General features: G+C 44.2%; 6 protein-coding genes and 1 non-coding gene across 8 annotated transcripts; 2 read left to right on the top strand and 5 right to left on the bottom strand.

Moving 5' to 3' along the window:
- Positions 1-533: 533 nt before the first annotated feature.
- TRNAP-AGG (transfer RNA proline (anticodon AGG)) lies at positions 534-605 on the bottom strand. The gene has a single exon. It is a non-coding gene; the product is annotated as a tRNA-Pro (tRNA).
- A 9701-nt stretch (positions 606-10306) lies between these two features.
- Positions 10307-14365, top strand: OPN1SW (opsin 1, short wave sensitive). Its single transcript, XM_059711730.1, has 5 exons — positions 10307-10655; positions 10947-11115; positions 11455-11620; positions 12280-12519; positions 13459-14365. The coding sequence occupies exons 1-5, from the start codon at positions 10310-10312 to the stop codon at positions 13576-13578; spliced, it is 1041 nt and encodes a 346-aa protein (XP_059567713.1). The 5' UTR covers positions 10307-10309; the 3' UTR covers positions 13579-14365.
- Positions 14366-14648: 283 nt separating this feature from the next.
- On the bottom strand, positions 14649-47879 carry CALU (calumenin). Of its 2 annotated transcripts, XM_059711729.1 has the most exons (7): positions 47724-47879; positions 34235-34466; positions 27561-27754; positions 23954-24120; positions 23187-23247; positions 18249-18448; positions 14649-16996 (listed from the first exon to the last, which is right to left on the bottom strand). In XM_059711729.1, the coding sequence occupies exons 2-7, from the start codon at positions 34453-34455 to the stop codon at positions 16892-16894; spliced, it is 948 nt and encodes a 315-aa protein (XP_059567712.1). In that variant the 5' UTR covers positions 34456-34466; positions 47724-47879; the 3' UTR covers positions 14649-16891. The 2 variants fall into 2 exon arrangements, with proteins under 2 accessions (XP_059567712.1, XP_059567711.1); XM_059711728.1 differs by lacking the exons at positions 27561-27754; positions 47724-47879 and adding an exon at positions 27295-27488.
- A 3461-nt stretch (positions 47880-51340) lies between these two features.
- Positions 51341-67944, bottom strand: GARIN1B (golgi associated RAB2 interactor 1B). Its single transcript, XM_059711727.1, has 8 exons — positions 67624-67944; positions 66335-66519; positions 64232-64484; positions 62679-62774; positions 59300-59421; positions 56499-56536; positions 52993-53160; positions 51341-51698 (listed from the first exon to the last, which is right to left on the bottom strand). Exons 1-8 carry the CDS (start codon positions 67867-67869, stop codon positions 51685-51687), a joined length of 1122 nt encoding a protein of 373 aa, XP_059567710.1. The 5' UTR covers positions 67870-67944; the 3' UTR covers positions 51341-51684.
- Positions 67945-81394: 13450 nt separating this feature from the next.
- GARIN1A (golgi associated RAB2 interactor 1A) lies at positions 81395-95302 on the bottom strand. Its single transcript, XM_059711726.1, has 5 exons — positions 94436-95302; positions 93316-93503; positions 91521-91770; positions 87425-87543; positions 81395-81768 (listed from the first exon to the last, which is right to left on the bottom strand). Exons 1-5 carry the CDS (start codon positions 94586-94588, stop codon positions 81576-81578), a joined length of 903 nt encoding a protein of 300 aa, XP_059567709.1. The 5' UTR covers positions 94589-95302; the 3' UTR covers positions 81395-81575.
- Positions 95303-101409: 6107 nt separating this feature from the next.
- On the bottom strand, positions 101410-104258 carry HILPDA (hypoxia inducible lipid droplet associated). The gene is given in 3 exon segments (XM_059711725.1): positions 101410-102057; positions 102060-102275; positions 104012-104258. Coding segments are annotated over 2 exon segments (189 nt in total). The 5' UTR covers positions 102208-102275; positions 104012-104258; the 3' UTR covers positions 101410-102016.
- A 3326-nt stretch (positions 104259-107584) lies between these two features.
- On the top strand, positions 107585-108574 carry LOC132211422 (small ribosomal subunit protein eS8-like). The gene is made up of 2 exons (XM_059656106.1): positions 107585-108146; positions 108374-108574. Exons 1-2 carry the CDS (start codon positions 107745-107747, stop codon positions 108557-108559), a joined length of 588 nt encoding a protein of 195 aa, XP_059512089.1. The 5' UTR covers positions 107585-107744; the 3' UTR covers positions 108560-108574.
- The last annotated feature ends 13322 nt before the right edge of the window (positions 108575-121896 follow it).

Below are 121896 nucleotides of genomic sequence, written 5' to 3'. Positions count from 1 at the left end.
CCACCATGGCCACTGGGGCAGCCTCCTCTTCTCTTTTATTTGGTTTTGTCTTCCTTCCTAAGTCTAATATTTGGGTTTCTTTCTTTTTTTAAAAACTAAATTTTTGCAATTGCCCATATTTTAATTTTAAAATTCTATTTTATGCAGATTTGTGTGTGTGTTTGAGGGGGTGCTGGGTGAGGAGATAGCCACATTAATTCAGTCTGCCATGTTGCCAGAAGTTCCACTCTGGATTTTCTGTGTTATTATTATTCCTAACAATCTGTATGTCTGTAAAGTGCACTATAATTTGCAAAAAGATTTCACATATTTTCTCTGAGAAATAAGTATTACTGCTCCCATATTGCTGAGAGGAAAACCGAGACTCCGTTTTGAATCTTAGCTTTTGGACTTTGAATCCTGTGCATTTCACAGCTTGGGTTTTACACGGGGACCTAGGCCATATGTGTGTTTCTACTCCAGGAAGGGCAGGCAGTATATATGTGTGTGGTAGGCGTGGGGAGGGCAGAAGAAAAATAAATCCAGGAAAAGCAGGGCTCGTCCGGGATTTGAACCCGGGACCTCTCGCACCCTAAGCGAGAATCATACCCCTAGACCAACGAGCCTGTTATAGCTGCCTCCTGCCAGATGTGCCTTCCCTGCCACATCAGCTTCAGCCATAGTGTGTGGTTTCCAGAGGTGGCTTCTCTTTTCCAGGCTGGCTCCCAGCCCAGGCTGGCTGCACGCCCCAGGCCTCGCTCTCTCCTGCTCCTCCCCGTCGCACTTCAGGGCTACACAGAAACCCGGTACTCTAGGCAGGGCCCCTCCTTACCCGTGATCAGTCTCCCCAGGGCTCCCACGTGGAGTTCCTAGGGTGCTGCTGGGGAAGGGCAGAGAAGCCAGCCTCTAGCAGCCTCCACTGTCCGGGGAAACCCAGGGCTCGGGAGCCTGTCTGGCATCTCCTGCACCGATGACGAACCAGGCTTCTGTCTGACCTGAGGATCAGGCCACCAAAAAACCCTCCAAACCGAAGAGCCTCCTGGGTGTGGGTGTGGGTGTGGGTGTGGGTGTGGGAGGCGGCCCAGGTCACCTTCACTGTGTGAAATTTGCTGAGTTATTCAGTTTCTTCACCCGTCAGTTGGGGGAGTAACACCTGCCCTGTCTGCCTCGCAGAAGGTTTTGAGGATCCAGGGAGACAATGTCTGTGAAAACACTCTGCGCACGGTAAAGCTCTGTAAAGGAACCGGGTTATGATGGCGGCATCGTGAGGGCCAGGAGAATACACAAGAGGAAAGCTGCCACTTATGCTTACGATGGGCTGGGCCGTGCGCTCCTGGCTTTACAGATCCCATTTCACCCTCTGACAACCTGGTGAGGCTGGTGCCATCCCCACTGTAAGAAACAAACTTGCCTAAATTTAGCTTAGAAGAGGCACACTTATTTCAATGGAAGCCTGTTTTAAATTCAGTTCACACTGCTACCCAGACTTTCTAGAAAACCAAAGATGGGGATACGTACATCCGGTATATACCCTCCCTCGCTCCGCTGCCCATCCTGCCCACAGAGGCTGCAGGGAAACCCTGCTGACAGGCCAAGGGAGGCCTGGGTGGTGGCCCTTTGGGCTGAGAGTTTCCCAAGTGAGAGTGGCTGGGAGGTCAGACTCAGAGAGCGGGGCCTTGTGGGAGACTGCACCCATCACACCCAGGGACGCTGCTCGCTCCCAGGGGAAATGGGAGTTCCGGGGGGACCTGTCTTACTGGCCTTTGGTTCCTGCCCTGTGTTTAGCTCTTGGCAGCCATGCTGACAATACAAACGATTTCCACGCATTTCGGTGTAAGCACTTTACCAGGTGAATCTCATTTCATCCTCACAGCACCACTTAGCTAATGTCTGTGGAATGCACGGATGAGTAAAAGTCAGGAGTTTGCACAAAAAGTCGCTAGTGCAACAGATATTCAGGTGAATCCTCATCCCTTGGCTTGAAGTAGAAACCGTAAGCCTGAAGACACCCTCCCACCCGCCGTCCATGTAAGCAGGCTTCCTACTGAGCCAATCCCTCTCTTGGATAAGCAGGAAGAATGGCCCCACCTTAGAGAATGGATTGGCCAGCATTCCTTACTACCCAGGGGGTAAAATTTCATTATCTCCACCCAGGAGTGTCTGGACCAGACAGTTGGCTCTGCTAACTGATCATGGCCGGAGAAAAGGGCGACAGCTCATCCAGTCTAAAGCCAGAGTCTTTTTTGGGTAGCTGTTCCCCGGCTTTAAAGTGGCTTATAAATAAAAGCACACTGAAGGCGTTGTTCCATTACCTCAGCAGACATTCCCTGCATTGTTCGTCCTGGTGGGTGTGCCAGGGAGTGAGGTTGCTCCCAGCGAGGGCTCCGAGGGGGATTTTACTGAGAATATTTCAGGGCTGACACCAGCGTTGGGCCCCAGCCAGTGCTTCCCTCCAGGGGTGCTGCTGGAATTTGGGGCAGGATCCTTCTTCTTTGTGTGGCCTGTCTGGAGCAAGTTTCTGCCCACTGAATACCAGTAATCATTCCTCCGTCACGGTGTCAGCCATAACCCCCACCCCCACCCCCAACACACACACACACACACACACACACACACACACACACACACACGCTTCCTGGTGTGGGCTTCCTGGTGTGGGCTTCCGGGGCGAGGAGTGCTGCCCTGGTGGAAACCCCTTAGCGCCGACCATGCATTCTCTTTCCAGGTTAAAATGACTGTGGTCTTGCTCTAGGGGCAGTGGGACTTCAGGCCCAAATGACTTCTCTCTGCACTTAAAAAGCCACCAATGGAATCCACTGGGAGAATCTACTTCTGAGACTTTCCCCCCATCCTGAGGGTAGCTTTCAGTCAGGCAAACCCTTGGATGGTTCCTCATTTTCACAAGAGCATGTCGAACTTTTTCTTATCTCATCTCTTATGTGGAGAGCCCTACCGGTCAGAGGTTAACAGGCAACATTGTCACAGCACATCATCTCAAGCCACTGTGAGCACCTTAACAAAGACAATGAAGAGACTGAAGCTGTTAAAGATTTTGCTTATCTTCATTCAGTCATCAATTCAAATGGAGAATGCAGCCAAGAAACAAAGGCCAGAGACCCAGAAGGGCAGCAATGGAAGAATTAGGAAAGGTCATCAGAGCAAAGATGTGTCATTGGAGACGGAGGCCAAGATCATCTGCACCCTCTTATTCCAGTTACTATGTGTGGATGCAAAAGTCGGTCAGTAAAGATAGCTGATAGGAAAAAAATTGATTCATTTGAAATATGGGGCTGGAGGAAGGCCTGGTTGGGGGTGGGGGGGGACGGGAGTGGGGTGGAAGGGGTCAATGGGAGGGGGGTGAAAGGGGACATCTGTGACACTTTCAACAATAAAGATATATTAAAAGAAAAAGAAATGTGGGATTGGAGGAGAGCTCCGTAGAGACCCTAGACCAGGGGTGGGGAACATCTGGCCCATGGGACCTTTAAAGGCCGAGAAATCATGTGGTCTGGCCTTGCCAAGGCATTAGGGATGAGTTAATTAAATGTTTGACCAAATATCACAGGCTAATTTTTTAAGTTGATAATTCTGTATGGCCCGTGAATGATGTTATAAATATCCAAATGGCCGTTGGCAGAAAAAATGCTCCCCGCCCTGCAAATTAAGCCTGAAGCATCACTGGAAGCAAAAATGACAAAACTAAAGCTGTCCTACTTAGGGTACATCATGAGAAGGCAGGGTTCTTTGGAAAAAACGGTAATGCTAGGACCCAGCAGGAAAAGAGGGGGATCAAACACAAGATGGACCAACTTCATAAAAGAAGCCAGAGGCATGAGTCTGCAGGAGCTGAGCAGGGCTGTTAAGGACAGGACATCATGGACATGGCTCATTCATAGGGTCACCAGAAGTTGGGGCCACCTCAACAGCATGTAGCACACACATCAAAAACACAGCAAAGCCTGGCCAGTGTGGCTAAATGGTTGAGCGTCAACCTATGATCCAGGAGGTCATGGTTTGATTCTTTTTTTTTTTTTTTTTTTTTCATTTTTTTTTTTCATATTTTATTATTAATGCTCCTTTTTTAATTCTATGCAACTTTATTTATTTATTTTAATTTACCTTTATTGTTGAAAGTGTTACAGATGTCCCCCCCCCTTTTTTTTTTTTTTAATTAAATCTTTATTGTTCAGATTATTACATTTGTGCCTCTTTTTTTTTCCCCCCCCCCATAACTCCCCTCCTCCCAGTTCCCGCCCCACCCTCCGCCCTCACTCCCCACCCACTGTCCTCATCCATAGGTGCACGATTTTTGTCCAGTCTCTTCCCACATCTCCCACACCCCTTTCCCCCCCAAGAATAGTCAGTCCATTCCCTTTCTATGTCCCTGATTCTATTATAATCAACAGTTCATTCTGTTCATCAGATTATTAATTCACTTGATTCTTAGATTCACTTGTTGATAGATGCATATTTGTTGTTCATAATGTGTATCTTTACCTTTTTCTTCCTCTTCCTCTTCTTAAAGGATACCTTTCAGCATTTCATATAATCCTGGTTTGGTGGTGATGAACTCCTTTAGCTTTTCCTTATCTGTGAAGCTCTTTATCTGACCTTCAATTCTGAATGATAGCTTTGCTGGATAAAGTAATCTTGGTTGTAGGTTCTTGGTATTCATCACTTTGAATATTTCTTGCCACTCCCTTCTGGCCTGCAAAGTTTCTGTTGAGAAATCAGCTGACAGTCGTATGGGTATTCCCTTGTAGGTAACTTGGTTTCTTTCTCTTGCTGCTTTTAAGATTCTCTCTTTATCTTTTGCTCTTGGCATTTTAATGATGATGTGTCTTGGTGTGGTCCTCTTTGGATTCCTTTTGTTTGGGGTTCTCCGCGCTTCTTGGACCTGTAAGTCCATTTCTTTCACCAGGTGGGGGAAGTTTTCTGTCATTATTTCTTCAAATAGGTTTTCAATATCTTGGTCTCTCTCATCTTCTGGCACCCCTATAATTCTGATGTTGGTACGCTTGAAGCTGTCCCAGAGGCTCCTTACACTATCCTCGCATTTTTGGATTCTTTTTTCATTTTGCTTTTCCGGTTGGATGTTTTTTGCTTCCTCGCATTTCAAATCATTGACTTGATTCTTGCGCTCCACTGGTCTGCTGTCGGGCGTCTGTATAATATTCATTATTTCAGTCCGTGTATGCTTAATTTCTCGTTGGTTCCCCAATATAAGATCGAGGGTCTTATTAGTTTTCGTGTAGATCTCATTAAGTTTATCGACAGCTTCTAAACAGTTCTTGAGGGACCTTAAAAGTGTGGTTCTGAACTCTATTTCTTCCATTGACAATTTTGTCCTGTTTCTTTGTCTCCGCATTTTGTTATGCTTCCTTGGTGTACCCCCTAGTGGTCTTTGTTCGAAGTCTTATAGTTAAATCTTGATTGTTGTAGCTAATTCCAGGGAGGGTTTGACCTCCAGGCCAAGTGGCTATGAGAATCAGCTGTGTCAGCAGTGAGAGAACTTCTGTCCTCTAGGGAGGTGCTAATCTAGCCTTTGCCTGAGGCTATCCGGCAAATGCCTCCGTGCAGGGCTTGGGCGGGGCGGGTCGCACAGGATCAACAGGGTGGGCCGGAGAGAGCAGTTATGGCGGCTCTCAGTCCTGTCCCCAGGGGCTCTGCCTCTCTGAGTCCCAGCACCCGCTGCAAAGCTCGGAGAGAAAGCTGCACTCGCTCTGACCGAAGCCAGACAGTCCCGCTTCTCCCGTTTGAGTCTGGGTCCCTAAAGACTCGCCCGGATCTGGTGCTCAGAGTCTGCGACTCCCTCCCGATTGAAAACAACAACCGCGCCCTCCGCCGCCAGCCCGCTCCTCGCACTCCGCACCTCAGAATTTGACTTCACCACTGCGCCTCCTCTGAGTGTCCGTGTGCGTTTCTCTTTCCTCCTAGTTGTAGGACTTCCACTCAGCCAGCGTTTCTGTGGTTCTGGGTGATGTCCGTTCCGTGTTTTAGTTTCACTTTTGAAGTAGTTGTTCAAAGCAGCAAACTCCGGCGTTAACCTATGCCGCCATCTTGGTTCTTCCATGGTTTGATTCTTGATCAGGGCACATACTCAATTCACAGTAGGGGGCCTGTAGGAGGCAGCTGATCGACAATTCTCTCTCATCACTGATGTTTCTCTCTCTCTCTCCCTTTCCCTTCCTCTCTCTGAAATAAATAAAAATATATATGTAGCCAAAAGTGCTCTGGAAGGGTAGCTCAGTTGGTTAAAGTGTCATCCTAATACGCCAAGGTTGTGGGTTCGATCTCTGGTCAGGACACAGACAAGAAGAAACCAATGAATGCATATATAAGTGAAACAACAAATCAATGTTTCTCTCTCTCTCTTTCCCTCCCTCCCTTCCTCTCTCTCTCTAAAATCAATAATAAAAAAAAAGAAAACACAGCAAAAAGTGGACACCGGTTGCCTCTGGAGAGGGGAACTGGGTGGCTGGGAAATAAACTTACTGTTCACCGTATGTTCCTTTGTACTACTTGAATTTTTGAGCTCTGGATGTATATAGAATTCACTCAAAACAGAAATTACATTATTACAACACTAAGCAGAGAGAAACAACAGAGAGAATAGGGAGAAATGCATTTCAGAGAGCCGAATGTCCCCTGGATCAGGGCAGCCCAGCAGAGCTGCATCGGCCCCATCCTGATGGTTCTGGTGCATGTCCACTTCCAAACTGTGCTTCGGGTCGAGTCCACATGGAGGGGTAGCAGTCAGTAGCTGGCCCAGTCCCGTGAAACTGGGATGTCCACTCAGAGCAGTTGCTGGGGACATGGTTTATTTGATCACACCAGCGTCTCCTTCGTGAGGTCCCCGAGGGGGCGTTACGGTCTGTCCTACTCCCAAGAACAGTTGGTTTGCGTTTGCTTTTTGGACGCTGCAGTATGGAAATGAGCAGCTGCTGGAAAGCACACATGTGGTCCATCCGTAGGGACCTCACAGGGTGGTCACTGTCAGTTCATTCCTGTCTCTTGAACTCTCCACTGTTGTCCCTCTTCTTTTGCTCTGATGTCTGATGCATGATTTCCTGTTGTGTCCCCTATATGCCTGCAACCTCTCTTAAACTATTCCTGGAATAAGCTCCTAGAAAATAGGGGGGGGGGACCCTGAAACTCTTCAGAAACTATGCTCTTTTTCTAGAACTTTTCTTTTTTTAGAATGAAAAACGACTTTTCTCTTGACTGTTCTCCGTTCAGTTCTGGGCATTTGTAAACCAATGGTCCTCAGCCAGCGGGGACGGAGGGGAGCAGGGTGATTTTGCCTCTCAGAGGACTTCTGTGTCTGGAGACTTCTTTGGTCAGCATGGCTGGGATGGCGGGGCTGCTGTCAGCATCTAGCGGGGAGAGGCCGGGGAGGCTGTGAAACATCCTGCAGTGAGCAGACAGCCCGCGACAAACAATTGTCTGAGCCAACAGGGCAGTAGTGCTGTGGTCGGGAACCTGGTCTAACCATACTTAATATGGCCTTCAGTGAAGCCTTGGTGTGTTATAATGTTCCTAAATTAAAAAGTGACTTTAAATCGGAAAAGGACACTAAATATGTTAAATAGACTTTAAATGTCTCCTGTGTTTATATCTTTGCCCTCCTTCTTTACCCCATGCGTCCCTCCTCCTACTCCATGGCTTTGCTGACTCTGGAGATTTTCTGTCCCTTGCTTAGGTGCCAGTGAGACTCTATGCCAGTGATGGCGAAACTATGACACGCGTGTCAGAGGTGACATGTGAACTCATTTTTTTGGTTGATTTTTCTTTGTTAAATGGCATTTAAATATATAAAATAAATATCAAAAATATAAGTCTTTGTTTTACTATGGTTGCAAATATCAAAAAATTTCTATATGTGACACGGCACCAGAGTTAAGTTAGGGTTTTTCAAAATGCTGACACGCCGAGCTCGAAAGGTTCGCCATCACTGCTCTATGCTTATCTGCCCCTCTAAGCTGGGGCTGGGTTGCCCCTAACTTGGACCCATTTCCTCTATTTATCTGAGAGAGAGAGAGAGAGAGAGAGAGAGATCAATTTGTAGCCCCACTTATTTATGCATTCATTGGTTGCTTCATGTACGTGCCCTGGCCAGGGATCAAACCTACAACCTTGGTGTATTGGGTTGACACTTTAACCAACTGGGCTACCCTGCCAGGCCTGTCCTTACTTCTGAAGTGGGTGGAATAGGGTGAGAAGGGACTGTCTGGAAGGGGATGGAGAGGCCAGTGTGCAGCCACCTGTCCTGGACAGTGGAATAAGAAGGCCTGGTGTCTTCTCACCACATCATTTTGGGCGGAGCCTAAGCCCAGGGGCTGCCCTTGCAGGCTCCTGTCAGATCCATGTGCAGAGGCGGGCAGCTCAGCAGAGCCCAGCAGACAGACAGCTGAGGCTGACTCCTTGCACTCAGCCAGGGCCATGTGCCCTGTCCAGGGTTAGGCACTGCAAACTCTGCCTTCAGGAGTGCCCTCTGTCTGGTCCAGGTCCCGAGGGCCGGCCAGGGGAAGGGTTGTGCTGACTCAGACAATCTAGTGGAGGCCAAGGGGCCTTGCAATTCCCAGGCCCTTACCTTAGCTGGGTCTCTGCCAAGAACCCCACCTGTGGGTGAGTGTCTGTGGGGAGTGTGTGTGTAGAAATGTCAGTCTTTCAGAGCGGCTGACAAGTCTCCATCTAGCCTTTCCAGCTCGGCATTCAAGGGACATAGATTTTAGTCGTAAGGTGTAGCCTTGTGGGAATTTCAGATGGAAAGGCTGGTGTTTGTCCAGCATCATTCGCTTGGTGGGATTCGAGCTCAAGCTCAAATCTCTGCTCAGTTTTCACCCCAGCTCTCCCTTTTCCTGGCGTCCTTGGAGATACTCAGCCGTCGGCTTGGATTTGAGGGCCTCCTTCACTGCAGGAAGCCTACCTTCCAGACTCTGTTCTTGGACTCTTCAAGCCAACACAGGCTGTCCCTTGTCATGTAGACTGAGGGGTACCCAGGGGGAAAACCCCATTTAAATGTAGTTGGCTCCTTTCATCAGGTGTCTGAGTGCTTTACAGCGCTTTCAAGTAGTTGTTTTTCCTGTTTTGTCCGGAGTTTATAATTCTTGCCTCTGGTGGGGAACCATCAGCTATGTACTGCTCTGCCATGACAGGCCATCCTTTCACTCTAACTTACCTATATGGAATGTGTGTCACTTTCATCTCCGCATTTATTGCGTGCTGGGTGGGGAAGAAGCCGCAGCCCTAAGGGCTGAAGTGCAAGTGTAGGTGGAGCTTACAGCAGAGCTGGCATCACTGGGGTGGGCTTCACAGAAGGGGTCTTGGCCAGTCAGGCTGTGAAGGCGGGGCAGGACGTGGGTGAGCGGACGGAGAAAAGACTGTGGCAGCTTGGGCACTGCTGGGCCAAGGGCAGAGACAGGCATGCACATGGTGTGAGAGGGACAGTGCTCCAACCAACCTCAGCCTGGCTGCGGGGGTCTGAGCAGGAAAGGTATACTCTCCGGGTAGACTCGGCGTGGAGAAACAGGCAGCCGCTGCTTTCGACGGACCCTTCCATGAAGGCTGTGCACTGAGGTGCTCCCGGGACATTCCCCGTTCCCCGTCCTTTCCTGCAGCCCGAGGCTGGTTCCAGGCGGGTTGAGAGCCCCGGATCTCTGGAGAGAGAGACTTAGGGGTAATCACCACAAAGGGGCAGGTGGGATGCAGACACCTAAAAGGAGGGAGTGGTGCCAGAAGCTAAACCCAGTGGGTGCCTTGAGAGCTCCATTCAAAGGGAAAATGAGAGTGGTGGAAGCCCTGGCCGGCGGGCTCAGTTGCTTGGGCATTGTCCTGGGCACCGAAGGGTTGCCAGTTGCCAGGGTTTCAGGCTCAATTGCACGTGGGGAGCGTGCAGGAGGCAGCTGATGGATGTTTCGCTCTCACATAAATAATTCTCTTTCCCTTCCCCCCTCTCTAAAAATCAATAAAAAAATCTTTTTTAAAAAGTGACGTAAGCACCTTTACTAAGTATGGGCCAGCATCTCCCAGGCTCCGTGAGCTGACTCTTGTTCATCCCAGTCCCCAGTAGTGCATGTCCGGATTCTTTGAGCCCAATCTTTTATCCTCTGAAGGACACACAATCGGCTTTGGGGCTGCAAAAGGAGGTTTAGGTGGGGGCTGGGGGGGGGGTGTCTCTAATCCCAAACTTTGTCCTTAGGAGGCTTAGGATCAGCGCTGACCATTCAGGGAACCCCAAAGTGGCTTTGGAGGCTGGGTTCTCTGGTGAGGTGGGGGGAGGGTAACCTATAAAAGGCATGAGAGGGGGTGGGGGACCTCCGTGAGCAAAATGTCAGGGGAGGAGGAGTTTTATCTGTTCAGGAACATCTCCCCCGTGGGACCGTGGGACGGGCCTCAGTACCACATTGCCCCGGTCTGGGCCTTCCACCTCCAGGCAGCCTTCATGGGCTTTGTCTTCTTCGCAGGGACACCACTCAATGCCACGGTGCTGGTGGCCACTCTGCGCTACAAGAAGCTGAGACAGCCCCTCAACTATATTTTGGTCAATGTGTCCCTGGGGGGCTTCCTCTTCTGCATCTTCTCTGTCTTCACGGTCTTCATTGCCAGTTGCCAGGGATACTTCGTGTTCGGCCGCCATGTCTGTGCCTTGGAGGCCTTCCTGGGCTCTACGGCAGGTACTGCCGGGGAAGGGGGCCGGGGGAGGCAAAGGACACCGAGCTGGGATTGGAACCAGGGCCCGGCCTGCCGACGCGGAGTGCATCCCAAAAGAGGAGGCTAGGGGAGTTTGGTGCTCTTTTGCATATTGGAATACAAAGCCTAGACTAGAAAGTTGACCCACTGCATCCCAAATTCTACCCCACCCATTAGTCCAACCCTGTCTCCCCGTGCTTGCCCCACTCCGTAATTCACTCCGTCTGCCAGGCGGGGCGGGCTGTCTACCCCATTACCTTCATGTCTCACCACAGGTCTGGTAACAGGCTGGTCACTGGCCTTCCTGGCCTTTGAGCGCTACATTGTCGTCTGTAAGCCCTTCGGCAGCTTTCGCTTCAGCTCCAAGCACGCACTGATAGTGGTTCTGGCCACCTGGGCCATTGGTATTGGCGTCTCCATCCCACCCTTCTTTGGCTGGAGCCGGTGAGAGCCCGGGCAGTGATGCTGACATTGCTTGGAGCTGAGGGTGGTGTGGGTGGAAAGAGTTGGGGTAAAGCTTTTTTATTTCTAATTTTTAATGAACGGGTGAAGTAGGTGAGAGAAAGGGCTGTGGGAGACAAATCCTAAAGTCTACTCCTCAGTTCAAATTGCTATACCCTTCGCTGGTGAGCACAGAAAGCCCTTCCCGCCCAGTCACTGGGCATCCCCTGGGTTCTACATGGAGACCCCAATGCAGGAATCTCGGCTCCCACTCCGCATCCTTGTGGTGGCCCCCGCAGTGAGCAAGTGCCGTCCAGCGGGTGAGTGTTTGGTCCCTTACAGGTTCATCCCCGAGGGCCTGCAATGCTCCTGTGGCCCCGACTGGTACACCGTGGGCACCAAATATCGCAGCGAGTACTATACCTGGTTCCTCTTCATCTTCTGCTTCATTGTGCCTCTCTCCCTCATCTGCTTCTCCTACTCTCAGTTGCTGGGGGCCCTTAGAGCTGTGAGTGGCTTTTGTGAGGGTCAGGGAGAGAGGGAAGAGTGGGGGAATGTTCTAGAACATATCTGGAAAAGCCATAGCCAGGTTAGAGCATTGGCCTGCAGACTGAAGGGTTCTGGGCTCAATTCTGGTCAAGGGCACGTACCTCAGTTGCAAACTCCTTCCCAGATGGGGCCCTGGTCGGGGCTCATGCAGGAGACAACCAATCGATGTGTTTCTCTCACACAGATATTTCTGTCTTTCCCTTTCTCTTCCACTCTCTCTAAAAATCAATGGAAAAATCCTCAGGTGAGGATTAAAAATAATAATAATAATAATAATAATAATAATAATAATAAAATAAAAGCAAAGAAGGAAGTGGGGATAGGCAGAATGATGACATGGCATGAAGTCTAAGGTGGAGTCACCCCTGCTCAAATATAGATGTCAAGACATGCATGTGATCCCTTCCAGTGACCCAGACCAGAGCCGCCTCCATCCTGGCTTCCTCACGGAGGGAGAGCCACGGGGACTGGGCCAGAAACTGGGGCAGAAGAGAAGCAATTGGAGCAGATCCCGCCTCGCCCCGCCCCCCCCCTCCCCCCATAAAAAACAAAAATCCTCCAGAGACCTGGGAGTTGAGGGCTGGGGAGAAGAGGATGTGTGCTCTGTGCTTTCCCCAGGTTGCTGCCCAGCAGCAGGAGTCGGCCTCGACCCAGAAGGCTGAGCGGGAGGTGAGCCGCATGGTGGTGGTGATGGTGGGGTCCTTTTGTCTCTGTTATGTGCCCTATGCTGCCCTGGCCATGTATATGGTCAACAACCGTAACCACGGGCTAGACTTACGGCTTGTCACCATTCCTGCCTTCTTCTCCAAGAGCGCATGCGTCTACAATCCCATCATCTACTGCTTCATGAATAAGCAGGTAAAGTTCCCCATTCACATTCCTGTGAGACCCTAGTCTGTAAGACCTGGTTCTTGTCACCAATGCCTTTTAACTCCGAGTGCCTTAGACTGTACTCCAAGGGTTCGGGGTGAACAAGGGAAGCCACAGAAACACTTAGCCTAGGAGCAGCCCATAGACGCACAGGGTGGGAGGTGTGGTCATCGAGACAGTATCATAGAACCCGGGGAAGACAGAACTTGAGCCATAAAAATGGAGTTGCTCCAAAGGACAGGATAAGTGAAAAGGTTTTCTGTTTTATTGAAAAACTGATAGCTCCCTTACATTCTAGTCCCTCCAATTCAGTTCTTAATCCTTTCTTGTCCAACTTCTAGCCTGCAGGAGCATGTGTGGAGCACAGAAGTCACATGCTTAAAATCAAGCAGCTTATCATCTGAAGGTCCCAGGTGGCCTATCCCTCGATTCCTAAATCTAAGCTAAAAAAACAAACAAAAAAACCTTAGACAAATCTAGGAGAGTTCCTGTCTGAGAATGATATTATTTCTTCAGTCCCTGAGATGGATTCAAAACGAATGTGAATCTGGATGGAAACAGAATTGGCAGTCCTTTCCCCAGCGGAAGGACCTTCTAGGAAGGGGGAGGGTGGGTGGGTGGACCTTCTCTAGGGCTGCTTCTCACAGCGCTCCTAGGAGGCAGGCTAGTTTGAGTTTCCCCAACAGTGAGTTGGCCAGAATGTGTAGGGTTATGTAGACAAGCAGTGAGAAGTCCTGGACTGGAATCTGACCAGTCTCAGGACTGGGAAGATATATTCAAAACCACCTGAGGAGATCCTGGGCATTAGGCATTATCCAGGGCATTATTTGGGGATACAAAAGAAATTTCTTCCCATAGTTCCTGATGTTATCTCCTCTGTTCTGGTCTGCCGAGGGGGCTACCTCCAATTCTGCCCTTTCTCTCCAGTTCCAGGCTTGCATGATGGAGATGGTGTGTGGGAAGTCCATGACAGATGAGTCTGACATGTCCAGCTCCCAGAAAACGGAAGTTTCTACTCTCTCTTCTAGCCAAGTGGGCCCCAGCTAAGGCGCCATATTGGACTATTTGCAGCAATTAGGATTTTATATTTAAGGAAATTTCTACTTTCTCTGCTAAAAACCAAACTACTAACCATACAGAAAACAGATGGGAAGGGGCGTGATGACCATTTTGGGGGATCGATTTTCCCTTTTCCTATTATTCCCTTCTTCCCTACAAAGCTACCGTTCCAGCTGGGTTCATCTCGGAACACATCAAGCCCTTTGCAGCAACCATGTTTTTACTAAGTGGCAAGATTCACAGCACTTGCAGACTCATCTTTACAGACAAGGCATCTATAAAGGAGTGTGGTTGGGTTCTCAGTGTATGGGTAACAATTACCTCCCTTTTTAGTAACATTTTCTCCCTTCTGCGATGATATATTCTGAGAAAACACCTTAGAAATGGGACTTAAAGAAAAAACAAATAAAACCTTCAGTAGGCCTCACATGTGAGTTTGAACGAATTTCTTTACGCTGTATCGTATATGCCCATCGTCAGTACAGCTCTGGCAGCAACAGCCAGGTCCGTGGGCTCAAGCCAGCATGGCTCACTCCAGCTGTTTCCCTTCCCTCTCTCCGCCTATTTGGCTAAACCTATGTATCTATCTTAAGAGGTGTATTTTACCAAAGTTAACAGTTTAATTCACTTTATGTTCTCAAAATAAAATTGCACATCTTGGGATCATTTATAAACCACACCAAAATGTTCAAAAAACTGTTCTACCTTCTATTTTATACTTCCTTTTTGAAAAAGATTCTTTTTGAAATAAAAACTAGGATAAATGTTGTGTGTAGATTCGGGAGTGGCTTGTGTTTGGTGTCAGATACCTATATAATGAGCAGTTATACGGCCTAAGGGAAGAGAGAGGGATTACAACTGCAGTGAGGACGCGATGCGGGATTTCAGGAACAGGAAGAGAAGAGTAGCCAATTTGGAAGAAGGCAGCGACTTCTCTGGTTGAGGAAGGGGTACATAACCTTTCCAGGAGAGCTCCTTTTCTGACATTTTAGAGCACTCATAATTCAGAGCAAGCATTCTATTTCTTAAGTGAAGAAAGGCCACACATACTCCACAACGAATGTAAACAGTTTTATTTAGAAACAGATAGGTACCTGTTTGCATTATAGAATATAAAACTTGGTTTACACTCTATAAAAAATAACCAACATCCAAATTCAAGAGAGCTAGCATTCACAGGACACACAATATGGGTGTGTAGCGACTGTCCACCAGCCCCAGGCTTGATTTAAACCAAAAACATAATCCAGGGGGGTCATTCGAGATTCGAGTACAATGCTTGCTGCTGAGCACCCAGCAGTCGCTGTCTCAGCAGATGAAGGTTTGCTTTCTAAGTGTGACTGTAACACAAGGCCTGGGTTCTCTGCCCTGTGAGCTGCGAGGCTCCCCTGCCAGTCCTGATATGCTCTAACGAAGCCAGGGTTGGTGGGATTTTAGTTATCTCTGGTCTTCTTAACAATAAAAATGGGGTATCTGGAAGGCAGAGAATTTCCATGCCCCTTATATGGGGATTAGACTTAAAAGAGTATATCCACTCTCAAGAGCTCAATGCAAAGGCTGGGGTGAAGTTACATGATATCTGGCTTTTCACCAGGCCAAGTAGCCCACCTCAACATGATCATGGAAGACCGAAGGATACACCTAAGTTCAGGTTATAATAATCACCCAGCACCACCCAAATATTATCCAGAAAGATATATGAAATAATAAAGGTTAGTTATATATATTTTCTTAGTAACCTGAGGGCTAAAAACTTGGAATACAATAAATTCTCTCAAAAGAGGTCCATCTGTACGAAGGGACCAAAAAGACAGCTTGTGTTATGTAAAACAGGGGTGGAGTGAGTTGGGAACAGGGGCCGGTTTCTTCAGCTCTTTCTACAAGGTCTCTCTCTTTGATAAAGACTGGCAATCTGTTGATCCAAGATAAGCTTTTCGTTTGGCAGGGGTGGTGGGGGGATAGGGAGTGATGGGTCAGAGGCAGGAAGGGTAAGCAACGGTCCTCAAACCAAAGAGCCCTCTCTGCAGGCCTCTCAGCTTCGAGTCTGACTCAAGCTCTCTAGTTGACACAGACACGGCCTGGGAATATAAGTGGTTAGCATTCTGAGGTATGAGGATCCCTGGTAAATTCAGCAGCATGTGGTTTTTAGAAACCGGCCCACAAAATAAAAACACTGCAACACTAATACTGCTATTTAATCACTGTCTGAAAGAGAAGAAAAAAAAAAAAAATCCCCACTACATTGGGAGGCTCTAAGCTTTCATAAAAGGTGGTCCAAAACAACTTCTCTTTATCTTAGGGTTTCTTAAGAAAGTCCTCATTCAGTCATCATTTCTCTTGTTAAAGGCACTTTCAATGACATGATTGGAAAGAAGCACAATTTAACCGCAGTGAAAGCAAAATTAGTTCCTGGGAACATCTGGGGAATAGGAGCCAAATGGGGCACTTACAGTGATTCAACAGGCAAGGCAGTCCTGAGCACTTCAGCAGACACACACCCAGAAAAAATGGTGTGCCCTGAAAACACTTGTATTTTTCCTTTAGTTTTCCAGTTGTTTCTATGTATAGCTCTGTAAAAAGATCACATTCAATACTTGATTTTCAGGACACTGGCCCTAACGCTTCCGACCACAGCTGTGCTTGACAAAATTAGCAAACAGCTAGTCCTACAGGGAATTAAAAAAAGGATGAATAAAATCAAGTTGAGCCAAGCTTTCTTAAAGCACAGGGCTCTGTCCTTGCCTAGATAATGCCACGATCAGTTGCTGAACTGAATAAAATATATGGCCCCTGCTACTGATGAAATACTCATTTCAATAGGCAAGATTATCATTTTTCTAAATATAAAGAGTGGGGTATATATTTTTTTCTCTTTTCCTCTCTTCCAAACATTTCTTAATGATTTCAGGCTTAAAAAAGTAATTAAGTCAGAATTACAAAAATTACATGGTAAGGGTTGAGAAAGAGTGAAGGGCTAATTTTTGCCTATGAGTTGAGGATCTTAATCCTGCATATCATACTCCCAATCAAAGAACAAATACAAAAATAAAACACCATGTTATACATAATACAAAGTGTAAATCTACAAACACAAGTGTACTAATTAGTTGTTCCTCAGAAGCAGTTTTCCTCCTGTCCCTCAGCGAGGAGAAGGAATGGGGACGGGATGGTTTTCATTATGTTTTTTCACGTCTTAAAAAGTTTGTAATAACAGTCTCAGTAGCGCAAACAATTTCATGTGAAACCAGAAGCTGTAAAAATAAATTATTTTTGAAGAAACGTGGGTTCCTCTGTCTGCAGCTCAGAATTCATCATGTCGTACTAAGGCCTCACCAAAATCTGTGGCCTGGCTGCCCACAAATAAATCATACTTGTCAACAATCTCCTCCTTGGTAAGCTTGCCATCCTGAAATTAGAGAACAGTGAATTGAGGCAGATATATTTCCCATTCCAAATTTAGAAACACTACTATAGATCAACAGTGGTTTGGCAAGATTTAAGATTCTAATTCCCAGTAAATGATATGTGAACTATACCCTCCATTCCTGGCCTGTACACACACACACTCACATACTCACACACTCACTCACACACTTACACACTCACACACACACACACAAGCAATTAATACCTTTTTCTTATCAAGAAAGTTAAAAGTGGAAGGCTAGAAATAATATAGCTCAACAACTCAACGCTAGAGATACAGGCTTCCTTAGGAGAGAATGCCCCCCTTTGGAGCAAAGGTGGACATCTCCTACGTAAGGGCAGACAGTAAAGACCTGGGTGAAATACTTCAGAATGAATCAAGTCACTGCCTAACAGGAACAACAAAGTCTGCAAATATCAAGCAGAGTCCTCACCTCCATTAAGTTCCAGCTACCAATCAGATTCCAGGCACAACCCCAAATGAAGGCTCAGATGCTCATCTAAAAGATTATCTAGGCCACATTCCCAAGGGATGATTGCATGAGTTTCTTTTTCTTACAAACCTCACAGGACACAGCACCTGGCTACTGAAGTCACTGAGTAAGACCTCAAAACAGACTGACCCTTAAAAAGGCTTCATGACAAGAAACTGCTTTTGAAACTGAAGATTAGCCTAGATAAAAGAATGCTCAGATACTAAAAATCCCTAAATTTGGATGGGTAACACCACTCTTTTAATGAACCAAATACCTCAGATAATTGATTAAAGACAATATTAACAGGCTCCAGAAAAAGCTTATTTATAACCTACTACAAAGGACTTAATTCTAAAAAGCATATTTGACTTAAGAAGGAAATAACCAGCTTTGAGTAGGCAAAATGAACCTGTAATTGGTAAAAGAACAAAGTAAAAAAAAAAAAAAGAGAGAGAAAAATTTCCTGGGGACCCATAGAGAACAGATGATACATGCTGGGCATAGGTTATATACAGAGGTTCTTTTCTGAAGCCTAAATTCCTCCAATGCTATGTATACTGGGTAAAGGGATTTCAAAAATGAGATCAGATAGCTAGTGCTGCCCCGTAAGCTTTTAATTACCAACTTTAGGTCGGTAGCAGACTTAGATTAATTAAGACCACAAATGCTTTATGTACCTTAATCGGGATTTTTTAGGCAATCCCCTAGAAATAGACTTCCATCACTGCTAGATTGTTGGGGCCTGGCCAGACTTACCTTATTTTGGTCTGACTCATAGACTAGGTGCCTGGCTTCTGCTTCTGCATGATCATAGTCTGATGGGAGAATCCAATCTTTGGTCTCTTCCTTGTCCATCTTCCCGTCTCGGTTCTTATCTCGAAACTCAACAAATTGTTCTCTCTCTGTCTTTACCCATTCTGGTTCATCAGCCTTTCCATCATGGCTGTACATGTCACCTATGTGCACAGACATACACAGAAAAGACAGATTTGCCCTTTTCCCACGACTGCTCCATGTTAATCTGTTCTACCCGTCCTTCCTCATCCAACTGGAACCTGACTGCAGTATTTTAGAGAACTTAGAAAATAAGGTATTTTCCTGAATCTTAATTGATCTTGCAACAAGAATATTTCCAGCTATTGCTTTTGAGTGATATGAAAGCAAAGAGAGCCCTTATCTTAAAAACACACAAAAAAACATTGTCCAGCCGGTATGGCTCAGTGGTTGAGCTTCGACCCATGAACCAAGAGGTCACGGTTCCATTCCCGGTCAGGGCACACGCCTGGGTGGCGGGCTCAATTCCCCAGTGGGGAAATGGGCTCAGTAAATGCACACAGGCATTTATTACCACTGTGCTGATGTTTCTATCTCTCTCCCTCTTCTTCCTTCATCTCTGAAAGCAATAAAAACATATTATAAAAAGAACAAAAACACACACACAAATAGCCCTAGCTGGTGTGGCTCAGTGGATAGAGTGTCGGCATGTGGACTGAAGGGTCCTGGGTTCAATTCTGGTCAAGGGCATGTACTTCGGTTGCAGGAGCCTCCCAGTCTGGGCCGTGGTCTGGGAGCAGGCAGGAGGCAACCAATCAATGTGTTTCTCTCACATCGATATTTCTGTCTTCCACTCTCTCCAAAAAAAAATCAATGGAAAAATATCCTTGGGTGAGGATTAAAAATAATAAGTAAGTAAGTAAGTAAGTAAATAAAGAGAGATGATTAGCATCAAGAAATATAAAGACTTTTACAAGACAGTTGTTTCCTACATTCCACTTTACTCAAGGTAACTAATTAAACCTGGCCATTGGCTTTAGAAAAGTGCTGTTCTAAATTCTCAGAAGTGTGTATTATGAGCCAAACCTGTCTCCAACCAATTATTAAGTATATTGTAGAATGTTTCTCTAAAATAATGGGCATTTTCCTATAGAGCCCAAATGCCTTCATCACATTTTACAAAAACAACTTTTTGCTATTATCTAATACCCAATTCAAAGTTGAATCTCCAAATTACTTTTTAAAGTTGGTTTGTTTAAATTATTTATGAATATGGTTGGTACAAAGTGGCTACAGTATTTAAAATGTCAATATATACACAGAGATTTTTCTATACAACTGTTTAAACTTCTATTTAAATATTTTAGATGCCAATTTAAAAATGTATAAGGGGATATTGTCTGTGAAAACTCTTTTAGGAATTACAAGAGTGAAGAAGTCTGAAGACTCCTGAGTTATGTGACATCTAAATAAGGGTAGGTACACTTCAATTAGGTATGGGAACACACCACGTAGAAGTTTAAATAGTTTATAGTACTTCTAAGCAAAGGTATTTATTTAAGTGTGATAAAGGTAATTTGTATGTTGGGACCCACAAAACGAAGGCTGTCCCAGTGGCCCAGCCCACGACACAAATCTAAGCTAAGTCAGCCTGTACTTATAGGAAATGCCTCACTGCCATGGAAACCTAACCTACATCAATCACAATCTCCGATTCAGCTTACCTGACTGACTCACAAACAGGACCTCTATATAAGGAAATCCCTGACCTAGTCAATCCTGTCCTTTTGGCGTTGCCTCTTCCAATGCTCTATAAACCTCGCTCTTGTGCTAAATCCCTCAGGAAGACTGCTCCACTGCTTGTGAGGCACTGTGCTAGCCCAGAACATGGATTGTTTTCCCTTGAATAGAGGACATTAAACTCGTTACTAAATTACTTTATGTTTGTCATTTGACACTTGGTGCAGTCATTTTTTCTGAATTTGAGCAAGGTTAAGAGTAGAACTACTCTGTTCTGCCTTAACACAAGGAGAAGTTCCTCAGAGCAGGACTTGCCAATCACCCTCTTCCCCCCATGATACAGCGTATTCAGAAAATGTAGGATCTGTATGACCCACTGGGCTAGCGCCCTGCCCTAGGCTCCCCTGAGGGTCAGAGACTTTTCATAGTCTACAGATTGGGAAGTTGTGAATTAGAGAGTGAATAAATGTGGCTTAAAAGACATATTAATAGAAGCTAGAACATACAACATAATGTAAGTGCATTTTAAATCTAAATGAGTACAGATATGAATAATACTATTCAATTTTCTATTAAAAAAGGGTTCAATCTAAAGGATATTAAGGAAGTACTAACTTTTTGAGATTATGCTTTAAAAGTTTTTAGGAACACACATGTATCCTAAAGAGATACATAACCAAATATTTACCAATGAAATGATGATTGGGATTTACTTCAAAATAATAAAGGAGGTAGGTAAAGAAGTGAATATGGATTTGAAAGGATTAGCCATGGGATGATGGCTGTTGGGCTTAGGTTCACGGGGATTCATTATATTATTCTATCTAATTTTGTGTATGTTTGCAATACTCTGTAATAAATTTAAAGAATAAAAAAATGTAACTGAAGACTTTTATTAATGATAATAAGAATCAAAGACCATTTGTTTCTTTAGAATCTCTCTCAACAGGACAGCACATCCCTAGAAACTGGAAGATACTGGGAGACTTCACAAAGGTCATTATCTGGGTGTAATAGTGTTAGCATTAGTTGATGATTTGCAAAAGAAAGGAACATATACATAGTCAATAAGGCAGTAGTTTCAAGACACAATTCCTTTGTCCTTGAATCTATGTGATAGGAAAGGAGACAAAATATTTCATTTGGCTAATTGCTTAATAAAAGATGGTATTAACAGTTATAAAACCTAATTCATCTCATCAGGAGGTTCAAATGAGTCCCTCAGTTTTAGCAATGTTGATAAGATGACAAAAGCCAAGAATAAAAAGATAAAATATTTAACAGAAGAAAACATCAGCTTTGAAATGTGCTCAGTAAATGCACACAGGCATTTATTTCCATTGTGCTGATGAACTCCACTAAGAACAAAAAATCACTTCAAAAAAATGTCCCAGGTTCCATCGCTTATCCTTCTTTCTCTAAAAAACTCAAAGTACATCACTGAATCTTAGGAAAAAAATAAAAAGTGGTACATTTTTAAGGAGTAATTCAACTGATAACTCTAGAAAATATAGTAGCAGGTATAATTAGACAAAATCTGAGTAAAGGAATGATTGTTCAATGCTGTTTCAGTGACAGGTGATAGAGGTAGGATTTAAGTCTCCCTTTCACGCTTAAAATAAAAAATTAGAGAACTAAAGAAATACTGGCTTATGAAACAAACACTGCGGTGCACTAAATTAAGTTACTATGAGTAAATATAAGAATGTGAAATATAAAATTACCTAGTATCTTTCAAAATGGAATGACATTTGTAACAAAGATATTTGTAATTATCTTTCATCTCTTCTCCTTTACTAATCTTAATTTCCATCTAGTAATTGGGAAACAATTTGCTCAAGAGAGGCGGCTTCTTTTTTTAAGGCAATGGAGAAATCGTGAAATTATTCCGAGGATAATAAAAATAGTTGTACTTTGGAGAAATTAGCCTTGAAGTATACGTGTAGCATCAAAAACCCCAAAAACAAACAAAAAACAACCAACCAAAAAAAAACAACCCTTTTTAAAACAGACAACTACAAGAAAAAATGGCAGAAAGGAGAAACTTTAAAAAACAAACAGAAGAGAACCTAAGTGGAAAATCTGAAATGAACACAGTAAAAACAAAAGGCTCTAAGAGGAACCAGCAATCCTGGCCCCTTATTCATCCACCTGTTTCTTTTATTCTATTCCCTATCTTCTCCTGGGTTTCCTTATGCCAGTCTAGGCTCCCTCAACTCTTCACTGTCACTGCCACAAGGCATCTGGGACGTACTATATCAGTGCTGGCCTATATGGTAGCCATTGGCCACACGGGACTATCGAGGACTTGAAATGTGGCTGGTCCTAATCGAGATGTGCTGTAAGTGTGAAATACACTTTTAAAGACGCAGTATGAAAAACAAAAACCCTCAATAGTTTATGATAATGTTGAGATTGTAATATTTGGTTACATAAAATATTATTGAAATTAATTTCATCTGTTTATTTTTTTTAAAAAATATGCTTTTATTTTTTAAAACATACTTTTATTGATTTCAGAGAGAAAGGGAGAGGGAGAGAGAAATAGAAACATCAATGATATGTGAGAGAATCACTGATTGGCCGGCTGCCTCCTGCACATACCCCACTGGGGACCGAGGCTGCAACCCAGGCATATGCCCTTGACCAGAATTGAACCTGGGACTCTTTAGTCCACAGGCCGATGCTCTATCCACTGAGCCAAACCAGCCATGGCTGTTTTTATTGATGAGAGAGAGAGAGAGAGAGAGAGAGAGAGAGAGAGAGAGAGAGAGAGAGAGAGGAGAGGAAGGGAGAAGGAAAGAGAAACATTGATAAGAGAGAAACATTTATTGCCTGCCTCCTGCACGCCTGACCGGGGATTGAGTCCGCAACACGGGCATGTGCCTGACTGGGAACTGAACCAGCAGCCTCTCAGTGCACGGGACAATGCTCAACCAACTGAGCTAAAGGGGCCAGGGCTCTTTTCATTTTCTTTTGATACAGCTATGAAAAAGTTAAAACTACATATGTGGCTCACATTTACATTTTGGTTGGACAGTGCTGTTACAAATACTTTACCACACCCACTATTCCTCACACTGGTCTGGCTTAATGTGCTAAAAGTTGACCAATGGGGTAAACTGTCTTTATGGGTGAACATATCTTCCAAAGCTTCTCAGTCCCTTAAGAGAAACTTACCAATATACTCTTCTAGATCAATGAACCCATCAGCATTCTTATCTATATCCTCCATTGTTTCCTAGAGAGGAGAGATTAGGAAAAGACTATTAAAGTTAGTATAGGGGTGAATTCGTTTAGGCAGCTACTCATCATTCATAAACACACACATACACATGTATGTTTATGCTTATATGTATATGTGTGGATATGGTTAAACCACAGGAAATTGTTGTTCTTCTCGCAGGAAAATGATAAAATATTATCATTGTTTTATGTTTCAACCTAAAAGAACTATGAGTCTTCTTGAAGGAACACGGGCGCTGCTCAATAATGAACTACCCACCAAGCCCACGATGATCTGTTGGTCCTCGTTATACAGAAGTCATACTAACAGTAGATGTGATCGAGTATGTCTACAGCTACAGCCGATGTTTTACTGGTAACTGCCCTCAGTGAGAAATATTCAGTATCATTGTTATTACTCAGTACCTGATTACTGGTCATGGGATATTTTAAAAAATAGGATTTTCTCTTGTGCTTACAATAGGAAACCAGCAATGAAATGGCAAAATACATTATCTGATGATAAGTATTGTCATACTAAAGAGAAAGCCTATGGCACCTAAGATAAATGACTTGATCAGAGAAAAACAGTGACAGAGCTTGGACTCAAGCTGGCCAGCACTTGTACAGCAAGTCATTCTTCCAAACACAGGGGAAAGGGGAAGATGCGTAAGCAGCAAACAGAAACCACATTTCTGTTGAGAATCCTTGCTTTCACCCACCTGTACTACTATATCTTTCATGTAATCATACTCCTCAGGGTGCAGGAAAGCTGTGAATTCCTCCTTTGTGGCAATGAGGTCTCCATCTTTGTCTGCCATTTTAAATCTCCGTTCATCTCTAACCATCATCTGTTTATAGTTAAATCCATCATCAGGGTCTGGGTCATCTAGAAAACAAAAATTTAGGTTAAATCTTAAAAGACATCCAGAAAACATGAAAATGTGTGGGCCGGGGAATCAACTTCCAAGAAAGACAGACCAAACAATGAAGAAATACCTCTTGATTACACAGGTACAATTGCAGCAGAGGAGACATTCAGTTTTGGTAATCAAAGGCCTTAAAGTCAGGTCCAAATCAAATGTAAATATTTGCCCTTCACCATGGAGCCCTGGCTCCTGGGCTACGTAACCCATTACATAATTCTTCGGTTATTGGGGGTTGAGGCTGTTTGAGGGCTTGAGCTTTCTAGTTATATCTGAGGTGCAGTGATAATTCTAAAGTCACACAGTCTGGATTTGAATCCTAACTTGAATCCACACTTCCTAGCTGTGTGACCTTGGGCAAGTAACCTAACTGTGCTTCAATCTACTCATCTGTAAAATGAAGATGATAATCGTTCCTGCCCCATAGGCCTGTTGAGGTTTAAATGAGCAAATAAATATAAGTGCCTGGCATATAGTTGGCTTCAATAAATATTAGCTATTGCTATTTTTATTAAATAGTAGGCTCCCAGTAAGAAGCTAGATATCAAAGTTCTTCTTTCCCATTATAGGCCACTTGGATTCAAGCAATAGAACACCACCACTTTGAAAGTAAGATACCATATTAAAAGGTAAGGAATGATTATTCCTGTAACATACTGACCAAATAAAAAGATATGGTACTAGTTTTATAAAAAGACACATGGGGCCCCTTCAACAATATCACACTGCTAACTTTTAACACTGTAGTTTAATCTATCCAAGCTTTAAGCACAGTTTAAAAAAAAAAAAAAAGACTATTGCTTTGACAGGTGAGCAGCTTGAAGCTTTATTATTTGTTGAATGTCAAAACTCAGTAAGACAGTTTATTGAATCTGAGGTTTTGGGGACCTTATATATGTATATTCAAAGCTATGAATAGGCTTAAAGAAATATATTACTTTTCTCATATACTAAGTTAATTCTTCTAAATAAGTAATGTTTTAGTACCAACTACGTAACATAAACAAGACAACAGAAGACAACTTATACATTAAGACTAGATTCTCGGCTAAGAGTCCTCTTCTCCTCCATAGGGTAAAACATGGTGATTGGAATTAAGAAGGCTGAAAACATGCATATACACAAGGATGAAAAAGACATAAACTTTTTCTTTTCTGACATACTTTTTTTTTCAATGACTAAACTCATGTGCCTACCATCACACTCGGAGTGCTTTATCTGTCCTAAGCACCAGCCTGCACACAGCTTTGGGTAGGCTCTTGATCTAGTTTTGTTATAGGCATGGTGGATCTTTGTTTTTCATATTTTACTTGTGGCAGAGATAGTCTTACTGGTCTTTTGGTGGAAAGCAGATTCATTACGACCGATTTTAATTAAAAGCTAAGATGATTTGTACCTGAACTCTAAACTGAATCAAGAACACCCTCACGAAAAACTCCTCAGCACTTCTGTAAGACAACTCATTATCCCCTGGGTACTGCCCACCCACTTGCCTCCCGGGAAAGATGCCTTATAAAGACATTGCTTCTCCAGCCAGTGCTTCAGCTTATGCAGCCTCAGTCAGTAGAAATACCCATTACATCAAATCATTTGCCCTGTGAGCTAACAGAGCTCCCAACAGATTTTTATGCACATAATCATACAAAGAGTTTAAGGTTAATTCTGGGCAGCCAGTGAGTGCCTAGGTCTGAGCTGAGATTTATTAACCCACCATTCTGTTTAGATCACCGACAGTCTGCCCGTTGTTTTGTATTTATAATTAATTCCAAATAGATCAGGAGCATGTTGGGTGCCAGCCAGAGAGAAGGAAGCACGGATGCCTCGCCATCTGCCCTGACTTTTTAATACGCGTGCTCTTAATTGGGTGAAATCTATGTTTGGTTCTTGGCTAAGTATCAAGCTTGGAAAGAGACTGCCACTTTAGTCTTAGGAATGAGAACCAGCCAACACAGAAATAAAAATCTCTTCACTAGAAATGCATGCGGTCCTGTAATTAACATGGACAGCTGGCTATCTAGTGGGGGAAACAGACCATTATACACTCAATGTCAGAGGTGGAAAACACAGAAAACTGCCTAGTTTCTGGGATAAAAATGCAAGAAGGAACATTTATACATTCTTGTCTCAACTGTAACCATGTACAATAGCGGAATCTCACTAACAGAAACACCCTAAATCATTAACTCAGTAAGATCGCCACCTAGCATTCAGTAGCAGGAAAGAGTATTAAGTAAAAGAAAATTACTAACAGGTGGCCAAGCACACAAGCTACCAAATCATCAGAAAGCAATCAAAATCACATTTATTTGCCTTGAAGCATTTGCAAAGCAGGATGATAAACTCATGTGCCAGAGAAAACAAATGGGGAATTTTTTATTTCTAAACTTCAGTAAGCAGGCACACTGAAATAGTTAAATTTTATCAAGGAAAGCTGTAGTTGATCTTATTTTATTAAGGAAAGACTAATCTTCCTCCTATTTTCACCAGCTATAAAGAAATCTAATTTGGTTTGAGTTTCGGGTCCAACACCTTAATGTGACCATGTAAAGAGAAATATCAAAGCCTTTCCCTTTGTATTGTAGGAACAATGCAGCCTTTTAAACAAGATCTGAAAAATGGTTCCTCTGAGGGATGACAGAAAGAAAACATGGTACATGTATATCTAAAATGCTAAAGATGTAGCCCTAGCCAGTTTGGCTCAGTGGATAGAGCGTCGGCCTGCAGACTCAAGGGTCCCAGGTTCGATTCCGGTCAAGGGCATGTACCTTGGTTGTGGGCACATCCCCAATAGGGAGTGTGCAGGAGGCAGCTGAATCAATGTTTCTCTCTCATCGATGTTTCTAATTTCTAACTCTCTATCCCTCTCCCTTCCTCTCTGTAAAAAAATCAATAAAATATATTAAAAAAATAAAATAAAATGCTAAAGATGTAGAAGATTCCAGACTGTCAAAAATCAAATTTAAGCAAATTTTTAAAAATACACAGTATACAAATTTAAAATTAATAAAATAAAGGGCAATCAGCTCAGCACTGAGCTATTGAAGGTAAGCAGTTTCTTTCTTTCCTTCACTGCGTGACCCATTTGTTTCTTTGACTCAAGACCATGGTCTCCGCCAGGCTGACATCTTGCCCCTTACCCAGGTAAGTGCCATAAGTCACGTTCCTGTACTCATCCCAGGAGATTAAGCCGTCTTGATTCATATCAAACTCCTGCCATTGGTTTTCAACATTGTCATATATGTATTTCTTCTGGGCGTGCTTAATCCAGGATTTCAGCTCCCCCTCCGTCACAAACCCATCTTTATCCGCGTCTATTTTATCTACAATCATTCTACAAGACAAAACAGTTACGTTTCAAGGTGCCAGCTCCACAAGGCTTTTCCCCCAGGTGGTAGGGACCTACCTAAGACGTAGCCGTAGGTGGCATTTTTATATTCCTCCCAGGAAACGAGGCCGTCCTCATTGAGGTCATGCCCCTTCCACTGTCGCTCTACATCCTCGTAAATCCAGCGCTTTTGTGCAAATTTAATCCAGTCTTTGAGTTCATCCACAGTGACAAACCCGTCCTTGTCGCCATCTATTTTACTTACAATCTTTCTGTAGAAAATGCAGAGAAATCCAGCAAGAGGTTAAAAGGACACAAGGCTCTGGGTTTATTTAGCCAGGTGTGTGCTGTGACAACAGATGTTGTTGCCCAAGATTAAAGCACGGAAATAAAAATTATCCTCAAAACAAAACTGCCAAATAGGCAACTGAAAATTTTTCTCTTAAGTGACCTGTTACTGGTTTGTAATGAGTCATCTGGATAAAGCCAAGCACAGTCCATGGCTGGTTCACTTGGATCCAAAAGCAAACCCCGTCTCTCTCTCTAGAGATAGGCTTCAGATGATGGTCAGGATTCAGGAGTGAATATCCGTTCCTATCTTTACTCTTTACTCTTTGTATCAAGCAACATGCAAATATTTTTTACTGCTTTTTGGAGAATCTCAATTTCTTATATAATCACAACTACTGGTATGGCTTTCTAAAAATTCAAAACTTTAAACCAGGCTTTAAAACATTCAGCTCCTTAAAAAAAAAATAATAACACTTTTGTTAAAAATTAACAATATCAGCCCTAGCCCGTTTGGCTCAGTGGATAGAGTGTCAGCCTGCGGACTGAAAGGTCACATGTTCGATTCCGGTCAAGGGCATGTACCTTGGTTGTGGGCACATCCCCACTAGGAGGTGTGCAGGAGGCAGCTGATTGATGTTTCTAACTTTCTATCCCTCTCCCTTCCTCTCTGTAAAAAATCAATGAAATATATTTAAAAAAAATTAACAATATCAAAAATAGTTCTGAGATCACTTATACTTCAATCAAAATTATTTAAGCCCAGCTGGCATGGCTCAGTGGTTGAGTGTCAACCTATGAACCAGGAGGTCATGATTTGATTCCCGGTCAGGGCACATGCCTGGGTTGCATGCTCAATCCCCAATGTGGGGCATGCAGGAGGCAGCTGACCAATGATTTTCTGTCATCACTGATGTTTCTATCTCTCCCTCTTCTGTCTTCTCTGAAATCAATAAAAATATATTTTTAAAAAATTATTAAAAAGAAAAACAAAACAGGTACACAAAGACAGAAGCAAGCTATTCTAAAAAATGGCCAGTAGCTTATTATATACTATGTCAAACTGGATTTCTACATATAACCACAAAAACAGAGAACACTGAGGAAATAATGTGGGAAGAATGCATATGATTATGAGAATGTTAATAAGCTGAGAGGGTTAGCATGCACATGATAAAGCAAAATTACAAAGCTCAAAAATCAACATACTTTGCCCTTCCTGAGCTTCTTTTCACTAGATCTGTTATCTTAATTTAAGGATTTCAAAACATGTGCATATGAAAACTTCAGTTTAAAGATGCAATCAACTATTCATAGAAGCTAAAATAACATGTAAAGTCACACAAGTAAGTGGCCCAGTTTGGAAAAGGAACTTTACACTTTTTGTTTTTAATCCTCACCTGAGGATATGTTCTTACTGATTTCAGAAAGAGGAAAAAAGAGGGAAAAAGTGAGAAACATCAACCAGTTGCCTTCCATACACACCCTGACTAGAGACTGAATCTGCAACCTGGACATATGCCCTGATCTGGAATTGAACCCATAACCTTTTTGTTGTACAGGTCGATGCTCCAACCAACTCAGCCATACTGGCCAGGGCTAGAATAGGAACTTTAAATCAAAACTCTTAACAGATTTGAAACCCTGGCATATTCTTATGCTCTATTAAATGCAGGATTGAAAAAGACTGTCACTTGGTATCAAATAATGTCTTTTCCCATTTCATGAATACATTGGAAAGTGATTAGAATCACAGTATGAGTGTCACTATGAGAAGACTCATATTGATATGATATGGTGTTAGGCATAACTTACATCCTATAATTAACAAGCATTTTCCTTCAGAGAATGTGTAATCTTGTAGCTTTTGATTTAAAATGTTAAATCAGTAAAAGATAAAGCAGTAAGAAGTCATCTCTTAAATACCCTCCTTTATCTACATGGACATAGGACAAAAAAATTATTTGCAACTTTAACCCTGTAGCAAAATAAGCTATACCAGTATTACAATTTCTGAATTATCTATTGTGGGGTCCAGTTTGTATCCAAATGATATTGGCTACCAACAGTGCCACTATACCATTCAGATAAAAAGGGCAAGATATCATAGCCCCTTCCATTCCCAAAACAAATTTTTTTTGTTTTGTTTTATTAATCCTCACCTCAGGATATTTTTCCATTGATTTTTTTAATGTATTTATTTATAAAAATTTTTTTAAATTGATTTCAGAGAGGAAGGGAGCAATAAAAACATCAATGATGAGAGAGAATCACTGATTGGCTGCCTCCTGCACACCCCACACTGGGGATTGAGCCTGCAATCTGAATGTGCCCTGATTGGGAATCGAACCATGACTTCCTGGTTCATAGTTCGAAGCCCAACCACTAAGCCATGCCAGCTGGGCTATACTGACTTTTTTTTAAACATATTTTTATTTATTTCAGAGAGGAAGGGAGAGGGAGAGACAGATAGAAACATCAATGATGAAAGAGAATCATTGATCGGCTGTCTCCTGCACACCCCCTACTGGGGATCGAGCTCGTAACCCGGGCATGTGCCCTTGACCTGAATCGAACCCAGGACTCCCTTCAGTCCACGGGTTGATGCTCTATCCACTGATCCAACCCAGCTAGGGCCCACTGATTTTTAGAGGGGGGGCCGGGGGAGAGAGACATTGATTGGTTGCCTCCAGCACTTGCCCCCACTTGGGTCTGGGATTGAACCTGCAACCCAGATATGTACACTTGACCAGGAATTGAACCTGAGACCCTTCAGTGCATGGGCTGATACTCTAATCACTAAGAAACACTAGCCAGGACTCCCAAAAGAAAATGTTAAGCTATTATAAGTTATAATAAGTAGCCTAAAAAGAAGGATCACTCAGATTAAAAAAAAAAGACGTGACTATTCAAGATGGGCTTTTCTCATTGAAGTTGGCTGAATGTCATTCTATTTATTTCAACAGAACTACCCCAATGTTTAATACAATGGTTGGCAACCTTTTTCTAAAGGGTAGATGATGATGGAATAAATAAATAAATAAAAATATAAGTCAGGCTCCCGAGCCTCCATCCTCTACCCATTTGGCCCAGTTAATTTTATTGGCCTCAGTCTACTTTTCCAAGAGGCCATGGAAGTATAAACAATAGCTGGGCCATCGTTGACCTATGAACCAGGAGGTCACAGTTCAATTCCCAGACAGGGCACATGCTCGGGTTGTAGGCTCAATCCTCAGTGTGCGGTGTGCAGGAGGCAGCCAATCAATGATTCTCTTTCATCACTGATGTTTCTATCTCTCTCTCCCTCTCCCCCTTCCTCTCTGAAATCAATAAAAATATATTAAAAAATAAAAATCTCAAAAATAAAATAAAGTGTTTAAAAAAAAACCCCACAAAAAACAAATAAATTCTCACCTTAAGGACCCATAAATGAATTTAGACTTCTTGAGGTGGAGGAGTGAGGTTGAGAATATAACACATAGAGAAAAAGTGTTCTATTTGTCAGCATTCTTTTTTTTTTTTAAATATATATTTTATTGATTTTTTACAGAGAGGAAGGGAGAGAGATAGAGAGTTAGAAACATCGATGAGAGAGAAACATCGATCAGCTGCCTCCTGCACATCTCCTACTGGGGATATGCCCGCAACCCAGGTACATGCCCTTGACCGGAATCGAACCTGGGACCTTTCAGTCCGCAGGCCGATGCTCTATCCACTGAGCCAAACTGGTTTCGGCAGCATTCTTAATAAACAAAGGAATTTAAAATTTTGTTTTAAAGTTCTTTAGTAGCTATCATTATAAAGATTTAAAAATAGTGGTGAATGCCTGGCCAATTTTTCTTAGTGGTTAGAGCATCAGCCCTCAAACTGAAGGAAGGGTTGTGGGTTTGATTCCTGGTCAAGGGCACAAACCTAGGTTGTGGGTTTGATCCTCGGAGTGCAGGAGGCAGCCAATTGATGTGTCTCCCTCACATCGATGTTTTTCTCTCTTTCCCCCTCCCTCCTAACTCCCTTCCACTCTCTGAAAAAAAAACAAAAAAAAAAACACCAAAAATACTTGGACATAGACAGTAGGGTGGTGAGGTATGTGCTGGGGGGGTAGGAGTGGCTGGAGAGAGGTCAATGGGGGAAATAGGAGACATATGTAATAATTTAAACAATAAAGAATTTTTAAATTAAAAAAAAAAGAAAAAAACCCCTAAATTTTACAAAAAAAAAATTAATGGAAAAAAAAAGATCCTGGGGTGAGGATTAACTACAAATAGTATTTGTGACTTTTGCCCTGGCCAGGTGGCTCAGTTGGTTAGAGCATTGTCCCCAAAACGAAAAGGTTGGGGTTCAATTCACAATCAGGGCACATACCTAGGTTGCGGATATGATCCCCCATTGGGACATGTATAGGAGACAACCTATTGATGTTTCTCTCTCTCTCTTAAAAAAAAAAAAAAAAAAGATTAAAAAAGAAAAAGAAAAACAATAATAAAAGAAAAGATAAAAACAATTTTAAAAAATCAATAAAACCGTATCCTCAGGTGAGGATTAAAAAAAAAAAAAGTGAATTTTTACAACTACAGGTATGAACAATAATCTTGTCTCCTAATAATTACTTGCCTTCTAGAATAGATGGAAGAGGGGAATCTGTTGTTTCCAACGTCTGGTGTATAGTCACCTACCAAAACAATGTTTAGAAATGCCACAGTGAATAAGTTAAAAAAAAAATCCACCAGGAATTATTGCTTCTAACAGTATGTTACCTTATGAACTGGGGATATTTGTCGTTATTTCCAAAATTTGGGAGAAGCAAACAGTACTTGACTCATTCACACATTCCATAAAAAGTATGATCTTATTAAAACAAAAAATGGAGTCTGCTCATGTGTTGCACTTTTGATATTCACTGATGACAAAAAAAGAATCGTTCTCTCTACTAAAAACTGTTACTAGAGCTATTCCACTACCTGCACAGAGCCTGACTGACACTAAGCCAAAGGGCCTTTCATTATTTAAGAGTAATTCTGCAGAGAAATATGTGCAGACAAAATGTGCGTTGGACATGCACATTAATAGGCAAGACATGAAGAATGAGAACTCCCTCATGCAGCTCTATTTTCAGCCGGGAATGTTAGCACATTTATAAGATTAAAATTAAAAGTGATCACGGTCTCTCAAAGTTAGAAAAGCAACCTAATAGAAAACTGACTCTTTAATATTACTTGTTTTCTTTATCTACTTTCAAGTGTTTTAGGACTGTTTCTCATTCTACCTAGAAAAATCTTTTACTTTCTCTTAATGTTTAAGAATAAAATATAAAATATTGTAGAAAAAGAGAGAGAGAGAGAAAAAGAATAAAATATTGTGGCCCAGTCAGTGTGGCTCAACAGTTGAGCATCGACTCAGGAACCAAGAAGTCACGGTTCCCAGTTAGGGCACATGCCTGGGGTTGCAGGCTCCATCCCCAAGGGGGTGTTCAGGAGGCAGCCAATCGATGATGCTTCTCTTTCAATGATGCTTTTCTCTCTCTCTCTCTCTCTCTCTCTCAAAATCAATAATAAAAAGAATAAAATATTGTAGAAATAAAATAAGTGTATCCTGAAATATCACTCAAAACAAACCCTATAATGTCTCCTAATCATGGCACTAGCCATGATGACAAACTATTTTTGGAAGTTTCTATGTGGTACAACTTTCCAACAAATCTCTTGAATATAATTCAGAAAGTAACACCACCATGATCATTGAAGAGAAAATGCTCATTAAATTAACCTGCATTTTCTTAAAAAGTAAGGCTTTGGAACAGCCAAAAGACATTCTCAGATCTTCAGTTAGAAATAATCCACTGGGACTCTACCAAAATCAAGGGTTTAGGTAAAAAGACACTGGCTGAGAGAGCCATGGAACCTAACTATGGCCTGCTGTTACTGAAACAGCAACTCATACTCTGACATTAAGACCATTAACTTTACAATCTTCTAAAAAGTTTTGTTTTCAATTAAGCTAATATCTGAGATTGAAAACAAAGAGGGCGAGGGACACTGTAGGAAATAATAAACTTTAGAGAAATTAGTCCAGAGGTTTAATTTGCATTTTATTAGCCACTCAAACACTTGGCTTGGGCAATAGGTCAGGAAAGGTTTTAAAAATTAAAAGGGGCAAGAATGAGAAACTACACCCTTCTCTCCCTACCAGGTAATGTTCCTTTGGGATCAAGCTGGGCCCTTTAATATTTGATACTTTTATGCAAAAACGACTTTGCTTTATAGATTGAGGTAAAAAGCTATTCAATGGAGAAATGTATAAGAGCAAGTGTTAATTACATTTTAGTAGTAGCAACTCTGTGATTAGCTTTCATAAGATGTAGTTCAACAAAACTTTACTGGGTGACTGAGTCAGAGAGAAAAAAAGAATGAATTGAGTTATAAAGAAATGTCAGTATGCGAACCAGCCCCTGAGGGCTGGCACCTTACCCAAGTCTTTCCTTGCTCTCTTCTGGTGTCAGCTGATCAAAGGTCTTTGCTTCTTCAGCACCCAAGAAGGCATCATGGTCATAATCAAAACTCTGAGCATCATTGTGAACCTTGTCGCTGAGCTGAGGCTCATGATGGACACGGTCCTTCTTTTCTGTGGGCTTGCTCAAGGCAAAGACTGTGCACAGGAACAGGCACATAAGAAACTGTCGCAGGTCCATGGTAATCAGATCTTAAAGAGAAAGAAAGGTGGTTAATTCAAGAGGCAGTACGCTTAATAATTAAAAAGCTCACAGCTAGTTATTATTGATTTGCTATAACCCCAAATATTATCATTTATCCATAAAATAAGTACAGTAGAATATCAGACTCTACAGTTTTAGGATGAGAAATTTTCACTAATTTCCTTCATCTAATTGTAGGCTTACAAGGAATTATACCTTGTAAGTAGTCTCCCTTTAAAAAACACCAAAGTGCCCTGGTCAGTGTGGCTCAGTTGGTTGGAGCGTTGTCCTGTCCACCAAAAGGTGGTGAGTTTGATTTCCAATCAGGGCACATGCCCAGGTTGAGGGCTCAATCCCCAGTGGGTGGCATGCAGGAGGCAGCTGATCGATAATTCTCTCTCATCATTGATGTTTCTGTCTCTCTCTCTCTCTCCCTTCCTCTCTCTCTAAAATCAATAAAACACATTAAAAAATAAAATTTTTAATCAATTAAAAATAATAAACCAAGTAAAAAAAACCCCAAAACAACAACAATCAAAGAATATTAATCATTTTGCCCAAGTTCATAAGATTTAAAAGTGAAAAAACCAAGATTTAAATATAGACATATGACTCAATACATTACTTTTTGTATTATATTAATGGTCTGGTCTCAAACCAGGCTGGTTATTAGAATCACCTAGAAAACTTTGAAAAAGTTTTCCCTTTGAATTAGAATCTCTGAAATTGAATCTAGGTACTTGTAGTTTTAAATGCTTCTCAGATGATTCTGATGATCACCAGATAAGGAGCCAATGAAATATTTGCAGTGTCCTTGGCCTATAGCGCCAAGCCATCTCCCATATCCAGACGCAATCTCAAATCCCCTTCAAAAATCAAACTATTCAGATGGTACAGTGATGAATAACAACTGCTTTATCACCCCATATATTGTGTTTCCCAAAGGTTCCCAGGCATAAGGACTACCTGAAGTACTGTTCAAAGTACCAATTCCAAGGCCCTACTCCATACCTTCAAAATCTCTTCAGTCACAGGTGTGATTCTAAAAGCACAAGGCTGGAACGAACACCTTATTGAAAAATGTGACCAAATAATTGCAGAGAAAATAATTTGCAAAGAAACTTCAGGAAACCTGTTTGGCACTCTACAGGTACCCCACACTACTGTCCAGAGATGTTAAACTGTAAATTAAAAATCAAGGGGGAAGATTTTCCCTGGCTTTCATATTTTAACTAAATCTTCATCAGAACACAAATTCTGAATGCTTTTCTCCTGCAATGAGAATAAGTTTTTGCAATTTCACATTATCTCTTACTCATTTCCCTTTATGACCAATGGCTCCCTTCCTAGATGGATAGGTGGTTATTAGGCATGAGGCTTATTGTGGGTGAAATGCATTTCCCAAAAATATGCTGAAGTCCTAATCCCTGGTACATACAAATGTGACCTTATTTGGAAATAGGATCTTTGCAGATGTAATCAAGTTAAAATGAGGTCATACTGGATTAGGGTGGGCTTTAATCCAATGACTGATCTGGACAAAGATATAAAGAAGAGAATACCATGTTATGAAAAGAGACACAGATTGGAGTGATGCATCTACAAGTCAAGAAAACAGAAGCTAGGAAGAGGAAAGGAAGGATCCTCCCCTAGATGCAACACCTTAGTTCCTAATATCTAGCCTTTAGAACTATGAGAATGAATTTCTGTCCTTTTAAGCCACCCAGTTTGTGGTAATTTGTTACAGCACCCTAGAAAACGAATAAAAGTTACAGTACAGAGGAACGCTACATTACATGTATGTTAAATGCATTACCTTGTCCTAAAATCTGTAGATTAAACCAGCCATAGACTTCACCTTCCCTAGGGTGTGATTAGTGGAACAATCTAGCCTAAGGGCTCACATCTTATATGTAAATATTTTTTAAAATATGAAAATTCTTTCAGCATAGCTTCTATCACAGTGGTGTTCAATCCAGATTGCACCCTAGGATCATCTGGAGTTTTTAGAAAAATACAACCACTATGAGGTTGTATTTATACAACCTCTGGCTATTAATATTAAAGACAGTCACAAAGAAAAAAAAGGGGGGGGGGGAGGAGAGAAAGAAAAAAAAGACAGTCAGATTAAGAACCACTATTCTAACCAAACTCTCAAACAGCCAGAGTAATATGTTAAGAAATTTAACCTGAAAGTATACTTAATATGAAGAAACTGCATATGTCTGATCCTACCTCAAAGTTTGGGAACTAGAGTGAAGAATGAGGAAACTAAATATGCCAAGAGGTTAAACTAACTATTTTCAACCGTATGCCAAGGCATACTGGTGTACCCCCCTAAATTTTAGAACATGCAATGCCTGACTATTTAGTCAGAGGCACTGACCTCTTTTCCCTTAGATTGTCAAATTAAAAAATGAAAACAGGAAACTTGTGTGAATATATGCATAAACCATGGACAATGACAACAGGATGGTGAAGGCCTGGGAGGGGGGGCAGGGGCGGGCTACAAGAAGTCAATGGGAGAAAAAAGGGGAAATGTGTAATACTTCCAACAATAAAAATTAAAACAAACAAACAAATGACAACAGGCTTGACTGGTGTGGCTCAGTGGTCATATAGTTCGATTCTCTGTCAGGGCATATGCCCGGGTTGTAGGCTTGATCTCTAGTACGGGGCACGCAGGAGGCAGCCAACTGATTGATGATACTCTTTCCTCATTGATGTTTCTATTTCTCTCTCCCTCTCCCTTCCTCTCTGAAATCAGTAAAAAAATATTTTTAAAAAATGACAGCCAAAGCAACAATAGCCTCCGCTGTGAATGAATAGAAATTATAGCTATTTTCTGTTAGATCAGCAAAAAATGCATTTTTTGGCGTGCCACAGAATTTTAATAAGAGTTTATATGTGCCATGATATGAAAAAGGTTGAAAATAGCTGGGTTAAACATATTTTAATGTATGAATTTTTATTTTTTTATATTTTCATTTTCTGACTTAAATAAAACTTTGTTGTTGAGAGTATTAGATGCTCCCCCCACCCCCCACTGCTCCCCTCCATCCTGTTCCCTTCACCACCCTATTGTCTGTGTCCATAGGTAAGGCATATATGCAATAGAAGTTCTTTGGTTAATCTCTACCTGCCCCTTCTCCCCTCTTCCCTCTTCAATTCATCAGTCTGTTCCACGTTTCTATGCCTCTGGTTCTATTTTGTTCATTAGTTTATTTTGTTCATTAGATTCCAAGTTCATTTATTTTGATTTTTAGATTCAGTTGTTGGTAAATATGTAGTTGCTGCCATTTTATTGTTCATATTTTCCTCAGCCTTTTCCTTCTTCTTAAAGAATATCCTTCAACATTTCATGAAATACTGCTTTGGTGGTGATGAACTCCTTTAGCTTCTTTTTGTCTGTGAGCTCTTTATCTGACCTTCAATTCTAAATGATAGCTTTGCTGGGTACTCTTGGTTGTAGGTCCTTGCTTTTCATCACTTACGAGTATTTTTTGCCACTCCCTGGTGGCCTACAAAGTTTCTGTTGAGAAATCAGCTGAAAATTGTATGGGCGCTCCCTTGTAAGTAACTGCTTTTCTCTTGCTGCTTTAAATTCTGTTTTTAACGTTTGGCATTTTAATATGATTTGTTTTGGTGTGGTCCTCTTTGGATTCCTTTTGTTTGGGGTTCTCTGCGCTTCCTGAACCTGTAAGTCTATTTCTTTCACCAGGAAGGGGAAGTTTTCTGTCATTATGCCTTCAAATAGGTTTTTAATATCTTGCTCTCTCTCTTCTCCTTCTGGTACCACTATAATGTGAATGTTGGTATGCTTAAAGTTATCTCAGAGGCTCCTTACACTATCTTCATATTCTTTTTCCTTTTTGCTGTTTTGATTGGGTGTTTTTTGCTTCCTTATATTCCAAATTGATGATTTGATTCTCAGAATCTTCTACTCTACTGTTGAATCCCTCTAAATCATTCTTTATTTCAGTTAGCGTAGGCTTAATTTCTGATTGTTCCTTTTTCATGTCTTTGAAATTCTAAGATCCTTGAAATTCTCACTAAATCCCGTGAAGCTCTCATTAAGATCCTTGAGTATCCTTATAATGATTGTTTTGAACTCTGTATCCAGTTTGTTTGCTTCCATTTTAAATGGAAGTTTCTTGTTCTTTCATTTGTGACATGTTTCCTTGTCTCTGCATTTTTGCTGCTTCCCTGTGTTTGTTTCTATGTATTAGGTAGAGCTGCTATATCTCCTGAAATTGGTAGAATGGTCTTGTATAGTAGGTGTCCTGTAGGGCCCTGTGGCTCAGCCTCCCTGGTCACCTAAGCTGGGTACTCTAGGTGTACCCCTGTGTGCAGTCTTGTAATTGAGCTTTGACTGCTGTTGGTCTTACTGGAAAGAAATGACCTCCAGACCAATTGACTGTGAGGACCAGCTGCAACTACAGTGGAAGAGTTACTGTGCAGAAGATACCCCTATGGAGCAGGACTTGCTTCAGAGGGAATTTGGTACTCACTGAGTCTGCCCCTTGAGTGTGTCGCTTGTGGATGTATAGAGTTGTAATCTTGTATAGTCTGAAGCTGTTCACTGGGTGTACTGGCTCTCAGGCCACCTGGCAGGAGCTACAGAGCGATCTGCACATGGCTGCTACTTGTATTGGGCTTGGGATTGTCCAGGCAAGGCCAAGCTGTGAAGCAAGTCAGGCTGCTGCTAGTGCCAGACCCCTAGTGGCCTCTTATTGAGAGGAATGGGGCACACTGATGCCAACTGCTGCTTGTTTGAGAGATTTTAATAAAGTCTGAAGCCTGAACCAGGGCAGGTTATTCATATGGAAAAACAGCTGCAAACAGTTTGGGTGTGGCTGCAAGTTGGACGGGGCAGGGTCTCAGGGAATCACCAAGGCTGAACGAACAGTATGAGCCAGGCTAATGGAAACTCAGATATGGCTGCCAGTCAGCTCTGTGATGGGGAGGTCTCAGCATAGGAACAATGACCCCTGCGAGTACCCATCTGGGAAAAAGCCGCCCCCAAGTTCTTGTTCCAATACTAGACAATCCAGTTCCTCCCTAAGCTGCTGCCCCAGTGCTGGAGCTCAGAGGGATTGAGACTGTGTAAGTTCTTGCATGGGCCCTTTAAGAGGGACTGCCTGGGTCTCCGGCAGCCTCCATTCACTCAGTCACAATCCCTGCTGGTTTTTATAGCCCAAAGTTAGAAGGACTTCTCTTCCCAGCCCTGGAACCCTGGGCTGGGGGTCTGGTGGGCGGTTGGGATACCTTGCTCCTCATGGGAGACCCTGCAGCCAAAATATCCCTCCTGATTAAAAAAAAAAGAAAGAAAGAAAAAGGCACACATGGGTGTCAGAACAGTTTAGTCCACGTCTCTGCCCCTCCTACCAGTCTCAATGTGCTTTCTTCTTTTTGAAAACATATATTTTTATTGATTTCAGAGAGGAAGGGAGAGAAACATCAATGAGGAGAGAGAATCATCAGCTGCCTCTTGCACACCCACTACTGGGGAACAAGCCCAAAACCTGGGCATGTGCTCTGACCAGGAACAGAACTGTGACCTCCTGGTTCATAGGTCGACGTTCAACCACAGAGCCATGCTGGCTGGGAAATGTGCTTTTTTTCTTTACTTCTCAAGTTGTAGGACTTCTATTCAGCTAGATTTCAGGTGGTTCTTTATTTTAGTTGTAATTTTGATGTAATTGAGAAGTGGCAAGTACTGGCGTTTACCTACACTGCCATCTTGGTTCTCCTCCATTTTTCTTATGACCCCCAAATAGTAGCTAAAGGAAGTTACACTGTATTAACTTGGATTTATAGAGTCCTTTGGATTCAATAAACCAAAAAAGTGCTAAGCACAGTTAATGATGAGTACGTTATATAAAGATTCCTTAAAAGTAGAAGGAAAGCAATTAGGACATTGCCAAGAAATGTAGTGAAGGAGATAGATAATGAGAGGAAGTCATTTCCCAAGTACCATTCTCAAAATGGATAGCTGTTAAGACTGATGAAACCCATGAGAGAAAGTAATGTGAAAGCAAGACCTGGCAATCCCTGAGATAGAGGAAGAAGGTGGTACTTTTCCTAAGCTGTTCCCACTAATGTTAGGACTGAGATAGCTTCTAAAAATTTATCAGCATTTTGTTTCAGGCTATCTGATTAAAACATCCAAATTTGTATATAAACATACTGGTACACAGGTGTTCAATGATGATGATAATTCATAATGATAAAAAAATGGAAAACAAAAGGGACAAAGAAGTGCAAACTGGCAGTTACAAAATAGTCATAGGATGTAAACTATACCATAGAGAATATAGTCAATAATACTGTCATAACTATGTATAGTGTCAGGTGTGTACTAGAATAATGGGGGGATTACTTCATAAGTTATAATAATGTCAAATCATTACGCTGTACACCTGAAACTAATATCTATATTATGGGACACTACAGAGTGGTTAAAAACAATGAGGTAGATCTATCAGCACTGAATTTGAGAACTCACCAAGACCTGTTAAATGAACAGCAGCAACAACAAACACAAGTTACAAAACAATGTTAAGGTCTCATTTATGTAAAAAACAAAACCAAACAACCTCACCAGAAAGACCGGGAGTGGGGGGGGAGTGGGGGCGGGGAGAGGGAGGGAGAGGGGCCGCAGGCAGCTGGGACTGCAAGTGCCTACTCTTGCACAAATTTTGTGCATTGGGTCTCTAGTATTTGTATAAAATATAACATATATGCACAAAAATGGTGTGGAAGAATAAACATCTATCTGTAAACAGTGATAACCCCTACACTCAAGGAAGAAGAGATGGGGTGGGGTGGTGAGGCTGGTGTGGAGTGAACCTTTTTTTAAAATTTTTTTAATTGATTGATTTTGAGAGAGAGAGAGAGAGAGAGAGAGAGAGAGAGAGAGAGAGAGATACCAATTTGTTGTTCCATTTATTTATGCATTCATTGGTTGATTCTTGTTTGTGCCCTGACTGAGAATCAAACCCCCAACCTTGACATTTAGGATGGATGCTCTAACCAACTGAGCTACTCGGCCAGGGCTGGAGTGAACTTTAATACTGTACTCCGTTGTGTTGTTTATTTTTTGTAAATGAGCACATACTCATATATATTACCTTTCATGTGTATTACTTTTTAAACACTATAATAAAAAACTCTTTTCAATATTAGGTAGCAAAGCAAACATTTTCAAGCCATTTTTCCAGATTGAAAAAGCAGACTGAAGGAAAAACCTATCTATTCTTAGGACAGAAACCCTATTTTTAAAGTAAAACACACTCATCCATAATAACACTCCAGCCTACCTTCAATAATTCAATTGATCAAGCAAATCAGTGGAACAACGAAGAGAAAATTAGAGGTTTAGTGGCTCTTTTAAACATTAAAGTAATATGTCTTTATTTAAGGGCAAAATGAAACTTCCATCTTAAACTACTAATAATTCCTTAGAAAAATAAAACTTTTTAGAGACAATAAATTATACATATGTTGTTATTTTTGTAATATAACTAAACAATATCTATAATGTTATAGGTTTACAGAATCAAGTAAAATCAAGTAATTGCAACAGACGGTTTTCCTTATGCCTATTAATAAGGGGACTTCACTTTTAGGAACATTTTATAAATGATTAATTATATCCCCAAAATAAAATACTGTAACAATTCTTGCAAACCCCAAATGTTGCAATATGAATAAATGCTTAAGCCCACTAATATTATCTAGGCTTGGAAAAAGATATTGCACAAAGTTTTGATATATGTGACACAGAAATGTAACAGATTGATGCACTGTGATTTAGAGGGGAAGCTACATTTAAATTTGAGGTTTAACATCTTGATATAGGATAAGAGAAGAATTCCAGAGTAAAAGCCAAGTGATCTAGTTTTATCATTTATCCATTTCTTTCCTTGCCCTCTCTCTCAAACTTTCAATCCCACCCTTCTACAGGCTCCTCCAATCAATCAATACTTCTCAGGTCTCCACAATCCAAAACCATTCCTTTCCAGACCCTGCTTGCTCTTCCCTTTCCTTTACCCCATCTCTAAGAGTTGTCTATGTTACTGTCTGCTTCCTCACCACCTCTTGTCACCCTGAAATCTGTCACCTACCATTGATAAAATTGCCTAAAAGGGTCATCAAGGACCATTTGATCGACAAAACCAATGATCCTATCTCCATCTTTCCTGCAGGCAATGAAAAACCTGTTTAATATTTATACATTTCAGATAATATAATAATTATATACATTACATATAATTTACATACATACACACATATAATTCCCTTTATGCCCACATATAAATATACTAACTCCTACTTATTAGAAACTTTAAAAGGCCCCTTGTTTTATGATTATAGACACTAAAAAAAAACCTGTACTAAATATATCTAAATACATATACATATAAAAATGTTCAAGCAGAAACAAAGTGTATCTCCCAAGACATGATATTTTATGTGGGAAGATGTGAGAAGAGTACAAAACCACTTTTCACACAATGTATCTTAAGAACTACATTAGTGCAGTTATTTCTGAAGCATCTTTCTCTTTTCAACCAAACTGAAACCAAATGATAGAAAGCTCCTCCCATCATCACAGCTACACATCAATGATAACAGCATATTAGGAACACATGATGTTCATAAGTGAAGGACTTGCTTTATAAGCTTTTACCACATGATCTAGTAGATAATTCAATGATTGTGAAAAATGCATCTTCCCATCTCCCATTTCTCAAATGACCTAAGTTGTTCTCTCTAATATTCTGTTTCTCCCTCACCAAGGGTAACGGTTAATATTTTTTCTTAAAAAAAAAAAAAAATCTAGGCTTGCACTGCCCAGAACAGTAGCTTCTAGCCATATGTGGCTACTAAGCATTTAAAATGTAGCTAGTGTAGCCCAGCTAGTGTGACTCAGTGGTTGAGAGTCCAACTATGAACCAGGAAGTCATGGTTTGATTCTGGTCAGGGCACATGTCGGGGTTTCAGACTCAGTCCTGGGTGGGGGGTGTGTAGGAGGCAACTGATCAATGATTCTCTTTCATCATTTATGTTTCTATCTCTCTCTCTCCCTTCCTTTCTGAAATCAATAAAAATATATTAAAAACGTGGCTAGTGTGAATAAGATGTGATATAAGTGTTATACTGTACTTTATTTATTTAATATATTTTATTGACTTTTTTACAGAGAGAAAGGGAGAGGAATAGAGAATTAGAAACATCGATGAGAGAGAAACATTGATCAGCTACCTCCTGCACACCCCCTACTGGGGATGTGCCTGCAACCAAGGCACATGCCCTTGACCGGAATCGAACCTGGCACCCTTCAGTCCGCAGGCCGATGCTCTATCCACTGACCCAAACCGGTTAGGGCTATACTTTATTTTTTTAACAAATGGTATTTTGTATTTATTGGATTAAATTAAAATTAATTTCACGTTTTAAATTTTCACATAAAAATGTAAAACTAAATATGCGGCTTATATTATATTTCTATTGGATAATGCCATGATAAGGACACAAACAAAAGGGCTAGAAAAGATATAACTGTCATCCTTTTGCAGTATGTTACCAATAATTTTCTTCTGAAAGTCATTTTCATGAATTGTTCCAGTAAATTTATAAGAAAAGATTAACAGCATACACTTGATTTTCTTTCAATAACAATGAGCCTTAAGAATCAGTTTATTTTATCCATTCAAAAATTTCCTTAAAAATTCTAAAATCTTGCCATTCCTCCCTCTTCCAAGTCATTTTGTAAAAATCTGTTGGTCACAGAACGCTGAAACTAAATTGTTTCAGAGAAATTTAGATCCCTGGATTAAAGTCAGTTTCTCAAGAATATTAGCACTGAGTAATCTCACAGTTATTCTGGTTGACCAAAGACCCATTGCTCAATGTTAACAAGTGGGAGAATGGGTGTGGTGATAAAATTCCAGTACCCTGAGCTGGATATTCAGGGAAAAAAAGGCATTCCTCTATAATGCAGCAAAAGCAGAATCTCACTGCTTACATGTCTACTTCAATTATGGATTTGGGGGTGGAAGAGGGGAGGGAGAACAGAACCTGACAGCAATTTACTGACCATACTAAGGCTCAGGTTATGAAATCCAGAAATTAAAGCTACTTGGTTATCTTCTTCTTTTTTTAATTTTAGAGAGAGAAAAGGGCGAGGGAGAGAGAGAGAAACATCTAACAGTTGCCTCCCACATGGGTCCACAACTGAAAATCGAACCCACAACCTGGGTATGTGCCCTGACTGGGAATCAACCCTGAGACTTTTCAGTGTAGAGGATGATGCTCCAACCAACAGAGCCACACCAACCTGACATTCTTTATTTGCAAACCTTGGGACAAGTACCACCAATGAATTATCACATTAAAGTAATGTTATCCTTCATGATTTGATAACGATAATGATAAACCATTTATTCAATGTTTCTTCCTTGATAGAACAAATTTACATTAGTTCATTAATATATTCTAATTAATTATGTGTGTGAGCGAGGGCATACATTTATAAGACAGTTAAGTACATAAAAGTGCAAACTTGGCTGTAGAAGAAAAGTTTTAGAGAATGACGAAGTATTATTATCAGGCTTCAAAAGTTCTGTAACTAAAGCAACTAAGTATAAACTAAATTTTTCTGGCTACAGAATTGAAAATTTTCTTTAATAAAAAAAGCTCTAGGCCGAAACCGGTTTGGCTCAGTGGATAGAGCGTCGGCCTGCGGACTGAAAGGTCCCAGGTTCGATTCCGGTCAAGGGCATGTACATGGGTTGCGGGCACATCCCCAGTGGGAGGTGTGCAGGAGGCAGCTGGTCGATGTTTCTCTCTCATCGATGTTTCTGACTCTCTATCCCTCTCCCTTCCTCTCTGTAAAAAACCAATAAAATATATTTAAAAAAAAAAAAAAAAAAAAGCTCTAGAAATCCTGGGGGAAAATAGTTTCCTTTTGGATGATAAAACTTTAATACATAATTAATTCCCATAGGAATGCTATGCAAAATGTAGGGCCAAGAGCCTTGGTTTCTACTTGTAATTTTGCCGTGTGTGTGTAGCAGGCATAAAGTCCTTAAGATTTTGGTAGTTATTATAGTTCAACCTCCCTTCAGTGCCAAACGTCTATAAATAATTTTTAATCATAGATTAAAAGACCTATCTCATATTATCACTCCAGCTGGAAGTGATATGTACCAATTCCTATAAACTCTGACAAAACTTGCTTGTACCACTCCACAGCGACCAGAGGCTAATAAAAATTAATACCCCTCTACAGTCTCTACTATAATGTCTGTACCTTTTATATACCAATACACTTTACTGGATTAGTTGGACGGTACTGGGCAGCAATGCCGTTCCTGCTTGTTGATGCTCCCCAACCCCCAATTCCACTTACCGGATGTGGCCATCAGCCAGCAACAGGCAAAGCTCGGGCCTAAACTCTAATTCATAAAACACACCATCAGCAACAGCTACATTTAAGAGTTCATAGAGGACCTAGGACATTATGGCCTCGCAAGCTTTTCCAATGGCTATCCCTTGGCTACACCTGTAATTCCAACATCCCTGGCATACCCATGTTATGGAAAAATCCGCGTTAATGTCAATGCACTGATTATCTACACTGGTGCGATGTATATAAAATACCACCAATAAGAATCCTTTGACACATCACTGGATGAATGGAAGCAAACATCCTATCGAGAGTGACGATGAACTGATTTCCAAGTTGTCTACGAGTACCATCCAGTCAGACACACTCAGTTCATCTTCCTCACTGCACGGTTCTCTCCGTTGTGACTTTCAAAGGGATCCTACTGAAGACCCCCGAATCACTGCAAAGCTCAGGTGATGCCGAAGCAAACTCATCCTCCCTACACACAAATGCAATATACAGGTTATCTATTTGGACCAGGGGTGGGAAATCATTCGGTCTGGTCCTGCCTCCGCACTAGAGGTGAGCTAATTAAATGTTTGACCAAATACAGCAGGCTCATTGCTAAGCTGATAGTTCTGTATGGCCCGCCAGCGATGTTATAAATATCCAAATGGTCCCTGGCAGGAGAAAGGTTCCCCACCCCTCATCTGGACCCTCACTTGCACACTATCCAGCACCACGCGCACTCCTCAGTGATGGCCACGGCTCAGTGTTTAGTTCGCCAAACCTGCCGAATGAGGTCAAACAGGTATCTGTCTTACGTCAAGTCTCATCCTACGGCAAAGACTACTTTATCAGCGGTGACAGTTTTCTACCTCCCAGCAACCTTATTAACGATTTATTAACGTTGATTGTATGGTCCATGCCAGGGAGCCCACGAAAATTCAATTCTCAAAGACACTATCCTGCGAGCTTCGACACGTCGGAATGGAGACAGAAGGCCCTCGAGTTTTACCAGGAGACCCACGGGGCTTTTGCCTCGATGCACAGGCAGCTTTCGAAACTGCAAACTGCTTTACTGGCCTCTTCACCCGGGCAGGTGTAGGGAACTGAGTTTTTACTTGGGGCACGCTAAATAAAAATCAGGATTGAGCACTGGGGCCAGCAGCAACCCGACAAGGTAAGAACAATTCCCCGGTAAAGCCTTTAAAACCCCCTTCTCCGTTGCCGACTGAAGGATGCAGCTAAACATGGGAGCTCGAAACATTCGGCTTTTCTTTAAAACGACACAGCTCTTTTTTGTTTCTTTTTCTTTTTTTTTTTTTAAATCACATACTATTTTCGTGCTTTCTTTCCCCACTTGTTTCTACACCTTCAAAGTCAGCGAACACGACTTTCCTGGCAGATGCGCCGCCCGCTCGGGAGGAGCTGGCAGACACGAGCAGGCTCGCGAGGGGAAGGTGGCAGGGAGCTTGACAATGGCACTACCCGGTGCCCTCTGACCTTCAGATCAACAAGTGGCCCTCTAGCCCGAGGGCCCGGTGAGTGCGGGGCCCAGGGACAGAGGACGAGGACGTGGCCAGCCAGGCACAAAACAGTGCCCCGCAGGACGGGAAGCCGAGACCCGGGGTTCGCCGGCAAAGCCCCTTCCCAGAGTGCGCCGGGGGTGAGCGGCGGCCTCCGCCCCGGCTGCGCGCCCAGGGCCACGGGGTCCGAGCCGGCTCAGGCCCACCTCCCCGAACTGGCAGAAACACAGGCCGGGGGCGAGGGAGATCCCAGCGGCGCCGGGAGCGAAGCCCGAGGACAAAAAGAAAGCGAAAACGGACGAGGCTGATGAGAAAGGGGGGCGCCCCCTCGCACTTACCTTGCCTGCTAGCACCGGAGCCCAAGGTGCCGCAGCCGCCGCTCACCCACCGGCTCCGCTCGCGCGCGCCAGCACCGCCTAACCGGAAGCGGCCCCTCGCCCCGCCCCCTCCGCCTCGCCAGCGGCCTCCCGACCAATCAGCAACAACCGCGCAGCGGACGCAGAGCTTCCTTGGGTCGCCATTGGCCCCACAGTCGAGTAGCCGGGATTGGCTGGAAAGCGCCACGTCCCCGCCAGCGCGCCCAGCTGCGTGGACCGAATCCCCGTCCAGCACTGGCCCTGAGTCCGGCGGGGACGGCGGCCCCAGCCCCCTTGCCCCGGGCAGGGCGGCTTGTGGGCGCGGCCGCCTGCCTCCGCTCCTGGGTCGCAGCGCGTGACTGGGCCTCGGCAGGGCTTCTTGGATGACCCTGCTAGTTGCCTCCTGCCCCGGCGCCTGAGGTTGGATCCGTCCCACGGTGCTGTGAATGAGAAAGGGGCCACTTGCTAAACCCGAGCCGCGCTGGGGAGGCCTCCCCGCGGCGCCTTACAAACTCAAAGGCCCAACGCAACCACACCGGATAGTCTGAACACAAAAGAAGTCTGTCTAAAAGCGGGTCAGGGTGGGTGATAGCTTCCTTGACAAAGGTCAATCTTTTTATTTATTTTTTAAAATATGTTTTATTGATTTTTTACAGAGAGGAAGGGAAAGGGATAGTTAGAAACATCGATGAGAGAGAAACATGGATCAGCTGCCTCCTGCACACCCCCTCCTGGGGATGTGCCCGCAGCCAAGGTACATACATGCTCCTGACCAGAATCGAACCTGAGACCCTTCAGTCCACAGGCTGACGCTCTATCCACTGAGCCAAACCGGTTAGGGCAATCTTTTAATTTTTAATATGTTTTTATTGATTTCAGACAGGAAGGCAGAGGGAGCTACAGCAATGATGTGCCTTGATGGGTTCCATGTGCCTTGACGGGTTATAGAACCCTGACCTCCTGGTTCATAGGTCGATGCTCAACCACTGAGCCACACTGCCTGGCGACAATGGTCCATCTACCTTAACTGAGGCTATTGACTTAAACAATTTTTTTTGTTTGATTTTTTTTTTTTTTTTACAGAGAGAGGGAGGGAGGAGGGGAGAAAGAGGGAGAAACGTCGGTATGTTTTTCCACTTATTTATGCATTTATTGGGTGATTCTTGTATGTACCCTGACTGGGGATCAAACCGGAAACCTTGGTGTGTCCGATGATGCTCTAACCAACTGTGCTACCAGGCTAGGGTCTCTATTGTCGTATTGCATCTAAAATAACATACCGTTGAAATGTCCAAGTAATCTTTTCCAGACCCCCTCAGTGCACAATCGTGGGCACCAGAGCCCGAGACCACAGAACCCCTCATTGTTTTCTTGTCCTTCACATACCATCTCTATATGCTGTAAATTTTAATTATTCACTATCCTGTACCCACCAATGTAAAAGATGTTTTTCTCCATCTTGCTTTTTAGCCAATCTCAGAGATTCCCCAGTTTTGCTCTCTCCTACTTCCCTAATCTACCACCAAGGGATTTCATGTAACCCTCCTTACATCTCCTCCTTTTATTCTCATGTATAAAATAAGCTACAGCCCTAGCTGATTTGGCTCAGTGGAAAGAGTATTGGCTGGCAGACTGAAGAGTCCTGGGTTTGATTCCAGTCAAGGGCACATGCCCGGGTTGAGCTCAATCCCCAGTGGGGGGCATGTAGGAGGCAGCTGATCAATGATTCTCTCCCATCATTGATGTTTCTCTCTCTCTCTCTCTCTCTCTCTCTCTCTCTCTCTCTCTCTCTCTCTTTATTCCTCTCTGAGATCAATAAAACCATATTTAATAAAATAAAATAAGCTACAAAACTGCCATTCTCCAGAGCATTTTCTCGATCCATTTAGATTTTGCTTCCTGGCAATTGTCATCAGTGGCTCAAATAAATTCATAAAAATTGTCTACAGGTTTGAACATTTCTTATGCCAACATTATCAACCGCTAACTGTATTGAACAATGCCAACTTCTTTCCCTTTAGCACTACCTCCATGATGGGGTCACCTAGAGCATGAGGAAAGTGAGGGACAGTGAAAACACAGAAGGAGTAATAGATTGCAGGGTTGGCAGGGTGGAAGGATATTGGACTCAGGGGAAAAGATAGGAGGTGGTATAGCTGAAGAATGGCAATAATGGATTATTGACAAACTCTAGGGTAAAATCAGGGGAGTCAGTGGCTGAGGAGGGTGGAGGACGAGACCATTGGGCAGCAGTTCAAAGAACAGGGACCGTGGGAAGAATCATCTATGTGGCTATCGAAATCACTAAGAATTAGAACCTAACGCTTCCTTGGAGCTTACATCCAGGAGCTTACTTTTTAGCCCTCCAACAATTTCAGTCTGAAAACCACTTCAGTGAAGAAAAAGACCCTCCTAGGAAATCTTGAATCAAAGCAAGATCTCCAAAAACACTTTCCAATTGGAAGGGTGGGCAGCCTTTCTGAAATACTCATAGCCTGGTTTTTATTGAAGGTGAAATACTGCCCATTTTAAAAAGAGGCTGGTCCATGGGCCATCTGACAGGCACTCATTAATAACTCTCTCGGTCTATAGTCTATGAACCTCTGATTTCACCTGTGCTGGGGGCCTGTATGTCCTCTCTTTGGAATTGATCATTTAATGAGCACTAACAAGATGTGTTGACATTTCAAGGGGGTGTCATATATGAAATAAATTGAGCCAGAGTTTGTAGGGCTGAGACATGAGCCAACTTAGCAAGTTTAAATACAAAAGAGAAATCCCCTCTATCTCACACATCTTGCCTGACTACCTCCTGCAGGAATCTTGTGTAGATTCACACCCAAGCCTCCATTTGGGACAACAGGGCTTGGCTAGCAAGTCCAAGTTAGGGATGGGCTAAGAAAGAAGGTCCCAAACTTAACTCAGAAAAGTGGGACTAACAAGAAAACCTGAGGGGTGGGTGGAGGTGGTAGAGGGTACAGAGGGGATAAATGGTGATGGGAAAAAACAACCCCCACTTCTTTGAAATGAAGAAACATGAAAAATAAAAGAAAAACTGGCCAGCCGAAACCGGTTTGGCTCAGTGGATAGAGCTTCGGCCTGCGGACTGAAGGGTCCCGGGTTCGATTCCGGTCAAGGGCATGTACCTGGGTTGCGGGCACATCCCCAGTGGGAGTGTGCAGGAGGCAGCTGATCGATGTTTCTCTCTCATCGATGTTTCTAACTCTCTCTCTCTCTCCCTTCCTCTCTGTAAAAACTCAATAAAATATATATTTAAAAAAAATTTAAAGAAAAAAAAAAGAAGAAAAACTGGCCAAAGGGGAAAGAGAGAGGCCCTTGGCTAGAATTCATACCTGGCCCCTTATACTAGTCTAAGCAGAGAAGAAAACACATTTTTTTTTTTTTTTTTGTACATGGCCTTACTTTCAAGTTTTAAATTAGGTAAATAGAAGCTTGGTGAGGCATTTCTCAGAGGTACATTTCTTCTCTTGTTCTCCAGCTTCTCTCCCAAGTCTCTCCTGTTTCCTTTTCTTACCACCTCTCCTTATCTCTGTCTTTTCTGACTTCCTCCCCCCACCTTCCTCTTCACCGCCATCTTGTTCTCTTCCACTTCTCCTCTGATCCTGCTCCCCTTTCCTCCCTTTTCTCTCTCTCTCGGTGGTCCTGGCCCTTCCGAGAGCATGTCTTCTTGCGCCTGCCTGGTGGTGGAAAGGAGGCGAGGCGGTCACAAAGTTACGTGCTGGATAATGCTTTTCATCTGGAAGCCAAGCTCCCAAATGGGTCTCCAAGGAAAGGCTATGCTATCCGCGTGAGGTGAGGCTAGTTTTTCCTTGGCTGCAGCTTTCTCCTTCTCTCCATCCAGACAGAGTCCCTCAGGAAGTTGAATGCTGCAGAGCGGTGTTGGCGAGGGCCGCTTTGATTCTCCCCAGTGTGAAAGGGTGGCTCAAATAGAATTTCCTGTTAATTTAAGAGAGAACAAATTCAATAAGATATAGCTTGCCTAAGTAGCTCTTCTGTGGGCACACAGATATTTGTGTTAATTTTTTAAATTGTCAACTATTAATAACAGGTATCTTATAAGAGTTAGTGGTTTATTAATAATATTTGACTTTAGAAAACAGAAACCACTCTACCTATCTCCGGTTACACCAGTGGTTCCCAACATGGGGCACGTGACCCACTGTGGGCAATTTGATTTTTAAGGGGGGCGATTTGAGAATGAGTTATTAATAGTGAATTTTTTGCATTTCTTATGGTTCTAGGGGCCTCATATACAGTATATAAATATATATATTGTGACATATTTATGCATTTTAGTTCTCTATTATATGTTTTGAAACTTTATTTGCTATTTTTTCATATCACTTTATATTTTTACTATTTTTAAAACAATTTCTTAGTGATTTCTTCCTCAGTACTTCAACTGTCCTTTCATTCTTTTATTTTTCTCTTTCATGGATGCTATGTTCTTTGGAAGCTTGTTTAGACCAAGTTAATGGCCTTTTAGGGAAAAAATGGCCCTGTGGGTTGCTTAGTGTAAAAAAAAAACCAAGTTAATGGCCTTTTAGGCTTCCTCCACATGAATAGGAGTTCACTTTTTGAATAATAAGAATTATATGTCACGGGCGGGGGTGAGGGGGCATCAGGATGTTAGAGATGCTTAGATGGGGCCTAGCCCAAAACAGGTTGGGAACCACTGGGTTAGACAGAGGCACATGGGGAGTAGTTAATGAATGTGTGTTAAATGAACACATGGGTGGATGGATGAGCCTTGGAGCATGGAGAGATAAGGGCTGGGCCCAGGGAAGTTGCCCCTACTCCCCACCCCTCCTCACTTTCTGCAGCAGACGGTTGGGGCTCCCCAAGAGCTCAGAAAAGGAAAAGGGTCCTCACCTCCTCAAAGGCAGAGCCCACGGAACTGCGGAGGCAGCCCTCATGTCTCCACCCACAGAGAGAAAGCAGCTCTAGCGACAACAGTGCCATCCCAGTCTCTATCCCCTCAGAGCCACTTTGTAGGAACTCACAAAGGCCTCTGGGGGCTCCGGAGGTGCCGCACTCAGCGTTTCACTCAGCCCAGTTGGAGGTAGAGAAGACCAGGGCAGGGGAAAACGGCTGAAGTGCTGCGGCTGGCACCCCCATCTCCCACCCCACAGCCTCCAGGCAGTACCCTGGGGACCCAGGATCTGAACCCCTGCCTGAGGTCAAACTCCAGGTCCGTCCCGAGGCAGCCAGATGAATCCCATGACCGTACCTATGAATAGAGTCAGCTGTGGCCTCGTGGAGGCTGCCAACGTGCTGAGGAGTGAGAGGGGCTGCGGCCCAGAGGGGTTCTCCCTTTCCCACTCTCCATAGGTGAAGGAATCCCTCCAACTGAGGTCGCGGGTGCACGGAATGCTGTCTTCACTGGAATTATCTTTCTCTGGGTCAAAAAGAGGAGGCATTTGTGTGCACTTTAATTCACAGAGCAGGCTCACAGAGGATGGCCACCATCTGCGGGGTGTTTATTACGGGTCAGGTACTATTCCAAACAATTATGTGTGCTCATACTCATTTAATCCTCACAGAGAGCCCGAGAGCTCAGCACTGCCGTATGAGGACTCGGGGGCCCAGCAAGGTTAAGGTACTTACCCAGGGTCACATGATGAGGCAGAGCCAGGATTCAAAGCCAGCCCGCCTGGCTCCGGAGCCCATGATTTTAGCACTATACCGTGGGAACAAGGCAATGCCAGCGAAAGGGAGGAACCAATGTGGCTGGAGAGGTTAACTGCGTGAACTTGCCCAGGAGATTCAGCTAGCTGCACTAGCAATGGGCTTGAACCCAGGTGGCCTTAAGCCAGATCCTGCTCTCGGTCCACTTGGCCTCAGCTCCTCCAAGGATGGCTCACAGCCCAGCAGCTTTGGCATCGCCAGGGATCGTGTTAGAAACGCAGAGTTTCAAGGGAACACTTTGTAACCTCTGTATGAATGTCTCTATCTGCTGTGCTATGCACCTGAAACTAATACAAATTGGTGTTGAATGCAAAATGTAATCGAAAATTTTTTTAAAAAATGAAGAAATGCACAGTTTCAGGTTCACCCAGAGCCACTGGATCAGATTCTGCATTTTAACAAGACCCCAGTCTGCACATTCAGGTCTGGGAAGCACTTCAACAGGTCACACCACCTGCTGATGGAGAGTTGAAAGGCTTAGCCACCCAGGCAAGCTTCGGGATACTGGTTTTTCATAATGTAGCTCTCTCTCTCTCTCTCTCCAAAAGTTCCAAGAGGCTGGAGTGTGACTCTCCTTCTGACTGAGAGGGTACACTGCTTGGTCCAAAGAAAAAACGAGTTTCTTCAGCTCCAAGGAAAGAGAAGGGTCCCGAGGGCTCCCCAGGACGACTATTTGAAATCAGCACAGGGACATCGCGGGAGTGGCGGTTCCTGTGACACCAGATAGCCTATGACTCTGAAATTCCAGCTGTTCTCTGAAGTCCTAGAATGTAAATATTGTCTATTTCTGTTTTCCTCAGCCTTAACCTCAAAGGGTATGGTGTGTGTGTGCACGGGCGCATGTGTGATTGGATGTATGTGCAAAAGCAGAAAGGAATCACCGTTCTATTATCAGTTACATAACGTGAGGAGGCACTCACAGATTTGAAGAAAATGTGGGCCAGCATCAGCTCCGCTCACATTTAGCACGGGGGCTGGGGCCTGGCAGCCTCCAGGCTGGATTTGGCCTGTAGATATGTTTGTGTGCCCACTTAGTGTTGGCTTATACTGTGCTTTAATTTTTTTATGGGCGGGGAATATGTCACATAAAAATCCAGATTTTTGGCTTCTCTTGAAAAAACCAGAGTATCTAGCAGCACCAGGCCTGTGTTCTAGCATGGAAACAATTAATTGAAGCCTTAATTAAAACCTCCACTTTCTCATTGCCACTGTCCCTGACACTCCCTATTGTCTCCTCGATGCTGAAACCAAGTGTCAGCCCAGCTGCTGTTTTACTTATGATAGAGTTGAGAGAAAAGTCAACCATTCCTTAGATCCATGACATGTAGCCTCTTTACCCATGTATACCATCTGCAGACAGTTGTGTGTGTAATCCCTGGCCTGAATGAAAGTTGGCAGAGCGCCCCTGGGATCTACATACTCCTCTAAATTTCTAAATATAACATGAAATTCTGGCTGCTTCCTGAGCCAATTTGGAGGAATAATTTATTAATGGTGTGGTGCATGGATATTTACTGAGCTATTGTGTTCCCAGTCTGGTGCTTGCCACTGTGGATAATTCAGGGGCGTGGAAGAAATTGTAGTGTTAGTTGAAGAAACAAGATTGAAACCTATGAAACAATTAGGGAATCATGTAACAAAGGTTATGACCAAGGAAAGTTTTGTCTGGGCAGAAAGGTGTTGTGAGATGTACCTGGAAGGAAAGGTAGGATTTAGAATGCAGCATCAGGGGGAGGGGGCAGAGGGAGGATGTCTAAGGCATGGACAAGGACAGCCCACGTGTGGCTAGAGTAGAAGATTTGGGCTGGAGAAGGAGATGAGGCAGAGGGCACCTAATTGAGAAGGAGAAAGTGACCAGTGAGATGGGTAAGAGAGGGGAAGTTAATGTAGAGTCATGCATGCCAAAATGAGTGGATTTGCCCAGCTGGCATGGCTCTGGTTGAGCATCAACCTATGAACCAGGAAGTCACAGTTCGATTCCCAGTCAGGGCACATGTCCAGGTTGTGGGCTCAAGAGTGTGCAGGAGGCAGCTGATCAATGATTCTCTCTCATCATTGATGTTTCTTTTTAAAAAAAATATATTTTTATTGATTCAAAGAGGAAGGGAGAGAGAGAGAGAGAAACATCAATGGTGAGAGAATCACTGATCGGCTGCCTCCTGCATGCCCCCTATTGGAATCGAGCCCACAACCAGGCATATGCCCCTGACTGGAATCGAACCCGGGACTCTTGAGTCTGCAGGCTGATGCTTTATCCACTGAGCCAAACCAGCTAGGGCTCATCACTGATGTTTCTATATCTTTCTCCCTCTCCCTTCCTCTCTGAAATCAATATATATATATATATGTGTGTGTGTGTTTTTTTAAATGAGTGGATTTGGGGTAAACCAGAACCTGGAGATAAACAGGGAATCAGCTGCTGTTCCAGTCACACGGACTCTGTCTCTTCCCAGAATGCCCTGGCTCTAATGCTTTGGCCAGCCTACTTGTCCTCATCCTCTGTGACTTGGCTCAGACCCCAGGCCTCTGGGACAGCTTCCTGGGAGGAGCGAGGCACCCTGCCTTTGTGCCGCTGTGGCACCCCGGGCGTGAGCGCTGAGTGCTGCCTGGAAGAAGAGGTTTTGTAATCTGGGGATTTACCCATCTGACCCCACCAAATGATAAACCGCTAGGAGCGGCTACTGTGTCTTTCTTCACTGGGACTCCAAAGCCTACAACAGTGTTTGGCACTTACCAAGTACTCAGTAGCATGTTTCTGAATGAGCGAATGAATGAATGAACTAGAGGATTGCTGTAGTAGTTCAGGCAAGAGGTCATAGGTGGACGAGGGGAGGATCTGTCGGTATAGGAAACATTTCAAAGAAAGAAACTGGGAGGATTTGGTGCCAAGTTGACTAGGGTGGCCAAAGAGTCAGGAACTCAAGGTAAGGTATGAAAGGACATCCTGACAGCTAGAAACTCTGGGACGGGGAGCGAGAGACAATTCCATTCCTGCATCTGCAGAGCAAAAGGTTCTCTGAGACACGGTGCCCTGTACCCCCTGTTTACCTGAGTTGTCCTTTTTGGTCTTGGTCTTTTTGCTTCTCCTGGAACTCCAGCCATTTCAGGATCAAGGAAATGAAGGGCAAAGGGGGAAAAAATAGAGATGAAATTCTCATTTTAAATCTTGTTTCTCGTTATATTTTTTCCTGATTCTAAAACTTTAGAGGCAGATATAAGCTGTGGCTCTATTGGGTGAGCGAGACACATATTAAAATACCAGAAGGAAACTAGGGAAGGGGAGGTGGGGAGGGGTGGGGTGGGGTGGCAGGGAGCAGACCCCGGCTGCTGACTTGGCAGAGGAGGAGTGGGTGTAGCTCCATCTGCTGAGTCCTGTGTCTCAGCCATTTATTTCAATTGCTGTAACCTGCATACTGTTGCCAACACACAAAAGCAGATACAATTGCAACCAGACTAGAGAGTCTGCCTGAGTGAGGAGAAAAGTCATCCCTCAGGGCTTCATTCTGGGGAATTAAGGAGAAGAAACGAAATGACCGTACAAAGCCATTATCGAGATAACAGCAGAGCAAGAATGAACTTCTCCCTGCTTCTCACATCCCGTAGATCCGTTTTTACATGACAGCCCAGACTGGGTTGCCATAGCTCCCTGGCTGGTCCCTCTACACCTATTCTCCCTCTCTTCATATCAAATGTCACTGCAACAGCCAGCGTGACCTTTTCAACATGTAAATTGGATCATGTTACCTCCCAGTTAAAAATGGCGCTAAGGCTCTCATTACACTCAGAGTCTCAGTTCATTTGCATGGCTTCCCGGGTCCTGCCTGGTTTGGCCCCTGCCCACTTTTACTAACGTCCTTCGATTGCCACTCCTCTCCCCACACTGGGCTTCCTCCCCTTTCTCTAAACTCATCGCGCTTCTTCCTCAGGATGAAGTGTCAGTCTTACACTCATTTGTGCCTTTAACTTGTACCACCTTTTCCGCCCTTTATCTGGCTAGTGCCCAAATAACGGTTTTAATCTCCTCTGGCCTTCTGGAAATATTCAAAGCTCTCTGTGCTAGAGATTGCCAATGGGCCCCCAGGATTTCTTCTGCCCTTCTCCCTTGGGGGCAAGCATCTACTTCTGTATGGGGCACGTACAGAATAGAGAAGGCATTTCCCAGCTTCCGTTGCAGCTGAGTGTGGTCATGTGACTGAATTGTGGCCTATGAATATAAACAGAAGCCGTCCTTCAAATAGTAATTTTAAAAATTTAAATTTTTAACATTTTGAGACAAAAAGTTACATCAACATATCTTGTTCTATTAGAGTCCAGCACTCCCCAGCTCAGCAGTATGACATTCAGAAATTTTTTAAAAAAATTTTAAATTTATTTAGGTGACACTTGATCCAGAAATTTCTTAAATTATAGGTTTCTATATGATATGCAGAGTGGCGACCCAGTAGAAATTCTTTAACAGTGGGCAACTAACAATTTTTCTTGTGTTAATATTTTTCTACTTCTAGCCCAAGGCAGCCTTAATAATACAAGTTAATATTTATTGAGAGTTTATTTAAATCTGCCTCTAAATCTGCTGAGGAGTGTGTCAAGCACTTCGTGCTTTGGGGCTCACTTAATCCTGACAATATCTGGATGCGGTTGGAACTATCATCATTTCCATCGTGCAGATCTGAAAACTGGCCCCGGAGAATTAAGCAATGTGCCCACGGTCTCACAGGCAGAGCAGAGACTTGGGCCCAGCTCTGTGTGAGCTCTGACCCACTCTGAGAGATTTATCCTCTCAGGCTCTGTTGGTTTTCAGTTTACTAACGGCACTCTCAAAGAAAACTTTCTTTTTGTTGTTCTGTGTCTGAACTGCTGGTCCCTGTTGTGACAAAAATCTCTTCTTTGATAACTTTGTTTTTCTCTTCTGGTGATCATTACAATTTATTTCTGTCCTCCTTTTTTAAACAACAACAACACAACAACCCACAAATCAAGTTCACTAGCGCCCTAGATCCCACTTAATCTTTGCTCTCTGGTTGTAGTGCCCAGTGGAGTAAGTAGTTTCAACTCCTGTCTCTCTCATACCAACCAGTCTTAAGACTCAAACCTTAAGTCATCTACACATACATGGACATTTCCTCAGGCATGGAAAAAAATAGGCCTGCACAATGGAGCTTTCCAGAACAGGCTATACACTGAGAAAACGACCATAGAAGATTCACAAAGTCCAATCAGAGGCCAGGTGAGTAGGTCAAGGAACTCACGGAGCAGACAGTATTTTAAACAATGTTTTGTTTATTTCTCTGTAGGGACTAGGAATTGGATGAGAAATTAGGTTTTACTTGTTTACCGGTGTTACTAACTTATTCTTATTATTGGAGAGTTACTTTTATTTTCTTTTTTAATCCTCACCTGGGGATATGTTTATTGATTTTTAGAGAGAGGGGAAGGAGGGGAGAGAGAGAGAGAGAGAGAGAGAGAGAGAGAGAGAGAGAGAGAAGAAAGAGAAATATCCATCAGTTGCCTCTTGTATACACCCTGACCAGGGACCAAACCTGCAACCTTTTGGTGTGCTATGTGACACTCCAACCAACTGAACTACCTGGCCAGGGCACTTTTCATTTTTTATAAGATTCCTCCTCTGGAGTCAAGACTACTCTGCTTGCCACGTGGAGGAAGAGAATATGGCCAAGAGAACTGGGAAAACGTTGCCCTGAGTCAGGGATAACGCTGGGTCCTGAGTGGCAGTGTTTCATGCCCCTCCCTGTGCTCATTAACCAAGTTACTTTGTTTTTGGATTTCACAGCCCAGGCCATCTGGGCTGCAGGAAGGGATGTCAGACTGGCCTGATTTAAGTCATGTACCTGAACCGGTTGTGCTGGTGCAAGTCAGCAAAAATCAGAGAGAGGGCCTCACTCTCCCCCTTGGCCATCAACTGCAGGAGGCTCTCGCTGGGCTGGGAGGCTTGAGGTTTCTTCTGTACTAACTGGATGGGAGGGGGGGGGGGGAAAACAAAACCAGATGGTTAAGACCCTAGGGCGTGGTCGGCAAACTGCAGCTCGCGAGCCACATGCGGCTTTTTGGCCCCTTGAGTGTGGCTCTTCCTAAGCCTCAGGAGTACCCTAATTAAGTTAACAACAATGTACCTACCTATAAAGTTTAAGTTTAAAAAATTTGGCTCTCAAAAGAAATTTCAATCGTTGTACTGTTGATATTTGGCTCTGTTGACTAATGAGTTTGCCGACCACTGCCCTAGAGTCTCTGTATTTTCCTAATATCATGATCCAAACCCTAAAGTGTTAGAACTCAAACTGTTCCATTGGGTGGCCATGCCAGGGGTTCAGAGAGGCAATTCTGAGGCCATATCTGCTTATACGCCCTGGATTGTTATAACTATCCTTTGGTGCCCAAAGGATAACATTGTCATTGAATACTTTAGACATAATTTAGTACATAACCTATTCTCATTGATATACCTTAATGTTATCAATAGCCTATTCAGATGCTATTGGTTTTATATTTAAATGTAGGGGAATAAAATATTTATTGTAGGAATTTAATGAATGTTTTAAAAATTGACTTCTCTAAGAAAAGTCGGATATTGAGCTGCTTTTTACACCTGACGTAAATTGCCTTCTTTCCTGTTGCCTGCGATACCCCGAAGGTGTTCTAGAAGTACAAGCTGCTCATAGTCATCCATTCATTCTTTACTGAGTGCCAACTATGTGCCAGGCACTGGGGATAGAGTTGTGAAGAAGACAGATAAAAACCCCTGCATTCATGGGGTTCCTGTTGTAGCTCAAGTCAGTCTTACATCACACTCTAAGCCCTGGGGCAGAAAGGCCCTCGTGGCTTCACTGGTGAATTTTATTAAATACTTAAAGGAGTAATAGTACCAAGTCTTCATAAGCTCTGAAAATATAGGAGGAGGAAATACTTCCCAACTCATTCAGTGAGGCTAGTATTATCCTAATACCAAAGCCAGGATATCACAAGAAAACTACAGACCAATATTTCTAACGAACATAGATGCAAACTCCTTAACTAAATGCTAGCAAACCGAATCATGGAACATATAGAAGGGAGTATACATACACACCACGACTAAGTGAAATTTACTGCAGGAACACAAAGTTGATTTAATACTTAAAAATCACTGAATATAATACACTATTCTAATAGAATAAAGGGAAAACCACATGACCATCTCAATAGATGCAGAAAAAGACATTTGAAAAAATTTAATACCCATTTATGATAAAAACTCTCAATAAACAAGGAATAAAAGGGAATTCCCTCAACCTGATAAAGGACATCTACAAAGATCCCACAGCTAGCATCATACTTAATGAAAGACTGAATGTTTCCCCCCTAGGATTGGGCATAAGCATGTCTGCGTTTGCCATTTCTACTAAACAATGTACTGAAAGTTTTAGCTAAGGCAATAAGCAATAAATGAACAAATGTGAATGAATTGGAAATGAAGTAAAATTGTCTTTTATTTGCAGATGGCATATATATATATATATAGAAAATCACAAGGAACCACAAAAATACTATGTTTGATAACAAGATTAATATAAAAAATCAATTTCATATACTATCAATGAATGATGCAAACATAAAATTAATAAAACACAATTCCATTTAAAATAGTAGCCACAAAATAAAAAGATAGGAATAAATTTAACAAAAGAAGTGCAGAACTTGTATACTAAAAGCTAAAAAAACATTGCTAAGAGAAATGAAAGAAGATTGAAATAAATGGAAAGACATTCCATCCTATATAATAAAAGCCTAATATGCAAATCGACCGAACAGCAGAATGACCAGTGGAACAACTGGTCGCTATGATGCACGCTGATCACCAGGGGGCAGATGCTCAATGTAGGAGCTGCCCCCAGCCCACAGGCCCCAGGCCAGCCAAGGCGGGTGCCAGTGGGGGCCCCCCAATCGCCCTGCTGGTCACCCCACAGATTGGCCCTGATTGCTGGTCAGGCCTAGGGACCCTACGCATGCACAAATTTCGTGCACTGGCCCTCCAGTATTCATATATTTGAAGACTCAGTATTGTCAAGATGGCAATTCTCTTCTAATTGATGTATAAAGTCAACATGTCCTTGTCAAAACCCCAGCAATCTATTTTGTAGAAATTGATAGGCTAATCCTAAAATTTATATGGAAATACAAAGGATTTAGAATAGCCAAAATAATTTGAAAAAGAACAAAATTGGAAGACTTACAACAGCCAATTTTAAAACTTACTATAAAGCTACATTAATCAAGACATTGTGGTATTGACACAAGACTAGGTATACAGATTAATTAAACAGGATTGAGAATCCAGAAATAAATCCTTACATTTACTTTTAATTGATTTTTGACAAAAGTGCAAGATAATTTAATGGAGGAAAGGATAATTTTTTCAACAAATGCTGCTGGGTAAATTGTACATCCACATGTGAAAACACAAATACTTAGACCCTTTCCCACACCATACACAAATAGTAATGCATAAGGGATCATAGACTTAACTGTAAGAGCTAAATCTATAAACTTCTAGAAGAAAACATAGGATAAAATACTTGTGACTTGGGTTGAAAAAAAAAGTCTTAGCTACAACACCAAAAGCCTGATCTATAAAAGAAAAAAATTGATAAATTGCACTTCATTAAAATTAAAAACTTTTATGTGCTGGGGGTGGGAATGGTTGGGGAGAGGTCAATGGGGGAGGGGGGAAAGGAGACACATGTAATACTGTAAACAATAAAGAATTAAAAAAAACTTTTGCTCCACAAAGGCCACCATTAAGAAAATAAAAAGATGCCCTAGTCAGTTTGCTCAGTGGCTAGAACATTGGCCTGTGGACTGAAGGGTCCCGGGTTCGATTCCAGTCAAGGGCACGTACCTCGGCTGTAGGCTCCTCCCCAGCCCAGGCCCTGGTCAGGGCGCGTGCAGGAGGCAACCAACAGATGTGTTTTTCTCACATCATTATTTCTCTCTTTCTTTCCCTATCTCTTCCACTCTCTCTAAAATCAATGGAAAAATATCTTGAGTGAGGATTTTTTTTTAAAAAAAAAGTAAAATAAAAAGACAATTCACACACTGGGAGAAAATATTTGCAAATCGTATATCTAATAAAGGACTTATATTCAGAATATACAAAAAATTATAGCAATTCAAGAAGACAAAACTCAATTTAAAAATGGGTTTTTCAACAAAAGACTTGAATAAACATTTCACCAAAGAAGACTCGAGCTCCTCCTCCGCCATCGCGGTGTGCTCAGTTGATTCTCCTTCACCATGTCTTCTCACAAGACTGTCAGGATCGAGAGGTTCCTGGCCAAGAAACAAGCAGAATCAGCCCATTTCCCAAGGGGTTCGGATGAAAACTGGTAATAAAATCAGGTGCAACTCCAAGAGGAGACACTGGAGAGAAACCAAACTGGGTCTATAAGGACTCGCACATGAGAGATGGCTCCCATATTTATGTGGCATCCAGGTTACCTGCGCCTTTAAATGACTGAAAAGACCACTACTGTCTGGACAGTTGGACATTTTAATTGGGAAATTATTGGAACAATGATATTTCTCTGTTGATTTTTTTCTTCAGTAGTAGGTTGGTGCAGTAATAAATGAGACTTTAAAAAAAGACTTGAGTAGACATTTCACCAAAGAAGATATATATGTAACTAATAAACCCATGAAAAATTACTCAACATCATTAAGCCATTGAGGAAATCAAAGGTGAAACCATTACATATCCGTAGAATGGCTTTAACAAAAAAGACAGACAAAATACTATAGTGTTGGTGAGAATGTGGAGAAACTGAAACCCTCATGCATTGCTGGTAGGAATATAAAATGGTTCAGCCACTCTGGAAAACAGTTTGCCAATTACTTTAAAATTTAAAGGTAAAGTTAACATATGATCCAGAAATTTCATCCCTTGGAGTCGACCCATAACAAATGAAAACTGTGTCTATAGAGAAACTTGTATATAAGTGTTCATAGTAGCATTATTCATAACAGCCTCAAACTGGAAACAATCCAAACGTCCATCAATGAGTGAATGGATAAACAAAATGGCAAATCTATACAATGGAATACCATTCAGCAATTGAAAAGAATGAATTAGTTCTGGCTGGTGTGGCTCTCAGCTGGTTGGAGTGTCGTCTTGTACAACAAAAAGTGGTGGGTTTGATTCCCGGCTGAGATAGCATGCAACAAATATGCAACAAATTGATGTCTCTCACATCGATGCTCTATCTCTCTCTCTCTCTTTCTTTCTCTTTCTTCCTCCCCTTTCCTTCTTCCCTTCCTCTCTCAAAGATCAATTTTTTTAAAAAAGGAATGAATTATGATCATCTATGACTCTGATATGGATGAACCTGAAAAAACTATGCTGAGTGAAAGAAGCCAGACACAAAAGACTGTTGTAGGATTTTGTTTATATGAAATGTCTAACAAATATGAATTTATAGAAACTGAAAACAGATCAATGGCTGCCTGGGGCAGGAAATAGGAACAGAGAGCGACTTTAAATGGGCACAAGGGAATTTTTTATGGTGATGGAAATGTTCTAAAACTGGGTTGTGGTGATGGGTGCACAATCCTATACATTTATTGGAAGTGTTGAACTGTACACTTACAATGGGTGAATCTTACAGGTGGTTGTACACTATACAATTAAAGGCGGGGATTGCCTTCACAGGGTGCTTACTCACATGCCAGCTCACCTCAGCTCTACCCCTCAGCTCTGGCCTTGGCTGGAGGTGGCAATAGTGCCCACTGACCTTAGAGTCTCCTGAGACGCTGCAGCTGCTCTTGGGCACCAGACAGTGAGTGATAAGAATCCTAGGGTCTTTAGTGGTGATGGACAGGCCCTTCTGCAGAATCTGAACTAGTCGGATCCAGAAGTGGAAGACAGTCTCAGGATGGTCAGAGTGGAGTCTTAGATAGTAGATCTTCTCTGTGACCGTCCTCAACCGCAGGATGCGTTGGAGCTGGTCACAGACTTGGAGCTCCACAAACTTCAATGGGAGAATCCTGAAGGCATGAAGGAAGACACACATTGACAACCTCATTGCTTCTGATCCAACTCTGTTTTCATTAAAATGAGGAGTGTCACGGGGCCAGTGTAGCTCAGTGGTTGAGCATCAACCGATAAACCAGGAGGTCACAGTTTGATTACTGGTTGGGGCACGTGCCTGGTTTGTGGACTTGATTCCCAATGGGGAGGGGGCATGAAAGAGGCAGCCGATCAATGATTCTCTCTCATCATTAATGTTTCCACCTCTCTCTCCTTCTCTCTTCCTCTCTGAAATAAACAAACAATACATTTTTTAAAAAATGACGAGTATCTCCTTTAGGACTCAGGCTTTTGGGGGTGGGAATAGGGCTCAAACTTTGGGGAGGTCATGTTCACCTGGAGAGCTTGTTTAAAATGCAGACATCTGAAGATACCCCTCAGATTCAGTAGGTCTGGGGTGTGCCCTTGAAACTACATTTTAACCTCCACCCATCCTGCCATGATTTTCATGCTGGTGCCCCAGGATCCTGCTTGAGACAGACAGCCCAGGAGTAGCTGGGGTCACAGGGTTTTCCATTTCCTTCTTGATGGCACCAAGGGAGCTACTCTCCTCTGCCACAAAGTTGGCCTCACTGTCCAGTCATTGACCCTATTGCCTCAATCACTCTTCCCAAAGGTGCTAAGGTTCAGGGAGCTGGCTTCGGGTTGAATATTGGTCAGCTGGGGCTGGGCTGTGCTTGCTGTTGGTATTCCAAAACATAATGGAGATGTTTATCACTCAGGCAACATGGAGAAATGAAGTTTATCTGGATTTCTGAGAATATCTAGAGATTCTTTTTTTTTTGTTGCTGTTAATCCTCACTTGAGGATATTTTTTCTTTGATTTTTAGAGAGAGAGAGAGAGAGAGAGGGAAAGACAGAGAGAAATATCGATGTGAGAGAAACACATTGATTGGTTACCTCCTGCATGCACCCCAACCAGGGCCCAGGCTGGGAAGGAGCCTGCAACCAAGGTACATGCCCTTGACTGGAATCAAACTCAGGACCCTTTGGTCCACAGGCCGATGCTCCATCCACTGAGCCAAACTGGCTAGGGCTAGAGATTCTTGAATATCCTACAGATTACTTGAAGAGGCTCAAACATTAAAAAGAGCTGTTTCTGCCCAGCCGGTGTGGCTCAGTGGCTGAGCATCGACCCATGAACCGGGAGGTCACGATTCGATTCTTGCTCAGGGCACATGCCTGGTTGCTGGCTCGATCCCCAGTGTGGGGCCTGCAGGAGGCAGCTGATCAATAATCCTCTCTTATTGTTGTTGTTCCTCCCTCTCCCTTCCTCTCTCTGAAATCAATAAAAATATGTATTTTCAAAAGGGCTGTTTCATCCTAGACAAGCATGATGTGAGTATATATTACAGTTCTCATGACACTTAGCTCCACTCATTTTACTGGTAGGAAAACTAAGATGCATCAAGTAACTATGACTCAGACAGTGTATGAGTCTCTTTAATTGCATGCCAAGGACTAGAACCTGCGGCTCCCAGCCTGTGCTCCATCTGCCGGGTCTCACTGCTTTCTTGCCCCTTGGCAGAGAGATTTCCTAAGAATTCAGTGGGGTGAGTGCAATGAGAAGGAAAGGGAGCATGTAGATTGGCCCCTCATTCCTGTCCACACAATGCCTCCCTTTATCCCATCTGATCAGGGTGCTTGTAGTGCGCCCACTGTCTTAGGTTACTGTTGCCTGAAAAATTAACGGCGCTGCTGCTGACCCCTCTGCTTCCTCCCACCTTGAGTTTAGTCTCAGAGCAGCCTTTGCTCTGGGTCCACCCCCTTCCCTCGCTTGTCCTTCATTCCCAAGGGTGTCGCTCACCTCTTCAGGATGATGTTTGGCGCTGGAGATGGTCCGTTCCACGTCTGGCTCTGCCCCCGGTGCCATTTGACACGGGCCATGAGGAGGATGTTGGGAAGGGGCAGGCAGGGCACGGAGGAGGTCACCCCGAGGGCCATGGTGTAGGAGGCTTTGTAGATGTTGATCCAGTTCCTGTCCTTTTTGACCTGCAAAGCAGCCCCATGGGCACAGCCTGAGATTTGGCAGAAGGAGCAACACATTTCAGCTGAGAGTTTCTCAACTTCGGCAATATTCGCATTGGGGGCAGGGTAATGCTTTGTTTGGGGGAGGGGCTGCCCTGTGGACACGGCAGGGTGTTTAGCAGCATCCTCGGCCTCCACTTACTAGATGCCAGTAGCACAGCCCCCCACCCCGCCCAAGTAGTGACAACCAAAAATGTCTCCAGACGCAGCCAAATGTCCCCTGGTTTTAGAAGGCAGATCATCGCTAGGGGAGAACCACTGTTTTAAACCTATATTGGAGAAACAACTGTAGTCGTATTGACACTACCTACTGTGTGCATCTGCCCACGAGAACTATCCCCCAGGAGTTCCCTGGCATGTGGCACATTTCTGTGGATCCTCCCTAGACTGTTCCCTGGCTTTTCTTTGAAAAACGTCCTTTGGCCCTTCTTTGAGGGGCCCTAGAGTCTCCTGCACCTTCCCTGCTCTGTAAGGTCCCTCGTAATTCCCAGGCGCTGAGAAGAGAGCCCAGGCCGGAAACAAAAGTGCCCTGAGTGCCCCCTGCACCGAGGCCTTTGCCACCTGTATGTGCATATAAGCCTCGTGCCGTTCAGCCCCTTTCACGTTAGAGGACCCTGGGATTCAGGGTTGCAGGTGGCTTGCACAGTGATGCCTCCTGGACTGCACTCTGAGCCCAGGTCTCTCTGGGGCCCAGCTTTTGTTCTCTCATCAATCAGCATTTCTGTTCCACACCCTCAAAGGGCATCTTGTTTCACTGCCTCTCTGATCGTCTGCTTTGGGTTTCCTGGGGGAGGAAATAAACTGGGGGATTCAGATACCAAATCCTCCAATCAGCGCAGAGAACGCCTGGCCTCTATCCCCGGGGGATGACAACTGAGGGCAGGAGAAGCCCTGTCTGGGGCTCTGCAAAGTCAGGGTCAAGTGGGGGTGGCCTTGTACTCCAGGCCCACTGACAGCTCCTTGCCCAGTGCTCGCTCCACTCCAGTGCCAGGGACAGACTCTCCTGGCCAGCTCTTGGGAACAGGTTTAGGAGGATCGAGGAGTGCCCGCTGAGTGACTCCGGAGTACCTGGACAAAGTTGCTTTCAAACACCACGGAGTCAGGGAACAGGTTGAATTCTGGAGAGTGAACCATCTGGCAGAGCAGTCCCTCCTCCACACCCAGGCCCACTCCGGGGGTTGGTTCTCCATCCACAGGCAAGAGGCCCCTGAATTCTTCCCAGGCATTCAGGGAAGAGAAAGTTGGATAGGATCTTGTGACTTTTACTGCTTTCGATTTCCACCAAGTCTTTCTAGGTGGAGCTGATGACAACATTTCCGCACATGCTCAGGGGCTTGCTGCACATTTGTCCTGGGACCTCTCTCTGTCCTTCTGGCCTTGGGCAGCAGGCCAGGGCCTGGGACCGCCAATCAGCTCACAATGATGAATGGATGACATCATGAAAAACCAGGGCAAGCCTGCAGGAAAGGGAAGTGCGGAGGGGCCGCCCTCTTCCTCCGGAGCTTTGCTGGCTGCTTATGCCCTGACATGCTCCAGCCCTTCTTGGAACCCAGGACCCCCAGAGCTTGCTGAGAAGGAAGTGAGCCAGGCAGGAGGGAGGGAGGTAGTGAGCTGAGAAGGAAGTGAGGAAGGCAGTGAGCTGAGAAGGAAGTGAGGAAGGCAGTGAGCTGAGAAGGAAGTGAGCCAAGTGGAAGTTGGGGAGCTCCTTCCACTGCTCAGAGGAAAATACCTTCCCTGCCTTTCAACCCTCCCTTACTCTTAATGCAACCCACCTGCCAAAGAGTTTTAAGAGCCGTTTCTGTAAAACCCAGCCTTCCCATGCTTTACATGTTGTGGGCCCCCACACGCCCTGGTGTATCTGCAGTAGCCTTTTCTGGTTATGAAGGGAGTTGTTGGTGCCTCTCTGTGCTCTGCTATGGCTGGCTAGGTCCCTTAGGAGGTCAAACTGAAGGAGCAGTAGAAGGCATTAGTTTCTTACCCACAGGCTGGCTTTGTGAGGGTGCCAGCTGGGAGGAATAGAACCCCGATGAGCAGCTCTGCGGGATCAACAAGCCATTCCCCCTCTCAGAGTGACAGTGATCCTCAGTCCTGGGCCAGAGGAAGAAAGAGCCCAAGTCCTGGGGTGGCTAGATCAGGGGCAAAGAACCAAGCTGACTGACCACTATTCAAGTCCATCTCAGGGAGAAACCGTACTCTAATTTGGACAAAATATCAGGATGTATTAAGTAATGGATTGATCATAGAGGTCAAATGTGATAAATTCAGAAAAGCAATTTGACAACCAATAGATGCGATGCACAAGCTTTAAGATTTATTTTGTATTTCATTATTAAGTCATCTGATTCTATCAGCCCCTCACTTGGTCATTTCTTTTTTTAAAATATGTTTTTATTGATTTCAGAGAGGAAGGGAGAGGAAGAGAGAGATAGAAACATCAATGACAAGAGAGAATCATTGATCGGCTGCCTCCTGCACACCCCCTTACTGGGGATTGAGCCCACAACCCAGGCATGTGCCCTTGACCAGAATCGAACCCAGGAGCCTTCAGTCCGCAGGCGACGCTTAGATTCACTGAGCCAAACGGGCTAGGGCCGTCATTTCTATTGTGCTCCTGCTCAAGCACCTGTACTAGCTCCCTGGTGGGTAAAGCAATTTCTGCACTCGTTCCTTATTTTCTTTTGTTAACCATGTGGGGAAATGAGGCAGAGACTATGTCCTGTGGTTTACATTTCCTTAGAAAGACACAGTCCAAAAAGTGTTGGCAATTAATACATTGATATGATGCTTTTCACAGTTAAAGCTTACCCACAACAGGAAAGCTTATTGGCGTAGATATGTGATTTAGATATATTTGGCCATTGAACATTCAAAAGTTCTCTTCCGTTGGGAAAATGTCTCTCTCCCTTTTCCATATAATCCTATCAAACCCACTTTGCAGTGTGTGGAGGAAGGCTTTATCTAGCACCAAGTCTAGAAAGCTAAGGTGAGGAGGTGGGCTCTTCACTCTAAACAAAATACTAAGCAGTGATAGAAATGTGCTTTAAGATGTCTACCCCTTCTACCTGCTCCACCAAACCTCAAAAACTAGCACACTGCATCCTTTAAAAAAACATTTGAAAAATACTTAATTGTACATCCTATTATCCATTGTCTCCATTCCTTTACTAATAGAATTTCTCACTGGGCACAATTTTTTAGAATAAAGGTGATTATTCCGGGTCTCCCTTCCAGCTAGGTAAGGCCATATGACTATGTTCTGGCAAAAGAGATGCAAGCTCCAGTGTTAGGTGCAGTTGATGTAAGGAATCATTGTAGGAAGGGGACATGCTCTTATTCACACCTTGCTTTTTCCTTTTGGCTGGAATACAAACTTGAGGGCTGGAGCTTGAGCAACCCTTTGGTCATGAAGCAGCATGCTAAGGAGGGTAGCAGAGCTCCAGTTCTTTGATGATCATAAAATTATGATACTAGTCTGAATAAGATAAATTAGGATTTTCTGTTATATTGAGCCAGACTTCAGCCCAGCTGATACAACTGAAGAGTAGATACTATCTACTCTTCTGGACCAATTTTACAGGAAATGATGGTACTATTTATCAATAATTCCAAGCAATGAAGAAATTATGGTTAATTTATGAGAAATTAGGACCTTAAGAATGACAGTGTTATAGCTCTGGAGAAAGTTGTATATTTTCCAATGACAGGAGAGACTCACTGCTTTCCTCCTCCTATGTATTCAGTAATGTTGATGCTACCACAATTCTTGCCTTTTGCACATTTTGGTGATGAGCACTTTGGTGACTATACATTGGTTTGAGGCTAAAGTCACTTTGGCCTTCTCAGGTATCATTTCAATTGCTCAGGAATGACCAGGATATCTATTTGTCAGTTGGGACTGGACCCAGGTTTTGTGTTTAAAGCTTATGCAACTTTGGAGATTATTAAAAATAAAAAGACTGGCCCTGGCTGGGTGGGTCAGTTGCTTATATTTAGCCAGACTTCAAACCAGCAGATACAACTACATATACATCAAAAGGTTGCAGGTTTGCTTCCTGGTCAGGGCACATACCTAAGTTGTGGGTTCGCTCCCTAGTGGGGGTGCGTATGGGAGGCAACCAACCAATGCTTCTCTCTTACATCAATATTTCTCTCTCTCTCTCTTAAAATCAATAAAAAGATAATAATAAAAATAAAGACTGGAGGGAGGGGAGTATTAAGAGTTGTTTAATGGGTACAGAGTTTCAGTTTGGAAAGATGACAAAGTCCTGGAAATGGGTGGTAATGATGGTTGCACAATGTGAATGTACATAATGCCACTGAAGTGTAAACCTAAAAATGATTAAAATAGTACATTTTACATGATGTATATTTTACTACAATAAAAAATGGTGGAACGTAAAAAAAATCAAAATTTAAAAATCCCACAACGTAGGACAAAAAACTGGCCCTTGGAAAGGCCCATGGGAATATGGGGCCCTGAAACTTAAGTTTTATGATCTTCATGGTAAAGCTGTTCCATTTAAATCTGTGTCACTATTTTAAAAAACTTTGTTACATAAGCAGAACATGTGCTTTGTAGAACATTAGAAAATACAGACAAGTTCAAAAAATAAACAGCATATTCCTACCTTCCAGAAAACATGACTGTAATAACTACCTACGTGTGTGTACCAAAATGGATCATACTCTAAAAAATGTTTTATAACCTATTTTATTCAGTCAACACTCTCTACATTTGTGTTTTGGTGTATTTTCATCTCATGTGATTTCCAGGCCATATCAAAATTTGTCAAATTAGCTCCAATTATTCCTATACTTGCTTTATCCAAATCAGTATCCAATCCAGGACCACAGTTCGCCATGTTTACTTTGATCTAGTACAGTCCTTTTTTAGGATCCTTACTAGTGGAAGCAATTGAGTCCCTTGTCCTACAGAATGACCCACCTTCTGGATTTGTCTGGCTATTTCCTGGTGGTATTTATCTTGCTTCTTTAGCAACTATATTTCCTGTGAAATAGAAGTTATATGTAAAGGGCTGGTGGATTCAGATATTGTTTTTCTTTCATTAAAATCATCAAGATTTTATAGTATGGTGCTACTATGGGATCCCAAAGAATTTCAGTAGGAAAATACTTATAAAGAATACATATCAGAAGAAAAACAATTTCAAGAAATAGAATAAAGTCTTTGAAAAGCATCTTTTCTGTGCCTTCAAGGAAATTAAATACAACTTGAGGCCTTAGGAAACAACAACAAAAAATCAGAGATATCAAAATCAGATGAAAAGAGACTTGGGACTATAAGGAAAGAAACAGAAGAAAAACCCACTAAATATCTAAAAGTCACATTAGAATCCACAAGAAGTAGAGTTGACATGACAGAAAGCTGAATCAGTGACATGGATAACAGGCTTGAGACTAGCACACAGAACACAGTGAAGGACAAGGAGATGACATCACTGGAAGAATAATGGTAAATCCGTACGACAGTTCTGTTGATCCAACAGACAGGTCGAGTCCCTGATGAAGAGGAAACAAATGGAATCGAAAAGGTAGTCAAACACATAAAAGAAAAAGCAATTTCTGAAACAAAAAGACTCAATTTGGCAAATGAATAGAACTTACTACATTCCAGGTAAACTGAACCAAGAAGCCATTGAGACCAGAATATGTCTTGTAAAGTTCCTAAGTCTTAGAGATAACAAAAGCACCTTACTACGAACATCCAGATAGAGGAAGCAGATAATCTACCGGGGGAATAAAATGCGACTGGCCTCAGACTTCTTTTCAGCAGTTTTAGGTGGCATAAGACAATGGAACAATGTAGAGAGAATGTTGCAGAGGAAAGGATGTGACCCAATAATTCCATAAATGGCTAGAGATTTATTCAAGGATGAAAGTAGCAAAACTAATCTTAAAACTCTACGTACACTAAGATGAGTAAATCTATAAGCTGGTTCTTTGAAAAAAGAAAAGTTAGACAAAGCACTAGCTAACAGTTTAATTTTTGAAAAGGAAAACATACAATTTGAAATAAGAAAACACAAATGCAAGTAACAAGGAAGTATAGGTTTCTGGGTATAGGTATGGCTTGAAGCTATATTACTTGGAGTATAAGTCCAGGTGGTCAGAAGGCCCGAAATACTGTGACTTAAACAAAACAGAAGTTTGGTTCGCTCTTACATAATAGTCCAAAGGTAAGCAGTCCAGAGCTGGTGATGTGTCTGTCGTTCTCAACATGTGGCTTCCATCTCTGGGTTCCAAGGTGGCTGTTCCAGCCCCTGCCATCGTGTTTGTGTCCTAGCCAGTGAGAAAAGGGGAAGGGAAGGGAAGGGCACACTCATTCCTTTTAAAGGCATGGCCTGGAAATGGCATAATCACTTTGCTCATATCCTATTGGTTGGAATTCAGTCACATGACCACGCCCAGTTACCAGGGAAGCTGGGAAACATAGCTTTTAGCTGGGTGACCATGAGCCCATCTTGCACTGAGGAATTCTATTATTTATTATTTAAGGATGAAGGATATCAGTGGATAATCAGCAATCTCTGTAAAGAGGCCCTGTCACAGAATTACTCCCTCAGGCATCCACGGTAAATACAGTTAACTTGGGTATCTCCCTTCACCAACCTCTTTTTTTCTTCTTTTTAAAATTTTTCTTTTGTTTGTTTTGTTAATCTTCACCCGAGTATATTTTCCATTGATTTTTAGGGAGAGTGGAAAAGAAAGGGATGTTTCTCACTCACTGATGTTCCTATATCTCTATCCCTCTCCCTTCCTCTCTCTCTAAAATCAGTAAAAACATTTTTTATTTTTAATATATTTTTATTGACTTCAGAGAGGATGGGAGAGGTAGAGAGAGAGAGAAAAACATCAATGATGAGAATCATTGATTGGCTGCGTCCTACACACCCCCTATTGGGGATTAAGCCCACAATCTGGGCATGTGCCCTGACTGGGAATCAAACCATGACCTCCTGGTTCAAAGGTTGACACTCAACCACTGAGCCACGCTGGCCAGGCAATAAAAACATTAAAAAAAAAGATGCATAGTTATCCAAATGTCACAGGAAGGTTGCTGTTATCATGCACTGAGGGAAAGGGCAGAAACCAAACAAAGAATGATCTCCAGATGATGGCTGATGGTCCAGGAAAATTCTAGTGAATTCAGGTAGACAACCAAACCCACTCCCCATCCCACAGGTGAAATATTTTGGCTTAACCTGAGACTATTCTTGATTTCCTTACCTTCTGGGGTAAGTGTGGTAAGGGGTTAGGGCAGTGGTCGGCAAACTGCGGCCCCTTCAGTGTGGCTCTTCCTAAGCCTTAGGAGTACCCTAATTAAGTTCATAACAATGTACCTACCTATATAGTTTAAGTTTAAAAAATTTGGCTCTCAAAAGAAATTTCAATCGTTGTACTGTTGATATTTGGCTCTGTTGACTGATGAGTTTGCCGACTGGGTTAGGGGATTACCAGCAGCTGAGGTGCTCTGGTTGGGATTTAGGTTTCCTCAACCTTGTCTCACTTATTGCTTAGGTCTTAACCTAAGTTTCATTTATGTTCTCCACTCCTTACCGGCTTTACCGTAATTGGAGTGCCAGCAGAGGCTATTTTCCGCTGCCCACCCATACTGGGGTTGAGTGCTGCAAATATGCTGGAACTTCTCAGGAATTACTAGAGACTGCGAGAGACTGGGGGAGAAAGCAGACACAGCGAACCACTCACTGTCAAATCATAAGCCAGGAGGGAACATTAAATTTACACAGGGAGCTACGGTCCCCCAGCCCTGCAGGAACATGACGGGTTCCGGCTTGGGGACAATGCAACCTCTGGGAGAGGACAAGCCTCCTGCCTGTATCCAGAAGTGCACTCTGCGTGGCGGACCAGAGGCCCCCACACACGCCCAAGCTTCCTGCTGCTTCCGCCCGGGGCTGACGCTTCCTCTGGCCCCACCCCAGAAAAGGATGTCTAGTCCTTTCTTCCCGGGAGCGCGATCCGAGTTTCCACACAGGAAGCTGCAGGCCTTGGCCAGCCGGCGTGGCTCTGGTTGAGCATCGACCTGTGAACCAGGAGATCAGGGTTCCATTCCCAGTCAGGGCATAGGCCCAGGTTGCAGGCTCGATCCCCAGTGTGGGGCGTGCAGGAGGCAGCTGATCAATGACTCTGTCATCATTGATGTTTCTCTCTCTCCCTTTCCATTCCTCTCTGAAGTCAATAAAAATATATTTAAAAAATAAAAAGAAAGTTGCAGGCTCTCCAACAGGGTGTTTTCGGCTCCCTGAGATCTTCCCTGTGCTGGTTCTGCTGTTGCCTGATCCCCAGACGGATTGGAGTCTTACCATGCCAGCAAGCCCAAAGCTGTGTGTAGGCCTCCTGTGGAAGACCGAATAATCTTATTAACAGCGAAAATTCACCTAGTGACAAACTAACAGGGAAAGAGATTAAGTGGTGGCCAGAGAATAAAGAGAACCGAAAGTCTGGGTATGGCCTAGTAATGGAAAAAGGAAGCTAGTTAAGCCCTGCTGGTGTTGCTCAGTGGTTGCGCGTGGACCCAGGAACCAAGAGGTCACCTGCTGGATTCCCAGTCAGGGCGCATGCCTGGGTTACAGGCTGGATCCCCAGCAGGGGGCGTGCAGGAGGCAGCTGATTGATGCATTGATGTTTCTCTAACCCTCTCCCTTCCTCTCTCTCTAAAAATCAACGAACATATATAAAAAAAGAAAGCTAGTTAATATAATTGTGTATCTTCTCATAAATTAACACACCACCACTACCAAATTGAGGTAGGCAGGTCAGGGAATGAGTAATCAGCTCAGGGCAAACAAGAGCAAGACAAAATCTTCAAATGTAGAAGCCCCGGCCGATCACAGCATTGTCTCAGCAGAGGCAGCAAAGCTCAGCTGGGCTAGCCATTTTTCAGAGATTTAGGCCGAATTGACAAAGATTGCTCCATGAAAACGGGACACACCCCCAATCAGAAGACTGTCAGGAGGGAGCATAGCCAGGTTCTCACTGCACAGACAGTCCTTAGAGACTGGAGACAAGAAGTGAGGGGGAGTGAGGGCGGAACGAACAGGATGTCCCAGTGGTCCTGGGGAGAGTGGCAGAGAGCCGGAGGAGTAGGTGATGGCGCCGCTGGGACTGTGCTGGGGCACAAGTGATGATGCTAGGGCCTTGCTTCCCCGGAGACAGGGAGAAGGTGTGGGACCAGCAGAGCAAAGGAGCCTCCAGGAGCAGGTGGGAGTAGGAGAAAGTGGAGATAGGAAAGGAGGCTAAAAAGGATCATCCGCCAAAACCGGTTTGGCTCAGTGGATAGAGCGTCGGCCTGCGGACTGAAAGGTCCCAGGTTCGATTCCGGTCAAGGGCATGTACCTGGGTTGCGGGCACATCCCCAGTAGGAGATGTGCAGGAGGCGGCTGATCGATGTTTCTCTCTCATCGATGTTTCTAACTCTCTATCTCTCTCCCTTCCTCTCTGTAAAAAATCAATAAAATATATTAAAAAAATAAAATAAAAAGGATCATCAAAGTCCATAGGGCAGTAGCCAGGAGAAGGTCGATACTCCACCAGAGTGGTTTTCAACCCTGTCACTCCAGTCACCTTTTCATGACAAATATGTTGTAACATCTTTCACAGTTCTGAAGTAAAATTCAGTGATTATAACCCACCATCCATATTAAAGGTCGATATACTGCCCAACAGCATTATAAAGGGCAAAGACTATAATAAAAAATATATTCCAATATGTAAGTGCTTTTGCATGATTCTGTTAGAATTCATAATGAAATCTAATCAGAAGCTTGTACCAGAATGCAATAGTTCTTTAAAAAAAAAGCCCTGTAAAGTTTTTGGAATTGGCTAGTCAAAAACGGTAAAATGCCACTATAGATTGATTTGTGGAGTGCCAAATAGTCAATTGTGGTGGGATGGTGTTATTATAGAGTTAAAATCCCTGGGGTTCGCTTGCTCAGCTATGGGGGTAGGAGATGCAAATTCAACCCATTCAAGTCCCAATTGCCATGTGGCGCCACCTGGTGGCAGTTGTCTGCTCTGCTTACCCAGGCGTGTGAAAGAATTCGGTCTGGGAGCTGCGAGGCCCCTTGGCCTACCAATTAGACTGGGCTGAGCCTGCAACCAAAAGGTCAGTGTTGAGGGCTGACAGGAATGGACATGATGTGGACTGCCCCTCTGTGTTGAGGGCTGACAGGAATGGACATGATGTGGACTACCCCTCTGAGAAGAGGCCCAGATGGCTTTACCCTACTGCCCTCTGGACTTCGAGAATTACCTACCAGCAGCCCAAAGCTCATGTGAAGAAGTTCTGGGCTTTACTTTTCTCATCTGTGAGCTAGGGATCAAGAGATGGTTGTGGACGCCAATTCAACACCAACAGGAATCCCTAATTTGGGGTGTGGTGAAGAGGAAACTTTATTCAGTGCAAAACAGCTCAATTGTGATACATCACAGCTGTGGAACAGCTCAACTGTGACACAGCATGGCTGTGAGGCAGCCCTGGGGCCAGGTCTCTCCAGCTGTGCTGCTCTGTTCTGTGCTGCTCTGCTCTGCTCTGGTGAGATATCTTCGGTGTTGGAGCTCCTGTTAGGATCCGCAGTCTTAGGTGCATTTTCAGAGTCAGAAGGGAGCTGACTTACACAGACAGAAGTCCCCGCCTCTGATCCCTGATTGGTCTGTCCTCATGCAAATGATGATTCCAAATCCTCACAGTTTGATTGGTCCAAAGGCACCATCCTAATTGGTCAGAATGGAGCTGCCCTGATTGGTTGGTGGAAATGTTGATGGGATATAGCTGTGCAGCTCCAACTGGATGGGGAAAGCCTCAGTCCTATTGGTTGAAATAGGATTCCAAGAACTCCTTTATAATGGCTGGCTCATGCCCTGGCCAGATGGTGCAGTTGGTTAGAACATGGTCACCTACACCAGAAAAAGGTTGCTGGTTTTGATTCCCGGTCAGGGCACATGCTTAGGTTTGGGGTTCAATCCCTGGTCAGGTTTTGGGAGGCAACAGATAAATGTTTCTCACATCAATGTTCCTTTCTCCTTACCTCTCTCTCTAAAAAAAAAAAAAAAAAAAAAAAAAAATCAATAAAAACGTATCCTTGGGTGAGGATTAAAAAATAATATGTATATATAAGGGCTGACTCAGATGCCAGGAACAGTGCAGGCAGGCCATTCAATATAGGCTTCTCCCTGAATTGCAGTTTCCATAAGAGGCCCCTGTGTAGCAGTGGCTGCTAGGCTCTGAGTTACTGTTGTTGTCTTTAATTTTAGCCACCAGGAGCCCTTTTTAGTAGGTATCTTCTTTCTCAGGGTCCACAGAAGTATTTATATATATAAAAGCCAAGCAACCAGAACTCCTGAAAGGTCGGAACGACCAGAACAACTGGTCACTATGACGCGCACTGCGGCCAGCCAACCAGCCTGATCAGGGGCAGCCCCTCCCCCCAGCCACCCCCAGCTGGATCAGGAGTGGGCGAGCCAGCCAATCTCCCTCAGCCCCTACTTCTGGCCAGACCCCAATTGGCCCCCAACACCCTGAGAGGTGGCGGGGCCGGCCAGTCAACTTCCTGTGTCCCCTCCTCTCTGTCAGCCTGGCCCGATCAGCCCCCATCAGGGCAGGCTGTCCGGGCCCCACCGGTGCACGATTTCGTGCACAGGGCCTCTAGTAGTTCATAATAGCAGCTATCTCACACAATTATGAGAATCACATTAGATTGTAGTCGTGAAGACACTTTTTAAAATGCAAAGCATTTACAAATGGCATGTCCTGAGTATGTGTGTGTGCCAGTCCATTACTACTAGTGGCCACATTCTTCTTGCATCTAGTTATGGCCCTTTAATGGCAGTGAGGGGAGGGATGCAGTTATGATTGCAACAATTAACATTCAAAAACAGTGTTTTTTGGGGGGGATAATTAAAATTTAAGTGATTTTTTTCGTTTGTTTGTTTTTAAATATATTTTTATTGATTTCAGAGAGGAAGGGAGAGGGAGAGATAGAAACATCAATGATGAGAGAGAATCACTGATTGGCTGTTTCCTGCATGCCCCCTACTGGGGATTGAGCCCACAACCTGGGCATGTGCCCTTGACCGTAGTTGAACCAAGGACCCTTCAGTCCATAGGCCAACGCTAGGGCTTAAATGATGTTTTAATTTAAAATCCATATCTCAATGGGGAAATTAATTGATTTATCCTAAGTCAGGCAGGAATCAGAGATAGAGTAAAAACCAGAATTGCCCCCTCTCAGAATATCCCTAGACTGTTATACTAGTAAGTCTGGTTGTTTCAAGTTATATCTTCTGTAAATGGCCTTAGCCTTAATATTTCTAAGTGTTCATTTTCAATGCTCGTTTTATGAATCTTTACCACCCCCTGTGGTGGTTTCCCTCTTTTGAAACCATAGTCTTGGATTTCTCAACATTGGCCCCTTGTGGAATTTTTTTTTTTTTTTAAGCACACTAAGGAAGGCCTCATTGTCACCATAGATATAGATGTGGTGAAACTTTGCACTAAGGGAGAGAAATTGGGCTCAACTCCAATCACAGCATGGACAAGTGGGAATTTCTAGCTAAGGAGCCAAGTGGGGGGCAGTGGATGGAAAATGACTAAGAGGAAACATCAGGGGTCAGGGGGATTCTGGCTAAAGGGACCTGACAGGATCCTTACTGAAGATGAGGGCCCTTATGACCGGTGGTACTAAAAGCTTACTAGTGAATCCCTTGGCATCCCCAAGATGCAGGCTAGGCCCCTGAAGGGCAACAGAAGGGCATGGTTAGTGGAACTAGGAAAGAGAGTTGACTGGAAGAGGTTACCTCAAGAGGAGCAGTTTTCTTCCGTTAAGGTCCACAGCCAGCCTCATGCGACTACAAGGGAGGGAATAATGGTCTGGGTCCCATGTTTCCCTCTCCCTCTGACCTCCTGTCTGGGCATGTCACTGGCCAAACCCCCCTGGAAACCATTAGCCTCTTCTAAGTTCAGCTTCTGGTGTCTCTCACCAGCACCAACAATGCACAGTTTATTTGACTGTAACATGCAAACAATTTTTTGTTTTGTTTTTATTTTTATTAGAAGCAGGCAGAAACCCACACACATTAGGAACCCTCTCAGCTGCAGTGTTTTTCCTGACCCAATCTAGCCAGGGTGTACTACTCAGCCCAACTGAGGATGCACAGGGGAGGGCAGTCATGTGCCTTCTCCCTCCATCACTCTCTTTCCTACAGTGTGAACCATAGCAAAGCAAGTCCACCTTGATCTGCAGGCCGAATGGCTCAACCTTAATGTCAACCTTCATGGCCGTCCTGTGTCTCCAAACTAGAGCTTGCTACCTCTCCCCTACACTCCCTAACGGCAGGACACTTGTCCATCTGTCTTGTTCTCTCTACTACACCAGGCGTCCAGTGCAGTGTCTGGTACCTGGTAGGAACTTTCTAAATGCATGCTCAGTGGTGTGGCAGTATTTTTCAGGTCAATATTCCCCGTTTGTCTAGAGCAGTGAGGGCGAACCTATGACACGCGTGTCAGAGGTGACACGCGAACTCATTTTTGGGGGTTGATTTTTCTTTGTTAAATGGCATTTAAATATATAAAATAAATATCAAAAATATAAGTCTTTGTTTTACTATGGTTGCAAATACCAAAAAATTTCTATATGTGACACGGCACCAGCGTTCAGTTAGGGTTTTTCAAAATGCTGACACGCTGAGCTCAGAAGGTTCGCCATCACTGGCCTAGAGGTTGGCCCAAGCCCCTGCCCTATCCCTGATGTGCACCGACACTGTGTTTTCCAGTTTGCCAACAGGACTCCCTGAGATGGGTGGTCACCATCTTCCTTACCTGAAGCCATGTCTTCCTTAGCAACCGAAGTTTGCATGGCCCGGGGTAAGCCTTCATAGCTTTACAGTGGGGCAGTAAAAACTCAATCTCTTGCTTAAGTGAGTGGAGCAACACAAAGGTATTTCCCAGTTGGCCGCCATCATTCTGAGGATTTCTTTTCTTTCTTTCTTTCTTTCTTTCTTTCTTTCTTTCTTTCTTTCTTTCTTTCTTTCTTTCTTTCTTTCTTTCTTTCTTTTTTTTGTTAATCCTCACCTGAGGATAATTTTTCCACTGTTTTTCAAAGAGCGTGGAAGGGAGAGAGGGAAGAAAGAGAAAAACATCGATGTGAAAGAGAGACACTGGTTGCTTACTGTGCGCCTGACCAGGAGCGGGGAGCAAACATGAAGCCCAGGTACATGCCCTTGACCAGGAATCAAACCTGCAATCGCCCTAGCCAGTTTGGCTCAGTGGATAGAGCGTCCAACTATGGACCAGAGGGTCCCGGGTTCGATTCAAGTCAAGGGCACGTAGCTCAGTTGCAGGCTCCACCCTAGCCTGGGTCCTGGTGGGGGTGCATGCAGGAGACAACTAATCAATGTGTTTCTCTCATATGGATATTTCTCTGTCTTTCTCTCTTCCACTCTCTCTAAAAATCAATGGAAAAATATCCTCATGTGAGGATTAAAACAAAACAAAACAAAACCCCTGCAACCCTTCGATGCTCTAACCACCTAGCAACATGGGCCAGGGCTGAGGGTCTCTTTCACTTTGGATTTGGAGCAGCCCTGCCTGTTGTCCCCTCTCCCTTTGAAAGAGAAAGTTGGATATCTCGCCTGGCCATTTCCTCTGGACTGGCTTTCTTGACTTTGCTCGACTGCTGTGGGATTTTAATTGAGCAGAAGGAACTTTTCCCACTTATTTTCCCACAGAGCGAGCTCCTGCTCCCAATCAGTCCTTCCCTGCAAACCCCCCCTCCTCCCCCACCCGAACCCAGCCATAGCACAACCCACAACAATTAGGGGCCCACTTGGAGGTTTATTGGTGGAAGTATAGGAGCACCTTGTTTTAAACACCATCTTCCTTCTCCCGTGGTCATTGGCCCACGGTGGGAAAATAGCATAGCATGATGGGAGGCTGTAGCCAGTGCGCCGACTAAGGCCAGGAAGATCACCCGTTTGGGCAGGTGTCAGGGTCCCAGTAAGTTCTCTCCTAGGGAACTGGCTACAGGAGCCTGTGGTAAGCACTCGTCTGCATTCTCTTGTTCCCAGAGGCTGTGGCTCAAAACGGCTCTCATCGGTACAATCACATTGGCTGACGATGCCACCGGCAAGGGTGTCTTCCTGCAGCTCTTGGAATCCTTGATTTCAGCGGCCTGTTTTCTGTTGGAACCCAGGAATTTGGGGGCCATTGAAAACAATAGAAGAAAAAGAAAACATTGTTAAGATTTTAATGATAAAAACTGCTTTTTAGTTATGTTTTTCCAGCATGAGCGGCTTGAACACAGATGTGACTATGGAAATGATGGGCAGTGAAAACACATAGAGATGGGATGATGTGGCTAAGAAGGACCTGAGTGGAGAAAAAGCCAAGCAGGAGGGAGGCTGGCGCTAAGGCTGCTCTGCTGAAGTGGAACAGACACCCCTCCAAGCCTTTGGCACTGCTTGGATGTGTTGAGCACCTAATGTGTTATGATTCAAAGGCAAAACCGGAGCCTACCGGGATCTGCCTGGCGCCCACTATAACCTGCCTGGAGTCAGCATCAGTGCAAAGAAAACCTCAGACAGTTCTCCAAAAACTGACAACTGAAAAAACTCACAACCGGCAGGCAGGCATGACTCAGTGGTTGAGCATCGACCTATGGACCAGGAGGTCACGGTTTGATTCCCGGTCAGGCCATATGCCCGGGTTGCAGGCTCTATCCCCAGTGTGGGGCGTGCAGGAGGCAGCTGGTCAATGATTCTCATCATGGATGTTTCTATCTCTCTCTCCCTCTCCCTTCCTCTCTGAAATCAATACAAACATATATTTTTAAAAATCACAACCACTTCGTGTGTCTAGAAAAACACACGGTGTGGTTAAAATTTTGATTCCAGCCGAAACCGGTTTGGCTCAGTGGATAGAGCGTCAGCCTGCGGACTGAAGGGTCCCAGGATCGATTCCGGTCAAGGGCATGTATCTGGGTTGCAGGCACATCCCCAGTGGGAGATGTGCAGGAGGCAGCTGATCAATGTTTCTCTCTCGTCGATGTTTCTAGCTCTCTATCTCTCTCCCTTCCTCTCTGTAAAAAATCAATAAAATATATTTTTAAAAAAATTTTGATTCCAAAGGCAATGCATATTAAATGAAAAAAATAAAAACTATAACAAAGCACCAAAACAAAATAAAAGTCCCCCACACTGTAACTATTCAGAGATAAATGCAGTGAGGTTTTTTTGTTTTGTGTGTTTTTTTTAAATATATCTTTATTGATTTCAGAGAGGAAGGGAGAAGGAAAGAGATAGAAACATCAATGATGAGAGAGAATCATTGATTGGCTGCCTCCTGCACGTCCCCTAATGGGGAACAAGCCCACAACCCAATCATGTGCCCTGGACTGGAATCAAACCTGGGACCCTTCAGTCCTCAGGCTGACGCTCTATCCACTGAGCCAAACCAGCTAGAGCAAGGTTTTGCTTTTTTAAGTGAAAATAATTTTAGAGTTACTTTGCTAGCGACTGGCAATGTGGTTGGATAATCTAAAAAAAACCCACCTCTTTGCCACAAAACACCTAGAAATGTAGATAAAATATAGTTAACATAATTTTAAATGCATTGTTGAACTCACAAAAAAGGTAAGAAAAATCCTAAGGGACAAAAATTATAGACCAGTCCAATGTGAGCTGAAGCTAGGGCTGCCCGAGGGACTTGCCAGACCTGGTCACCAGGGCGCGGCGACACAGGAGATAAATCCTGGGCCCTAGCCAGGTGGGGGAGTTTACTGAGGTATCGGCACAAGTCCAGGACCTGCAAAGCACCTTCTCAGCAAAAGCCTACACCAGAAAGAAACCCGTCCAGTGCCATACACTTATCTATATCAATCTGGATTCTGGGTCAAAAAGAAGCCCCTTCTGAAAATGCTTATCTGTGGGCCTGTCTTCATGCTGGCTTGCAGTCTGACACATGGTCCAACAACTCCCAAGCTGAGAAACTGATATAAAAAATGTCTCCTGAGTCAGTAAGATCTCTGAGGTGCCTGGCAGAAGCAAGCTTACAATGGTTCTCCCCCCATTCCCAATTCAGCAACATGAGTCCCACAGATAATGGCCTGTTTGAGATAAACTCACGAAGAAAACGACAGCTACAGAAGCTCCAAGACCCACATGACTTCGGGGTCTGTGTGAGAGGAAGCAGAGAGGCAATGAGGCATCTGAGGGGTTTGAAAACAGGAGAGCCCCTAAATCGCCCCAGATTCTCAGTGGAAAGTGCAGCAGGCGAATTAGAGAAGAAGAAAACTGGGAGTAGAAACGGGAGTCCTTCATGCTAAAGCCTCAAGGGGCGGAAGCAGGATGCGCCTTACCAACTCTCAGAGCCATCAGAATACTCTCCCCGGCAGGGCACAGCCTCATAGTAGGGGAAACCAACGGAAATGGAATACAAATTGAGTAGAACGGGAACAGTAGAGCCAAAGGAAAGGGCAGGATCAGCTAAAGATAAGAGAGGAACACATTCCCCAAAGGTCATTAATGCTTCACAAAAATGACACAAGAGGAAGCACTCGAGCCAAAACCAGAAAGCCACCCTGACCCAGCTATCATTCTCAGAGGTTGAGAAAAACCATTTCATGTAAAAATAAATCGCATCAGAAAAGGATCATAATCAAAACCCACACAAAATCATATAAGAAAAGATGCAAAGTATAATAAATCCTTGAAGACAATAAAAGCACACTAAAAAGAGGTGCTGCATGTCCTAACAGGTTTAGCTCAGTGGTTAGAGCATTGGCCCTTGGACTGAAGGATCCTGGGTTCAATTCTGGTCAAGGCATGTACCTCAGTTGCTGGCTCGATCCCAGGTCTTGGTGGGGGCATGTGCAAGAAGCAACCAGTCACTGTGTCTCTCTCACATTGATGTTTCTCTATGTCTCTCCCTCTCTCTTCCACTCTCTCTAAAATCAATGGATGCAAAATTATGTGCAATGTGTTAAACGTGTTTGATACAATATTATTGTTTTCTTATATTTTTTACATTTTTGCATAATTTTTTCTGAAACTAGTATTTGAGTATTCATGACTACAATGTCAATTTTGGATTATATATTTTATTAATAAAATAATTTTTGCATTCTTTAAAAATAAATAAATAAATAAATAAATAAATAAAATAAAGTCATGGATCCCATGAGGATTAACAACAACAAAAAAAGATGTAGCGCAAAATAAATGCAAACTGCAACCTAGCATTTCAAAATGAGCTAAAAGAAATTAAGAAAATGATAGACTACATAAAAGAACAACATAAGTCAGAATTTAAAATATTGATAAATGCGGTGATAAAACTAAGAAAACAATTAGACATTTTAAAAGAAAGAACCATTATTTCCAAAACAAAGCAAGAAAGAATGTAGCGAGCGCCTGGGAAGGCGCATGAGCTGACTGTTGGCTGAATCCAGTGGCGTAGGCAGAGCTATGTCCTGGAAACATACCTTGCCAGAGGCAGGTATGTTGTCAACCTGACCTTTAGCTCAGGTGCCAGGGGGTGGGTTTCATTATCTAAGTTCAGCAGGAACAGACACAATTACCAGGGCTAAGCCAGGAGTGACAATTACAAAGAAGCCACAAGAATAAAGAATTACAGCTTGATCTTTAACCGTGATTTCACATAATTTCCTTTGTCTTAAACTCTAGTAAAACTTCCTGGTATCATGCTGCATGTAATAAACGCGTTGCTCTAGCTCTGGGTCACTGTCTCTCCATCTGAGGGCAGCGTCCCACCTGGCCCCAGCTTTACTTAAAGTCTTTGTGTCTGTCTCTTTTTTTTTTCCTTTTCCCAATCCCCAGCCGCCCCTACTCAGGACTTGTCCACTCTCTAACCATGCTAGTGGCGGCCAAGAGAGAAAACTTATAAAAGAACACAAGAGCAAACAAGCAAAGCACATAATGCCTTAAGAGAAATAGAGGGGTAGGGAGGAGTTTAAAGAATAAAAAAGAATAAAGAAATATATATATATTAGACAAAGATAATCCAACATACAAATCCAACATACAAATAATAAGAGTACTCAAAGAAGAAAGGTTTACAATTCAAGAAAACCGTCTTGAAATTAGAAAGAAAAAAAAGAAGGTCTGGAAAGGACAGATAAAGGCAGACTGTGACCGGGAGAATTGAGTGAGCACGGCCTGCACTACACCCAGAGTGAGTCAGGAAAGCATTCAGAGAAAGGATGCACGGAGAGTCCTTTGTGTGAGCTGCTGCCTCTTGCCCCTCAAGATGAGAGAGAGGGACTGCCTGGGACCTTCTGCTGTGACCCTTTGGGGGCCGGGAGACCCCGTAGAGATGGGGGCACAAAACATGGAGGGTGGGAGAGATGGGAGAATGGGTTTCTTTGGTGGTGAAGTGAAGTTGCTTCTGTGTCCCTAGAGGCACCGTCCTCCTCTCCAATGGCCAGTCAAATTCTGGGAGGATATTATTGAGGACCAGATGCAGACAGCAGGAGAGAGAGAGAGAGAGAGAGAGAGAGAGAGAGAGAGAGAGAGAGAGAGAACACCAGCCTGGAGCCATTGTAAACCCTACCCAAACAGAGTCCCTTAAGGGATGAGGGACTCTGACCGCTAGTTCCTGGGTAGCACAGACCCCTGCAGAGCCAGTGCCAGAGAGGGGCAGTGGCCAGGCGAAAGGAAGGTCTCACAGCATCACCAGAGTTGCAGTCAGGGGAGCCAGGTAGGGGACTTCAAAGAACCCAAGAAAGTGCCTAAGAGAAAAAGTCAGCTTAAAATTAGGAAACAGAAGGAGAAAAGGAGCGACTCTGAGGGGCCATCTTAACAGGGGACCAGGCTGAGGGAAGAGAGATGAAATCAGCTCAGAGTTATGATAGTTTTTAGGCACTGGACTTTTTAATTTCAGAATCGATGCTGCTTTTGCTATTTAAAGGGACCAAAGGCCCTTTCGTATCCTAAGAGGGAGTCCCCATGCTAGGGGCCTGCCCAGAGAACCAGCGTTTACTCAGGAAAGGGGAAAATTTCGCCCACTAAAAAAAATTATAACGGAAGACAAAAATAAATTTGCATTTAGATGATACTCAAAAGTTGAACTTGTTCAACATACTGGCTGTACAGTCTTGCTTTGGGTTTCTATCACTCATTACAGGAAGAATCTACTACACTTACTTAGTAAATTAGTAAAACTTGTGAGCCAGCCGTGGTCTCCCCTCTGGGTTACTGTCTCTTCTATTTCACAGAAGAGATAGATAAGGCAGAGAGAACTCAGGATTGTTTTATCCAAGGGACCCTTTTGAGTTGGGAATGTAGACAGTCAATATCCAACTCCGTAAACTTGCTTTATTAGCTTACCCTCATTCCTCTACTGAGCACCTTCCATATGAAAACACTGGGATTTGCCCTCGTCAGTTTTGCTCAGTGGATAGAGCATCAGCCTGTGGACTGAAGGGTCCCGAGTTCGATTCCCATCAAGGGCAATCGATCCCCAGTAAGGGGTGTGCAGAAGGCAGCCCATCAATGATTCTCATCATTGATGTTTCTCTCTCTCTCTCTCTCTCTCTCTCTCTCTCTCTCTCTCTCTCTCTCTCCTTCTCCCTTTTTCTCTGAAATTAATTTAAAAAATATTTAAAAAAGCACTGGGGTTTGCCTAGAATATTCAGATCCATCAGCCACAGGCCCTGTTTTCAAGGACAGGCGTACAATACCATGAAGGGGAAAGCCACACGCATAACTCTCTAGAGGAAAAATAAAAGGGCTGGGATAGATTGGCAGAGAGTGTCACTGACCCCGCCCATGGCTCTGCTGTGGGGAGGGTGCTGAGCTGCCTGCATGGACGACCCACCTGTCTTCTGTGAGATGGACTCTTCCTGGGAAGTGTGAGAAAATGTCACTAGTCTGCTCGGCTTTCCACAGCAAGAAGTTTTCGCTGGGCTGGGAGGATGACAGGCAGCTGCTTTCAGGCTGGATGGAGAAATTTACAGTTAGAGGATCAGGTCTCCCCCTCACCGTTCTTGGTCTCCTCCAGCCAGAACCTTGAAGGAACTCACTTGAGTCTTCCAGCCGAGTCCTGGGAACCGGTTCCTTAAATATTAAGCCCCAGAATCACCAGACAAAAGCAATGAGGCCCCATGCAGGACCACCTCCTCTCTCTGATGGGCCGCTGTGGCCACTCTGCCCAGAGCACCAGATATGAACATTAAGAACCAGAGCCGTAGAACTATAAAAGCTGACTTTTGAAGTCGGTGATGGCGTACCTAAAGTGTTTAGGAGCCGGAAATCTGAAGGTTTTAGGCCTTTCTTTCCTGTGCTTCTACCCTAAGCAGGTCCCGAGAAAGCCTTCTGCGTGTTGGGGGGGTGGGGGAGTGGGGTGAGAGGCGTGGAGAGGGGGCCTTAAATAAACTAAAAGGGAAAACAAATCCTTGGGGGAAGGTATTGCAAAAACTTGTGACTAAAGGGTTAAAATTCTTGATGTATAAAAAGCTTTCGTTTACAAATCAATTTAGAAAAACACAAGGATGCCAATAGGAAAATGGCCAAAGAACAAACCAGACAGTACATAAAATAATAATAATAATAATAATAATAATAATAATAATAATAATGTTCAAACACATGCTACTTTAACCTATAATTATTAGAAAATTTTTTTAATTCTCAATTGTGGTAAGAACACAGTGATACAGAACTCTTATATTATTGGTGAGAGTATAATTCAGTATGAACTTTCTGGAAATAATCTGGCAATATGTATCAAAAACCTTAAAAGTGTTCATACCCTTGGAATTCGACTTCTTTTTTTAGTCTTTTTTTATTTTTAGATTCTTTATTGTTTAAAGTATTACATAGGAATCCCCTTTTCCCCACTGACCTCTCCTCACTCGTTCCCATCCTCCCCTTGAATTCTACTTCTAAACATCTATTCTGAGAAAACAATGAAAACTGTGGACAATACCTATAAATGCCTGTGTTACCATACAGGGGTGGAGAATGTATGGCCCATGAGCCATATAAGGCCCTTGAAATCATTTGGTCTGGCCTGCCAAGGCATTAGGGGCGAATTAATTAAATGTTTGACCAAATACAGCAGGCTAATGTTTAAGCTGATAATTTTGCATGGCCCTCGAATGATGCTATAAATATCCAAATGGCCCTTGGCAGAAGGAAGGTTCTCCACCCCCGATGAAAAGTTAGAAACAACTCTAAATATCAGATTTTAGCCCGGCCAGAGTGGCTCAGTGGTTGAGCATTGACTCAGGAACCAAGAGATCACCGGTTCAATTCCAGGTCAGGACACATGCCCCAGTTGCAGGCTTGATCCCCAGTAGGAGGCGTGCATGAGGCAGCCAATCAATGTTTCTCTCTCTCATCAATGTTTCTCTCTCTCTCACCCTCTCCCTTCCTCTCTCTCTAATATCAATAAAAACATTTTAAATTAAATAAATCAACAAATAAATATCTGATTTTAGGGGAATGAAGTAAATTTTAATTCATTCATATAACTGAAGAGTATGAAATTATCAAAATGATGTATAAGAAGAGCTTTTAAAATTTATTTATTGATTTTAGAGCGAGAGGAAGGGAGCGAGAGAGAGAAAAAACACATTGATTTGTTGTTCCACTTCTTTATGCATTAGTTGGTTGTTTCTTTGTGTCCTAAGCAGAGATTGAACACACAACCTTGTTGCTTCAGGACCATGCTCTAACCAACTGAGCTACCCAGCTAAGGCTACAAAGAGCTTTTAAAAGAAATGGCTCTTAGACAAGAAAAAGCTAAAGGGGTTAATCACCACCAAATCAGTATTCCAAGAAATGTTAAAGGGACTTCTTTAAGAAGAAGAAAAAAATAAACCAAAAAACAAACAAACAAAAAACCCCACCCACGTGAATAATAAAATGGCAATAACTACATACCTATCAACAGTTACTTTAAATGTAAATGGATTGAATGCTCCAGTCAAAAGACATAGGGTGGAGAAGAAAACACGATCTATACATATGCTATCTACAAGAGACCCACTTCAGATCGAAGACACACACAGACTGAAAATAAAGAGATAGAAAAAGATATTTCATGAAAATGGAAAAAAAAATCTGTGGTAGCAATATATCAGACAAAATAGACTTTAAAACAAAAACTATGCCCAGCTAGCGTGGCTCAGTGGTTGAGCATCAACTTATGAACCAGGAGGTCGCAGTTCGAATCCCCATCAGGGCATATGCCCGGGTTGCAGGCTGGTAGCAGTGTGGGGTGTGCAGGAGGTAGCCAATCAATCATTCTCTCTCATCATTGATGTTTCTATCTCTCTGCCTCTCCCTTCCTTTCTGAAACCAATAAAAACATGTATTTTTTTAAAAACTATAACAAGAGACAGAGGACCGACATTTCATAGATGCAATAGCCAAGCTATGGAAACAACCCAAGTGTTCATAATTAGATGATTGGATAAAGAAGATGTGGTGCATGTATGCAATGAAATATTACTTGGCCATAAAAAGAATGAATTTTACCATTTGCTACAACATGGATGGTCCTAGAGCAGTGGTTTTCAACCTTCCTAATGCCACGAACCTTTAATACAGTTCCTCATGTTGTGGTGACCCCCAACCATAAAATTATTTTCGTTGCTACTTCATAACTGTAATTTTGCTACTGTTATGAATCGTCATGTAAATATCTGATATGCTATATGTGTTTTCCGATGGTCGCGACCCACAGGTTGAGAACCGCTGTCCTAGCGGGTATTATGCTAAGTGAAATAAGTGAGACAGAGAAAGACAAATAGCATATGATGTCATTTATATATGGAATCTAAAAAACAACATAAACAAACAACCAAAACAGAAACAAACTCATAGACACAGAACAAACTGCTGGCTGCCAGATGGGAGGGGGTTAAGGGACTGGGTGAAATGGTGAAGTACAAATTGGCAGTTACAAAATGTCACGAGGATGTAAAGCACAGCACAGAAAATATATTCAATAATATCAGAATAAGTACGTATGGTGCCAGGTAGGTGCCAGGCTTATCAGGGGGAGCACTTCATAAGTTATATAAACGTCTAACCACTACACTGTGCACCTGAAACTAATACAATATTAAATGTTATCTATGGGGGGGGGGGAGGTTGGGGGTTAATGGGGAGATGAGGACACATTTGTAATACCTTAACCAATAAAGAAATTAAAGATTAAAAAATGTTATCTATAATTGAAAAAATTTAATGGAAAAAGATGTTTATGATATAATTTAAATTGAATAAAAGCAACATCCATATATATATATGTATATGTATATATATATTTAATGTCCTCAAATACATTAATTAAAATTTAATTTAAAATGAAAGACTAGGCCAAAACCGGTTTGGCTCAGTGGATAGAGCGTCGGCCTGCGGACTGAAAGGTCCCAGGTTCAATTCCGGTCAAGGGCATGTACCTGGGTTGCGGGCACATCCCCACTGGGGGATGTGCAGGAGGCAGCTGATCGATGTTTCTCTCTCATCGATGTTTCTGACTATCTCTCTCCCTTCCTCTCTGTAAAAAATCAATAAAATATATTTTTAAAAAAATGAAAGACTAGAAGGAAATATGCCAAATGTTCCAAGTGATTGGTTGGGGGGGTGGAGGGCGGGTTGTGGAGAAAAACAGGAATGATTTTTCTGTAATTTTCTTAAGTGAGCATTATTCCTTTAGGTTACTGAAAAAAATGAACAAAAAAACTGAAAACACTTTTGAGTTAAGTACCTTATAGCTCTTTCTTAGAAAAACTAAATTAATGTGCTGTAATTGGTGTGTGCATATCACTGGCCCTTGAAAATGGTCTTCTCGTTCCCCCAGGACACTAGACTGTAATATTCATCACCCTCCAAGGGGAGGCAGTAGCCTCGAGTCCCCCTCCTCCCTTCCCAAGAGAGCTTGGTGGCAGGGCCCCACTTACTGTTGTTTCAGTGGAGCTGCAGGGCCTCTTGGGCACCAGGCAGTGAGTGAACTGGATTCTCGGGTCTTTGGTGGTGATGGACAGACCTTTCTGCAGAATTTTCACCAAGCGGATCCAGAACTGAAACACGGTCTCCGGGTGTTTTTCGTGGAGCTTCATGTAGTAGATCTTCTCAGTCACCGTCCTGATCCGCAGGATGCGCTGGAGCCGGTCACAGATTTGTAGCTCCACAAACTTCAGGGGGAGAATCCTGGACACAAGCAGGAAATTGCCATAGTGCAGGAGCCCAGGATTTGAATCCGTCATGCTGGTGCCTACCGAGAGCTTGGCTCAGCCTCCCTGGGCTCCCGCCTCTGCGTGGGGAATGCACAAGGGAGAGGGCTGGTGGATGAGAGTGGGATGATGACAAAGCCTGGCTCTTCTCTGATGTCCAGGGCCTTAGTTATTAGAGAATCTGCCCACATCAATAACAAAGACTGATAACTGATGTAGACTACCTCTTCTAATCCTCACAACAACCCTTGATGAAGAAAAGATAAGTATTATTAATTCCATTTTACAGATTTTTTTGAATCTGAGACTTAGAGAAAGGAGCTAAGTGATTTGCCCAGGATATTTAGATATTTTTAAAATTTATTGATTGATTGATTGAGAGAGAGAGAGAGAGAGAGAGAGAGAGAGGAAGGGAGAAACATCAGTTTGTTGTTCTACTTATTTATGTATGCCATTGGTTGCTTTTTTTTGGTTAATCCTCACCAGAGGGTATTTTCTCCATTGATTTCCAGAGAGAGTGGAAGGGAAAGAGGAAGTGAGAGAGAGGGAGAGAGAAAGAGAAACATTGATGTGAGAGAGACACATTGATTGGTTGCCTCCCTCATATGCAACCCAGAGATTCAAACTCGAGACCCTCTTCCCGGGCCAAGACTCTGGCAGCTGAGTCATATTGGCCAGAGCAAATGGTTGCTTCTTGTACGTGCCCTGACTGGGAATCAAACCTACAACCTTGGGGACATATCAGGATGATGTTCTAACCAACTGCTACCTGGCCAGGGCTGCCCAAGTTTAGATCTTTTTTTTTTACAAAAATATTTATTTAATTTTATTCCACTTAGATCTTTTTTTTTTTTTTTTTTTATATATTTTATTGATTTTTTACAGAGAAGAAGGGAGAGAGATAGAGAGTTAGAAACATCGATGAGAGAGAAACATCGATCAGCCGCCTCCTGCACATCTCCTACTGGGGAAGTGCCCGCAACCCAGGTACATGCCCTTGACCGGAATCGAACCTAGGACCTTTCAGTCCGCAGGCTGACGCTCTATCCACTGAGCCAAACCGGTTTCGGCCCACTTAGATCTTAAGTAGGAACTGGGACTAAGATATTCTGACTCCATTCCCAGGTCTCCTTTGCCCTGTACCCTGATTAACTCTGTTGAAAGAGTAGGAAGGGTAGATGTCTTCTGTACACCCCGTATTATTTTTTCCAACTCAACACCTCTTAATCCCATTTGGCTTTCATGCACCTCATTTTTTTTTAAAACCCTCCTACGTTTTTATTGACAAAATGAAAGCCAAAATCCTCAAAAACTAGGCTGAGACAGACTGATACTCTACCCACAGCACCAAACACGGTGCTTGGTCTGTATAGATACGCAGTAATACCTGTTCAATGAATGAATGAGGCTCTGCAGTTTGTACACTAAAGAACACTGTCCTTTCTTTGTATCTACAGCCCAATTGCAAGACAGTGCCGTCTGTCATCCCACCCGCTCTGGCCCTCCCTGAGGCCTTTCCTACCTGCGGAGGGTGATGACAGGAGCACAGCCAGGTGTGTTGCGGGTGGAAAACTGACCCTGGGGCCAGGTGACGTTGGCCATCAGGAGGATGTTGGGGAGCGGCAAGGAGGGCACTGAGGAGGTTACCCCAAGGATCACGGTGGTGGTCGACCCTTCAGGGACATTCATCCAGTTCCCGGACTTAGTGACCTAGAAATCAGCCCCAGGTTCTTGGGTCAGAGAAGCAGAAGACAAGAGTGGAAGGATACAGGTGCTAGAAAGCAGTACTTAAAAAAAAAAAAAAAAAAGGCCATGGCCAGTGTGGCTCAGTGGTTGAGCACCAACCCATACACCAGAAGGTCACATGCCTGGATTGGGGGCTTGATCCCCAGTAGGGGGTGTGAAGGAGGCAGCTGATTAATGATTCTCCCTCATCTTTGATGTTTCTATCACTCCCTCTGTCTGAAATCAATAAAAAAAATATTTTTAAAAACAGAAAAGATAAAGAAAGCAGCACTTCAACTTAGTGACAAGCTTGGAGCACCTGTACCTCCTGCAGGCCCTACACTGGGGATCGAGTCCACAACTGGGGCATGTTCCCTGACTGGGAATCGTACCGTGATCCCCTGGTTCATACGTCGATGCTCAGCCACTGAGCCACGCTGGCTGGGTGCCCCTGTGATTCTTACATGTGTTCAGTACGCTGGGCTGGGCCATGGCCCGCATCACCCTTTTTGTGGCTCTCCCCAAGCAGACAAGCTCTTTGGCATTAGGAATGCTGTGCTGTCCTTTTTCGAGTCCTCTGCATCATCTACCTTTAGAAAGGATGCACTAGTAAGAAAAAGCTGAGGGGCACGAACATTTTATTCTTCCATCCTTGGGTAGAAGAAGCCAGCACAGGTTTCTAATGGTCTGGAAGGGAAATTGTGCAAAGAAAGTTCCAGAAGGAGAGGAGAGAGAGGAAAACTCCATACTGCTATAGGCACCAACAGGGGAACTTGAGACCCAGATCCTCCGGTATCACTAGCTGGCATGGCTTCTTCCTCCTCCCCAGGGCTTTAAAGGCCACAGCATTTCTGGACCGAGTGCTGGAGACAGGTTCTGGAAAGGGACAGAGCCGGCTCTGAGCTGCACGTGGGTACCTGGATGAAGGTGCTTTCAAACACCGCAGAGTGGGAGAACAAGTTGAATTCTGGAGAATGAATCAGTTGACAAAGAAGGCCATCTTCCACCCCAAGCTCCACTCCAGGGCCTGGCTCCCGGACCTCGGGAGGGAGGCCCCTGATTTTATTCATTGGCTCTTGGGAAGAATGGGCTGGGGAACATCCCTGGGGCTCCACACAGACCCAGCCCGACTGCAAGATGTTGTGTGACCACAGCTGCCCACCCCCCACCTCCACAGCTCCTCCTCTCCTCCTGACCTTCAGGCTCCTCCAGCCCGGGAGGGGCGGCCAGCTGCCGGCTCACAATGGCAGGAATGACATCAGGAATGTGGTGGCAACAACAGGGAAGGAAAAAAAGAGGAAAGGATGGATCAGGGAGGAGCAGGCTTTTCTCTCCCTTCTCTTACTGCAAACGAGTGGTAATGAAGCTTATTCCATTTTTCACTCAATCTCCCCGAAAACATGAGGAAAATGAGTCTGCCAAGGTTGTGCCAAGACAGCAGTGAGCTGGCCAGACAACAAGGAAGGCTCTCCGGGAAACCACAGCCTTCAATCTTCCCCATCACAGGGAAGCTTCTCACAACTTGCTCGTACTTGTGCCTGCATAAGAATAACCTCAGGGGTGAAAACGCGCATTGTGGATGTATTCTGTTATGTTGCATTCCGAAGAGTCCATGAAAAAGGAAAAAGAAACCGTGATGTTGAAGAAAGGGCTGCATATTGGGAATGGACCACCAATTAGTTCAGTGATATTGTCTAAGTCACTGCGTTTCCTTCTGTTTCCTCTGTAGTAAAATGAAAAGGTGGCACCAGAGTTAAGGCCTCACGTTAATAATGAGTAGAGATTTAAAATTCATACTTGGAAATATCTGAATGTGCTGTTCCCTTAAGCAGATGTAGTGAAGGTGAAGGGAATTCCCTTGATTAGGGCCCCATTCTGCTTCATGGGAGTGTGCTGGAAGCCGGTCCATCCTTGCTGCTTGACACAGTTGCTGCAGGGAAGAAACATCTGCACAGCATATGTTTCAAGGGACCCGCCATATATGGCATACTGTTCTTAATATGTTTGCTCCCCTTCTTAGCGTTATGTGTTTTAACCAGGGCCACCTCCCTGGGAAAGGTTGTTTCTCCAGGTGGGGATTTTTCCCTGGAGTTAGGGATTAACAGGACTAAGGAAGGGAATAAATCAGTAAAACCCCTTAACTAAGTGCCAGGTGGGTAGTTAATCACTTTAACTACAAACAGTCACGCTTAAGCTACATAATCTTTACTTAGGATAATCTCCTTCAGTTACTTCCTTGTAGCTTAACAGAACAATAGATTAGTGACCTTGGAATGGAGATAACAAATGTCCTAACCTTTGGAATAGAATGGATAGGATTAAAATCAACTGGTATAAATACAGATGTAACAGGAGAATAAAGACAGAAGCTGGCTGGAGAACCTGACTAGAGAACCTGGCTATGCTGATCAACTGAACGCTGCTGCCTCTGTGTCCTTCCTTCTTCACCGACTCCATCCACACCTTTGGGAACCCCTGGACCTGCTGGGGCTGGACCCCGGCAGAAATGCATCCTTAGGCAACTGTTGTTTTAAGCTACTGAGATTTTAGGGTTGTTGCTGCAGCATAACCTAACCTAGCCTGTCCTTGACTGATACAGAGATTGGAATCTAGAGGGCAGTATTGCAATAAAAATTAAAAAAAAAAAACATTAAAAAAACGCACCACAAAACCCTAGTATGTGTGACTAACTTATCTGGAAGGCAGCAAAGCAATCTTATTGGAAGCTGGAAGGATGGCAACCCATCTTATCCAGTAGCAGAGTATTTGATAAAACCGTTGCCTGCAGTAACTTACAAGACATATGTTAATCTAATTTATCTACAATTAGGAGAACAAGTTTTAGCAGCTTGAATTGAATACTGGCCCTAGTGGGGGCTCAGTGGTTAGAGCATCTACCTGAGCATTGAGGGGTCTTGGGTTCGATTCCGATCAAGGGCACGTACCTCGGTTGCAGACTCGATCCCCAGCCCTGGTTGGGGTGTGTGTGGGAGGCAACCAGTCGATGTGTCTCACATGTTGATGTTTCTCTGATTCACCCCTTCCCTTCCACTCTTTCTAAAAATCAATGGGAAAAATACTGGTATCCTCTGGTGAGGATTAATAAAAACAAAACAAGAGAATCGAATACTGTTGGTTGCTATTGACAAAGCGCCACAAGACGAGCTCAGAGAAAAACTGACGAGCTTGCCAGCAGGCACAAGGGATCTAGAGAGACTACAGAAAATCAGTGATCCTGCAGGGTTCTCAGAAGCAACTGCCTCTCATCCCTAACTGGGAATAGATAAAATTCAGAAATGTTTGGGATGACAAACACCAATGCAAACTCAGTTTTGTAGGTAGAGAGACTGTCCTGGTTTGCCCAGAAGTGTCTCAGTTTTAGCACAAGTCCTGCATCCCAGAAAATACCCCTGGCTAGGCAAACAGGGACAACGACTTGTAGGAAAGATTAAAACAATGGTATGGTCATCACGTCTATTGTTGAAACCTCTGAGCAAATTATTTAAGAGCAGCAATTTTCAACGGTTGTACCTTGGCACACTGGTACGCCACCAAGGATTTTTAAAACATGCCATACCGCCCTAACCGGTTTGGCTCAGTGGATAGAGCGCCAGCCTGCAGACTGAAGGGTCCCAGGTTCTATTCCGGTCAAGGGCATGTACCTCGGTTGTGGGCACATTCCCGGTGGGGGGTGTGCAGGAGGCAGCTGATATTTCTCTCTCATCGATGTTTCTAACTCTCTGTTCCTCTCCCTTCCTCTCTGTAAAAAATCAATAAAATATATTAAAAAAAAACAAAAACAAAAATGCCATACCTATTTTGTCAGGGGCATTGACCTCTTTTCCCTTCGATAGTCAAATAAAGAAATGATAGCAGCCAACACAACAATAGCTGTCCAGTGTAAATGAATAAAAATTATACTTTTTTTTTCCAGGTCAGCAAAAAATGTATTTTTTGAGGTGTTGCAGAATTTTAGTCATTAGTTTACATGTACCATGAAATGAGAAAGATTGAAAATCAGTTTTATCTATTTTTTATTTATTTTATTTTTTAAAATATATTTTTATTGATTTCAGAGAGCAAGGGAGAGGGAGAGATAGAAACATCAATGATGAGAGAGAATCATCGACTGGCTGCCTCCTGCACGCCCCCTACTGGAGACTGAGCCCACAACTCAGGCACGTGCCCTTGACTGGAATTGAACCTGAAACCCTTCAGTTCACAGGCTCTATCTCTGAGCCAAACCAGCTAGGGCTGAAAATCAGTTTTAGAGCAAAAGCCTGGATATGGTTGTGGCACCCAGGAAACCATTTCAATTAAACTAAACTGCTTGGGGAAGAGATGTAAGGTATAGCTAGCTCTCCAGTTAACAGTTCAAAATACCTCAAATTAGTCAGAAGCATCTGAATGAGAAAATATATCGAAGTTAAGAAAATGTCTAGTAAGGACAGCTACTGGCATATGAAACTGCCTGAAGTCAGAGACAAAATACCAACTATATGTTTATGTACTATGCTACCAAAAGATGAGTCCTATAAGTCCAGCTGATCTCAAAGGACCAGGGACTGGAAAGTTGAAAATTAGAAATACAGTGGAACCTCAGTTCTTGAACTTAATTCATTTCCGAAGGCTGTTTGAGAATGATTTGTTTGAAACCAAATCGTTTTCCCCCATTAGAAATAATGTAAATTGAATTAATCCTCCCCAGGCTCTCAAATGATTCAGTTTTAACCTTTCTTATGTACATGTCTAATGTACTGTTTAACCTATAAACACTTTTTTCCTTAAACTTATTGAACCACATCCTACCAGCCTTACACAAATTTTTCATATATCCCTGCCTCCCAGCTGCTTTTCACTTATCCAACCAACAAGTTTTCCTACCTATTCATTTGCCTGTACTTAATTGCTGTTTTGTGAGCACTTTTCACACCCTTAGCAACATTAGTACTCTTGATGGCCTCTTTGTTTTAAAGTTGTGCTAATCCTCAATTTCTGCCAGCAATAAAAGGATTATCTCCTTTGTCTATTGCCTGAGAGATGCTTTTTGTCATGCTGTTTTTTTGTCATGCTGAGGGATCAGCATGAAAGGGCTGTTAGGTCAAAAATTAAGTTTTGGTCTACAACTGAGATTTTTTTTTTTTTCTGTGAACACTTGGTCAAGAACTGACTTGTTTGAGACTGGAGACATTGGAGAAACAAGGTTTGACTATACTTGATAAACAGCACTAATGACTACCCCAGTACAATAAATGTTGCCCAAGCCATCGGCTTATAGGGTAGTGGCGCTTAAGCTTAAGAACACTCAGGGAGCAAAACTGGTTTGGCAGAAGACACCATGCTCCATTTTTACCGTTTGGCAAGAGTAAATCAAACTCACCGTATGTAAATTGACGTGCACACCAAGATAAGAGCAGGCATACCTTATTTTATCGCGCTTCACTGAAGTTTTTTCTTCACAGATGTTATCAACATCTAGACAAGACCCTCTACCAACAAAAAGGTTGACTCACTAAAGGCTCAGATAATAGTTAGCATTTTTTAGCAATAAAGTATTTTTTTAATGTTTTTATTTATTTTAGAGAGGGATAGAAACATCAATGCATTAACATCAACACTGGTTTGCTGCCTCCTCCCTGTCCCCTGTTGGGGATCGAGCCCACAATCCAGGAATGTGCCCTGACCAGGAACTGTGACCTCCTGGTTCATAGGCCGACGTTCAACCACTGAGCCATGCCAGCCAGGCTGAAGTATTTTTTAAGATATATACATTGCTTTTTAAACATAACGCTATTATACTTAATAGACTACAGTACAGCGCAATCATAACTTTCATATACACTGAGAAACTAAAAAGTTCATCTGATTTGCATTATTGGTAATCTGGAACCCAACCCACAAAAATTTGAGATATGCCTCTATATACCATAGGAGAGGAGTGGACATGCTTCAACATGGGGTGGGGATGGAAGAGTGATAGGCAGAACAGGCTAAACTGCTTAGACCTGGAAAAGAGCAGAAACAATCATCTGTGAGGTACGGCTATTGAAAACGTTTTGATTTAGAGAGGAAGGGAGGGAGAGATAGAAACATCGATGGGGGACAAGGGGACAAATAAAAACACTGATCAGCCGTCGCCTGCAGGCCCCCTACTGGGGATGCTGAAACCTGGCATGTGCCTCGACCAGGAATCTGAACCAGTGGCCTTTTGGTGCATGGGGTGCAGCTCAACCCAGCCAGACTCACAGGGTGAGGTGTGGCTATTTTACCAGCCTGAATAATCACAATTGAGTAGCCATTCTGGTGGACAAGGTACAGAATAAAAAAGCCAAGGCTGCCCTGGCCGTTGTGGCTCAGTTGATTAGAGTGTCATTCTGTGCACCGAAAGGTGGCGAGTTCATTCCCTGGTCATTGAAAGGGCGAGGGCTATGCCCTCCATCTTACCCTGGATCCTCCATGTTGGGGCAGAGGCCATGTGCTCAGAAGAGTGCCTTCTTCCAGGAAGCCCAGGCCCCTGCTGGCCACGCCCGGGATTTCTTTGAACTAGCCAATGACAAGCAAGGGATGTGCGCGCCATAGAGATGACCACATCCTGTGTAACAAGACCCGACTTGGCGCCTGGCCAATCGGCAGGGCCCACAGCTAGCCTCCCCCCCCCTCACTATTAAAGCCCTGATTTTCTCATGGGTATCACTCGGTTTTCCGGTCGCTGCGTCGACTGGAGGCCCGGGTCGGGTTAGCTAACTCAATAAAGGACCTTCTGCTTTTGCATCGGACTGGCTCCCTGGCGTGGTATCTTGGGGATCTTGAATTCTGGGCATAACAGTCATGCTGGAGGCAACTGATGTTTCTGTCTCCCCTCCTCTCTCTAAAATCAATTTTAAAAAAATTTTTTTAAAGGCCAAGGCCTTCTGCTCCTCTGGCCCCGCGGTCTCCAAGCCTCCACGCCTCTGCCACCGCTCTCCCTCCCTCCCCCGACTCCTCCCTTTCCTCCTTCCCCTCCTCCCTTCTCCTGCTCTACTCCCTCCACCTTGTCCCATCGCCACCTCTCAGCGGCCTCTCCCCAAGCCCTACTCTCCTCTCCTGCCCCTTCCCTTCCCCTTCCTTCCCCCTAAAAAAAAAAAAAAAAAAAAAAAAAAAAAAGCCCAAGGCCTTCTGGGCTGATAGTCCTCTCTCCCCCAGAGCCTGAAGATGAAGGGGTGGGAAGGAATCATTTCTTTTCTTTAGAGAGGGAGAGTCAAGAGAGTAGCCCAGCCGGTGTGGCTCAGTTGTGTTGACCTATGAATCCGGTCAGGTTGATTCCCGTCTGGTTGCTCAATCCCCAGTGGGGGTGGGGTGGGGGGTGGTGTAAGAGGCAGTTGATCAATGATTCTCTCATTATTGATGTTTCTATCTCCCTTCCTACCTTTTTTAAAAAATATATATTTTATTGATTTTTTTACAGAGAGGAAGGGAGAGGGATAGAGAGTTAGAAACATCGATGAGAGAAACACTGATCGGCTGCCTCCTGCACACCCCCTACTGGGGATGTTGCCCGCAACCAAGGTACATGCCCTTGACGGGAATTGAACCTGGGACCTTTCAGTCCGCAGGCTGATGCTCGATCCACTGAGCCAAACTGGTTAGGGCTCTCCCTATCTTAAATCATAAAAATATATACATATATATTTTTTGTTTTTAAGAGAAAGGAGTCTTGGCTTAAGCTCAGACAACTATGGATACAGACCCAACTGCCCCTGCCTTCAAATTCAGAGGTTCATTTACCTGTTTTAAACCAAGTGTTTTAAGCACTTTCATGCTCCTAAATTTCAAGGTGTTAAACCTCAGATCTATGAATTAAGACCCTTCCCTAACCACTAATTTTAAGGGCAGAAATCAACATGACACACAGTGGAAATATGTATTCAGTTTTATTTCATTAGAAAAATTCACTTAAGCCACATGGTGGCTATAATGCCCATGTCCCGAGCAGGCTTTATCCCACTGTCCCCTTCAGACCAGTACATACACACTAAGTTGGAAGACTTGAAAATGTAAGTCACACCTCTTTAACTGTTACCCACACACAGAGGAGCTCACACGAAAGAGAAGCTGAACACAAAGAAACTGACCATAAGACACCCAAGTCCAAAGGAACTCTTCACAGATGTTTAGGAAGTAGGGCTGAAAACACCGTCATCTCCCAACAGCTGAAATCACAGCACAAGCCCTCCTCTAAGAGGTCAGAGCCACGCTGCCAAGGACAAAGCACACAGCAGACTCTGGGGAGAAGAGTGAAATCACTCCATTCCACAACCACAGGCAACCCACTCACACCTGCCTATTAAGCAGTCTTTTTCCAGGGCAAGAAGCATCCAGATGGAAGGGCCCTTCCAGGGCCTAGTAACAGTTCTCTGCTCACACGGATGCTGAGCTTGCCTCCCCAGGAAACTGGGACACCAGGCTGGACAGGTTTAGGCCAAGTGTTCCAAGGTTATAGCTGGTGGAGGGAGGTCTTATCACACCCCTCTGGATGGATGTTCTGGAAGGCTCTTGGGGATTCTGTGATGGCTAGTTGACCTCTGGTGGTCCAGGAGCTCCCAGGCGATGGGTTCTCCAGTAAGCCCCCCAGTGACTCCATCAGTCTAACAAAGATGGAAAGCAGGGTCAGCGCCACACCTAAGAGATAGAGGTTAAATATATGCTTCATAGCTGAAGGGATCCCACTCCTTTGCAGAGCAGTAGAGCTGCCTTCTGCTTCTGGTAGACTTCTGGGTCCTGAGGAAAGAGAGGCAAGGTTAGTTAGAGCCTTTTGGGATACGCATGCATCTGGCCCTCACCATGGAGCTAAGGGAGAAGCCCAGCCAGCCAGGATACAGGGACCCATGATGTTTTTCCATAGCAGAAGCTCAAGTATATTTACACCGTAAACTCCATGGCTGAGGAGCCAGGAGTTTCTTTTCACGAGCAAACTTTTACTTCTGAAAGTAAAAACCTTTACTTTCTTGCCAGGTGCAATGCACAATCCCTGTGCCACAGTCCAGGGACCAGAAACTTTCCTGAAGAACTGAGTCCTTTTGTAAGAGAGGGACTGTTGTAGGCAGTTAGACATGAGCAGAGAAAGGAAGATGGGCCAGGTACGGGTCACCAGGGTGGAAAGCCCCAGTTGCCTAGCAACCCACAATCAATTGTAGGACCTGCCCCCAGGGTGACTTTTCCTCCCCTAGCATATATGGACCCTCCAGACCTTTCCTCCCTAGAGATAACATCTATGCCTCAGATAAGCAACGAAACCAGTGACTCCACTGGCAGGACCCGCTGCAATGAGAACCACCCCTGCCCTGGGCCTGCCAATCAATCAGTGGAGAACACAACCCAGAAAAGACACACCTGGAAAACTACTGAATATTCTGTTTCGATCTTCTCCTGGGACTTCCCTAAAGACTCCACCCTAAAAACCCTTAGTAGGGAGTACCCAGTGGGCTCTCCCTCCAGGGAGCACGCCCTGGCCTCCCTTCCCCTCCCCGTTCTCCCTCCTTGCCCAGGCAGTAACCATTAGCTTCCTCACTCCTAAGCTCCTTTACCTCCTAACTCATTTCCTAAACTCATTTCTTCGAGGAATTACTTCTTCTAAGACTTATCAAATACTCTTACAGTTTGGTTCTTGGCTCTGAATGCTTTCCCAGACAGAACCCATGTACCGAGGTTGTTGATCCCAGGTTTGGTCGGACCCCACGGGTCAGACACCGGGTGCCGTCCTGAGGCCTACACCGGGGCTATCAGAACGTGTCCTAGCCAGGCAGGTGTGGCTCAGTGGGTGCGGGTCGACCCATGACCCAAGAGGCCACCGGCTCAATTCCCAGGCAGGGCGCATGCCCGGGTTGCCACTCACCCCCCAGTAGGTGGTGTGCAGGAGGCAAGGGATCTTTGATGTTTCTATCTCTATCGCTCTCCCTCTCTCTAAAAGAAATCAATAAATAATAATAATAAAAAGGGAACATGCCCTTGAGAAAGCAACTTGCCTGGGAAGTCTCCCTCATATCTCATTAAGGTTCGAGTTAATCATAAGCTTTTTGAAGGTCAAAATAATTCTAAGTCAAATCTATCAAGTTCACTTAGTAAAAATAATACCCTGATTACCCCCAACTAGTTAAGCACCCGGGAAGGTACAAGGGCCACACGGGGCCGTGAACCCTGCCCTCTCGGGGCTTTAGGGGCAACAGGCAAGAACCCCGGCAGTGGCGCAGGAGGTGCCAGGGTGCTTTGGGAGAGCATGGCAGCGACGCCTACTCACCCAGCACCGGGAGCACGGACCTGGGCCACCTGCATCCCAGTGAGGGCCCCTCCTGGGGAACGCAGGGCTGGAGCGCTGAGTGGGGAGCGGGCGGGGGCGCAGGGAGGAGGGGAGCCCCAGAAGGCCCTGCCACAGTGCAGGGGAGGGAGGCGGCGGCCCGGCAGGCAGGCCGAGGATGGGGGCGTGGGGCGGGAGCTGGGGCAGCCCGGAGGCCGCTCACCTGCAGGAGGAAGGGCCGGGAGCGGCCGGCTCGCTGTAACAGCAGGTCGTGCAGGAGTCGGGAGGAAAGTCGGCCGACGGGAGCGCGAGGAGGCGACTCAGACGAACCTCAGAAGACGAGCGCGCAGTCAGCAGCAAGTCGCAGTCAGGCCGCGCGCACCGCTCACTTATACACAACGCCGGCCCCGGCGCCCGCGCATGCGCACTCGGGCCCGCACGCTGCCGCACGTCCACACGCGCGCGCGCCCGCACGTCCGCGGCTCCGCCCCCCGCCCGAGGCTCCGCCCCCCCGGCGAGTGCGGTGGGTGGTCTGGGGCGGTCTCCTGGTCCGAGCTGTTTTAAAAAACACGCACCGTGTTTCTGTGAGTCAGTGCGGTCGGCAGAGATCAGGCGTGTATGTCCGACTGCTTTTCCCGCTGCAGGAAACTTGGAAGGAATCAGAAAGTTTATTCCCCCCACCGCCGTACCAAACCGGCGGAAAACGCCCCGACGGGCCCCAATCCAAGGGCCCTCCTCCTGCATGGGATGGAGCGTGGGCATCTGAGGATGGATCCTGCATTGGCGGAGGGCATCAGACCACCACCCCATCCCCAAGCCCCAGTTTTCTCCATTGGGGGATTGAAGAGCTGACTTTCTAGGAGTTTCACTTCTTAGAGATAACAGGATTCCAGACGCCACCCCCACCCTCCATGCCAAATCCCGGGAATAGTGAATTCCTGACTCACAATTGTTGAAGGAAATGTGCAATACTCGCCTGGCCCTGGTGTCCGTGTCTAACTGCACATGAACGTCACTTTGGCCTCCGTTTGTTCACCTAAAATGGTGGCCATAGGAAATTTTTAAGGATGCTTTCAGATTGAACCAAAGAGCTAAGACATCCCAGTCCAGCCTTATGCCCAGATTTGGGCGCTGGGGAGCCCAAGCACTCCCCTCCCAACCCCCCAAACTATAGGCGTTTGGTCCTGAATGCGCCTAATGGCAGATTGAATTCAGAGCTGAGTCCTGGGAGGCCCCTGGAAGGAGCAGCCAAGCCACCGTGGAAGGGAAAGCTGACGGCGGCTTCGCTGCCTGCCTCCTGGAGGGGAGGGGAGGGGCAAGGGCAAAGCTGGCGGGCGGGCGGATGGCTCTTGGCAGGTCCACTGAGCTCGAGGACTGGCGGCTCTGCGCGCTGGGCTAAAGTGCGGGGGTGCGTGAGCAAGGACCCGGGGTACCCACTAAAGTGCAGGGGTGCGTGAGCAAGGACCGGGATATCCACTAAAGTGCGGGGGTGCGTGAGCCAGAACCGGGATATCCAGCGGGAAAGGGGCTGAGTGCGCGGGAAGGGAGGAGCCAAACCCAACTGCGACCTTTCCCCGGCATCCTGGGCTGCCAGGCATGTGTCCTAGGGGGAGGGGAGGCCGGGAAATGAGAAAGTTCGGGTTGAAAGCGTGCTGGCAGGCAGGCACTTTGAAATTGAGTTTTTTACTCAGCCCGCAGGAATTTTGGCCCTGCGTTACCCTACAATTTCGTCTGTTTTTGTGCGCGTTTCAGTGACTCTTCTTTCACACTGTTGCTAGGAGAGGCTCGAGCTCTGAAATCACTTCCAGGTGTCCCAAATACCATCCCTTGCTTCGCTGGGGGACTTGGGCGAATCCTCAAAGCTTTTCTGTACGTTGGTGTCCTCAACTGATATTTGGGATGATAACAGTCCGTACCTGGAAATGAAATGAGTTAACCCACATGAAGCTCTGAGAACTCTGCCCAACACATAGAAAACCGTCCGTAAGTCCCTATCATTGCCTACAAAACTCCCAACGAGGGACTTGAGCCTCTGTTCAGTGAGTGAACACAGGAATTCCACAGTAACCTCCTCTTTAAGGTTCTGTTTGTTATAGTAAGTTTGTAGGCGAACTCCCTTTAGAGATTTAATGTGGCTCCGCAGTAAAGGCGTCTAGAAAATTCTGGGCTGTCTGTTTAAGCTTCTGTGACTGCTTAACTTTCTACAGCCTCAGGTTTGGCCGACTACCCAGAAAGCTGGATACTACCCAACAATACCGCCAGGCCCCAGGAGGACATTAATGCATGTGTACAGTGCGATCGCTGCCTGATGGTATCGGCTTGCTCAGCAATGCACTGCTCTTTCTGGTGGTCGACCTCACCCCCCACCATATGGTTTTGATATTAACCCAATATAAAAAAGAGACCCAGTCCTGGGAGGGGGTGGATTTCCTCCAGGCCGGCCACCCCTGGGAGCAAGCAGCTGCTCTGCCTGTGTATATAAATCCCTCCTGTTGAAGCTCTTATGAATTTGAATAAGGCTATGTGTCAGTTCCTCAGAATCCATCCTGATTTTAAACTTTTGGCGTTTTCCCCCGGTCATAGGATAGTAAGAAGCTAGGAAAATCCCAGGACACGTGGAGTAGGGAAACTAAGACAGATAGTTAAACAGCAGTTTGTAGCCACCTAGTCAGCCCTATCTTCCCTAAGCCAAGCACATTTAAAAGTAAATAGTTTACACTTCTCTTCCCCATCCGGAGCGTAAATAGCTTAAACCACCCTACTCAGGGAGAAAGACAGCAGAAATCCAATTAGTGCCATTTGCCAGTAACCACGTCCAAGGACAGATGAAGTTAAGAGGATAAATCTCATTTTGGTGCATCAGCCTAAAGTTGATGAGTAAGATCCTCCCCTAAACACCCAGCCTTTAAAATCCCTTAAAACAAATGCCCCAGCTCTCTCTAACCCTCCCAGGAACACACCTGTGCCTTCTCCTCCGCCTCTCCTTTCCCACAGGCAAGCATCTCCTAAACTCTAAGGCAGTGGTCGGCAAACCGCGGCTCGCGAGCCACATGTGGCTCTTTGGCCCCTTCAGTGTGGCTCTTCCACAAAATACCACGTGCAGGCGCACATGTACAGTGCGATTGAAACTTCATGGCCCATGCACAGAAGTCGGTATTTTGTGGAAGAGCTGGTATTTTGTGGAAGAGCCACATTCAAGGGGCCAAAGAGCCGCATGTGGCTCGTGAGCCGCGGTTTGCCGACCACAGCTCTAAGGGAGTTAAACTCACAAGGTAAGACATACAAGATATCCCCTCCCATTCACTAGAATACTATTTATTTATTGTGTTTCTCTCTTTTTTCTTTTTTTTTTTTTGGGGGGGGGGGGGAGGATTGCTATTTACTTAAAAAAAGAAAAGAAAAGAAGCATTGGTGAGGATGTGGAGAAAATTGAGCCCTTATATGTTGCTGGTAAAAAGGTGCAGCAGCTTTGAAAAAGTTTGGCAGTTCCTCCAAGAGTTAAATATAGAGTTTCCATGTGGCCCAGCAAGTTCACTCCTAAGTATGTAACCATGAGAATTGGAAACATGTTCACACAAAAACTTACACAAAAATATTCATAGCAGCTTTCTTTAAAAATGCCAATAAAAGTGGGAACAGCTCAAACGTACATCAACTGCTGATGGATAAACAAATGTGGTACAAAAATATTATGTAGACATAAAAAATGAAATACTAATACATTGTACATGTACCCTGGCTGGTTGCTCAGTGGTTAGAGTGTCAGGCCAAGGACAGAAGGGTCCCGGTTCCACTCCTGGTCAAGGGCATGTACCTGGGTTACAGGCTCATCCCGGTCCAGGAGGCAACTCATTGATGTGTCTCTCTCACATCGATGTTTCTCTCTCTCTCTCCCCCCTCCCTCCCTTCCACTCTCACTAAAAATCAATGGAGCTCTTTCCAGCCAGTGCCGACCCATGGGGATCTCTCGGGACAACTGCCACAAGTGCCACAAGACAAGGGGAAAGAGAAAGCCCTACCGCAGGAAGCGAAAATATGAGCTGGGACGCCCTGCTGGCAACACTAAATTTGGACCCCGCCACATACACACAGTCCCAGCACGGGGTGGCAACAAGAAGTACCGGGCCTTGAGGCTGGACGTGGGCAACTTCTCCTGGGGCTCAGAGTGTTGTACTCGCAAAACAAGGATTGTTGATGTTGCCTACAATGCATCCAACAACGAACTGGTCCGCACCAAGACCCTAGTAAAGAGCTGCATCATGCTCATTGACAGCACATCGTACCGACAGTGGTACAAGTCCCACTATGCACTGCCCCTGGGCCGCAAGGAAGGGGCCCAGCTGACTCCTGAGGAGGAAGAGATTTATTTTTTTTAATATATTTTATTGATTTCTTACAGAGAGAAAGGGAGAGGGATAGAGAGTCAGAAACATCGATGAGAGAGAAACATCGATCAGCCGCCTCCTGCACGCCCCCTACTGGGGATGTGCCCGCAACCAAGGTACATGCCCTTGACTGGAATCGAACCCGGGACCTTTCAGTCCGCAAGCCGACGCTCTATCCACTGAGCCAAACCGGTTTTGGCGAGATTTTAAAGAAAAAACGATCAAAGAAAATTCAGAAGAAATCTGATGAAAGGAAAAAGAACGCCCAAATCAGCGGTCTTCTCGAGGGGCAGCTCCAGCAGGCAGGCTTCTTGCCTGCGTCGCTCGAGACCAGGCCAGCGTGCCCAGCAGATGGCTATGTGAGGGGCCAGGGGCTGGAGTTCTAATTGCAGGAAATCAAGGCCTGGGAGGGCAAATACATCCTCTTCCCTCCTGTCTTAGCTCATACAATAAAGGTGTTTATTCTAAAAATAAAATTAAAAAATCAATGGAAATAATATCCTCAAGTGAGGACTAAAGAAAAAAAAAAGAAATACTAATACATTCAACAATACAGATGAGCCTTGAAAACAATAGATCAAGTGAAAGAAGTCAGACAGAAAGGGACTCATATTGTATGATTCCATTTATATGAAAAGTCTGCAGAGACAAAAAGTAGGTTACTAGTTGCCAGGGGCTGAGGGAGAGGGGAAAGAATGGAAAGGGGCAGCGGATGGGTACAGGGTTCTTCTGGATGATGAAAATGTTCTAAAATTAGACAATGGTGATGGTTACACAACTCTGTAAATATATTCTAAACCACTGAATTGTACACTTCATTTAAAAAAATATTTTTATTGATTTCAGAGAGGAAGGGAGAGGGAGAGAGAGATAGAAACATCAATGATGAGATGGAATTATTGATTGGCTGCCTCCTGCACGTCCCCTACTGGGGATCGAGCCCACAACCCGGGCATGTGCCCTTGACTGGAATCGAACCTGGGACCCTTCAGTCCACAGGCCGACGCTCTATGCATTGAACCAAACCGGCTAGGGCTGAATTGTACACTTTAAAAGGGTGAATTCTGGCATGTCAATTATATCTGAATAAAGCTGTTATTCTTTAAAAAGGAGGGCAAATTAAACACATCTTCAAATGACACACAAAAACAGGGAACCATGGCTAGTGTGGCTCAATTGGTTGGGAGTCATCTGGTGCACTGAGAGGTTGCCGATGGGATTCCCAGTCAGAGCACATGCCTGGGTTGTGGGCTCAGTCTCCGGTAGAGGTTCATGCAGGAGGCAGCTGATGGATATCTCTCTCTCACATCGATGTTTCTGTCTCTCTCCCTCTCCCTTCCTCTCTCTGTAAAAGTCGATTAAAAAAATCTTTAAAAACAAAAACAGAGAGTTAGCCACTGACCCTTGCTAAGGAAACTTTTGAAGCATGTACCTAAGAAGAAAACTGAACCTAGAAGAAAATAGTGAGATGCAAGAAGAAACAGTGAGTAAACATTTAGAAAACATACAGATTAAACAAACTATGACTACTCAAAACCATTTTTATAATAATGATTACTTTGGGACAGTAGAAATAGCATGTAGTAAAAGTTGGTCAACATTTAAACTAAGATGGCAGTGGTGAGCAGAGAAAGTTGAACAAGCCTTATTTGGGAAGAGGATAGATATTCATTAATTTTAGATATTTTAAGTCTTTATTAACATGGTTAGGGTAGCGTTCTCTTCCTTCCCTTCCTAAGCTACTCAGTCTTCAGGCCATTGGGTGGAACAAAGGTGTCTGCAGGGAAGGAGAGGACCGGTGGCCTAGAAAGGAATATCTCTTTTCTTCTCTGCTGTATCCTCAGAGTCTGGAACGCTTCCAACAGACATTTGTGTGCATGAATGAATGGGTCACTTTCTTATTCCTTTCTGGACCCTGGTCAAATGTCATTTTTCAGGAAGGCCTTCCTAATGATCCTATGTAAAGCAGCACTCCCCATCCTCTCCATCCCAGCTTCATTTTAGTGTGTAGTGTTCAACACCAGCAAACCTGTTTTATATTTATTTGTTAATCATCTATCTCCCTTCCCCCACTACAAGTAGCTCCTTGAGGACAAGGACTTGGACTATTCTGTCCAATTACCATGTACCTAAACCCAGAGCAGTGCTTGGCATATGGTAGATGTTCAATAAATATTTATTGAATTAATAAACACTGAAATTTGTATATCTGTGATATTTTAAAAAAAAAAGAACAGCTGCTCAGTGATTAATTCTATTTTACTTGTATTTATTTTGCAACAACATTTTAACAGTGGTCATATGATTACGAGCCTCTTTTTTCTTTTTCTTTTTTGCCCAAATTTTCTTCTGTGCGCATCTGTTACTTTTACAATTGGGTGGGGGGGGGGGGATGAAAATTTACTAAAGTTTTGTAAATTAATTGCTTGTGCAACATGGTAACAACAACAAATACGCAATGAAGGGAAAACAGTCAAGTGCATTTGGATGGGGAAATTGGGTCAAGAGCAGCGGCAGCGGCGGGAGGTGGAAGTGGGATGGAAGGGCTGCGGCAGCTCAGAGCACCCGAGGAGGGTGCCCAGGGAAGGCAGGGCCAGCCCTGAAAGGTGGGCAGAGAGCAGCCAAGGCAAATGGTGTCTTCTTCGCCCCTACCTGGGACCTTGATCCTGAGTCTGGTTCTGGCGCGAACTAACCACTGACCTGGGCAAGTCACTTCTCCAGGCCTCAGTTTTCTTATCTGTGAAATGCTGGGCTGAGGGAAATGAGCTATAGCTAAGTGTTTTTTTCCTCAGAGTGTGTGTTTCCAGAAGTTCCATTAAGGAGCTGTAGCTAGTGTGGTGTGTGGGTGTGTGTGTATATGAGTCCTGAAGACACCATAGACCTCTATCCCCAGGCTCCATGTAGGAAATGCTGGATGAACAATACAGAGTAGAAAAAACAGTATTCAAAATTAAATGGGGCCCTAGATGGTTGCTCAATGGTTAGAGCCTTGGCCTGCAGACTGAAGGGTCACGGGTTTGATTCTGGTCAAGGGAATGTACCTGGCGCGTGTGGGAGGCAACCAAGCGATGTGATGTATCTCTCTCACACGGATGTTTTCTCTCTATCTCTCCTCCTCCCTCTCACCCTCTCTAAAATATCAATAGGAAAAATATCCTCGGGTGAGGATTAACAAAAAAAAACACAAAAACTAAATGGGCCATTTGAGAGAGAGAGAGAGAGAATATACTCTTAAGTAGAAACATTAATATTAACATTATTTTTCACTAGATAGGACCCTTTTATTCATTAGTCACAGCAGGAACCAGTGCCTGGTGCCTATAGACTTTTCAATAACTCAAAATATTTGTAATATGGAAAACAAAATGTATTGTCTTCAAATTTTTTTCTAAAGGCAAAATTAAAATTAAACATTTATTAAAAGCTCTACAAAAGATAACATATCAACTAAAAAGTTCAACTCAACCTGGTAAGTTTTTTTCAACTTGATAATTTTTAATATGAGATATTTTAATGTGAGGAGGTATGTCTAGGGCCTGTGGAAGTTCTTTTTAAAAATGATTTATTTTATGTTATTTTATTTTTATTAATCCTCACCTGAGGCTATTTTTCCCGTTGATTTTTAGAGAGAGTGGAAGGGAAGCATGGAGGTGGGTGAGAAAGAGAGAGGAAAAGAGAGAAACACTGGGAACATCGATGTGAGAGAGACACATTGATTGGTTGCCTCCTGCACGAGCCCAGACCAGGGCTGGGGTTCGAACCTGCAACCTGCAACCCAGGTACGTGCCCTTGATGGGGAATCGAACCTAAGACTCTTCGGTGGGAGGGCCAGGCTGACGCTCTAACCACTGAGCCCACTGGCCAGGGCTATTATTTATTTGAGAGAGAGAGAAACATTGATTTGTTGTTTCACTTTAATTATGCATTCATTGGTTGCTTCTTGCATGCTCCCTGATCAGAGATAGAGCCTGCAACTTTGGCATATGGGGATGACACTCTAACCAACTGCGCTATCTGCCTGGGGCCTAGGCCTGTGGGAATTCTAAAGGTGGGGGGTGGATTATGAATTAGTTTTATAGTTTCTGATAGTTTCAAATGTTTTATTATAAGCATATGTTGTCAGGAGAAGAAAACAATTTCACGGAATGTTCTGAAAAAGCATGTTAATAAAAAAGCTTAGGAAAGATTTGGGTTGAAGAAGCCCCTATTTCATTATCTCCGTAAAGGCTTATGTACTTTCTAGTCCTGTCTTCTGTAAGTAATAGGAATCAAAAGGAAAAGTCACTTAAAACATGTATTTAAGAGAGGTGTCTCTTTCTATGCTGTCAGCTAAGTCATGTCCGTCTAACAATTTAGGACAAACCCATGTGTTGACACTTCACTCTCCTTCCTTCATGGAATCGTAAACTATTCAATGCTAAGACCTAGAGAAGTCCTTTAGGTCCTCTTGTCCTTGAATAGAGTGGGCTCTCTGAGACTTGGGAGCCCAGGCTGTTACCAGACAGGGGACATGGTCCTGAGGGGGTCTGCCTCGGGCCAGTGGGTAGTATGTGGGTTCTTGACTTCATGCAGGGAAAATTTCACAGCATGAGGGGATGTTTATTAAAGCTGAGGACAGTAAAACAAGGAAGGGTTCAGCACAGAAGAAGCAGAAGGAGGCCTCGGGGCAGGTTCAGAGGATTAGTCTGGGATGAGCTGCCACTGCCCATTGCTCCCCTGGTTGCAAACCTCCTAGGAGCCTTTAGAGCAGTGGTTCTCAACCTTCCTGATGCCAGGACCCTTTAATACAGTTCCTCATGTTGTGGTGACCCCCAACCATAAAATTATTTTCGTTGCTACTTCAAACCTGTAATTTTGCTACTGTTATGAATCCTAATGCAAATATCTGATATGCAGGATGTATTTTCATTGAAACATATAATAATTGAAGCATATAATAATTAAAGCATAGTGATTAATCACAAAAACAATATGTAATTATATATGGGTTTTCCGATGGTCTTAGACGACCCCTGTGAAAGGGTCATTCGACCCCCAAAGGGGTCGTGACCCACAGGTTGAGAACCGCTGCTCTAGAGTTTAGGAGGTGTGTGCCTGTGGGAGAAGAAGAGAGGGAAGAAGAAGGGAAAAGGAATGGAGGGGGCTATTCTCCAGAGGGAGAGTGAGCACTAGGTCCTTTGTCTTGAAGCTTTTCTTTCTTTCTTGCAGGCGGGAATCTTAGGGGAGTTCTCAGGGGAAGGTTTCAGCAGAATATTCATCAATTTCCTAGGTGTGTTTTTTCAGGGTTGTGGCCTCCACTGTTTGGTCAGTGTCAGGGCAGGGGTCTTTAGTCTTTGTAACTGATCTTGGTATCGCCCACTTGGTTTTGCTGTTTTTCTGGGCCTGGACCTGAAATACAATTGAGGCCTAGGAATTATCTTTAGGGAGGTAAGCTTCTGTATCTGCTGTAAATTGCTCTGCCAGTTTGTTCAACCATCTGTCTCAGTTTCCCTATCCCACCTGTCCTGGCTTATTGGCCTGTCTCAAGGCCAGCTGACTGAGCCAGGCTTGCAGTGAGCTTTGTGCTGCTTGGCAAGTGGCTGCAGGAGATGCAGGAGGAGGCGTCTTTTGCTGTCTTCTTAGGGGGATGGAAGTTGGTGTAGAGGGCTTGGGAGGCAATGGGGTACTCCTGATTTCTGTGATGTTTTCATTCATAATTACAGCTCCTACTTCCCCCTCTTCTGAGTGTGGCTACCCTATACTTATGCACATGTGCACATAGAGGCTCATTCTCCCCCTTCTTGGCCTGCTGGCACCTTTTCCCCAGACACAGATGCCCCAGACATTTCATCTGGCAGCCAACGGACTCCATGGCTGTGCTCCCAGTTGGCTAATGGAGGGCAGGGGGCTGCCCTGCTGCCTCTGAGCCCAGCCAAGTAGGGCAGAAGCTGCTTTCAGGAAATGCTCTTCAGTGGAATCCTCCCCTCTCCAGTCTCTCTGAACCCCGCCCCCACCACTCCCTCCTCTGCTAATCCTGAAAGGCAGCTAAAACCACTGGACATCTCAGGCTCCCAGCTCTCACACATGGCGCTGGAAACCACCCCCCCACCCCTGGTTCTTGTGCAGATTGAAGTATCACTTCCTGAGTCTCTCAATTGATAAGCAGGTTTTGTCCAGAGAACCTCCTGTGACATTCTTAAATATTATTACAGCCCTAGCTGGTTTGGCTCAGTGGATAGAGCATCGGACTGCGGACTGAAGGGTTCGGTCAAGGGCACATGCCTGGGTTGTGGGCTCGATCCCCAGTTGGGGGTATGTAGGAGGCAGCCAAGCAATGATTCTCACTCTCCCTTCCTCTCTGAAATCAATAAAAATATATTTTAAAATATTATTACAAACATTGTACTTATTCACTTATCTCTGCCATCTATAATAATAAAGCATAATATGCTAATTAGACCAGACAACCTTCCGGACGAAGCCGGGGTTGCAAGGGAAGCCCGGGTCCTGGGTGCCAGAGGGAAGCCAGTACCAGGGGAAGGAAGGCCTATTCTTTTTTTTTTTTTTTTATAATTTTTATTTCTTAAAGTATTACAAAGAGTATTACACATGTCTCCTTTTTTTCCCCCCCTTGACATTCCCCCGGCCCCTAGCCCCCCCCCCCCCCGGTGTCTTGTGTCCATTGGTTAATCTTATATGCATGCATATAAGTTCTTCGGTTGATCTCTTAATCCCCCCAAACCCTCCCCAGGCTTCCCACTGTAGTTTGACAGTCTGTTCAATGTTGCTCTGCCTCTGCATCTACCCCTGTTCATCAGTCTATACTGGTCCCCATTATCTGTCCCAACCTCACTGGGGTCGTCCCTACCTCACTGGGGCCGTTTCAACCTCACCGGGGCCATTTCAACCTCACCGGGGCCATCCCGACCTCACCAGGGCAGTTTCAATCTCACCGAAGGAAGGCCTATTCTTGCACGAATTTCGTTCATCGGGCCTCTGGTTAGATTATACTCATTTTGAAAGGAAGAGCTATTTTAAGATTTAAAAAAATATATATTACACCCTTAGTCTGTGCCTTTTATAAACCAGGTGCTCAGCGGCTCTCTGTTGATCAAACTCTTGTCATTCACAGGCACTAAAGGTCAGTAAGCCCCCTGAATTCACTAAAACCTTTAACTAGAAAGAACTTGAACCCTCTCTACCCATCCCACTCACATCACCAAACTCAACTTCAAAGACTCCCCAGCCCGGAGCAATGGGCAAATCTCTTCCTCTCTCCTGCCTCCAGGTCCTCATTGTTAAAACAAACTGACTGAGCTCCAATAATGCTCAAGGGTTCCTTCTAGTGGATTAGATCCTATAACTCAGTGCTTTCATGGGATACTGGCAGCTTCCTGTTCTCGAGCTGCTGAAATGAACTTATATATCTGCCCCTTGCCTCTTCTCTCTCTGCAGAACAGGGAGAGAAGAATATGTAGAATTTCTTTTTCTTTCTTTCTTTTTTTTAATATATGTATATTTTATATATTTTATTGATTTTTTACAGAGAGGGAGGAAGAGGGATAGAGAGTTAGAAACATCAAAGAGAGAGAAACATCGATTAGCTGCCTCCTGCACACTCCTTACTGGGTATGTGCCCGAACCCAAGGTACATGCCCTTGACCGGAATCGAACCTGGGACCCTTCAGTCCGAAGGCCAACACTCTATCCACTGAGCCAAACCAGTTAGGGCAATATATGTATATTTTATTGATTTTTTTACAGAGAGGAAAGGAGAGGGATAGAGAGTTAGAAACATCAAACAGCTGCCTCTTGCACACCCCCTACTGGGGATGTGCCCGAAACCAAGGTACATGCCCTTGACCGGAATCGAACCTGGGACCCTTCAGTCCACAGGCTGATGCTCTATCCACTGAGCCAAACCGGTTAGGGCTAGAATTTCTTTTTCATAGCAAAGAAAGCCAACAGCTTTGGGGCTCACTCAAAAGGAGTTCTACCCAGGAGAATGAGCTTGTGGGTGATGGGATGTGTAGGGCCCAGGGGACTCTGAGTGTGAACATTGTGACTGGTGTGTGTGTGTGTACATCAGGGCAGGTGTGGGTACACTAGGAGCCTTGGCCCTGTCAGTGGCTCTGAGCCTGTTGATGTTCTCATTGTCATTGTGACTCCTGGTGCCCCAGAGTGCCTGGGCACGTGGCTTTCCCAGCCTCCTGATGCAGATTGCTTAGTCAAGGGGCATATGACTGTTGGAGTTTTTGTGTGTGTGAAACTGTGTCCTGGGTTCCTCACTTCAGGAAGTTCAGGTTCTTTGGTTGAATCACCTAAAAGGCAGACGTGGGTTGCCTGCAGTTCCCTTAATTCTTCCAAGCTGGGTCACCCACCCCCACCCACTCTGAGAGGCCAGCACACTAAACAGCCCTTTCCCACAAATGGAGTGCCTGTGAGAGGGACCCCATCTCCTGAGGATGAAACCTCATGTATGAGGCCCCTGGTGGAAAGGCCACCAAGTCAAAATCATTCCATAATTTGCACACAAGACAAGGGCCTGGAACCAAGCTTAGTAACCAACCCTGCAGTTGCTAAACTCCCAGGTTACATCACAGAGCTGACCAAGGAAAGGGCATTTTCACGTGCCAGACAGGATTGTGAAGTAGCTGCTATCATCAGAGTCCACATTTCAACTCACCCCTAAAGTAAGCACATCGGAGGAGGACAGAGCTGGCCCTGCCCCCTGGACAATGTTGCCTTCCTTTTCTGAGAGTCCCCTTCCCAGGACTGCTGTCCACCTGCCAGAGTTGCGTTTCCTCCCCAGAGGATGGGTTCACTCCCTCCCAGTAAAGCCATACTTATGCTTTCAAAGCAGGAAGCTCACTAGTGTGTGGACAAAAAAGGAGCCACACACTAAACCTGACAAGCTCAGAGGAGGTAAGCATGGTGGCCTTACAAACTCCTGAGAGCTAAAGTAAGATGGTCTGAAATGAAAACTTTCTAACTAAAAGCGATCCAAGGCAGGTAGTCATGTCCTAGGTCAGTGGTCAGCAAACTCATTAGTCAACAGAGCCAAATATCAACAGGACAACGATTGAAATTTCTTTTGAGAGCCAAATTTTTTAAACTTAAACTATATAGGTAGGTACGTTGTTATTAACGTAATTAGGGTATTCCTAAGCTGGCCTTTGCTAAAGACGTCCTCAATCTGATTGAGGTACGTTCGCTGAGGTCGACCCCTTCCAACTCTCCTATCCACACTCGTCTTGTATACTTGTTTCGTCTATCTCCTTTTGTCCATCCTCTCTATATGTCCAAACCATCTCAACATACCTTTCTCAATCCTTGACACTACATCTTCTTTCACTCCACAACGTTCCCTAAATTAACTTAATAAACTTTACTTAAAGTTTTAAGTCTTAGTTAAACTATAGGTACATTGAATAAAACTTGGTATCATACTTAATAACGATATTATTTATTGATAAAATTAAATACCTGTAGGATTTGCAGCTGGTTGGAAAAATACAGGTAACTTTATGCTTCCAGTAGGTACTTTTGTCACCCTTGCGCGATTTGAGGACGCAACTAGCACTAACCACTGCACAATGAGACTGCTGACTGGCTCACTCAACTTGTGCATGAATTGCGCGCGCCTCCCCCGCGCTGCGTATCCCGTGGCCCGACCGTCACCCCCCACTTCTTCTAAAGCCACTTCTTCAAAATAGACTCGCCCAGGCCGAAAACCGACCTCTGCACATGGGCCACTAAGTTTCAATCGCACTGTACGTGCGCACCCGTGCATGGTATTTTGTGGAAGAGTCACACTCAAGGGGCCAAAGAGCCGACTGTGGCTCGTGAGCCACGGTTTGCCGACCGCTGTCCTAGGTGGTATTTTTCCCCAACAAAGGTCAATCTTTAACTTAACTGAGCCTGCCTATCATCCTTATGTTATTTATTTATTTTTTTGCATCTAAGATAACATACCTGATAACATACCTTTGGAATATCAAGTAATTCCACACGTCCCCCTTCAAAGCACAACCACAGCACCAGAGCAGAGACCACAAATCAGGTTCATTGTTAACTATTCTACACCTGCCTGTGTAAAAGAACTGTGTCTATTCCTTTCGCTTTTTTTTTTTTTTTTCAGGAAAAGCGTTTCTTTTTTTTTTTTTTAATATTTTTTATTGATTAAGATATTACATATGTGTACCCTCTACCCCTCCCCCCCCCGCTCATCCCCTCACCCCCCCGTTGTCCGTGTCCATTGGTTAGGCCTATATGCTTGCATATAAGTCCTTTGGTTGATCTTTCCCCCTTGCCCCCACCCTCCCCTACCTTCCCTCCAAGGCCCGACAGTCTAATCAATGCCTCTCCATCTCTGGATCAGTCCTTGTTCATCAGTTTATGTTGTTCATTATATTCCACAAATGAGTGAGATCCTGTGGTATTTATCCGCTCTCCAGTTCCATCCATGCTGTGGCAAATGGTAAGAGTTCCTTTTTCTTCTTCCTCTTCTTAAAGAATATCTTTCAGCATTTCATATAATGCTGGTTTGGTGGTGATGAACTCCTTTAGCTTTTTCTTATCCGTGAAGCTCTTTATCTGACCTTCCATTCTGAATGATAGCTTTGCTGGATAAAGTAATCTTGGTTGCAGGTTCTTGCTATTCATCTCTTTGAATATTTCTTGCCACTCTCTTCTGGCCTGCATGGTTTCTGTTGAGAAATCAGCTGACAGTCGAATGGGTACTCCCTTGTAGGTAACTGACTGTCTTTCTCTTGCTGCTTTTAAGATTCTCTCTTTATCTTTTGCTCTTGGCATTTTAATTATGATGTGTCTTGGTGTGGTCCTCTTTGGATTCCTTTTGTTTGGGGTTCTCTGCGCTTCCTGGACTTGTAAGTCCATTTCTTTCACCAGGTAGGGGAAGTTTTCTGTCATTATTTCTTCAAAAAGGTTTTCAATATCTTGCCCTCTCTCTCCTTCTGGTACCCCTATAATTCTGATGTTGGTATGCTTGAAGTTGTCCCAGAGGTTCCTTACACTATCTTCATATTTTTTGAATCTCTTTTCTTTTTTCTTTTTCAGTTGGGTATTTTTTGTTTCTTTGTATTTCAAATCTTTGACTTGATTCTTGGGATCCTCTTGTCTGCTGTTGGATCTCTGTAAATTATTCGTTATTTCAGTCAGTGTATGCTTAATTTCTAGTTGGTCCTTTTTCATGTCCTCCATGGTCTCACTATACTCCTTGAGGGATTCATTAAATTTATCGGCAGTTTCCATAAAATTCTTGAAAAACCTTATAAACGTGGCCTTGAACTCTATATCCAGTCGTTTGCTTTCCTCCGTTTCTGCCATTTGTGACCTTTTTCTTTGTCTCCGCATTTTGGCTACTTCCCTGTGTTGATAGAGTGGCCCTGCGCGCCAGGTGTCCTGTAGGGCCCAGTGGCTCAGCCTCCCCAGTTACCTGGGGTAGACACTCTTGGTGCACTCTTGGTGCCTTGGTTGTTGTAGGATCACTGGGAGGAATTGACCTCCAGGCCAATTGGCTGTGGGAATCAGCTGTGTCTGAAGTGGGAGAATGGTCCCCCTCTGACCACTGGGTACAGTGGCTCCTGGATCTAAGGAGGTGCTAATTCAGCCCCTGCCTGAGGCCACACAGCAGGAGCCACTAAGAGGCTCAGCTGTGAAGCAATGCAAGCCGCTGCGGGGCCTTGGGCCTTCTCTTGGAAGTTCCGGGTCTGCCTGGCTGGGCTGTAGTTAGGTACATTCACATGCAAAAGCCTCTGCCGCAGCCTGGGTGGGGCGGGGTCTCAGGGAGTCAAAGGGCGGTGAAAGCAGCTACGGTGATTCTCCGCGCCCGGAGTCGCGCGTCTCAGTGTCCCGGTAACGGCTGCAAGCACCTCTGAGGGAAAGCCGCCCTCAAGTTCGCCCGCTGCCGCCTGACAGACCAGCCTCTCCCCGTATGAGCCCTGGGTCCCCAGAGACCCGCTGGAACCGGAGTTCAGAGCAGTCGGGAGCTTGTGATTCAAAAAGACAGCCGCGCCCTCAGGCGCCACCCCCTTTCCGCGCGCGCGCGCGCGCGCGCGCGAGCAGCCGCCGTACCTCTGCACTTCACCTCCGCAGCTCCTCTGGCTCTCAGCGTGCCCCTGTTTTCTTCTAGTTGTAGAAATTACACTCAGCCAGCCTTCCTGTTGTTCTGGACGATTTTTGCTCTGACCCTTGCGGCATTCTTCAATTGTTGTGTGAGGCGACAATTTCCCGGTGTTTATCTATGCCGCCATCTTAGTTTCTCCCCTATTCCTTTCACTTTTTATCAATCCCAGAGATTTCTCTCCCTCTTTGCTTTCTCCCTAATCTATCACCAGGATTTCATGTAATCCCCTTATGTCTCCTTTGATTCTGATGTATAAAATAAGTAGGAAAGCTGCCATGTTCTGGAGCATTCTCTCAATCCCTTGAGATTTTGCTTCTCGGCAATTGTCATCAGTTTGGCTCAAGTAAAGTCATAAAAAATTCTTACAGGTTTGGACGTTCCTTATGTTGACATTTACATGGCTTAATGCAGCAGGATTCCACAGAAGCCCACCAGAACCACCTTGTGGACTCAGACCCATGCTTGGTACCAGCAGGGGCCCACGGTGTCCCACTGGCTCCTTGTGCAACAGCTGAACTTGGGTGAGTTTCAGTTGGAATTCCAGACCTCCCTATTTTGAGGTAAAAGGCCCTGATTTTATTTGAGTTGCTTTTAAAATCCTCGAGGTGAAACTAAAGGTTTCAGATTGAGAGGCCCAAGGCTAAGATGGGACAGGAGGAAGAAAAGGCTTGCTGGTGTTTAACTTTGGCTTTTCAATTGGAATTGCTTTCTGAGAGTCTGAACAAAATCTTTTGCTGGATAAATGAGAGCCTGCACTCATTTGGCTCCAAAGATAAGAGGCATTTCCTCCCTGCAGCTCGACTCTTGGATATTCTTAGGTGACTAAGAATTATGTGGCGGTGTCAGAGGGCATCCTCATGATGTGTAGGTGCCCCATAGGGAATTCCAACTCAGCTGTAATTAAATAACTGACTGGCCCAGGAAATCACACATAAAGATTGGTTACTACCCAGCCGGCATGGCTCAGTGGTTGAGCGTTGATCTATGAACCAGGAGGTCACGGTTTGATTTCCGGTCAGGGCACACGCCTGGGTTGCGAGCTTAATCCCTGGTGTGGGGTGTGCAGGATTCAGCTGATCAATGATTCTCTCATCATTGGTGCTTTTATCTCTCTCTCCCCCTCGCTTCCTCTCTGAAATCAATGAAATATATTTGAGAAAAATAATTGCAAAAATATAAAATAAAATAAAAAATTGATTACCTAGTGCTCTGAGTCATCACACCTGTATTAGACAGCTGGGGAGAGAAACTGAGACAAGTCAGAGGGTTTGAGATGACTGGAGAGGTGGCAGTCCCTTGGAGCTCAACCCACAAGCGGCACCCTTTCAACCCACTGCACAATATCCCTAGAATCTTGCTCAGACTACACAGATCTCAAAATAAGACTAAAATTAACATGGGAAACCCTGCCTGCAAAGCCAGAAATTCCCAGCCCCAGCCCCCAGTACAACCCCTGAAGGTATACAATAGGTAAGAAGACTAGTTACAAGTACTTATAGAAATAGGAAGGTTTCAGTAGAAATGATATCAACTTAAGATGGTCAAAATGCAGGGTTGTTGTTTTTTTTTGTACCGAAGTTGATTTTTTTGCATGCA

This window comes from Myotis daubentonii, chromosome 10 (assembly GCF_963259705.1).
Source record: "Myotis daubentonii chromosome 10, mMyoDau2.1, whole genome shotgun sequence".
Taxonomy (NCBI): Eukaryota; Metazoa; Chordata; class Mammalia; order Chiroptera; family Vespertilionidae; genus Myotis; species Myotis daubentonii.
This window is presented reverse-complemented; position numbering and strand designations above follow the sequence as displayed.

Excerpts from the sequence above, each read along its gene's own strand:
- LOC132211422 (XM_059656106.1), top strand. The coding sequence starts at position 107,745 with ATGGGGATCTCTCGGGACAACTGCCACAAGTGCCACAAGACAAGGGGA. Across the intron at positions 108,147-108,373 it reads AGCTGACTCCTGAGGAGGAA|GAGATTTTAAAGAAAAAACG; the intron begins GAGATTTATTTT and ends ACCGGTTTTGGC.
- OPN1SW (XM_059711730.1), top strand. The coding sequence starts at position 10,310 with ATGTCAGGGGAGGAGGAGTTTTATCTGTTCAGGAACATCTCCCCCGTG. Across the intron at positions 10,656-10,946 it reads CTTCCTGGGCTCTACGGCAG|GTCTGGTAACAGGCTGGTCA; the intron begins GTACTGCCGGGG and ends GTCTCACCACAG. Across the intron at positions 11,621-12,279 it reads TGCTGGGGGCCCTTAGAGCT|GTTGCTGCCCAGCAGCAGGA; the intron begins GTGAGTGGCTTT and ends TGCTTTCCCCAG.
- GARIN1A (XM_059711726.1), bottom strand. The coding sequence starts at position 94,588 with ATGAATAAAATCAGGGGCCTCCCTCCCGAGGTCCGGGAGCCAGGCCCT. Across the intron at positions 87,544-91,520 it reads GCAGCTCCACTGAAACAACA|CCTGAAAGCAGCTGCCTGTC; the intron begins GTAAGTGGGGCC and ends TTCTCCATCCAG. Across the intron at positions 81,769-87,424 it reads GTCCATCTCACAGAAGACAG|AAAACAGGCCGCTGAAATCA; the intron begins GTGGGTCGTCCA and ends GGGTTCCAACAG.
- CALU (XM_059711729.1), bottom strand. The coding sequence starts at position 34,455 with ATGGACCTGCGACAGTTTCTTATGTGCCTGTTCCTGTGCACAGTCTTT. Across the intron at positions 18,449-23,186 it reads TGATCTAGAAGAGTATATTG|GTGACATGTACAGCCATGAT; the intron begins GTAAGTTTCTCT and ends CTGTGCACATAG. Across the intron at positions 16,997-18,248 it reads ATGAGTCAGACCAAAATAAG|GATGGCAAGCTTACCAAGGA; the intron begins GTAAGTCTGGCC and ends CTCTAATTTCAG.
- GARIN1B (XM_059711727.1), bottom strand. The coding sequence starts at position 67,869 with ATGTTGTCATCAGCTCCACCTAGAAAGACTTGGTGGAAATCGAAAGCA. Across the intron at positions 62,775-64,231 it reads GCGTCTCAGGAGACTCTAAG|GAACCTCTCGATCCTGACAG; the intron begins GTCAGTGGGCAC and ends TTTCTTGGCCAG. Across the intron at positions 59,422-62,678 it reads AGGAGCTCGAGTCTTCTTTG|TTAGTACAGAAGAAACCTCA; the intron begins GTGAAATGTTTA and ends CCTCCCATCCAG.